The sequence below is a fragment of the Polyodon spathula genome, chromosome 1, assembly GCF_017654505.1.
Source record: "Polyodon spathula isolate WHYD16114869_AA chromosome 1, ASM1765450v1, whole genome shotgun sequence".
Lineage (NCBI taxonomy): Eukaryota > Metazoa > Chordata > Actinopteri > Acipenseriformes > Polyodontidae > Polyodon > Polyodon spathula.
This window is the reverse complement of record NC_054534.1, coordinates 24,074,198-24,197,634: the sequence shown is the minus strand read 5'-3', so window position 1 is coordinate 24,197,634 and position 123,437 is coordinate 24,074,198. Positions and strand designations below refer to the sequence as shown.

The 123,437-nt window shown below is 36.6% G+C and overlaps 3 protein-coding genes and 1 long non-coding RNA gene across 5 annotated transcripts; 3 read left to right on the top strand and 1 right to left on the bottom strand.

Moving 5' to 3' along the window:
- Nucleotides 1-8,786: 8,786 nt before the first annotated feature.
- LOC121317379 (cryptic protein-like) lies at nucleotides 8,787-16,050 on the bottom strand. Its single transcript, XM_041253282.1, has 5 exons — nucleotides 15,987-16,050; nucleotides 10,527-10,694; nucleotides 9,848-9,962; nucleotides 9,627-9,736; nucleotides 8,787-8,887 (listed from the first exon to the last, which is right to left on the bottom strand). The coding sequence occupies exons 1-5, from the start codon at nucleotides 16,048-16,050 to the stop codon at nucleotides 8,787-8,789; spliced, it is 558 nt and encodes a 185-aa protein (XP_041109216.1).
- A 7,842-nt stretch (nucleotides 16,051-23,892) lies between these two features.
- On the top strand, nucleotides 23,893-46,140 carry lrrc2 (leucine rich repeat containing 2). 2 transcript variants are annotated; one of them, XM_041250424.1, is made up of 9 exons: nucleotides 23,893-24,012; nucleotides 24,650-24,797; nucleotides 34,230-34,446; nucleotides 35,217-35,373; nucleotides 36,614-36,750; nucleotides 40,515-40,660; nucleotides 41,148-41,300; nucleotides 43,288-43,418; nucleotides 45,997-46,140. In XM_041250424.1, exons 2-9 carry the CDS (start codon nucleotides 24,673-24,675, stop codon nucleotides 46,044-46,046), a joined length of 1,116 nt encoding a protein of 371 aa, XP_041106358.1. In that variant the 5' UTR covers nucleotides 23,893-24,012; nucleotides 24,650-24,672; the 3' UTR covers nucleotides 46,047-46,140. The 2 variants fall into 2 exon arrangements, with proteins under 2 accessions (XP_041106358.1, XP_041106365.1); XM_041250431.1 differs by lacking the exon at nucleotides 45,997-46,140 and having other exon boundaries at nucleotides 41,148-41,241; nucleotides 43,288-43,405.
- A 5,406-nt stretch (nucleotides 46,141-51,546) lies between these two features.
- On the top strand, nucleotides 51,547-74,938 carry LOC121317315 (spindle assembly abnormal protein 6 homolog). Its single transcript, XM_041253164.1, has 15 exons — nucleotides 51,547-51,639; nucleotides 57,512-57,562; nucleotides 65,000-65,079; nucleotides 66,266-66,370; nucleotides 66,697-66,868; nucleotides 67,644-67,721; nucleotides 67,863-67,982; nucleotides 69,803-69,994; nucleotides 70,231-70,425; nucleotides 70,691-70,780; nucleotides 70,879-71,058; nucleotides 71,649-71,730; nucleotides 71,897-72,024; nucleotides 74,691-74,813; nucleotides 74,930-74,938. The coding sequence occupies exons 1-15, from the start codon at nucleotides 51,547-51,549 to the stop codon at nucleotides 74,936-74,938; spliced, it is 1,698 nt and encodes a 565-aa protein (XP_041109098.1).
- A 9-nt stretch (nucleotides 74,939-74,947) lies between these two features.
- Nucleotides 74,948-76,258, top strand: LOC121294457. The gene is made up of 3 exons (XR_005946796.1): nucleotides 74,948-75,137; nucleotides 75,269-75,351; nucleotides 75,543-76,258. It is a non-coding gene; the product is annotated as an uncharacterized LOC121294457 (long non-coding RNA).
- The last annotated feature ends 47,179 nt before the right edge of the window (nucleotides 76,259-123,437 follow it).

Genomic DNA, 123,437 nt, shown 5'->3' with positions numbered 1-123,437 from the left:
TTGGTGTACAGTATATTATGTGTCATAATTAGCAGCCCAGAAAATTGACGGTATGTTTTAAAGAAATCCATGAATGACAATAAAAAAATAAATTAAAAAAAAAATAATTCACAGTGTCATGAAATTGCCATTTTATTAAAAAAAAAAAAAAAAAAAAAAAACCTACAAAACACATTTTCTATTTATATTATATTCTACTGTGTAAGTTGCCTAAAATGAGTTATCACTGATAGTTCATCAAGAACATTATTCAAAAACCAAGGCTGAAACATGTTAACATTTAGCCTAGCTACTGAGCCAACTTTTTAAAATGTACATTGGAACACTGGAACTCGAGTCGATATTTAAACAATCTTCAAAAATGTAACAAACTTCTGCTGGAAAGAATGGCTAAGTTGTTTGCAAAAAAAAAAAGTAACGAGCAGACAAAATAGATTTAAAGAAAAACAAAACCTTGAATGACAAATTCAGCAACACTTTCGAGTTTTGTAAGCCTTTAAAATATATGTTGACACATTAGTTAAAATGGCAGTGCAATTCCCTATAGCCTATTTTGCTGCCTCTAATCCCAAAATATTAAAAATGGGAGAAAGGATAACTGCAAACTTGAAATGACAAAAACAAACTTTTGTATTTTTCTTTACACACTCTGTACATTTCTAGTAGAATGGATGTGTTCCTAAACTCAACGATGAGTAGCAACACCTCCAAAAACTGCTCCTAACTTCAACCATGAGGGACAGTGACGTGTTACGTTGGCTTAACGCTGACTCAACAAACTCACAGACTCTAAGAGCTGGTGAGCTACTCAACAAAAAAAGATGGTGGCACCCACAGCTAGCATCAAACTGTGCTACAAAGCAGGTTGGCTTCAAAACAGTAAATGTTAAAAAACAAACAAACAAAAACATTGTTTTTGATTTATAACTGTGCAAACTGCAAAAGACATTACTACTGTAAAACAGTTTTATTCTATAACATTCAGGGAGAACTAGCTACTTTTTAGCATATAACCCAGCACTGAGCTCTGAGAAAGTCTGAAATGCAACTTAAAAATTACTTTGGAATATAGATAAGTCTGGGACATAGTTGCGCAATTTTGCTCTGCATTGCGCTTTGTATCAGTAAGCTGCCATTACAGCCACAGCTTCCATCATAAAATCTTCTTTGTTTGATATTTCTATTATTTTTTTCTCCACATAAAACCTCACAGACAGCTGCAGCAGCCACTGCAGTCACGTCCATTAATCAACAAAGCGTTCCTAAATACCCTTCAAATGTTGACCTTTTATTGACGGTTTTGTTGACTCAGCACTGAAAACTACCGTTGAGTTTAAGTATGCACCCTATGTAGAAACGTTAGAGTATGAGGAATTCACCAATAATGATACCATTATTTGTTTGACCCCGTTGCCGTAGTAACCAAATGCATCGCACTGACACCAGAAACATGTACAGCTACTGTAGCGATCCTTCTACTGATAAAAGTATGAAATTAACAGCAGAGGTGAAGAGTAATGTGAAATGCTGTAAGGAAAATAAAATGCATATTTTTCAGGGTAGGAAGTCAAATATATGATTCCCGTGAAATTCATGATGTGGTGAATTTTCTGGGGCCACTCATTGTGATATAGCAGAAGGAAACTGCGGAACTATCAGTGTTTATTTAAAACAATTAAATGTACTGTTAAGAATAATATTGGAAAATAGAACACAACAATTGTAAAACAAGTTTATTTTTAACAATTCATTTTAATGTTCTGTATTTTTATATTTTGTATTAAAGCTTTTTTTTTTTTTTGAGCAAGGGGGTGCAGGAACACTACATGTATTATTACAAAGAAACAGAATTGAAAGTACATTTGGCATTTTTGGAGGGATGGATGATTTCCTCGTCCATCTGCTATTCTGAAAAACATTATCAACAAAACAAAGTAAAACAAAAACATTCATGGGGAAATTATCATTCACATAATAATAATAATAATAATAATAATAATAATAATAATAATATCTAATTTGGCTTTTCACCTGATATTTACATTTGAGCAGGAGTACCTGATTTTTCTATATGCACACATTTTACAAAAAAAAAAAAAAAGGTCAATACAATGGTTTACATAAAAATGATCAAATATATCCCAGTGTTGTAACAATCTAACAGCATATCATGGGGCTTTCAATAAGATATGTTAAATGTTACATTTGAAAAAGTTCAATAGTAAGATATAGATGCCTTCTTTACAGATTTGCCAGTGTCTCCATTCTTATCTGGCTTCCAGCTGTTCAACCCAAGATAAATGTAAAACACCTCCCTTGTTCAGCAGAAGCATTCATGGAACACAGCAGTTACTTTCAGCTTTGCTAAGACTTCCTTGTTGACAGCAAATATTGGCATTTGATCTGCAATTATATTAAACCGTTGTACTTTTGTAGGCTAAAACTTAACACAACCTAGAAGTAACCTTACATCTGGTGTTCCAAGTTTATACCTGGCTGTGGGGCCCAATGGGGGAGGGGAAAGGGGCAAAGTATCTGTGAGAAACATTGATCAATCACTTTGCATCTCTCCAGGGAACCACATCATTCACTTTTCAGGCTCTACATCAGAACTAAAACAAATGGCAGAATGTGTGACATTAGCTGTACTTTCTGTGCTTGTATCGTCTTATTTAAAGCCTTTCCTGACGTTACGCCAGAGCAAAGAAAAAACTATAATTTAGAAAGGGCGTACAGAGTTCATACAGCGTGTTATGCTCTTTCACTCTCTTGTGCTGCCTCACACGTCGCCTGACGACAAATCTAGACAAATCTTTGCTGTCTAAATCAGTACTGTTTGGTAATTAAAAGGATTTTTTTTCACAAAAACGGTTGATAAATGTTTTATGCTATGCATCATCAAACTGATTAGCCATATACTGGCTATATAGAAAATTGTTAAGAAAATGTATGCTCAGCCAAACATGTACATAATTTTTTATTATTGATTTAGAGCATGAATTATTGGGATATTCAGCCAAGTGCAGGCTTAGTTGATAATCAATAGTTTGTTTTCTATTGTTTAGATTTTCCAAAAGGTGTTCCTGAAGGCAACCTCCAACCTAGTAACAGAACCCTGTTTACCACACTTGGTTCTATTTACTGCTCCAATTACCCCCCCCCCCCCCCCCCCCCCCCCCGTCAATTACATTGTTGTTTTAAAGAGAGAGTGCTAATCACTTTCTAGAAACTATCAGCTGATAACAAGACACCTTTGGTTGCCATGGAATGTATAGCCAAACAATACTGTAACTTAGGCATTCTGAGTAAATGGCAGTGTGAGAAAGTGGGAGGTTTCCTGGTGTAAAAGCCAACATCACTGTAGAGTGTGGACAGGAGATAAAGAAAAGGCCAACCATTCTTGGATGTTGTGGTTTTTTCTTCCAGTAAAGAGTTCCACTGTAACATATTTTATGAAAAAACGAGAAAGGGCAGTATTCACAAGTGGGTAACAGCCTAGCTGGTTAAACAGCTGGACTATACAGTGTCAGCCCTGGAGCAATATGTCTCATTATAACATACAGAGATATTGAAAGGATACCAGAACGTATGACCTTCAGAAAAGTATGAAAACCAAACTCTTAGTTGTGGGGTGAAACTGGAGTGAATATGCAGTACATCACTGAAAACGATTACAACTAGTGTAATTAAAATGCACTTTCCATTTGTAGTTTTATATAGATTTTATGATTGTGTTTAAAGTTACTGATAAGACATTAAAAAAAATTGGAAGGAACCAGTTTATCTGATCTGGTTAGACATTTCATACTGTAATGACTATGAAAGTCCCTCATACTTGAACGTAACAGCAGGGACTGCAAGCAGACCAGATATCTTGGCCTAAATAGGTGATATAGCAGGGATTGTGGTGCAGCCACTACTTTATCTAATCAAACAAGACAATGCTGTGCAGGCATTGGGAGCTCTTGTTTTTTACCAGTATGCTACAATGTACAACTTGAGGGTCACTAGTGTCTACAGAGGAGGGGCAGTGCTTAGTGTACTAATGAAGCAAATTATGCTCAAATAATGTTTTCTCTTCTTGTCACTACACCGAGCAATAGGCTACTCTAACAAAGCAAAAAAAAAAAAAAAAAGAAAAAAAAAAAAAAGAAAACAAAAAAAAAAAAAAAAAAAAAAAAAAAAAAAAAAAGAAGAAAAAAAAAAAAAAAAAAAAAAAAAAAAAAAAAAAAAAAAAAAAAAAAAAAAAAAACAAAAAAAACAAAAGAAAAAAAAAAAAAAAAAAAAAAAAAAAAAAAAAAAAAAAAAAAAAAAAAAAAAAAAAAAAAAAAAGAAAAAAAAAAAAAAAAAAAAAAAAAAAAAAAAAAAAAAAAAAAAAAAAAAAAAAAAAAAAAAAAAAAAAAAGAAAAAAAAAAAAAAAAAAAAAAAAAAAAAAAAAAAAAAAAAAAAAAAAAATTGATTGAATTTATCTTGAAATGATAGATTTATGCTTTATTTACTATTTATTATATATATATATATACACACACACACACACACACAGTGGAATTCACAGAGATGCTACGTCTACACGTGAACACCCCCGTGGCAACAGCTGTTGTTAGTCACACATTTAAAACCACATTGAAAGAAGCAGCGTCTGAAATGGCTTTGTAATGACGCATTACTTCTACTATAAGAGAGAACCGCTCCATGCATTTCCCATATAAAAGGGAAAGGAAGGACCAGATTCAGATTCAAAACTGTTGTATTGATGTTTTACTGAGCTCATCATACAGTATTAAACAACAGAGCGATGAGTGCTTAAATCGTAAGCTGCTAGTAGCCATGTGTAAATAATGTTTCCATTTTAGTAGCTAGACCATTAAGAACTTTTTTTTTTTAACATTATTGATCTTGAGAAGTTTTTTTTTCTTTTTTATAATCCCATTACAGTAAATCTGCATTAGCGCAATGAGCATGTGCTCAAAGAACTTCCTATAGTCGCATACTGTAACTATCATTGTACAGACCACAAGGCTTTGTTTTATAAACTCTAGGCAGCCAATGATAAATGATTGAAAATACAATTTTGCTACAGATCATAAAATCTTAAAAAAAAAAAATCATTCTTATTATGAGGTCATTAAAGTATTTTAAAATATGACAAAGGCATGCTTCAGTAATAATAATAAAAAAAACAAACACAAGTTATCTGTCATTGACATGTGATTTATATTCAGATATTAAGCTGGGTATTCAACCACTGCTTTCAGATTTAATCCTAGATACAGTCCAAGTCCAACCTTATGGTTTATGATCATACTGGATGTGTGCATACATTTCATCAGCATCACTCACTCGCTCCATTGTTGATATGAAAATTATATTTTTCCGACCAGCAAAGACCAAACATGATATTTTAAGGAGTTGTTACCAAAAGAGTGTTTAAGAAGGTGGTTATAAGCGAAGTTAAAAAAAAAAAAAGCTTTATAGGTGTTTCCTGATGAAAAACGATATGATGAAGCCCTTTCCTAGCTCTCTGAGTTCACTACTACTTACGATGTTACCATGGCATTCATTAATCATAATCAAACTAGGCCAGACACTACAAAATAACTGACCAAACTAATATATAGGAACCATTATTACACATCAGTATTTTTATTGGAAATTTCACGATTAAAGCACTTTCTACTAAAATGAAAAAGTGTAACACCTCCTCTGTTAATTTCACAAAACTTGATTACTAAAACTGTAAATCCTTAACACAGTAGAAAAGACAATATTTTAAAATAATTTACTTGGACTGTGATAGGGACCTGTTTCACTCTCATTTATCTTTCTGCTGCAGACTATGTAATGCACTCAGTTCAGTCTGTTAATCCTTTCTGTGGTTTCAGTTATTCTAACAAAAGCTTTAATGTGAATAATCTGTTTGTAGGATTAAAGTTCAACAATAGAGTAGGTTGAATTAATCACAGAATGCAACTTCATGCATTTTACATTTTAATCCAGATTATCCTTAGGTATGGCTTACTTTCCATGACTAACCAGTGTCTTGTTTTAACCAGCAGTGTGCAGTGTTTTTCTAATGATTCTACTGAACCAGTTCTCAGCAGGGAGCTGGAGACAGAGTTACTGCCTTTGCAGTCTGGTGGATTCAAGGCATGCCTCTAAGACCTTTCCTAATACAAATAGAAAATGTAATTTATGTAGCTTTTTAATTTTTTTCCCCCTTAATCTGATTTATGTGTAATTTTTAATTAATTCACATTATCCTTAGATGAACTAAAAAACACAACTAAGAAATCCTCACGACATTACAGAAATTATGTCTTTGTTTTTTTTGCAATGTGGTTTATTATCTTTTAATGAAAAAAAATACTAGATAAAAAAAAAAACACAAGTTTACAATACTGAACAGCGGCAATTCTGCAGCAAATATAAAACAGACAGCTTTGTAAAATTGACTGTCTTCGCTCAATACAGGATTGAAAAGACAGGGAATTGAACAATTTCCCACAACTGAAGTGGTCAGCCATCACCGATATATGTTGCAAAGGAATTGCACAGAAGCCTTAGTAAGTACGTTTTGATGATAAAGGGATTAAGTCTTCAAGTGCTGCTAGTCCCTCGCCATAAACAATTGCAACACCAGTCAATTATAAGAAATCGTGCAGGGTTACTCAGATTCATGGGAGTGTTTTGAGTGTTTCTTAAATAGGTTCAAACAGAAGTATTTTCAGGCTATTTGTAAAAATGAATGAAATTCAAGCAATTCTTAAACCAATTGATAATGAATTGGAAAAGGAATGAGACTGGGGCTATATGTGCTTGTCTTCATTCATCAAACAGAAACAGCAGAAGTGTGAGTGGGAAGTTACAGCAATATAAATGGACTACTTCTTACAGTTTATGTACTAAATATTCAATCGACACGACAGGAAACTGTTTTAGGACACAGATCACTGCAGGGAAGCGGGCCACACCAGGAAATGCCACATTCGAGTACTCTGCTTGCACAACGAGTTGAAGCACAGACATTTCAATTAAAAAGAAAGTCTTTTGTTTGTTTTGTCTGACACTGCCCCTCAAATAAGCATTAGATAAACATCTTTAGGTGTAGATATTGGAAGATTTGCAGTCATCCCAGCAGAGTTTAGCCAGTTTAGTTTTTATTGCACAATTTGCTCTGCCACAACTCTATATGCAACACAATTTAAACACCAACCACACACAGCAATGCCTTTAAATTTAGCTTAATATTGATAAAATCAACACTGCTCAGCTTTACACAACTCCCTTCATATCTAAATAGTAAAAGTATTTTAAATCGGTTTTCTTCTAAGTGAACTACATTGTAATTTTGTGCCATTCAGTTATTTAATAATGTCAGACAAGGGTATGTATTATGGGAATAACACTCACTTCTGAAATGAAGATGTGGAACACTTGTCCATTGGCACATTCTTATTTTTTCATGTGTACGTAATTCTATTTAAGCCCACTTGTACAATTAAGTTATCTTTTCTTTATGCAAGTGCCATGTCAAAAAATGTATGCAATGTAGGGGGGAAAAATAAAAAAGTCCTTAATTGCTCATGTGGGTCTACATGAGATTGGAGAGGAAAAAGGAAAAATAAATAAATAAATAAATGCCTGCAAATATACCCTGTGGGCGTTCCAGTAAGTGAAACAACCTTCATTTTTAACAGTCACTTACAGGCAAGATTACCATCTCATAGACCATTTCCCTTTTTTAGTAAAAGGGTAACTAGCTTTAAAACACATTTATGTCACAGTTAAGAAAATAGTATTGGCCTAAAAGCAGCACAATAAACTATTTCCTCAAAAGACACAATCAGTAAACTATTAGCCAGTTGAATTGTGTGTTAGATAGCAGGTTTCATATGGGCAATAGCATAAGGGTCAAGCCACCAAGTTAACAAAGATCAGGGGGTCATTGAAGGCTTTATCAAACTGGCCTCATTGTAGATAACAGCAAAAGAATGTTGCAGCTCCAATCTAAGAGGAGCACTGCTAGTACAAGAAGAGACGTTTAACAAGGATCACCCATCCATTCAAAACAAAACAAACATCAACATTAGTCACCGGTTGCAGATACAGCATGGTAAAATTTCAGTTCATACAGTGAAAATTCACAGCTTGTCTTCTTATATTAACTAAAACTTGGCTCCACCAACCATTCTCTCACATCCCAGGCTGCCTTATTAATATGTTGAGCAGCAGTCCGAGGCACTGGGTATACTTATTATAATGTAGTTCTCCTACACTGTACTACTCACACCCATCGCTTTTCAGTACAGCAAGTAATACAGTGGAAAAGGTTTACAAATGTGAGTTTAGCTTTGCAAAGATTTACTTAAATACAAAGTTGCAACAATCCGAGCAGTTCTAATTCCTATAAAATGTTACCAAGTTCCAGACTATAAAAAACAACACACACCAAGGTAACGACCAAGTAATATTACATCACAATATTGAGCGATTCCAAAAATACTACCAATATCCTTATCCAGGTATATTTACAGTGTCAACATACAGTATTTACAATTTTCAAATGTACACAATAAAAATGCATATTCCATATCGATTACAGTAGCAAGCCTCCCACTGGAAGAATTTACTCTGTACTATTTACCACACGTTTACAATATACAGTTTCACATTTTCATTGGACCCTTCTGGGTTACCTCCATTATCTTGATTTTTTAATGATAAATGATGGTCAAGTTTCGGCACCAAATTAGTAGATGTCCTTTAAAAAAAAAAAAAAAAAAAAATCATATAATTACTGCCAGCATAAGAAGAGACATCAAAATGAATACGGATTGCTGTAATGTGCAGCCCTCTGAATGGAGTCGGTAGTCTTCCACATTCTCATCTGAAACAGAAGAAAGGAAATGCTTATTGTCAGCAAGCCATTAGCAGTGATTGGTAGCCCAGTGACCAGCTGTCTCCTGGCAGGCAAAGCTGTGAATGACAATAATCCAGGTCTATTCAGATCGAAATGGAGGACTCATTATGTCCCATTTCCAAATGTACATATTTCCTGAACCATCAAGGACACTCCATCCATAACAAGTACTTCTGAATGAAAATACGATGCAAATGTTCTGTCATTAACAGTAAAATGTAATCAATTTAAATAAATGCAAAACACACTACACCACAAGCCAACTATCAAGTAAAGTTTAACAGTGTTAAAGTAAACCTTTAACTGAAAATTGACCGTTTCAAAAGCATTGCACATTGACTTAAGCATGTATTCCGCTACAGTTCGATAAACAGCCTTACTCTGAATGGAAGTACCTAGAACTGTAATGCCTGTGCAATATGATTTTATATTGCAAATAACCTAGTTGTTCCTGCAGACTTAAGGAGGATTTAAACAGTTAGGCAATGCAGCGATTTAGTGAATTTATTAGCCCAAATGTATAATCTAGGTTTTCTGACTACTGAAATTATACTTGCAATTCTTACTGACACCCAAACCACAAACCTGGACTTGGGAAATGGTTACTTTAGGTTCACCATATACCATGAAGACATGGCACAATGCTTTCCAAAGATAAGTTTACAACTACTGGATGATTAATGAATACAGCAGATCAGGCACTTACCACAGTTATCATGAAAAACCTGGGGGAAACAGTGTAGTATCCCATACCCACATCGACAATATGAACATCCTTTTTGCACCCATTCACCATGAAGAATACCACCACAGTTTCTGTTGAACAAAAACAAACATAGGCAAGGTTAAAACTGCACATAAGACATGTGAATTCACATAATGCACTAGAAACACAAAGAAATCTTTGATGGCCACCGTCTCATTTACCTGTTACGTTCATCATATTCACAACTTCTGCCTGTAAAGTGTTTTGGGCATGCACAAAAGCTGCCAAGAATACATGTACCACCATTTTGACAACAGCTTCTGCTTAATTTTGCACCTTTGAATGAAAAAAAATATTTATGTTAGGGTCATACATGTCAGCTACCTGTATATGCAAGTTGGTTGTGTAGAGATTTGCCAGAAACTAGCAGATCCAATGGGAATTTCTGGCAGAGAAATCAAATTAATAAACAATTTAAATTAAGAATGGCTTTACACTGTAAATACACTGCATGGCTGCTTAATTCACCCTGAAAATCCAAGCCTTCAACCAAAGGGCAATAAAAGTAACAGTGTTTGCTCAGTTAAGCCAGTTTTGTTTGTGCAACGTTAAAGGTACACGGATCCAGAAGGACAGTACAATAAACGCTACAATGTGGCCTTCCAAACGAAAAAAAAAAAAACCCCAAAAAACTGCTCAACAAAAATGCTGTTAATTTTAGGTTAGGTCAAGTTTATGACCTTTCCAAACACAGTTCATCACAGCTTTTATGTAACAGATTGATCGGAATTAAAAAGCATTCCAATGATATTGTTGTTTTCTAGGATAACAGTCCCATGTACATGTTCAGTATAAACTGACAATATTAATGTGAAACGAATAAGACAACGCGAAACGTACTTCCTGTAAGGCCAGTGAAAGGTAAAACAACTCCAGACTCTCCGTTTTTCCGCCCTTCGGATCGAGTATTCATTTCATTGAACTGTTTTAAAAATGCGGCGTGTTGAGGGGTTTGCTTTTTTGACGAATCAGACAGTCTGGAGTCTTCACAGTCCTGTCCCACGCAACCTACAAATAAAACACGATAAATTATGATTAACATATTACAAGTTAATGCATAAAAAAATAACTTTGAAACGTACTACCTAACACCACCCAATGTAATCGAAGCTGCTAAATTAGTGATTATTGCAAATACATATAAGATTACATACAGCTGAAAACATTCTTGGTAGTACAATATAAAATACGTACCTAGTCCAAAATGAATTACTTGAAATGTGACTACCACAGAGAAGAGAACCCTGAAAAACAAATAATATTCATTAAAACTACACTTTATAAAAGCGTGTGTGTGTGTAATATATATATATATATATATATATATATATATATATATATATATATATCTTGTTATGTTGAGTCACATTCTTTAAAATCCAATCTCTCTCTCTCTCTCTCGTCTCTCCTCTCTCTCTCTCTATATATATATAGATACATCGGTGGATTTTAAGAATGTGAGACCATAACAAGAAGTTGGCTCACGGGACACGTGCATTATTTATTTTACCTTACTCACTCTACAAAAAAACTACAAATTACATAAATTAAAAAAAAAAAAAAAAAAAAAAAAAAAAAAAAAAAAAAACTCGTTACCCAACAGAGCATCCACATTGCATTTTCTTCGCTGCACCCGACAGCGAGGATGCAATGTAATTATTTGTTTCTTTAATCCAAAACTGCCTTCGCGGAATTGTAAAAATTGATGCTACTAAACGCAGAACACTCTCCTGAAACTCGTTCATTTCAAAGAATGAGCAGCTAATACCTTTACCCATCAACTGCAGGCCACACTCAATGAGCTTTTGACAGCCAATTAGCACCTATGAGCCCCACCTCCAGACCAGCTATCCCTCGTCTTGCTCGGAGATCTCAAATGCAAATCAACACTGAAATGCAAAGCATGCTGATATTATTAAAACTGTTTTACAAACACATTTTTGTTGTTGTTGTTTTTAAAATATATTATGGGTACAGCAAAATAAATAAATAAATAAATAAAAATAAAAATTGGTTATCAGTACCCCTTAAAGTGGGACACATATGTGTAATCTAACACTGTTCTTAAGCCACTGGATATTCCAAACTTAAACTTACATTTAAATAATGTCTTCAGGGTTGACATTATTTGCCACTACTTGGAATTCTAATCACATCTGGATTGAACTTCACATCAAGTTGTGTTATTTACCTACTGTGTGTCCCGTTTTGACCTAATTGTACACATTTCTCGCCACCAAAAAACCAATTTGATCAAGTCCTGATTTAGTAGTTGTATAGTTAAGCTCATTGGTCACTTACTAAAACTCATGCAGTGTTGCAAGGCTTGAATTAATTGGTCATTACACTGGAATGTGGTGAATGTGTAAAATAATGTAAAACAAAGAGCGTTCTTATTTTGAAATGAGAAACTAGCCATTTGTTTTACATACTTTTTTATTCAAATGGCCCAAAAGCAGCACTGGTTACATCAATTGTATAAATGTATTTTATGGCTCATTAACTATTCCTGGAGACATTAACTTGGTAAACAAACCGTACTTGTGATTTCAGGGTGACTCATCAATGTGGTGCCAAAAATACCTTTGTTAAATCATTTTTAACATAAAATTACATAGGCTATTTTATTATGACCCACTATCCTTTCTCATGTATGCCTGTGCTATTTATTATGAACAACTTCAGTCAGGGATAATTCTTCTTCTTCTTCTTCTTCTTCTTCTTCTTCTTCTTCTTCTTCTTCTTCTTAACGTGTGCTATTCTTGCGCAGCCAAGCAACTGCTGAATCAACAGCTGTGTGTAGAGCACAGAGTCCACCCGGGAAACTTGTCAGCGGGCAGTCCTCCACAATGGGTCGGCAATGAAGAATTGGTTGCGAGTGTCGCTCTGGAACCACTCCTCTTGCCACTGGGTTGTTGATAACCAATCAGGGATAATTAATAATGTGTTACCTGGACATTACAAAAGTAAATGGAAAATAACTCACATTTCTGTCATATTCAGTAAATATAATTTGCCTTGCACCATGTAAAAGTAGAGTATGCGTTTGGTATTGTTGTTGGATTTTGTACATTATTTTATGAAGAATAAATATGCTATAGTGAGTTATTTCAATAATGCTTAAACACAATTAGAAATACAATGTGATACATGTATGAAAATAAATGTATAAAACATCTGAGTTTGACAATGCTCAACACACTATCGCTCCATAATTTTAAACATTTTAATATCCTCACAGCTGACACCCAATAACACTCCCACTTAGACAACAAGAGCTACAGAGAGTGTTGGTCTGACTATAAAACTGATAGCCATCACTCAAACTTTAAAAAATTGAATATGTTATACCATGTTGATATCGACCAGCAGTGGTACTGAACAACAGGAATACATTGAGGACAGTACCGAGGACATGGTCAGTGATTTAATTGATTCAGTGTAATAATTAATTACTAAAAAAAGGACTGGAAGATTGCGTACCCCTTTAAGTTTTCCACAGTGTTTTTTGCATCTTTTCCCCTAGGTTATACTATGTATTTACAATCTTTTACCCAGGTATGCCATGTTTATTTACATGCTTTAACAAACCTCACCATTCTTTACAATGCCAACGAATGCTTTCACAATGCTTTATTACGCTTTGCTATGCTTTTACTGTGAGAATATTTTATAATGCATTACAGGGGACTTGACATCGTTTTTGTAAGGTGTGAATAGACAGACAAGAATAGGTTTTATTTTGTTAATTTTTTCCCTGGCAAACACTATATCCATATTGGTTTAAAGGGTAAAGGGATAAAAATTATTATAACATATTCACAGAATGTGGCTGTGATTTGATAAGTTCATACAATTATCTAGCTTTTTTGCCTTTTTGCCAATTAAAATATACTCTGCCTTATCGAAAATGCTGACTTTCTGAGATGTATTAACATCATTCCTTTTACATACAGTGCAATGGATTATGGTAAATACCAGCCATTGCATCTCAATTGGCCTAACATTTAAATAAGGAAATGAATAAATGGGCCCATGGTTTGTTGTTGAATGATCCCTATTGCTATGTTTGCATTTTTTGGTAATTAAAACAAAGGCTGTTGCAATGGTTAAGTCAAAAGAAAAAGCTTTAAATGTTCACTAATGTACCGAATTTGCATTTTGTTAATGCTGATATATGCTGCTTCACTAATTATTATTAATATTTAATAATACATTTATCAATTATTATTAAGCTGCTTGGAAAATAGCCTGCATGGTTAATGACTGTATTTAAAAAAAAAAAAAAAAAAAAAATTATATGTAATGTATGTACACAATATAATTAGGGCTGATTTTCAGTTTTAACTGATAAAACCCGATAAAACACCCCTATACAAAAAGCATTAAATTGGTGGATAGTCAATAAACACCGGAAAACACCGGAAAATAAAAATAAATACATTTCCCAGTGCTGAATACTTTAAACCCGCCCCAAATACTGAGTGAGAGCACATTCCTACATTTCTATTGGAGACTTGTGAGATTTAAAATGAGATTACAATCAGAATGGAGGCTTGTTAGCAGGATTTAAAGCTGTATTACAGTTAAGATGCTGTCACATCCTCCAGGCTGTCTGGTTTACCAGTGGACTTAAAGGACGCACATTTTCACATCCCCATTGATCCCACGCACAGGAAATATCTCCGCTTTGTCTTTCAGGGAAGCATCTTTGAGTTTTCCGTGCTGCCATTCAGCCTCTCCTTTGGCCCTTCCGCACGTTCTCAAAGTGCATGGATGTCATCCTAGCCCCCTTGTAGCTGCAAGGGAATCAGGGTGTTGAACTACCTGGACAACTAGTTGATCTGCTTCGCAGGAAGAAGATTGAGACTGGGTCTCACCCTCAACATTGCCAAAAGCCAATTAATACAGGTGCAAAGTACAGTTTAGTTGGGTCTCTAGCTGGACTCCCTTACAATGCAAGCTTACCTATCAGACGACGAAGTAACCATCAGCTAAGCATGGATCTCCTGTCAGGCGAGAGGCACTCTGGCACTCAGAACCGGACTCCAGTTGTGGTTCTGTTGCCTAAACAGGACCATCTATCCGCTTTAGGGCTCTCAGACGCAGTTGTCAGTACATTGTAGAATGCTATGTCGTTGTATGCCTATAAGTGGCGGTCTTTTCAAAATTGGTGTATGGCCAGAGGTCATGACCCAATCTATTGCTCCATAGCAGTCATTTTACAGTTTCTGCAAAACCTGTTAGCAGAGGATAGATCCCCCTCCATGCTGAAAGTGTACCTAGCAGCCATATCTGTATGCCTTGACCCCATTGACTTGGTGTGCCCAGGCACTCATTTCCTGGTGACACATTTTTGAAGGGCACTCGGTGGTTACATCCTCCTAGAAAGGACGTCCTCCCCGAGTGGAGTCTAGACGTGGTATTGGAGGCTCTCACTAAGGCCCCGTTTGAGCCTATACGTTCCATAGAGTTGAAATATCTCTCTATGAAGACAGCCTTTTTGTTCACCTCTGCTAAGCACAGTGCCTGTATGTGTATTTTGGATGATAGAAACAGGGTATCATTGTGCATGAACCCTGCTTTCCTCCCTAAGGTGGTTACAGCTTTCCACTTAGACCAGTTGGTGGAAGTAGAGGGTTTCCATCCCCCTCCTTTTCCTTCGGAGGAGGATCGGAGATTGAATTTTCTCTGCCCAGTTTGGACATTGAGAGGTTATGTGGATAAAACAATAGCGCTGTGTTTGTCTGACCAGCTCTTCGTCTGCCATGGTGAAAGGACTCTCAAAGCAGTAAATGTCCCACCGGTTTGTGGACACTGTCTCGACTGGATTTAGCAATGCTGGTCTACCTCCACGTGAGAGGGTGGCCATGCACTCTACCAGACTCTATCCTGGGCCCTCCTTAGAGGATCTTCATTGACTGATATATGTACTGCGGCTAGCTGGGCTACTCCGCATACATTCACCAGGTTCTACCGACTTAACATGGTAGATTCCTATTTGCCTTCATTAGGCATAAGGGTCCTTGAGGTTGCGCGCACACACCACAAACATTAGTTTGGCGGTCTGGTTACGCTCCCTCGCATTGGCTTTGATATAGTTTCCAAAAACTATTGTTGTTGGTCCTCTTCTGATTGAAAGCAAATGTTGGGATACAGAAGTAACCTCGGTTCCCTGGAAGAGAAGACGACCAACAAACCTTGCAAGGTTGCGTCACTCGCATTCGTGGGTTTGATACAAAAGGAAAGTGATCTCTGCGGAGTGACTACTTATTCCTTCAGTAGGTGGATGTCACTCACCAGAGGAGCCCATTGGCAGCTTTGACACAAAATGCTCAGTAAATCCCTGACCTGTGGCAGGCATTTCCCAAAAGTATTGTTGTTGGTCGTCTTCTCTTTCAGGGAACCAGGGTTACATCCATAATCCACGTTATTAAGAGTACAGTAATATTCAGACAATACTGTTAGTTTGTTTATATTTAAATTATGCATTATGTTTTACAGAATAAAAATAGCAAAAAAGAATGTACAGCTGATTTCCCTAAAACATCTTGCGGCGTGCACAATTCAATTATAGGGTAGTGGCAGTAGTATATGATGTTTGGTGCATAGTCACTTGTGGCAGCAGAGGTACTGCACACATTGCAGCTTAATTGAGCAGTGCAACAGCCAGGGGGTGTTGTCTGAACTATGCAGCGATTGTGCAGGCAATAGTAGGAGTGGTAACTGTTACTATTTTACCTATTATGTATTACATTGATTTTGTTAACTGATTTTCTGGCACTGAACAAAGAATAGTGTGGTTAGGCATATCAGAGGCAACCTGACTTTGTGTTAGTGAGAATGAAAGAAGACAGCGCTGGAATCAACTTCAGGAGCTGAGATAGAGTTATCTACCAGAAGAAAGTCTGCTTTAGATCAAGCAGTTGGGGAATAGGCCACTCACTGGACTTGTCTCAGCAGCACACCCCCTTCTCTTCTTGTGCTGCTGAAGAAAAGCACTGTTGTCAGGATTTTATTCCACCACCAAACTAGCCACCATGCAGTGTGTATAATAAAAGAGAAGGGACGTTTGCTTGTTCTTCATTGTCTAACTACAGCCAATAACTTTGTTAACAATATTTTAACACACATTTGTCAAATGCTACTACTACTACTACTACTACTACTACTAATAATAATAATAATAATACATATTTTTGTGAACATCACATTCAAAACTGAGGCGATGCAGTCATTCTTGTGTCATTCTGAATCTGATTGAAATTGAATGAATCAGAATGAAACAGCAGAGCTAAATGCATAAGACCTGAGCAGCTGGGCAATATGTAACAAATGCATGGTTGGTTGATGGGAGAATTAGATTGTGTCAGACATCCTATTTTCAAGTAATAATGACACTCTATTCTATCCACAATTTTGTGTAATAACTGTATTTTAAAATAAACCATACAATGTAATATTCATATTACTTCTATGAACATAATACTTTCTGTTGATTTATAGTAAAATTCAATTATTAGCTATCTACATTTTGATACATGATGAAAGTCAGGATGAGAGAACCTGTATTTAAACAACATAACGCATATTAACAGAATGTCTTTCACAGTTTTAACAAACAATCACATATTATTTACATTAAAGACATTTTGTACCCTTACCTAATTATATTCAATCACAATGTTTCAGCAGTGGCAATATAATGGCATTTCCATGGTTCTATGCAATGGGAGCTACAGTGAAATGATATGGCCCATATGTACATTTTCATAATTTGTATCTCAGAACAACAAATCCATTTTAGTACCATGGTTCCTAAATCCATACTAGATATTTGAATAGTATGGTGTTGCCATTTTTGGTTATGCTAGTTGTGATGTTTTATGTATTTTAAACTCATTTTGACAGAACTGCTTCCACCAATGGCTCTGTTAGGGTTTCTTCAAAGGAATACACTGGTTTTACATGCCTTTAATAACTCTTACTGTATCACTTGTACCAAGCTTACTCACCTCCTCACCCAGTAGTTTGCAGAATCTGAAAAGGGGTGGCAGGGATCTACACTGCCCCATAGCATATGCGTGTATTTAAGGTTTCACACATTTGACAGGGAAGCTAAGAAGACACGTTCTGTGTCAAAGTAGATATAGAAAATAATCACAGTGCCACAAGTGGAAGGAAGGGATTCGATGCTATTGATTCACCTTTTTGAAAGGAAAGCATGGAAACAGGCAACAGGAGATCAGCAGTTCATATCTTTTGGGTATTCTCTAAACATAGTTCACTGTTGTCTTCATATAATAATAAAGAAAGGCTGAATTAAATAATAATAACAATAATAACAACAATAATAATAATAATAATAATAATAATAATAATAATAATAATAATAATAATAATAATAATAATAATAAACAGACCCCCCAGCAACTGTAATGAACAGATAACTGTAATTTATTACAAAAGAGAGAATTATGCCAGATAATGTGTCTTGGTTTATAGAGGTAGCTACTGTTAAAAAGGTATAAATGACAATCTGAACACTGAAAAACTTGATTACAGTACCATAGTTATGCAATATACCTGATTTTTTTATTTAAAAATCCTGTGGCTTGATGCCATATCGTATATTGTTTTTAGACAGAAAAGACATACAAATCATGCCGGATTCCATAATAGACAGGTTCCAAAGTGAAGGCCTTTGTGACATCCCTGCTTATCAGAAGTGGACAGTGTCCTATACAGGATACAGCTTACAGACTGTGAATCCTAATGAAAGTCAATGACAAAGATATTCATTTAAAACGGCACAGAAAAAAACAAAAGTGGTTTGAATATCATATCTGACAGATTTATTTAAAATATTGATTATGTGTAGCGTGACTACATATGTGTTGGATATTGTACCATGTTTTAATCCACTGAGAATGAACCTCATCCATACAACTGTCAAAAATGCCCTCAGGGTTACTGCAAATCTGTTTACTTAAATGCTTCCTGAACAGTCTGGGTCACAATGTCAACTGATGCCAAGTTATTCTTTATAACTTTAAGCCTTTTCTGGTCCTTGTTTTACTTCAGCATGTTGATGATCCAAGAACACTGCTCTCTACATGATTCAATGAATAGAACAGGGACATAGCCTGTTGGCTTTTTGAGGGATTGCTGTGCCTTAATTAAGGATGTGTCCACAGAGTTACAAAACTAAATGCACACTGTCTAACTCCCCATAAAAACAGACTGAATAAAATGAGTCACAAGTTTGATTGCATTTTAATAAAAGCAACACCTCTCTGTTACTCTCCATTGGAAGCTGTGTTGTGTTTTGCAGGATCATTACAGAAAACAGGCCCAGAAGTCATTTAAATGGATTTAGAGTGGTTTCATTATAATCCACAAGAATGTCATTATGGTATAATCTGAAACAGTTGCCTCCAGATTAATACAAATAACTGAAACCCTGGTTTAGCTTGTATTGCACATTTACTTCTCAATAGTGTTATATACCTGATGTTAATGGGCGCAGTAGTGCTGATGAAGTCATCTGTATGTAGATGGATAGGATGACACATTTATGATCATATTAATAAACTTGAGCATGGTAATACATGTGTCCATCTTTACATGTTCTAAATAAGTGTTCATTATATATTATTTAAGATGAGTGTTCACCTTGTTTTGAGAAAGAAATGACCTATATAAAAAACCTAAGAATCTAATTGAGATACAGGTAATACATTTTGGAGCAACTGACATTCCCTTTAGAAAACAATAACCCTAGCTTTGCTGTGATTTTGACTAATGTAAAGCAGTTCTTTATTGCCAGAGCACCATTTGTTAATTAAGTATTTAGAAATATTTACATTCATTGAACAATTTTGGCATATGTGACTGTAGTGTTTCGTTACATTAATTAACATGAATCCTTTTTATGCTCCTAGAATTTGCAAAAAAGAGCTTATTTAAGATTTATATGGGAACTGTGGTTTGGAAAGTGGCTTCATTAACCTTAATTATACAAATAAAATATTCCCTAATAAAAACCATAGCCAAAAATAGACTAAACTCAAGTTTGACACATTACAAGCCCAGGACATTACCCACTGTGCATTCACAAACTTAAAGCAACAACTAAGAATCAACCAAACTACAATTTACCTTCTCCTTTTTATGTGCAAATGCTTCTGTGGATTCTCTCAGAGCATTTTTTCACAAGAAAAACCAACATTTTAATTAGCATCATAATTATGGGTTGACACTTGTCCAACTGCCATTGTACAGTTGAAGTAGTACAGTATTGTGGCAGAATGTCCTGCCCCTTTATGTTTATTAGTGTTTTATGTTGTATGTAGTGTGTTAATGTTGGTGTTTATGTATCAGATACACAGGATATAAATATGGATTACGAGCACGAGTGTTTACGAGCACTTCACGTGCAGGTAAAATGTAATACTATGTGAGTACGGGGAATTGCACTTTCATTAATTCACATGCAGTTGTACTGAGACTCCAATTGAATGATTGATTAACAATCGAGTCTCAGAACAGCTGCATAAAAGCAGCATGTTTTCACTCACTCGGGGTTGTGTGTTCGGAAGTGGAGAATGGGTGAGAGAGAGGAGTTAATTTAAAAATATAGCAATTGCTACAGCATGCTGGCTGAACCAACACGGTACTTGTTTGTTGGGTTCGTCCACGTCCATTTTGTGTTTTGTCTGTCTGTTTGTTTGGCCAATGCGCCCTTTATTTTCAGTTATGTGTTTTGTTTAAATCTTTTGTTGGTTTATTATTTAATAAAACGCTGAACGTCGTAGCGTCTCAGGTTCACCGCCATTACGTGTTTTGGTTTCTGTGTTCTTCCGGGTTTGGCATCACCACTACAGTCATTTTGGTCACAAGTGTACAGTAGTGTGCAAATGTGTTCGAACACCTCAAGATTTGTCATGTCTAGCCTTTATATACTTACATGCATGAAAACCTCACAGTGTGAGAATTTCAATTTTTAGTCAGTAATCAGTGATATAGAAACAATAGGCAGTCGTGTGAAAATGTTACACCACTTTGTGCTTTAATTAGACATCTTAAACAACTTCTAAAAAATCTCATCTATGTTATTTGTGGCTATTTGTTCCTTTTCTCTTACTGTTTTTAATGAATTGCATGTGTGGCCTATTAGTCATCAATTAAATTAGACAATCACTAGTTTTTACAATTTTCCAAGATTTTCAGTTCCAGTGGTTGGATTGCATATGCACAACAAATCCAAACAACAGATGCAATGGGGTGTTCTAATACATTTGCACACGACTGTATAACAACCATTAAATTAAGTTCTACAGTAACTTCTACTTCTACTAAACATACTAGTACTACTAGCGATGATGATAACATTTTACAAGAAAAATCCATATTAGATTACAAACATAAGCAGGTTTGTGCTACCTAAAAGTGACATTGCTTTGTGACCCTATATACCGACATTGAATGGACAGAATACACCAGAAAGAATTCCAGGCAGCTTCAAGGCTTGGATACAATATGAAAGGAAGGGCAACACAGACAAGATGTAGGACACAGCTGTGAAATGACGCAATTCATTCACAGTAAATAACCACTGTAAAGCACGGCCATGTTTGGTAATAATATAAAGTAAAATAAAACATGAGTAATATGCTGTTCCCAGCAGGCAAGCTGACATTTAGTGTTGTAACCTTTAAATGCTGAGGTCATGCAAACTGAAAGTCATACTGGTCCCAGCAATTACTAATGTTGTTGATTTTAAATATCATTTGATGCCAGTACATTAAACCCAATGCTTGAGGGACAAGGGACGTCTGTCTGTGTTGCTTTAGCTTGACTGAAAGGGAGGAAAGCTATGACAAATACTAAACAATACCAGGCAGTATGGGTAGAAATACTTGAAATATCAGAATAGTCATTCAATTAACAAACTTTATCAACAATAATGTAAAGTAGCCCAGTGTAGACAATAAACCTAAATTAAACTCAAAATCAAAGTCTCTTTTTTCTCCTTTGTTCAGGAGCCTGCCACACTTGTGTTGCAGTCTGCCTTTTCTTACTGTCGTATGTGAGCGACTGCCTGTGCAGTATTGATTTAAAGGAGTGTGTGTGTGTTTCAGTTTTCTAGCCTACACTCTTGGGGAGAATGCAATTCCTCCAGCAGGGCTAAGCTTTGCTGTATCCCAGCTGTTGAGTAATTCCGCTGACTGCCGTGTATGCAGTAGTGCAAAATATAAATAAAAAAAAAAGTATTGTTGTTGTTGCGTGACCCGATCACACAACCCTGTTTGCCTGCACTGTGCTGTGGATTAGATGCAGTGCAGTTTTTACCTACCCCACTGTAGAGCAGACCTCGTCGGCTGCCTTGGCCCGCCTACCTAGGTGTGTTGGGCCTTCAAAAAAAAGAAAAAAGAAAAAAAGTGTGTTCTCCCCCTGTTGTTTTTCAATTCATCCACCGCAGCTTTAGCCTGTGTGTCTCCCTGGTTTATGTTATGCGCTGACCAGGTGTGTGACTACATGGAGTCAGGGCAGGCACCGCTGCTTTAGATGCCCCCCTGTGCTTCGGTACCTCGTTGCATACTCAGCCCTTGGTATTTTGGTGCCTCAGGGCACACAGTGCCCGGTGCGCATGGCATTTAGTATCTCATAGCGCCCTCGGTGCTCAGTACACCTGGTACTCAGTGCACATGGTGTGCATGGTGCCCGATGTATGCAGTGCTCGGTACGCACAGTGTTTATACCTCAGTGTGCACAGAGCCCTCTGTGCTTGGTACACCCGGTACACGCAGTACTCGGTGCACGGTGCACACGGCGCTCGGTGCACATGGTACACACAGTAATTGGTGTGAACGGAACTTGGTGCACTAGGTGCAAACAGTATTTGGTGCACACGGTAACCATACACTTGGTGCACTAAGCGTCATAAGGTAATAGGTGCACAGTGCTCGGTGTACACAGTGAGCAAGGTGCTCTTGGTGCATGCGGTACTTAGTACCCAGGTGCATGCATAGCCTGGTGCATGCGGTGCCCTCGGTGCTTTGGTACCTCAGTGCACGTGGTACAAGGCTAGCTGGGCTACGGCACATACTTTCTCCTGGTTCTATTGCCTTAACATGATAGATCCTTCTTTGCCTTCATTAGGCATGAGGATCATAAGGTTGCATGCTTGCACCATTAACCTTGGGTTCTGCGGTTCTGATGCGTCCCTCATATGCTGTCGTTCCTTTTCCCTCGCGACGTCTCTGGTATACTTTCCCATAAGTAATGTTTTGGTGGTCGTCTTCAAATTGAAAGGGAATGCTAGGTTACTTACAATAACCCTGGTTCCCTGAAAGAGAAGACGACCACCAACTAGAAAAGTTGCACCGGTCACCCTCACAGGTGACATGCAAAAAGGGAACATGGCTTTCCTGATCTGACTGTTTACTCTCTTGGTAGGCGGGACTGAGGACATCACCCCAGGAAGGGGCCTATCGTCAGCTCTGATATAAAGAGCTCAGTGAATACCTGCCAATAGGAGCCATATCCCATAAGTAATGTTTTGGTGGTCGTCTTCAAATTGAAAGGGAACCAGGGTTCAGTAAGTAACGTTTTAACTTGTATATGTAAAATGGCTTAACTTAATCAAGTAAAAGAAAACCATTAGCATTTATTTTTTCACAATTCATTTTAGAGGCTATTTTCTTATTTTCTCCTAAATGTCTTAAGGAATAGAGTGTAAAAAGAGCAAGGTCATACACAGCCTAATATGCCAACAACAGAATTTTTTAAATAATCTAAAATTTAAAAGGAATCAAGTGAAGTTCAAAAAAGACATGGCGTGAAATGCCAGTGAGATTTATTGGCGTGAAATGCCTGTAAGATTTAATTCTAGACAGAACCCAGGCAGCAGTTCAGAAATCAGTAAAACCCTCAAATCTGCAACCTTAAAAAAAAAAATAGATATGCCGTCAAAATCGTTGTCAATCTTTTTTCTATAAGTATTACAGTAGATCTCAGGTCACACAGTATGGATGTCTGATTATCTACTGACTGATTGATTGGTTTATTGATTCATTTCATCACACACAGGCAGGATGTTTTTACTGCCTATTAGAGGCTATACTGTGTTCACCCACATGGTTTGGTGACTACTACGACAGGAATCATATTATCAGTTTCCAAGAATAGAACATTAACTCACTCAAGAGGCTAGTCACATTGGGAATATGAACGACCCTGACCCACCAGGTTAAACATGATATGTGCTGCTGTAAACAACTTTGTGTCAACCGTATGTGTAGCCTCGCATTATAAACAGTTGGTAAGTAGCGCTGTTTAGCGGCTTCCTTTTGTTTAATCGTTATTGTGGATTTGCAATAATATAGTTTAAAAGAAGCATTACTTTGTCAACAATGTACAGTTGGTTAGGGTGGGAGTCTGGCTAATATTTTCAATGTTATACTATTATTATTATTATTATTATTATTATTATTATTATTATTATTATTATTATTATTATTATTATTATTATTATTATTTGAATCAGTTATTTAGGACATATTATGTGGCATGAGTTATGGTGCATAAAGATGGGGTATATGGAACAGTATAACAGCCATTTTTAGGTGATAAAGTGTTTTATCTTAATATTATCATGTGACAAAATAATACTGAATGTTGACAGTGATTGGTGCTACTTGAAAGTGAAAATGAGTAGGTACTGATATGGTATGGATAATGTTGTGTTATGTGGACATACTGTATATTCTTTATTTATTTTATAATAATTACCTTGATTTTAATGTCTCAAATTTTGAAGGTAGTGTGAAACACCTGTGAAGCTAATGAAATAAAATCTAACTGGAAGATCTTGTCTAAAACTTCTGAGTAGGTCATTAAAATGCAAGCTTGGAATAATTTTGTTGTCTTTTTTTCTGTGCATTGTAACTGTTTTACAGACAAGCTTGTGTTGAATGTAAGCATGGGCCCAGCAATAGTGGTATACGACCTGTCAATCATACAGGGCATCTGGGAGGGCCAAATAAGGAAACACAAAAAACGCCAAAGGAAGGAACGGGAACGGCAGGAGAAAAGTGCATTAGCAAAGTAAGATTTCAACCTGATCTTAAGAGCAGACACCCCTATTTTGGAGCAAGTATAAACATTAATGGTATTATGTTAGCAAGAAAAAAACAGTTGCAGGAAGAAGCAGTTAAATCAGTAGTATCTTCTAATATATTCCTCACTTAAAACTGGACTTTGGACTTGCTTTAACGTAGTGCACAACATGTTCAAAACGACATCAATTTACGATATTCATAAAACTTTTCATATTAATTATTTAAATCATTGTTGTATAACATACATTCTTACAGTCTTTTGGTAGACAGAACTAAACATATTGAATGAAACTAAGCATACCTTATTCATATTTAAGTGACATTGGGTGATTTTTGAAGTTACTTGACACATGCTTTCTTTGTATACTATTGCATAAAACTCACATACAATTTCTTCTGGGCACCTGGGCTCTCTTATAGAGAAAAGTAAAGGCGGGTTTGTTTCTGTTAGGCCATTCAGATTTACAGCACAATAAAGAAGAGTGTGGTCAGAATTGCTGGAGGGAGGAACCAATTCTGAATGCAGTATGGTTTGACTTTGTTTTGTCAACAGACAAGACTGTTCAACCAACTCATTTACAAAATTGAAATTATGAAACCTTTAATCTGTGTTAACCATGAGTTATTCACAAGTTAAAATTTTTTACCAACAGACTTAGCCCTCATGGAACCGATATTATCTTAAAAAAGGCTACTCTACTTTATAAAATCCAGCTTTATCATTATCTTAAAAAAGACTACTTTCGTTTATCAAATCCAGCAGGAGCAGAGTCTGAAAGACAGCAACAGCAGCACAGAATCTGGGTTTCAAAATGTCTGTCAAACAAGCAGACTTTTTTTGCAAGTCAAATGCAAGTCAATTTGATAGCAAGTGATTTTGTATGCCACTGCTGCCATTATTGCTTCTACTTGCTATAAGCAAAATATCCCGTCTGTTTGTGTTGTTTTACAACCTCATCAGCTATGGTTGCAGTTGAAGTGTTCATATTTTTGCCAAATCCTGGAATACTGACCCCCCTGGCCACAACTGAGAATATAACTGAAACTTTGTAAAGCCTATTACTTCTGTTTCACAATGTACTGTAATCCTGAAGCCATGTGGTCCAGAGGGTCCATGCAAAAATTAAGCTTATTATACATGTTACATCTCACTGCTTAGATCATTAAGGAAAAAAATGTTCCAGTATCAAAAATAATAACTTAGAATTGCAGATGACATCCCTCGCTGCAATCTTCCTCTTGTTTGTTGCAGTTAAACACACCAGTATAGTCCTCCTTAACAACCTTCCCTAAGCCTGGGTTAGGTAATCAATAATATAAAGTCATAGATTGTGTCTTTTGCATGTGCCAGGGCTATTTATGTGATCCACTACCTTGCCTTCTGTTTTATATGCCTTTGTTTGATAGAAAATAATCCACTATCATATTCATGAAAAATGTCTGAGCGTCACTATCAGCCTCTTTGCTTTTCAATTAAGTGGGATGTTTTTACTGAGGTGTCGTACCCCCCCATCCCCCCCCGATAGCACAGACAAACCTGTATTAAAAACAACCACTTGAATAAGATAAGGTATTTCCTTATGTTTAATGACTCCCAAGATATCTAAATTGATAACACTGTGTAACAAATTTTTTTTTTTTTTGGTTCCTGGGTAGTAAGTGTTATTTCCTAATTGCTTATGCCTCAAAAGTATAGAAAATGGCTATTATTCCCCACAGACTTTGCTTTTGTGACCAGGACAGTGATATTTTGAAATTTACCTATTTTCCAGAACATTCCAGATAGATTCAGTGCTGAGTAAACTTGGAGTAACTTCTAGAACTTTCTAGAACTTTCCAGTAATATAAATAGTAGTATAAATACAGGGGCCTTAAGCCCACCAGTTCAGTTTAGTTCCAGCTGCCTAAGTGGATACATATCTGCATTTTTTTCACCTCATTTCACCTGCAAGCATATGTTGTTTTTTTCTGACTTTATGTGAACCTCATTTCACCTGCAAGCACTGCAAAAAAACTCTGGAAGGTAAGATGGACAATTGTTGCTCGGAATTTTATGTTATAAAATTTGTTAAAATTTTTAAAATTGTAAAAGATTTTAATTTTAAAATGTTTTACAATTTTCAGTGTTATTGAAAAAATATATCATATATGAAAAATGTTGCGAGAATCTCTTACACATTAGTCATGGGTGAAATAAATGTATTTTTGTAGGATGGTACAGAGGGGAAAAGAGAGCCATGAAGTTCGCTATCCCAGGAATTTGGCAGGAACCCACTGACCACTCAAGCAACTGCTACTTCTGCCGGTGTCTTCATCGGACCACAGATAAAGAAGATCCTGGAGTGCAATGAATTCCCCAAGAAGCTCACTAGTAAGGAGAAAGCGGCTTGGAACAGCTTTGTCGCAGTGGTTCGGGGCTTCCTGGGCAATCACAAGGCCAAAAACTATGTGGAGCTGGTTGAGACTCTGGCGAAGAACTACGGCACAATGGGCTGTAGGATGTCCCTCAAAGTCCATATCCTTGATGCTCATCTTGATAAATTCAATGAGAACATGGGAGCGTACTCGGAGGAGCAAGGCGAGCGCTTCCACCAGGATATACTGGACTTTGAATGCCACTACCAAGGACAGTATAACGAGAACATGATGGGAGACTACATTTGGGAGCTGATTCGTGAAAGTGATTTACAGTATAATCGTAAATCTTGAAAAACTACTCACTTCTAAATCTTTTGTAGTCATTTTTGTGTTACTTTAGTATAAATACATACTAATTTGGATTCATATGTTGTTTTTTTCTGACTTTATGTGAACGAAAAGACACAAATTCGTCTGTTTTCTCATTGGAAATAGGTAAATTTCAAAATATCACTGTCCTGGTCACAAAAGCAAAGTTTGTGGGGAATAATAGCCATTTTCTATACTTTTGAGGCATAAGCAATTAGGAAATAATACTTACTACCCAGGAACAAAAATTGTGTTACATAGTGTAATCAAGGGAAACTTTCAATAATAATAGTAAATAGAATATCAGTACTACGATGACTACAACTACTACTAATAATAATACATTTATAATCCATAGGATCTGCTGTCGAAATAATAATCCAGAAAGTGTAGCAGAATTTAAACCTCCACTTAGTCTACTGTTACCATCAGTTAGTTTACAGGAGTAGTCAGTAGATATTAGAAAATATCTATTTGGCTCAGGACACTCGTGATAATTCCAGGGTAAAAAGACTGTCTATATAAAGACAATTGAGCTGTTGTTATAGATTGTATATGATTTCTATGGCACTGTGACAGGGTAATGAATGATGTCATCCCCAGACCAGACACGAAAGCTGACAGAGAACACACAAGCAAGTACTCTGGTGAAAAGCACAAAGCGGCTCCGTTTTTATCCAAACAAAAATAAAATAAATATTTAAACAATAAAAAAGTCTGCCCAGCACGAGTAGCAATTGCTTGCTTTTTACTTCGGTTTCATTTTTGCTTTTGCTGTTCTCTGCTCGCTCTCGTTCTCTCCTCTGTACACTCACCCTGAACCAGAAAAGCTGCAGGCTTTTATCAGATATGTCAAGTCTTACACATTGGGCATGAGACTCATGCATTAGCATGCTATCTCATGCTCACACACATTCCTAAAATTATCTCACGCATTTTCACTAGTGTCAGTTAAATCCGGGATTAACAACAAAGTTGAATAAAATGTTAATGTTTGTAACTCAGGTCACTGTCAAATCTGGTTTGCAGGTATAAGGTACCCATAGTTCATTTGAGTAAATATATAAAGATTTAAGATTTTTTTTTGTCTCAGGGGCTGCAAGAGACAACAGTAGGCTACATCCGGTGCCTTGGGCACAGGATTTAGAGCACGGAAAGCTGCTTTCCAAGCTTGTGTACTGTGGTAACCATGGAGACTACAGGCATTCTATACACGCACAAGAAGAGAGAGGAGGCTAAGCAGGTTTTTGTTTTGTGTCTCTGAACAATGGACTTGTCAAAAAGAGTATGAGTTCGCCCAGAAAAAGCAGGACTTGATCAAAAGTCAACGGGTAATATGAACAATAATATATAAACCACGTGTTTTTCAACACGATGATCACTATGACAAGGTGATATGCAAAATAATAATATTGTTGTATTTATAAAACAGCTATTTTTTTGTTAGGTTTATATAGGTTATTAACTCTGGTCCTCAGGGATCTCCATTCATTCAGGTTTTGTTCCAACCAGCAAATAATTGTTTTTATTAAAATCCACTGGTTTGCATTGCATATAGAATTCTCACATGCCCTAGGCTTTAGTATGAATTGAACATGTAAGTGTTTCATATGCAATATTAAGCAGTGTACATTTTAAAACAAACTATTAAGTGCTGGTTGGATTAAAAACCTGGACTATTGGATGTTGCCAAGGACCAAAGATGAGAGTCCCTGTCTTAAGCAATGACCAAACAGCACACCTGGAAAGTCTCACTCTCTGACCTTGAATCTTATTCTTCAGGGCTGTAAATCTCACTCTTAAGGAAAGCCAAACCTTGGCATCTCTGTTTTATACTTGTGACCATCTCCGAATTTACACTAAATTAATCCATTTAGGAAATGGTCACATTCCACACGAGCTTTGTGGGATGGGGCTTCCCCATCCCTGCTGCCAAACAAAAACAAAAAAATCTGATTTTAAATCAAACACAAAAATACATTTAAATCATATAATACATTTCTCCTGTGCTAAAATAAACAAAATACAAATAATAATAATCCCTTTAAAATAATAAGAAGCACAATACATTTAAAATGAGCAAGGTTTTGTCCTGCCCCCTTTTATTATATAGAGCAGGAGTGGCCAACCCATGTTCCTGGAGAGCCTCAATCCTGTAGGTTTTGTAGGTAGCTCTAAATCATCAATCACTAAATACCTGGAACAAACAGCAATTCTGACCAATTACCCAATCACTGTCAATTACATCATTAAGAGGCTGGGGTAAAACAAAAACCAGGACAACCTGAGGCTCTCCAGGACCCGGATTGGCCACTTCTGATGTAGAGGGCTTTTCTGCCCTGCCCTACTAGAGGCACAATACATCCTACTAACTAATAAAATCCCTTTTACTTAGTGTTTATAATAACACACACACACATCACCCCAACAGGTTAAGGAGATTCCATTGCCTGATAATGAAAATTACAAAAAAAATACAGGAATAATTATACAATGAAACCAACCTCGCAGGTTAGGGGCCCTAAAGTCAGTATAGTTTCTGCGGGGATGTCCTAGCTTTACTCATTTGAGTTAGGACTGACACCACAGTAAGGATGAAAAACTGCAATGCTCTCACAGAGACATAACTCTCTGTTTACCCACATTACACCACCTTACATTTGGCCTAGCGTCAGCTGTTGCTGTTATTGGCTCATTAAGTATTTAGCAAGTGTTAAAAATGTCAATATGAATCAGTGCAGTATGCGATAATTATGCAGATTCCACAGGGAGCCACAGTATAACGACTACCTGTCCTTAAAGACCGCTTGCAGATGGTGCTTTGAGTGGAATATGCAAGCAATAAAACCCAACACAGTTTCTGATGCAGTTACAAATAGTCTAAGGGCATATACTAGGGATTATATCTCTCCAGCTCAGCCAATCAGAGTGCAGAGAATCTTTCCGTTGAAGCTTAAATAAGCTATGACCCGACATAGAGGTCATTACCAGGTATTATGGACCATTTGGGTAATGGGGCCAGAGATACCTATAATCTAACAATATCACCCCACCAGTTTTATTTGTAATGAAATGCAGTTAAAATAAAATAAAGTGAATTCATTGTGCAGTAACATTGGATGTAATAATTCCTGGTAATGCTCTGTGTGTTGGGTATTATTGCTTACGTATACCCTCTATTATTCATGGACTTCTGCCATGTGTGATTTACACACACTGGTGCCAACTGAACGCAACAGTTGGAAACTGATAAATGCAGATTTTATTATAGGTCTAAAATAGCAAATCCAGCTTTTAAGAGGACAGAATGGATTCAGCTGTAGATAAAAGAGGATGTGTTTGGGAATTTAGTTTAACTTTTTGTAAAACAAATTACCCAGTTTAACAATGTTCAATAAAACAACAAGAAAGCAAGGGATTAATATAATTACCATTAAAAAGCTGAAAGAAGATTTTTTCACCAACTTACAAAACCACTTTGTGTTTGTATGCATGACTTTGTTGTTGTTGTTTTGGTTTTTAAACACCATTTCTGTCTCAGGTTAACACACACTTTAAAGAATAAGTAGTGGGGTTTCAAAAAATATAGTGTTACACATCCCCACATGTTGCTACAACTGTTTAAAAAACAAACCTGTCATTTACTTTTCATTGTTAACATCTGACAAGTCTGTTTCAATGCCCTTTTCAAAATGGCCGCTCTAGTACTCTGATACTGTGAGGATTATTGCCCACATTGTCAAACAGGTAACTAGTAATAACAATCCATGATGTGGTACGGTACAGAAGTTTTTTTTATCGCTCTTCCTACAATGATTTATAAGACAGATCTCAAACACCAGTGCGCTAAAGCGGCCATTTTAAAAAGAGCTTTGAAACAGACTTTAAAGTTATATAAATGTAAAAAGTTGTCAGGATGCTAACAATGAAAAGAAAAATGACAGGTTTGTTATTTAAACGGTTGTAGCAACATGTAGGGGCACATAACGTTATATTTTTCAAAACCCTGCTACTTACTCTTTAAGGTGCAGAGTGGTGGGAGTTCTGCATAAGGCACTAACGAAAGTGACATTTAACTAATGCAGCTTTCAAAATTATACAAATATTTGTACAATATTTTATTTATTTAATAAATAAGCAATAAGGCCCGACACAGAGGGCATTACACAACCGTTTGGGTAATGGGGCCCGAGACGAACTCAAAGGTGCTATTACAACCAAACAGTTGTATATGTGGAGGGTCTTATTGCTTATATACTTCAATGTTACAGCATGATTATCTATAATTTGTATTGATTAAATGAATTGTTTGGTTTTCCTTTTTTTAACATGTCTCCTTCGTAAACACTCTAAAATGAACGTTCTATAAACATAGTCCTTGTGACAGGAATGGTGTTGCGACGTCAGGCCGCAAAACAGAAACACTGCAGGTATGGTGAAAAAGGGAGCTTGTGCCATTTATTTCAACAAACAAAAATAAAAGATTTAAACACAAAAACACTGCTCACAGAGCAAAAATAAATAATTAAACAAAAACAAATCTCTAACACAATAACCAACTAAACCTAAGGTCAGGCTAGGCAAGTGCCTTCACTTATTTCGTTTTTTTTTTCATTTGAATTTTCGTTTAGTTTAGTTTTGTTCCCTCTCGCTCTCCCGTACTCTCCTCTGTACACCCCACCTGGACTGCAGAGAGCTGCAGGTTTAAATACAGGTGACCATCTCCTGATTAGCAACAAATTAATCACTTAATTAATTTGGGAGATAGTCACCTTCTGCACAGGTTTTTTTTAATTACTCCTGACCGAGGACTAGCTATCGACCTAGTCTCTGCCAGAACACATTTTAAATAAAAACAAAACAATAACGCACAGCGCTTTGCCATCATTATATATATATATATATATATATATATATATATATATATATATATATATATATATATATATATATATATATATATATATATATGAGGTGGAACAGCACCTTTGTCGTTCGTTGTGGAGGGTGTCAACACCTCTCCTCTGCCTTGGTCGTCCAGTCAAGAGGGACACGAGCACTCCACCCTCGTCATTCGTTGAGGAGGGTCCCGTCACCTCCGTCTTGGTCGTCCGTAAGAGGGGGAGACGACCACCTCCATAACTCGTCATTCGTCAGGCCACCCAGGGCAGTGGAGGCAGAACCAGCAGGCATTCTCCCTCTGCTGGTGGAGGTAGGAGCAGTAAGCAGTCTTCCCACAGTTGTGGAGGCAGAACCAGCAGGCGTTCTCCCTCTGCTGGTGGAGGTGGGAGCGGTAAGCAGTCCTCCCAGGGCAGTGGAGGCAGAACCAGCAGACATTCTCCCTCTGCTGGTGGGTACCTGGGCTGTGGACGCATTCGACTTCCCCCTCTTGGGCTGTGGACGCACCGACTCCCCCCTCTTAGGCTGTGGATGCTCAGGCTCCTTCCACTCAAGTGCAGGATGATCGGTCTCCTCCCATTCAGGCGTAGGACGTTCGAGTTCAAGTTATTTTTGAATAAAAGTGCGCGAAAGCGCTTTAAAGATCTAAGTTTTTATTTCTGGGTCACATTCTTAAAGGGGCACGAACCCAAATAACGGCCAATTGTTCACTATATATATATATATATATATATATATATATATATATATATATATATATATATATATATATATATATATATATATATATATATATAAAAACGATAGTATTTAAGTTCATGTGTTTAAATATTGTGTTTTTATAAATCTGACACAGGGGCAAAGTGGGAGACCCTTCTAAAAAAGATGTATATTTAAACAGCAGGGCTTTGTCCTGCCCAAACAGGATGTGCTGGGCTTTCTACCTCCCTGCTACAGTTTTCCTTAACAACAATCTTCTCTCTCTATAAAATGAGTACAAAACAGCGTTTTTAAAACTGTATACTTTTATTTGAAAAAAGATTGTTAGATTATTATTATTATTATTATTATTATTATTATTATTATTATTATTATTATTATTATTAGTGCAGTTTCTAAAAAAAAAATTGTGCAATTCTAATAATAATAATAATAATAGTAAAGTATTTTCCTTGGTAATTGATTTGAACATTTCCAGATATCGAGAAGTTATTAAAAATGTTGCCTTGTACTTGGGCAGCAGAAACAGTGGGACCTTTGGAAGAACTTGATGAAGAAAGCAGTTCAGTTTGTCTGACAGTACTTCTCTCTGTACTACTTACAGTGATTGTAGACATCTCAGAGCTGCTTGTATTTTCTGTGATGTTTTGATTTAACCATTCCTCAACGACATCTTATTAAAAAGGTTGAAATTTAATTTAAAATGACATTTTATTAATAGCTGATGGAGTGATCTTGTTTAATTTGTTTTTGTGATGTGGTTACAAAGATTCTAAGGCCATGTATCAGGGATTATATCTCTCTAGCTCAACCGTATTTAGAATGCGTGGAATCTTTCCATTAGCTATAACTATGTAGCAAACATATTCATATCTAAAACCATACATAGAAGAATTAATATTTTATTAAAACTGTTCGACCCCTGCTCTCCTGCAATAAAGCTCCATATTTCCATGTGTCAACAGTGCTACCTTAAAAAAGAAAATAAATGTTACATTTCATCTGCATGAATGTAAATTCTGGTAAAAGTACATACAGTAACTTCAGCTGAAGAAACATTGTCTGTTTCCAGGTTGAATCAAGAATGGAGTCAAAGGCTAGAACACAGGAAGAGACTCCGTGAAAAATCAAATCAGCTGAACTTGGAGAACGTGGCAGCTGATGTCAAACTTTACCACAGCAGTGAAAAGAATTTGCTGTCAGATGGGCACACCTCACTGGTTTCAGGAATTGAGATTGATATTGATGAAAAAACATTTATTTTTGAGCTAAATGGAGAACAATGGAAGGTATTTAATATGTTAGTACTTTTTCAGTATTATAGATTTGAAGCTCACACCATCTGTGAAGCAAACTGGTAAGGGCAAGCTTGTAGTCATCCTCACTTAACATTTTGAGGCTTACAGGCCTACACTGGTGTCGGTATAAATATTCATCCATGTAAAATATTGTAGTGTGCATGGGGGAAGGCAGCAGCAGGGCTGGTAGGTGATATAATCACACATAAAGACATAAGCCCGATATATGCCCCTTGCAAGGGAGTCGGCTCTTTTGTACAGCGATATCGGCGCTATGCTTTAGTGTGAGAGGTCCCGGGTTTGCACCCACCCTCCGCCTGTGTGTGGATTGCCTCGCCCTATGTGATGCGCCTGCCTACATCAACTAAGATTGCTACAATATATTTTTTGTTTGTCTAGAGCAGTGGTGCACAACTCAGGTCATGGAGGGCTGATGTCCCTCCTGGTTTTTTTTCTAACCATACCCTAAATTAGTTAATTGGACCAATTAAGCTTCTAATAAGATCCAATAAAGTACTTTAGGGTGCAGTTGGAATAAAAACCTGCAGGAATACCAGCCCTCCAGGACCGAGTTGTGCACCACTGGTCTAGAGTAATCTACTCAGTCTACATGGTTTCTTGGCTTGTCTTAAAAAAACAAAAACAAAACAAACAAAAAAAACCCAGCTTCTATCTAAAAGCAAACTGAAATATAGCAAATAAAGTATGCATATTATTTGAAAGATTTTTTTTCCAGAACAAAGATTACTTTTCAATTTTAGGAACTCCCTGATTCAATCAAAGAAATGACTTACCTCAGACAATGGCACATAAGCAGAACCAGCATACAGGAACTTCCTAAATATATTGAGCTGTTTCAGGATCTGAGAGTACTGCAACTACCCAGAAATGCTATCAAGGAGCTCCTGGCAGAAATAGGTAAATCCTTTATTACTTGAACTTCTACATTTAGGTATCTATCCATTTAGAGAAATTGATAGATCCTGGGATAAATGATCATGTGATCTTGAAATAAATCGAATGCTAATATTGAGATGCTGAGATAAATTATCTTGTGATCTCAAGATAAACAGAATGTTAATAGAATGGTCCTTGTTTCTTTTTTTCAGGTATAAGATCCTTGGGGTATTAAACATTGTATATTTGTTACTTGGTTTATGACTTAGGAAAAAGCAATCCATTAATTGAACGTATGTATAATAAACTACACAGTTTATCTCAGAATTTACTATTTAGGACAGCAATCCCATTCCTCTATCAATATTTGCTTGTCCACCTTGCTTTTCAAGAGAAGAGAAAGGGTTGCAGCAATCTGGTATATGCCACAGCTTGTTTGTCAGTACAAGTACTGGCATTTGTGCTAATCAGACTTTAGGTGAAAGTAGCTCAAAGAAAAGAATAAGCAGGACCACTTAATGAAAAGGGACCTTCTTTTTCAACATAACCTGAACAAAGCAGTTCAATGGAAAAAATAAAAATGAAGAAATACTTATTGATTCTCATGGAAATCCCCAAATTCCTAGTTGTGCAATTTGCACATCGATTAAACGGCTGAAACATATTCAGCATGTTTTATAAATCGTTATAAGGCATGAAACCAATGATGCATTGTATTTTTAAAGTTTAATAGTTAATATCTTCAAGGTTTGAACCATAACTGGTGTTTGCAATCATTCTGAGTTTTAGAACTCAGTTCAGCCTTGATTTTTCACATTCCTAAAAAAGAGCAAGTTATTCTATTGCCTTTCAGCTCGTTATAAAGTTTGTACAGAGCAGATGGAAATAACAGAATAGCCATGTGATATTTAGGAATGAGGAAATGAAAGACTAAGCTGTAAGGAAAATGTAAAACAAATAAAATAAATCTAAACAACAGAGGCCTATACATGGGACCACCTTAGGATCAAAAGCCAACCACTCCCTGGTGATCTGTGGGAACTGGCCAAATCTAGAGCAAAGTGTGATGCAGCGCAGATCCTCAGTGACCCTTCAGCAAAGGCAGGGCCAACTTGATACTAAGTAGTGCATTCACACTGCACAAGCAGTTTCCTCGCACAAACATATTCTTCCTTAGAGGGATAACTACTAGTTTAATATGCAATACAGTTCTCTCCATAATACCTTTTTGATAATGATTACTGTCTTTCTAATACTGTAGGCAAACTGAGGAACCTTAAGGAACTGAATCTAAGCTATAATAAGCTCTCTAGTATTCCACCTGAACTTGGAAACTGTGAAAACCTGGAAAAGCTGGAATTAACTGAAAACCTGGACCTCTGGGAACTACCATTCGAGGTAACAGACATTGATGTCTTTCAGTGTTGTATTTCCAAGTTGTTTTCCAACACTGAGAGTGACAGTGAGTTGTGCTACAGGGTAGACTATTTGTGATAATTGTTCATGAATCACAGGTGAATCATTAAACTATACAGAACTGTTTTAGACCTTCAGATCAATTACATAACAGCACAGACCAGTTCAGAGTACTGCCTCGTCTGCACCTTTGAATGCACTGCTCAATCCTGTACATTTCATATGTTGTACACAAGTCATTCCACAAATGATTATTGTAAGCTTGGCAGACAGCTAAACCAATTGAAGCCATGAACTAATTAGCTGTTTGACACTGGTTGTGCAATGCGGAGTTATTATTGCAGTGCTGCATGTCATTTTATGAACCACCCCCTATAAACATAGGTACATAGGCGAGGAATCGTTATTTTCAGAACATGCCAGCGTTTCTCATGAGGTCACAAAGCTTTTCATTGTATTGTTGGCATTTTTGACAATTCGTTGTTTTTCTTTTTCTCAGCCAGCATTTTCAAATTCCACCTAAAGCTTAATCCATCTCGCATACTTTTCCAAGAACCCCCCAGCTCTCCTGATACCATGCACACTCTGGGGGAAAGGAAGTGTGTGCATATAATCAGTTGTTACTCAGTTATTAAGTACTGTATTTACTTTGGGTTATTATATAGAGCAGGGCTGTATACTACATCTCTAATGTGTATTACTGATTACTATTTATTTCTAAATGGACCTGAACATGTCTGCTCCACACCAGCCTTGTATAAGAAGTGTTAAGCACAACAAATGGAATACAATAGCTAGCTTTTAATATTCCTGGACAGCTCTGAATGAGTACGCAGCAGTGCAATGCCCCATTAAACAGGAGTTACAAGACTACAATGGTTTTCACATGTATTTGTGAGAATCTTGAGCAACTGAATGCAACTGTTGTAAATAAGTGAGACCTTTTATATGATTTTGTTTCTCAAACACAATCAGAATACAGAGGTTAACTGTTAGCTGCATTTTTAATCTGTGCGTTGGGCAGAGCTAACACGTCTGTCCTCCATTACTTTGCTGTCCTTTCTTGCATCCCCATAAGTCTGTGCCTCTCAACCAACCTGGGCAAAGCTAGCTTCAGCTTCTGATTTGTCCACACCTACATTGTGTGGCATGGGCCCCCCCCACCCCACACAACCCCCCCGTCCCCCCCGTCCCCCCCAGGAAAAATGTAATTGTAAGTTAACATCTAGACTAATCAGACATTTATTTTGTAGGAAAGGATTTAAAGTGGTATTACAGTAAGCAGACTTGTTTTTTGTTGTTGTTCAGCACTATCTGAAATAACCCTCACAAAATCAGGTTTAAATGGTCAAATTTATACTCAGAACGGTGAACATTTTTACATGCAAATTTAGGTAAACCATCAACAGATGCAGTCAGTTCACCTTGGATTATAATTAAATTGGTTAAATTTCGGAATGAGCAGCAATATAACCACTAGAAAATGAACTGTGGTGCATTGGAAGTCACTCTTAACTCTGTTTTTGTTCCCTTCTAGAATATTTTCTTTTTACCAAAATGGTACAGCAGGGGGCAGTAAACAGTTGTAGTACGAATCTGGTACTCAATGGCATGCCAGTCTTTGAATTCACCATGCTAATATTTTGATTCAGGGGATTCAACACAGCTTATTCACTGGTGAAGCAACCCAGATACAGAATTTCGATGATGCAGGTCTTTCATGTTTGTGTTTTAGCGAGTTTTCAAATGAAGTTAATGCATTATAACAGTCTGTGAGGAAAATCATTAAAATATGAATATTTAAACAGCAGCTTTTCAGAAGGTATGTCGGGTTACAGAGGTGATATGACATGGTTGAAAACGGCCAGATCTATACAATTATTAAAAATCGCTAAGGATAAAACTATGATCAAAACTGTTACATATTCGTCAATATGATGTGGAAATTCTGACTGCCTTCTCTGACAGCATTTCAACAAATATGGCAATAAATCATACACACCAGGCATAGAAATGGACTCCCATATATTGTCTTTCAAATCTGTATCTTTATAATTGCAATGACCTTTGTCATAAGCTCTGGGTACTTTTTTAACAGTAAGTATTATTTCCACTTCTGTCATTCTGGAGACTGCTTCATCCTGATAGACCACGTGCATTGAAACTGTTGTCCGATTAGTTAATTCCTTAGTTGTTGTACGACAAATCTTAAAAAATAGGATAATCCCATTTATTTTACGTCACTCCAGTGTAGTTCCCGCGTTGCCTGTGTTAAGTTGTTTATTTTTTAGTTTTGTAGCAGTTACCAGTAGCTTAAACTTTAACAGGCATAGCAGAGGGCTTGTATGTCATTGACAAACTTACCTGTTAGGAATTTCAATGTCCCCGATTACAATAATCTTTCAGTGTCTGTGCATTATTCAATGGGCTTTTCCTAGGATTAATATATACCAAAGCAAACACAGCTTATCAGTAAATGTTTTATGCAAACATAACATTTTTTAAAAAAGACAACCAATGGTTAAAACATACACCCATACTCTAAACTTTGTTGTGAAAATATCAGTCCATTAAACTGTCTCATAAAATAAAATACAAAAAAATAAAAAAGTCAAAATATCAGGAATACTGTACTTATACCCTCAGAATTTACATAAAAATTATGGTTTTATCTGTTTATTATCATTATATGTGCTCGTTAATGGTAATTCATAACTAAGGGTAAGAGACTGAGACTAATTTGATTATTAGTCTCACCTTCTACACCTGTACAAGCTTCCCTTGACAAAAGATGATTGCTTTGTGATAGCCAAGGTCATTGCTGCTGCTAACGAGATGTAAAGCCAGATAATTTTCCCCCATTACAGGAAGGCTTGCACAGGTGAGTGAGCCTAATAATCAAATTACTCTCACCCTCTTTGTTTTAGTCTCACGCTGATGATACCAAAAGTCCTTGTGGGGGAACTTAATCGAATCACGCTTTAATGGTATTTAGTTGAAAAAATACAAGCTGAGCTCCAAAGTTTTAAAAATAAGGATGTAATGAAAAGCAGAAACAAATCAATAATTCAAAACCAAATAACATGAATGATACATAGGTGAGAGCATGATTTATTTTTGTTTCTGCACTCATGGATATGTGTCATTTTTTATGAAAACATATTTTATTTTGGGGGCTTTCTCTGAGTAAACAACATTTTTATGTTGAAGTAATGAATAAGAACAAAACTCCTAGGATAATAAACAGTTTAAAATATAAATATTATGCACATTCAAAGGGTAGAAAGTATTCCTTTAAGAGAACAATATTATATTTAACTTATTGTGACACATTAATTACCCAGGAAAGAGAAACAGAAATGTTAACTGACATTTGACTACTGATTTTTCTGTAATGTTTAGCTTCTGTATTCAAAAACAAATTAATTACCTGAGGCATAAAGTCATGGCGAGCACAAGTGAACTATGGGAGTGTTAATAACACAAAAGCGTGAAGACTTAATATGAAGTTGAGGGGACAAAAGGTTACATATCGAGTGGTATCCAGCAAGCCGACCAAAACTGATTAATGACCAAGGCCATGGGGACAGATAGCAAAACAAACTGTGATCTGATATGCATCAAAATATATAGTAATACATAATACGCCTCGCTAACATGTAGAGCGACTCATAGAAGTCACAGAGTGTTTGCTAAAGTTTTGTTATTAACAAGATCTGTAACACGAATTTGTGGTGACATTTCAGCTTAGTAATCTGAAACAGCTCCTATACCTGGACATATCGGCAAACAAATTCAGCAGTATACCCATCTGTGTTCTTCGCATGTCAAGCCTGCAGTGGCTGGATGTCAGCAACAATGACCTGAAAGAACTGCCTCAAGATATTGACAGGTAACTGAAACTATGACTCTTTCCTTCTCCATCCTTTCTTCTGAAAGCTTCTTGAGGAAAATGGGCAGGTGTTTTGAAATGTACTACTTCTGGCTAATAAGCTCACTTGTACTTCTGAGAAGCACAATATTTCAGCATTTTTCTTTTCTAAACTGATGAATAGCAGTAAAAGCATGTTGCTGAGATTGTATTACATGGTAGTTCAATCACAGCATGCTTTTTTCATTTATACATATTTATAAATATTTATACTTTATTTATAAATATGTATAAATAATCTACGTAATGAAGCCAAAATGAGCTATTTTTTAATGAAGTAGATATTTCAGGACATCATAAAACAAGAAAATTAGAGATCTTATAACCTGTAAAATGTTTTTTTCTTTTTCTTTTTCAAATGGCCTTTTTGTTTACAGAACTAGCAGAGGCTTAAAACTATGGGGTACTCTGCATTTAAACTCACACTTCTGTACTAATATCTCTCTAGGTTGGAAGAAGTAGAATCCTTGTTCCTGCAAAAGAACCCAATGACGTATCTTCCTCAAGTTCTGTGTAACCTAACAAAGCTCAGTGTGATTGTAGTAAGTGGAGAACGCATGGTTAAAATGCCAACAGCCATCTGTAGCAATCCCAGTATTAAGTAAGACAATTTTTTCACAATTTTTTTTATTCACAGTACAGAAAGACATTTTGTATAATAACAATTTTAATATTTTAGGCATTCATGTTTTACATTCTGCTGGCACGAATTTTGATACCGCTGGTTTGACCAGTTTTAATTCTAATTAAAATGCCCAAATTGCAGAAAATGTTGGCACTGTTACAGGCAATTATTTGATCAGCAGGACACTTTTTTCTTAGACACTTTGACCATATTAAAACAATATGCTGTGATCTAAAATACTATTAAAGCAGAACCAGCCTATTCTAGCAATACAAGAAAAGACCTATTCAAGCACTGTCATATTTTGATTGACCGTACTGTGCCTCAGATTCTAAAGGTCACTAGAACACTATCAAGGCACTCAACCATAATCTTATAGGAACATCTAACCAAACATCTCAAGCCATGTGGAATTAATTACTGTGGGGATATGTTGAGGTGTCTTTGTCTGTATGTCACACCAACATTTTTACATGTATCTAATTTTGATTACACTTCCTTTAGAGCTGAGTTATTGAGACACACTGCTATTAAGGTCATAAAATAAAAGGCTATAACATTGTCTTTACACCAAGGTTAATTGAATCATTTGTTAGAGCTATATATTCTAGGGACGTGGTGCTTTATTTATGATCAATAAATCATATACACCTGCATCATTTAAACTGTAAAATATTTAATTTACTATAAATACATTCCTCTAAACAGTGTATTGGCTTCTGGTTTAGTGGCATATCCTCCTTTTGGAAGTAACACTATTATTTGAATTGGCTAATCAAAGATATAAAAAAAGTTTTGGTATATACATGTTTTGCTACCCACCTCTAAATGTTTCCAAGACAACCAACTACAAATACACTGCAGAAGGAAAACAAATACTGTACGGTTGATGTCATTTTGGACTACTTAAATAAAGAAGAAAAACAGAAAATAACACCTTTTTTAAAAATAGAAATCAGTTTAATCAGCACTGTGATCTATTGGTGTTAAGAGGTTAGATCCTACCTGAACTTTTACATTATTTTACAGACATACACTTGATTCATGGTATGAAACACAAATATCCCTGTATTAACCTACAGTATTCAGATATGCTACTGTTTATTTTACATTAATTGACCCCTTTGTACGTATTTAAGTTAAACCAAAAAAGCTTCTTATAATGTTTTCAATCATTAAATACAGGGCCTCCTAATGACGGGTTAGTTACCCTGTTTGTTTATAAGCTCAACTGTTGACCAGTATTCTACCAGAAAGGTTATTGTTTTACCAAATCAAAGCACTACTGTCAGTCAATTAACCTCAGAGAGGTCACACTTTTTCGAAAATACTGTATGGATAAAAACAGAAAGACTTCATGGGAAATTACATCCCACATACAATTGTATATCAGTCATCTTCATCTTCTGAGCATTTTCAGCTATACAGTGAGTACTGCTTGCCTTAGCAGTTTATTACAGGCCCACAACTGTCACAGTAGGTGGTGTCTAATTCCGCTCTCTCTCAACTCAGAGAGACAGGAGGATAGAGAGTTGGAAACAAGTCTTTAAAGTACCAACTGTCTGGTAGTCATTCAAGTTTGTCAGTCTCTATTAAGTCTGCTTTTCAATATATCAGGTTTCATCTTAGTTCTCCGGTAATATTTGACAGTGCTCTTTACATATTGAAATTGAAAGGTCTTAAATAAAGTAAATGGTTTCTTCTACCCAGTTTAGAATTAAAACCATACCAGGACAAGTTTATAGTGTCTAGCAACATATAGAAACATAGATGCTCATGTTCACCTTTTTATAATATTTATGAGTCTTTTTTTGATGTTCAGACAAACAAAATTGGGGCGTACAAATTGTAGTACAGATTAATGTACAACAGCATGGGGTACAGCCTTTGTGGTTTCTTCATACTTTGTTAGAAAGTAACTACTGTATTTAGGACTCCTCCCTAAAAGTATTTCCTCTTGCAGATTTATAAAATTATTTGATAACCATCTTGAGGATGAGAAGGAACAAACGGAGTCAATGAAAGATCACGACAGCAAGAAGGAACATGAAAAGGAGTTTATTCAAGCATACGTTGAGTCACTGAGGGACAGAGGTACATTTGTGTAATTCTGTGGATTCTTATGCTATTCCAAATAACTACACATAATTATAAGACTATCAACTTCTATTGCAATATTTTCTTCAAAATACTGAATGTCCTAAAACTCATGTAGTGCACATTATTGTTATTTTAATTGTTATAGTACTGTATAATATAATTGAACTTATGCTGATGTCTTATCATTTGTTCTTTTATTGCTTCTGTTTTTCATTAGATCCTTGATACTAATTTTGAGCTTAGCATGGTTCTTAGCAGTATGTTCTCTATTAAAGACCGTTAAATCATGCTTCTACATCGTTCCTCATAAGGTCTTTTTGTGTCATCAATGTAAGACTAGAGATAAGAGACTGAGACTAATTTGATTGTTAGTCTTGCATTTTACACATGTGATAGACTAGCTGAATTAATTGCTGCTGCTAACATGATGCAATAAGTCAGAATTTTTTTTTTTTCCCATTACAGGAAAGCTTGCACAGGTATTGAAGGTGAGACTAATAACCAAATTAGTCTCACCCTCTTTCTTATAGTCTCAAACTGATGATGCAAAAAGCCCTTATGGGGGAACTTAATAGAGTCATGCTTTAATGGTATTTAGTTGAGAGAATACTGCTGTGAAGCATGCTGAGCTCAAACTTAATGAAAAGCTGGAACAAATCAGTAATTCAAAACTAAATAACATGCATGATACATAGGTGACAGCATGATTTATTTTACCTTTAGTACAGCATTCAACTTTAATCACAGATTTTGGGGTTAGTGGAGAGGACTGGTTGGAAAATTACATTGAAACACTGGGTGGTAAAAAAAAAAAAAAAAAAACAGGTTTATTGACCTAGGGATTTCTTTGGGGGAGCCACATGGTGCCAAATCTTTAAGCATCACTCTTGCATTCTTCACTTTGACGCCTACCCTTGTCAAACTGTCATTTTTTTTCTGTCCCTCTATAACAAATGTTTTCAGCAAGGAGCAATGGTTGTGCTGAACACACCCACATTCACATCGCAAGAGAAAAATACACATTCCAACATGCACTCCTAACCCTAATCTAAGCAAAAAAGGGAATCACATTGAAGTAGCAGAGAAGCCCTTGCTAAGTGGTTGTAGGGGAGCAGTTGCATTTTAGATGTGCATTTCCAGGCAATACATCAAGGGGACACTGTTACAAAAAAGAATTCCTCCATGAAGATTATACTGATTTTCCATATCTCTTATGATACCTCTTATGGCCAAGACTATAGGCAGCTTTGGTCCTGAAGGGTCATTTCACTACAAGTCCAAAAGGTATAATCGAATTATTAATTGGAAGGTTGCCTAGATGGATGGAGAGTTCAACTACATCAACCTGGACCAACACTAGACTGTGTACACTCAAATCTGGTAAAGGGCTCAATTTCAGACATTTTCAGTCCAGACTTAGAGTTTGACATTTTCTGCTGCTATTTTTCTGCATTGTATGGTTCAATTGATATGAAAATAACTTGCATTATTTGATAAGATTACGTAAAAAAACACATTCGTAATATGGTTTGAGCCACATTAGTAATATGGATCCATAAAAGAAAGAAGACAATACATAAATGTAAAATAAGGGATATTGGTAAGGGAAGGAATTTAATTGGATTTTGTTCAAGTAGTTATAAAGTATTAATTGTTATTTTAAAAATATTTCATCATACAGTGTTTTATAAGGCAACCTACATTCACAATGGGTAACACAGTATACAATTGGACATTTATTTCAGAAAATGCTCTCCGTATGTCTTAGTTCTGGGTTACTAATAGCTTCCAACAGTCTCCATAACCTCTATGTCCTATCAAACAGACTGCTTAAAGCAGCACAGATTTCTGGAGATGTAGACATTTCCTCTGAAATACTTTGAGATCCAATGTAGGATACATTTATCCTATAAGGCTTCAGATTCAACATTGCTGCCCTTCAAACCAGTGCCTGACCTTTCTGTGTCAACAGATAGTGTTGTATTGTTGGTATCCGATCCCACCAAGAAAAAAATGCATTTCTGGCACTCTGACATAGTCATGTACAACTGTAATATAACCTTTACATGCTCAATCAATGGATTGTAATGCACAGTGTTATGAACTGGACCTATACCTAGGAATGGGGACAAGATGTTGGAAGGTCTCTGGAGGAATCAGAGTTATAGGTGGAGGTCTCTTTGACTTTTTGGTGGGTTGGTCTAATTTAGTATCTAAATGCTACAATCAATATATACAGGTAAAAGCTAACACATACGAATGACAAAAGAATTTGGGTTAGTGTTTACGCTCTCATCGTTATATTTCCAAATACTGTGGCTTTTAAAATGGTGCATCTGTATCCATGGGACAGGTGTATATCTATATTTAACCTGGCACAGGGTTCTAAACATTCAGTAAACAGCACCTTTAATAAGAAAGTGAGTCAGAGGCCCCAGGTTTATTATTGAATCAGTTTGTTGGCATCACAGCCTTGTGGTACAATTTAACAAGCACAGTCACTGCTTCAAATATAAGACATAGAAGATTTTCTATAAAAGGTTAACAATGCTGTATGTTCATTTTACTTCAGAAACAGTCCCCTGCTATACCACCAAGGTGTCACTGAGTTGTCAACTATGATGTCTTGAAAGGATTGCCTAAAACCACAGATTGATGGATGAAAGGCCTTTGGAAAAAAGAAAGAAGACCCCGTCATGTTTTTTTTGTGTGTGTATGTGTGTGTGTGTGTGTATATATATATATATATATATATATATATATATATATATATATATATATATATATATATATATACACTTTGGTGTGTATATGAATTGTCCTTTGGGTAAGGTACCCAGTACAGTAGGTACTTAAATTAATTGCTCCTACAGCATGCTGTTGTCAACTTGTAGTAAGCCAATGGCAATTCTTGTATTATTGAACTTAATAATGTGATTGTATGTTTACTGTTACAGATTTAGACTTGCCTGTTTTTCCCCTAATTATACAGGGTTTTACCTGCACCACTACCTTAGCATTTTTATGTTCAATTCAATTCCCAACACTCCTTCTGTTACTTTTCTCTCCCCAGAGCAGCCTTATTACTCAAGAAGAATGACAGCTACCTTCTCTATCCATTTATGAATTGGGAATTCATTGCATGCCTTGGTTGTCTGTGTGCTTATTTACTGCACTAAATCATCTTCATATTGTTATTTTTTTTGACTGTCAGAAATACACATACTGAAATATGCCATTACATACAATTACAGTGAAACTACTGTATCACAGTGGTGTTTTGCAAAAAAATAAATAATTCTAAACCTAAACAGGGTACAGGAACTAAGCCCTAAGATTACATATTAATGAGGTGCAATATGGCCCTATCTTATGATAACTTTGTGACTATAACAATGATGTGATGTTTACTCTGCATCACTGTTCCAAAACAAGCAACCAATAAAATCCCAGCAGGTAGTGAATATTTTCTTTGCTGCTTTTCTGTCCTCATATGAGATTAAACATAAGCACCTTGTTTTAAAGGAAGGATTCATTTGTAGCTACTTCTTTTGTGTTATTTTAAGGTGCCAAACACAACTACCACAACTATACAGTGGACGGTGATTGGAGCAGAATTAGAGTTTATAGTTGGCAAGATTTATATACTGTAGATTAAATAGACACAAGTTTGTTAAAAGTGTACGCATTAATCAAATATCATATATTGTCATATTTAGTTCTTTAAATCATCTCTGTTTTGTCTATAAACTTGACAATATGCTTTATTTTTGCAATATTTTTAACATGATTTGCTTCTCTGTTTAACATATATGAGTCTTTTACAAATCGGTCAAGATTTTCATGAGCAAAATCAGGTTGCTAAACTGTCTATGCTCATTAACTGTTCCCACAAATGAACTCTGCATACACCTTTAGATGCAGCTGTCTCTCATTTTTGTCACCTTTCTGATATTCTCAATAAACCATCAAAATAATGCCCACACAAATCACAACAGGACAAAGAATTTCCACGATTACATAAGTATAATTTTAAATGCATTGTGTTAGTTAGAAATTTCAATTCTACATTTGGTTTCCTAGACATAATGAAACCACAGGAGCTTACCTAGATACAGTTTAAAATAATTCAGAAATGAGCTGCTTTGTAACAGGAACAGTTGAGGTCTTAAACAAGAAATTCATTGTAGGGTTCGGAAAGCTCAAATAACAGTTAAACAGTGTACTGGTAACTGTAACAGTTGTTAAACAGTTGCTTTGGGAAACAATGTTTCCAGTTTTCTACTAGTCAGTGTCATGACCCTGGGAAACACATATAGAAATGCTCTGTCAATAACTAAATGAGTCTGCAAGTAAATATTTGCATTACACACCTTTTCAATTTTAACATCCACTATCTGTTGTTGTATGAACACTGCGATTCTTTCCCATGCTTGTACTGGTAACACTTTATTTGAAAGCAAGTTAAAATTAAACATACCAGTACTCACATGGCTATGTTTTATTTATATTTATCAGGCATTGCTTTCAGCCTCAATATTTCCATTTCAGTTTTTGTTGCATTCTTCACAGTAACAGCTTCAGTTAAAAGAGTATTCTCAAAGAATATTATTAAATATGGCAGATACTGCTTTTTTTGTGTCTTCAAACTTTTATACCAAAACCTATTGAACACACCATGTAAAAATAAAGCATTTACAATATCTGTACCAATAATTTAGATTTGCAGTAACCCTTGGATTAGTACAATTGGAATTTACCGTACATACTCCTCATACCTCAATCGAGGTACAGTAGTAAATTCTGACCCCGGTGAAGTTAGGTTGATATTGTATATTCGGGTGGATATTCGATATTCACACAAAACCCTAATATTTGACCCAGTGAAAGATGTTATGCTAAGGAGTAATTTAAGTCATATCTAGTTGATTTGCGAGTAAGCAATCTCCAGTTATGAACATGAAAAAAATACGCATTCATATTCACTTTAGATTGTACAGTAGGTTACGTCATATAATGATTCATAACGCCTAGATAAAAACTCGCAAAAGAATGCAGGCATATTGCATTGTTATTAGTCTCGTTTTATGAACACGAAACATACAAGCTAAAAGTCATAGCCCGCGTCACTTTTTTTTAAATATGCAAACTCGCAAGCGAATATAATGTAGTGCCTTTGCAGCAAATGGACAAAATACATTAATTCTTAATTATTGGTGTGTGTGAGTGTGTGTGTATGTGTGTATATATACTATATATACACACACACACACACACATACACACACACATATATATATATATATATATATATATATATATATATATATATATATATATATATATATATATATATATACATATATATATATATACACACACACACACACACACACACACACACACACACATATATATAATATATTATGATATAATAATACACACATATATATATATATATATATATATATATATATATATATATATATATATATATATATATATATATATACATATATATATATATATATATATATATACTTTTGGTATCGCTTCCCCCCGATCAGCAGCTACCAGGGCGTACCTACTGTGGTTTATAATGTTAAAGTGTGAGAAAACTTGCAAGTATAAAGGTTAGAGAAATAGGACAGCAAACGAATATGTAGCATCAAATGACAAAACAAGATTAGGGTACTATATGTTTTTAATTTTTATACAAAACAAGAATGGGGATAAGAACAAGAACAGCAAGAAAAGCATCATCAACAACATCAATACTACTACGACTGTTACTACTATGAGCCAGGTTTTGCTTTGAAACGTGATGATTTTCCTATAACTAAACAAACAAAAGGTTATCTAAAATGTAGAGAATGTTTATAGAAATTGCATGTTTGTTGATGCCATCTTTCATGAGGTGAACTGGTACTGTATTGCTAGTTTTTTATGTAGGAGCTATGAACCATTATATGACGTAACCTACTGTACAATGTAAAGTGAATATGCACGCTTATGTTATGAGTTCATAACTAGAGATTGCTAACTCGCAAATTAACGAGACATGGTTTAAATTACTCCTTAGCATAACATATTTCATTGGGTGAAATATTAGTGTTTTGCGCGAATATCGAATATCTACCCAAATATCCAATATCCAATATTAACCTAACTTCACCGGGGTTAAATTCTGATGGGCTACTAGCATTTGTTTTCTTCCAAACCGAAATGGTTATACTGCAGTAGACTCGCAGTTACCAGGTGCATATAAAGCTCGCCTTTATTACGACACTACTATGCATTGTAAACCCAACACTTTCACATCACAACCACACGTGGGAAATTATTTCGTAAATTTAAGTTTCAGTTCCATCTACAAGCCATCGCCGGACATTTCACAGACCTTATTTATATGACTGCATTAATGGCAAATTACTATACAATTAAAATGTTTATTTTAGTGGTAGCACAGTAGCAAAAATCTAACCCTACAAATTAGACAAAGTACCTGTGAAGTATTGCAGGTGCTTGAGCGGGCGGGACTGGAGCGCGAATCCATAGGACCACTGAAGCGGGATAATTCACACAGACAGGAAGGAGAAGCTGGAGAACAGAGCTAACCACTCCCTTTGGAAAAAATGTGGAGTAACGCAGCAGTGGAAATTGAATAACAGTGCAAACTTAATAGAAAAAAGTATGAATTAATTTAAAAAGTACAATTTATACAAGAACGTTGTTGTTTTAAATCGACGATTTTTTTCACCCGCGTAACAACAGAAAGGAAATACACGCTTACCTGAGAGAGCAGGTGTAGCGCGTATGCGTTTCCGAAAACTGCATAGATGAAAGGGAATGCAAGTCCGAAATAACTCCACATCACCGAGATTGGGCCTTATGCTGAACATTTTATTAAATTAAAATTGCCATGGCAGAGGAGATATTTTGTAAAGTTGTCAACGTAATTTTAAGATGTAAAGATTGCGAGGACAGGTGAGTAGACCAAATATAATTTAGATTTTAAATTGCATCTGTTGTAATCAAAGAACACACACACACACACACACACACACACACACACGTATATATATATATATATATATATATATATATATATATATATATATATATATATATATATAATTACAGAAGTGTTTTGAAATGTTTATTTAAGCAAGTGAAATAGTGTTTCTGAAATGGCCCATTAGGTTAGTCTTGGCGCATGTGCTGTGTCTTCAGTTGTGTCTGTTTTCGACTTCATTATTATAACGACAGTCACGTTTATAATTATATGCAATATTTCCTGTACAATTATGTTGTGTATTAAATATTAAAGAGAAGTACATTTGTTTAAATTAATTTATATTGTTAATTAGAAAAAAAAAAAAAAAAAACAGTGGAGAGTTAATTTTAGCTGTAGACTAATTTTTTTGGCAGTGAATGTCATTTAGAGGTGAGGGGAAAAACATGCTCATGTCACTAAAATACAAGCATCTTATGGATGATATCACATATTTGATGATTCATTTGATCAGTGGTCATGATAGGGAAGTATCTTACCAAATACACTGTTGTCTACAACACATCTGTAATCGCCATATGTCCCCATTTTTTACAATTTTTTTTAAAACGTTTTTTTTTTAGTTTTTGCTTTCCAAGATTGGGTACAGCCGGTCAGTAATGTGAAAATAATTAGAGCCTGAACTTACCTCTTCTGCAACATGCAAATATGTTTTACTGTAGCCTGTATAACTCATGGCCCACAAATAAGGAAACCTTGAAAGACTATATTCACTTAACGCATCGGTGAAATATCGTTTTGCAAGTTATTTTCAATACAAAGCATGTTTTCGGTGTTTCACGTGTAACCCATATTCAGAACTTTGTCTGGTGAAATGTTTATATATATATATATATATATATATATATATATATATATATATATATATAGTTTTTAAACAAGCTTTAAAATGATACTAATTGTATTTGTCTTGAGGTCATTCTAGCTCAAGTGGACCACATTCTGTGGAGGTGTTTCCTGTTTTTTGGTTTGATGCACAGAGCACCGTAATTGAGAAAATGGTTCAAAAGAAGGCGTCTTGCAAAAGAACTATGAGACGGTGGCAAAAATGCCCATTTTAAGGTTCTTTGACCTCACCTGTCTATCTGGGGATGACCTAGACCAGGGGTCTCTAACCCTGGTTCTGTACAACCCCGATCTTGTAGGTTTTATAGGTGTCGTTACATAATCAGTGGCTAAAGATCTGGAAAACCTGTTAATCTTGACTAATTAAGCCAATAATAAGTAAATAAGTAAATGAGAGCTTGGCTGAAATGAAGCAGCCACAGTAACACTCCAGGACCAGGGTGGAGACCCCTGACCTAGACAAATAACGTTTTTTGTCATAACTTTTTTTAAAGGGGTTCCATACAAAAAATTGTACACATTGTTCTCCATGTGGGGGGGCCCACATGGAGAACAATGTGTACAATTTAATTTATTTATTTATTTTACGAACTTTAGACCCTTTCTGGGGTCATGAATTGCACTGCTTTTCTATTGCCTGCACACACCATTTACCTTCGAACCCACGGGCAAGTTTGATACCTGGAGTTTATTTTCTCATCTTGTTCCCATCCTGACCTAACCAACATCTAGTTCCATGTTGTTTCAAATGTTTACTGTCCTTGTTGTTAAATTCAGCCATTGTAAGGATGTATTTTTTTCACTGTAAAAAATGGCTTATTTCATGGTCTAAAAAGGAGTATTTCATGATTAAACACAATTTGTTAAAGCAGAAAGAATAGCATTGTCCCATTCAAAATTGATAATTCTCTAGAGTTATGATTCAACAAATGTTCCTAAATATTTAAATGCGTACCCAAAAAACAGTAAGTGCTAACTTGTAGAATATTTAGTTTATGCCCACCTTTTTTTTAAAGACATTCTGTTTTCACCATCAGTGAATTATCAAACAAAATAAAAACATAAATGGATGTAAAAAATAAGACACATGAAATGACCCCGTCTCATACTGGACAGAGTGATCTTTATTAAAAAAATATCTCCCTTCTCTGATGCCGCCAGTGTCTTTTCATTGAAGACGTTTAAGAAATGGAGCAGCTCTATGCAGTGTGTTCAGTCATTTACCAGAAGCAAGCTGAACTGTCTGCTAGGTTCCTAAATGCAGTGTAACAGGTAGCGAGTCAATAACGCAAACTTTTGCTACAAAATATGTATATTTATGCTATTCTTTCAGAAATGGAAATTTCCACAGGGAACTAAATATTACATGGCAATGGGTTAATTTCATGGAAATCATGAAATCCGTGATAACTGAAAAACATTACAGCCTCAGGGTTAGAAACTAACAATATTGTGCTACCAGTCCAAAGGACTAGTACCTTTTGAAACTTGCTAGTCCTTATGTGAAGTGCCAGTTGAAATCAGCAACAGTTACTAAAAATAGGCTTAGATTTTATTTTGCTAAAAAATAAACACTGAATCTATTATAGATACCAATGAGAGTATAATAAATACAAAAGAAAAATTAGGGAAACGCAGATCTTTTCAAGAAAGCTGGGAGACTTTGTATAAATGTGTTTTATATTTTTATGCTGCAATAACACTTCTGCTTGTGAAGCAGCCACACTATAATTTGACAGAACAGGTGATTTATTGAGAGGGGTATCTCTTCAGCCTGGATCCTCTAGCCGTGCAGCTCCAGCCATGCAGTCATGCATGCACAGGTTATAATAGACGTCATTATTCATCCGTAATAATACTGTTTTTAAACAATCTATTAAATTAGTGATGGTTTAATCAAATCAAGGCATAATAATGTTTTTTTTTTTTTTAAAACATTTCAAGAACTGCTCCTGTGGATTTAAATAATCCTCATCATTATTTTCTGAACCCAGTCACATAAAAATATTTCTCATATGTTTCTTTTTTTCAGCTACTGTGATTCGTTGTTATTAGGTAAGTGTCATACAGTGTGATATGGGTAACTGTAATAATGCATGCAGTGATATGTATCTTAACATATAATCTGACATTCCCATTGCAATCGTGTAATACAGTCATGTGTATTTTAAATAATAATCTTCATCAACACTGTTTCAAAATGTCCCTTGTATGAACAAGACAGGATCTCCTCTAATAATGAATAAATCAATAAAAGATAAAAAAATATTTATGCAGTCAATGACTTGTATACATCATGCATGCACAGGTATTTCACGTCAAAGACCATAAAACCAGTCTTTCGAAAATAAGACATCATTTAAAATGATTTTGCTCCGATTTAAACTAAATTGCAACTAAATATTTTACAGCCTACAAAGCGTGTTGATATTCATGGAATTTTTTCACGCATGACTGCATGGCTGGAGGGTCCAGGCTGCAGAGATAGACTGTTTGATTTATTTGCACTATATGGGACTTTATTTTCTCCCATTGGTGCTTGAGCCCCAGAGCACTCGCAGAATCACCGCCTGTGCACCTATTATCAGTGATTAAAGCCTGTTTTTCAGACAAACTGATTATCGCTCATCAGTACTATATTGGTATAAGAAAAGTGTGTTACAAAAAGTAATTTCAGCTTCCAATCATGTAAAGGATACTGACGATAATGTAAACAACACCAAGCTACAGACAGCGAGTCCCAAGCTTTAAAAGTGTTATTGTTTATAGATAAGACCTCAACTTTATTATGAATATGTTGTGTTATTATGTTTTAAGCAACATACAACAATAATGTTCATTATGGTAATTGTTTCTTTATTCGTTTTAAAATGTTTAGTAAAACATGACCTATGGTTTGACCTCATTAGTGCAACCGGCCCCTTTTGCTAATGACATCTTCAGTCAGGGTCATAATCCAGTATAAATCTCCATATTTTTGTAAAATGATTTTACATGTACTCAAAAGATGCAACGTGTTTCAGCAAGTTCAAACGATGAACTTTGCATCCCGCATAGAGGGAGAACACAAACATAAAACACCATTAAGTGGGATTGGCATTGCAGGGAAGATGAAGGGAGGTTTCAGTTCCGAGTGTCTGTTTTCTAAGAATTATTTGTGAATGCTTATTCACCACTGCTACACCCCATTAGAAAATTTATTTCCCTGCATTTTTTTAAAACGCAAGACTAAACGTGAGCGTATATGCGTAGATATACTCGCCCAGAGGACTACTATTCTCATCAGATTTAATTCACCTCGGACAAGCGTAAGTTTCTAACCCTGAGCCTTAATTTATAAATGGAATGTTAGCACTTAAGTTTAAAGTGCCAACCTTGTACTGTGCCTGTAGGAAGTATTCACCCCCCCCTTGGATGTTTGCACAGTTTGTTGTGTTACAACCTGAAATCTTGATACATTTAAATGGGATTTTTTCTTCTACACAACCTACTCAACACTTTCAATGCGTGACAAAATGGGGGGGAGGTGGATGAAAAACCGAATCAATTCAAAATAAAAATCTAAAAAGTCTTCATTAGGTAAGTATTCACCCCTTTGCTATGACACTCCTAAATAAGCCCAGGTACAACCAATTGCCTTCAGAATTCGCACAATAAGTTAAGTGGAGTCCATCTGTGTGCAATAAAAAAAAAAGTGGTTCACATGATTTCAGATTAAATACACCTGTCTCCATAAGGTTCCACAGTTAGGTAGTGCATTCAAAGCAAATATACTACCATGAAGACCAAGGAGCTTTCGAAACAACTCCGGGATAAACTTGTGGAAAGGTGCAGATCAGGGGAGGGGTATAAAAAGATTTCAAAGGCATTAAATATCCTTTGGAGCACAGTTAAGTCGATCATTAAGAAGTGGAAGGTATACGGCACCACCCAGAATCTGCTTAGAGCAGGCCGTCCTCCCAAACTGAGCAGCTGCGTAAGAAGGGCATTTGTCAGAGAAGCCACCAAGAGGCCAATGACAATGCTGAAAGACCTACAATGTTCCATGGCTGAGATGGGAGAAACTGTCCATGTGTCAACAATAGCTGAGGTACTCCACAAATCTAGCCTGAATGGAAGAGTGGCAAGAAGGAAGCCATTTCTGAAAAAAAGCCTATGTAAAATCCTGCTTGGAATTTGCAAAAAGGCATGTGGGAGACTGAAAAGATGTGGCAAAAGATTCTGTGGTCCGATGAAACAACAATTGAACTATTTGGCCTAAATGCAAAGTGTTATGTCTGGTGCAAACCCAACATAGCACATCACCCAGATAACACCATCCCTACTGTGAATCGTGGTGGTGGCAGCATCATGCTATGGGGATGCTTTTCATGGGCAGGGACTGGGAAGCTTGTCAGGGTTGAGGGCAAAATGAATGGAGCTAAATACAGGCAAATCCTTGAGGAAAAACTGCTTCAGTCTGCAAAAGACCAAAGACTTGGACGGTGATTCACCTTTCAGCAGGACAATGACCCCAAGCACACAGTCAAAGTGACACTGCAGTGGCTTAAAAACAAGAAAGTGAATGTCCTAATGTTGCCAGTCCAAGCCCAGACTTGAGTCAGATTGAGAATGTGTGGCATTCAACTTGACAGAGCTGGAACAATTTTGCCAAGAAGAATGGGTGAATATTGCACAATCCAGATGTGCAAACCTGGTAGAGACTTATCGTAAGACTCACAGCTGGAATTGCCGCCAAAGGGGGTTCTACTAAGTATTGACTCAGAGGGGTGAATACTTATCTAACCAAGACATTTTCACCCATTTAAATGCATCAAGATTTCAGGTTGTAACACAACAAACTGAAAATGTCCAAGAGGGTGAATACTTATAGATACTTGTGATCACAAATATAGGACAGTACCCATAATTTAAATGAATGTAGCAGTTTGCTAGACTACAGCTATTAAGCTTGCTTGAGGAAAAGAAGTGTCACATCTGAATGGTTATTTTAAAGCTTGCAGCCCTGTGTGCAACAGAAACAAGGAGTAGGTGAAAGATAGAGTGCAAAGCAGGACATTATAGTGGTGTATATAATCTATTTACTGCAGATTCTTTTCAAATCAAGTTGACATGCAAAGGGAGTTCTTTAGTTTGATACGATGGTTCATTTAGCAAGGTGCCATTTTTGTAGGATAGTTGAGCAGTAAGGATGTGCAGGATGTTGGATCCAACCTCATAATGTTCAGATATGTTTCCATGCAAGGCAGCATCTCTACAATTGCTGTTCATTAAAAATATAATTTTACTCTCCGGCACTGTGAGGCGAGAGTGTATTAAATGGAATGTCCAGACAGTAATTTATGTGTACAGAAATAAAATAATTTATTTTTATTATCTATACACAACAAAATAATTAAATAACAAAAGAAAACAAAATGGTGTGAGGGAAGGAGTGCAGGGGTGAAATCCAAAACAGATCGTGAGAACTCGTCTTTAATCGTCTTTGTGGCGAACCATACATAAACAATAAAAAGACAAAAGAAATGTTAGTGTTTTCAAAAAATCCCGCTGCACCAAACTAGTCTCTCCCTCCACCTGTTACTCCTCCTATTTTACTTTCGGACCAAACCCGAACACAGTAGTACGTTCCCTTTAGTATGTAATGTCCCGCCTCTGTAGTCTGTGGAACACCAATCCCCAACTGACAAGTGTCCTTATCCTTCATTTGACACCAGAGCCTGGAATTTACTTACTCGTACTTCCGCCCCTCACCAAGATGCTGCCCCTCAAAAAGATGACTTTTGCCATGGTCACGAGATCTTGGTAAGGGAAGTCCCGAGTTGGTTTAATGCCATCTACTGTCGGGAGGCTGAATCACAGACCGAAATCCCTTTGACTCATCACATGCACCCTAACTGAAACTTTTGAAATAATGAATGTAACCAAATATTCAGGATTTATGGTGGTTTTTTTTTATTTTTTTTTTAGTAATATTGCTCATAGAAGGGATCAGCCTGCATTAAGAAAAAAAAAAAATACTTAAATGTTTATTTTGAAATACTGAATGTATCAGTAGAGTTTAAAATAAAACTTTTATGACTAGCTGTCATAAGTATAATATATATATATATAATATATATATATATATATATATATATATATTTTTTTTTTTTTTTTTCGGAGAGCTTAGACTAACAGTTGAAACTCGGAGTGCATCAAACCCAGTCCACAAAAAGGTACTGTAAATGTTTATTTGTATTTTTTTTATTTATTTTTTTTACAAAACTCCATGGGTAATATATTGAATGTTCCATGAATGTACTCATTATCTAGTAGGGGGAGGAAAATGTAGTCAAGGGGTCAGACAGAAAAGAAATCTACTGGTATGTGAATATTGTGTACTGTTTGAAATGAGTTGTTGTAACAAGTGTTTTGGTAACCGATAAATGGCTTAGCCGTCCAGCTTATAGTTTAGGGATTGGGAAAAGTTAATTAGTACTTCAGTGGGAGTTAGGTTTTTTGTTTGTTTTGTTTTAAGTGTTTGTGCGCAGAAAAGCGCTTAACTACAGTTCTGTCCCTGGATGAGTGCTATTCCTGCCGTTGTCTGCCTTGACTTCAAGTCACATTACCACACTAAGTAAACAGATGTTCAGTAGCCCTATATTGCTTCATATCATTTTGTCTTAAAGGGTTATAGCTAATTAAATAATTCTGTTGTCTTGTTATTGCAAACATTATAAAGTTCTTAGTTTGCATGTCTTTTTGGCTGACACTTACTACACTGAACAAAAAAATAAATGCAACATGTAAAGTGTTGGTCCCATGTTTGTTTGTTTCATGAGCTGAAATAAAAGATCCCAGAAATTTTCTATACGCACAAAAAGTTATTTCTCTCAAATTTTGTGCACAAATTTGTTCACATCCCTGTTAGTGAGCATTTCTCCTTTGCCAAGATCATCCATTCACCTGACAGGTGTGGCATATCAAGAAGCTGATTAAACAGCATGATCATTACACAGGTGAACCTTGTGCTAGGGACAATAAAAGGCCACTCTAAAATGTGCAGTTTCGTCACACAACACAATCCACAGATGTCTCAAGTTTTGAGGGAGCGTGCAATTGACATGCTGACTGCAGGAATGTCCACCAGAGCTGTTGCCAGAGAATTGAATGTTCATTTTTCTACCATAAGCTGCCTCCAATGTCGTTTTAGAGAATTTGGCAGTATGTCCAACCGGCCTTGCAACCGCAGACCACGTGTAACCACGCCAGCCCAGGACCTCCACATCCGGCTTCTTCACCTGCAGGGATCGTCTGAGACCAGCCACTCGGACAGCTGATGAAACTGTGGGTTTGCACAACAGAAGAATTTTTGCACAAACTGTCAGAAACTGTCTCAGGGAAACTCATCTGCATGCTTGTCGTCCTCACCAGGGTCTTGACCTGACTGCAGTTCGGCGTTATATCCGACTTCAGTGGGCAAATGATCACCTTCGATGGCCACTGGCACGCTGGTGAAGTGTGCTCTTCACGGATGAATCCCGGTTTCAACTCTACTGGGCAGATGGCAGATGGTGTGTATGGCGTTGTGTAGGCGAGCGGTTTGCTGATGTCAACGTTGGGAACAGAGTGCCCCATGGTGGGGTTGGGGTTATGGTATGGGCAGGCATAAGCTACGGACAACAAACACAATTGCATTTTAACGATGGCAATTTGAATGCACAGAGATACCGTGACAAGATCCTGAGGCCCATTGTCGTGCCATTCATCCACCGCCATCACCTCATGTTTCAGCATGATCATGCACGGCCCCATGTCTCAAGAATCTGTACACAATTCCTGGAAGCTGAAAATGTCCCAGTTCTTCCATGGCCTGCATACACACCAGACATGTCACCCATTGAGCATGTTTGGGATGCTTTGGATCGACGTGTACGACGGCGTGTTCCAGTTCCCGCCAATATCCAGCAACTTCACACAGCCATTGAAGAGGAGTGGGACAACATTCCACAGGCCACAATCAACAGCCTGATCAACTCTATGCGAAGGAGATTTGTCTTGCTGCATGAGGCATATGGTGGTCACACCAGATACTGACTGGTTTTCTGATCCATGCCCCTACCTTTTTTTTTTTTTTTTTTTTTTTTTTTTTTTTTTAAGGTATCTGTGACCAACAAATGCATATCTATTCCCAGTCATGTGAAATCCATAGATTAGGGCCTTTTATCAGTGGCCTTCAATTTATCTTGAATGAATCAATTGATGATTTCCTTATGAACTGTAACTCAATAAAATCTTTGAAATTGTTGCATGTTGCGTTTATATTTAAGTGTAGATCGTTTCACTCCAGCACTGGCTACAAAGCATTTCAGTCAAGGGGGAATAGCTGGTTGGGTCAGTCCACTGTGTAGGTGAAATCACCTAATTAGTGCAAGGTTACTGCAAAGTTATGCAAACATAGCTTTCTTTAACCGGTTGTCAGTGGCAAGGGGTGTAAATGCACCCCTGCGAGTTAAACATGAACATTTCTCATAACTCATTGAAGATCCCAGGAGGTCCTTGCATAGGATTAAATGTTAATTGATTACCTTTATTTTGATACCAAGCACGTCCTTGTTTGCTAAAGTACAGTATTTTAACAAATATGGTTTTATTATTTTTTTGTTTAGGGAATTTTAAAAAAGGCATGTCTTCCATATACTGTACTGTGTTGATAGTTGCAGGGGAGCTGTGATAGAGGTAAAGAAAGGAGTATTGCTTCTAAAATGATTGATTTTAGCCCTACAAATTAATTTTACATCAGAATTCAGCACTGTATTTCATTACTACATTCTTTACCATATCCTCCTTATTGCCTTTTACAGTACATTATTTTACAGTTAGCAATGTGTTGACAGATTTTGTACAATAGGTTTCCAAGTACAATATAATCCTTTGTAGTTTATATTTGTGTTTTAGGCATTTTAAAGGCATTTACTGTTGATAGTACTTTTTAACATCATGAATATCAAAACAGATTTTAATTGAAAAGAGTACAAATGATAAAATAATGAAAATATCTGTTGTGTAGCATTATAATTTAAGTGTTAAATAAAATAAAACAAAAACAAAAATATTGTCTTAAATGCAAAAAAAAGATTTAAGGTTTAACCAAAACGTTAGATTTCACATTCTTACATTCGTAGTAGTACTGGCTTCTCAGAGGAGGCAAATCTGTTATAAACTCCTCTCTGCTATTAACCACAGTATTAGCAGTAACAGGTCACATGATGTAGTCTGAGCCCTCCCGTCCCCCTGCTGAAGCACTGTTACTCTGTGCTTGATTATGAGTGACGTGTTGAAGAATGGAAATTGCATAATTCAGTTTCATATTCGATTGTGTGACAGGGTGCCCACCCATTGTGTATTTATTTATTTATTTATTTATTTATTTTATTTTCATTTGTGTTGTTATTGTTGTTATAGTATGTTTAAATATGGCTGGAACAGACCCCATCCTGATAAAGCTTGTGGGAATGTGGCTGGAGCCTTAAAAAGGTAATTGTTAAAAGCGGTAATTATAGCTCCAGCCACAGAATATAAAAGACCCACTCCAGGCTCATTAGATGGGAGATAGTTTAAAGGGGTTGAGAGTGACAGCGGATGCTACCAGTGAGATCCAAAAAGGTACTATTTGTTAGTGTTTATTTGTTTGGCTAATGTGCCCTTTTCTTTGGTGTGTTTTATTTAAATATACGGATGTAGCTGTTTTCAGCCCCGTATCGCTGTCTGTGTGCTGTTTCCCTGGTCTGACATCACTCCTGCCACAAGGAGATTTTTAAAAGTGAGCAGAATAAAAAGAAATCCATCATAACGGAAGGACAAATTAAAAAACTTGACAAAGTCAGATAGGAAGTCAGCATGTTGTTTACATGTGTGGATGTCAGGAGTTGTAGTTTGTCTGCATTTCTGCCATGGAAGACCATCCTGGTCAAAAACGTGTTGTTTAGCACGCATTCTCATTTTACGAGACGAGCATCAACCAGTGCTTTCAAAACCTTAGAAATCACTTTAATTCAGTGGTAAACCCACTGTTACTAATATGTAATTTTAAACAAGTGTTGAAAAATCTGCAATTGAATCTAATATTAGCTATAGTGACTCTATTATAATGTAAAACTGAAATAAATATAATTAGAAAATGAAAAAGCAATTGTGTTCACTGTTAATACAAACTGAACCGTGTCATGGTCAACATTGTCTGTCTCGAGGTCGGCATCACTCAGCAAATCTATATTTGCACCGTAGAGTCTCTCGCCGCCATGTTCTGCTAATTTGAAACACCTGTCAGCATGTACCAGATAAACTACTATTCCCAGAAGACACTACATGCCTGTATGCCTATTGCATTGTGACGCTCCTTCCTTTCTCTGGGAATAAATCTACTTGTTAGTGTTTTTTTTCTCTTAATTTTTGTTAGAAGTTGTGTTTAGCCTTTCCCCAGCAGCATTTGTATATTTTCCCCAGCGCAGGTAAACTTTCACTTTTCTTTTTTGCCTATACGGTATATAATTTTGTTGGTCATTTAAGTTTACCAAATTAAGTCTAAATAGAATATGCTTAATTTTTGTCTGCCTTTCTCCTACTGTAACAAATGTGTTTATAAAAATATTTGATGCAAAGGATGGTAGCGACGTTGGCTTGAAATCGAAATGCTATATCAATGCTGTATACAGTGTATTTTTAAACAGACGCTGACAGTGTGTACAGTTATGTATATTAGAATAAACTATGATGGGCTACTGTTGTCTTTTCTCTGTTAGGTAGTGGAGAAAATGTGTTTAACAGTCAAATTGGGGTAAACCTGTTTAGACTGCACTTGTAGATCTCTTGATCTATGCCTTCTACTATGCACTGGACTTCCCTGATCTACACACCACCTTACTGGATCCTCAGCTGATGCACTATTGTTATTATAGAGCTCAGCTCTTGTAATCCTAACTTGTTGCATCCTATTTCATATTGTATTTTAGCAGCATTATTTGCACCTCCTGTAAACTATACTGTGTTTTTTTCTTGCACTGTAACCCTGTACTGCCCTGCAGGACCTGTAAGTTGCCTATAATAATAATATAAAAAGTGTTGTCGGTCCGAATATAATAAGATTCTACTGCTGCTGGGATCTTAAGGGGACCGTAAGCCCTATGCCTTTTTTCTACCTCCACATTTTTTGGCCAGCATGCTTAGGGTCATGTATAAAAATTCCGGACAGGCCTGGTTGCCTGTAATTATGGCTAGCATGGCTGCAAGAGGAGACCTCAGTGACTTTGAAAGAGGGGTGATTGTTGGAGTGCATTTGACAGGAGCTTCAGTGACCAAGACAGCTCAATTTGCTGATGTTTCACGAGCAACGGTGTTTAAGGTGACGACGGCATGGAACTCTGAGGGAAAGACATCAAAGGGCAACAGTGGGCGGAAGCAAAAACTCCAGGATCCATCCATGCATTAATTCAAAGTGCAAGGCAAAACAGGCCAGGAACTGCAGATCAATTGACTGCAAATTTCAACCTGGGGCTCGCAGCCAGTGTCATCAGAAACTGTCCGCCGAGAACTCCACAGAGCGGGATACTATAGTCTAGTTGCAGTGCACAAACCGCTCATCACACCTGACAATGCATGTTTGCAGTCTAGTGGTGCAAAGAGCACAGGCAATGGACTACTGAGCAGTGGAGAAATGTGATATGGTCAGATGAATCATCCTTCACCATGTTCTCAACAAATGGACGAGTGCACGTATGGCGCCAAACTAAAGAACTCTACAGCCCTGAGTGCTTGGTTACAACAGTGAAGGGTTCCGTAATGTTGTGGGGCGCATTTTCCTGGCATGGTTTGGGTGCACTCATTCCCTTAGGACGCAAGGTCAATGCTAATCGGTACTTAATGGTACTGAATGATTATCTTCATCCCATGTTGCAGCATTTCTTTCCTGTCGTGGGGGTGTCTTCCAGGATGATAGTGCCCCCATCCACAGAGCAAGTGTGGTCACCCAGTGGTTTGAGCATGACACTGATGTTATCCATATGCCATGGCCGCCTCAGTTACCAGATCCTGAACCCAATTGAGCATTTGAGATATTCTGGAACAGTGCCTGAGACAGCGTTTTGCACCTCCATCAACCAGGCATGAGTTGATTGACTTTCTTGTGGAAGAATGGTGCCGCATCCCTCCTGCAGAATTCCAGAGGCTGGTAGACTCTATGCCACGGTGCATACAGGCTTTACTGGCCGCACGTGGTGGCCCAACGCCCTATTAAGTGACCATTTTTTTGTCCTCTAATTATATATATAATATACATGCACACACACCGTATTTCCCCAATTTGGCGACGCCCTTGAATTAAAGACGCCCTCGTATTGACGGCGAAGTCATATCAGCTTTATAATAGAGGCCACCCTCGAATAAACGCTATCAATAAAGAAACATTAAGGTATTTTTTTCTCCCCGCTACTAAAACAAAAACACACAGTAAACAAATAAGCGCACAACATTGACTATGTACATGTAACACCCCCGAAAAGACGAGAGCCTCAATCTAGCAAGTATATTACAAACTAATGTACACACACACACACAGTAAGCATATTTTATTTTATGGTAGTACAGTTCTGAAAGAAAATGCAAGATAAACTACGTACAGAAGTTCTTATAGGTGGTTTTGTTGTTTTTGTGTTTAGTTCAATTGTTATTTCAATACTCAATCATGTACAAATAAAAACAATGTGTTTATTATCTATGAGAAGATTATTTTGGTTTCTCTTGCAGAGAAATTACAAACGAGCAAGTTACAGTGAGAAAAAAAGACGAGTAGGATATTTGAGTTTTTACAGAAATCAAGCTGATATTCTGAGGTCATTTTTGGTTCAGAAAAAACATCTACACTACACTCTTTGACTGAAGTGCCACACGAGCATTGTCCCGCCCCTTATTAACCAATACACACCTCTGATTCGCTGGTACAGTACTCTCCTGACCTTCCAACTCCCACCTAATAGACTCTTGGTTACTGTCACCGATAAATGTATTATAGTCAAAGTAGGTTAGCCACATGCTTTTACAGACAGGTAGGCTACCGTATTACAGAAAATAAGCAACCGCGATTCTTCTAAAATGTCATAAATCATGTAATAAAATATTGTATGTTTGAAAATTGTAGTATTATTAATAAAGGTCGCCCTCTTAAGCGTTGCAATAATTTTGATCAATTTAAAATAAGCGCCACGGCGCCAGATTGAAGTAATATGGTGTGTGTGTGTGTGTGTGTGTATATATATATTTATCTCTATCTATATGTGTGTGTGTGTGTGTGTTTTTGTGTGAATTCATGCACAAAAGTCATGCCTTGCTGTCAGACAATGTGAATGATTTTGTTGGCAATATGTGAGTGTTGGACTATATCATTTAAAAACAATATCATTTTTATTAAAAATAATTATGCTTGGCTTAAAATTAAAATATTAAAATATGAAAACAATTGAATTTTTTCATATTTTCTACATTAGGAGCTGAATAGTCCATTAGTGTCCAGTTCCAGTAGTTCAGGCCAGCAAACACCTTTCCCTTAGATGTCATCCTAAGTTATTATTCACCTTAATGCCGTTGACTGAAAATGTAATTTTAATATTTTAATTTAACAGGATTTGATCGTCCGTCTAACTGATGACACGGATCCTTTCTTTCTATACAACCTCACGATCAGTGAAGAAGACTTCCAGAGGTACGGTATAGAAATCCCTCCACCTAAAAAAACAAACAAACAAAAAAAAACACCTGTAGTGGTTGTAGAATATGTAAATTGTATTTGAACCCTTTTTAAATCTGGCACTGTGTTATAATTATAGATGACATCAACTTTTTTACATTTTTTTTTTTTTTTTTTTGGCCTAGTAATACAAAACAAACAAGATGAAAAAAGTTGTTCAAGTTAAATTAGGTTTGTAATTCCATTTTAGAAATCCAAATGGCCACGACTTTAAGAACAACTGACATTTGGTGTATTGATTGGAGGATGGTTCATGATGCAAAACTGAAACACTTCTCTATAGTTTGGTTCTGGATTGCATACTGATGGCTGGGGAACTTTACACAAGTACTGTATAAATTATATATTTGTTTCCCCTTCACTGTCAACATAAGACACTTTAGAATGTCAGATATTACCCAACAATCGCTGACATTTCTCCCAACAATAACTGAGAAGTTAAACTGACTGACGTGTGACATTTTCCCAATCTGCTGTAAATATCAACTGTAAGCTGCTGTCAAATCTTATATAAAGCCCTGTGAGACGAATCAGTATATTTGTATCTTCATGTAGAGAGTGAGAAGGAAAACATTGTATGCAGTATGACTGTACAGTATGTGTCTAAACCTATATCCATATCTGTATTTTCTCCAGGAACATACGAGTGGTCTTTAGCTGTGATAAATATCATTCAGCTGTTTTAAGAGAAGCAGCAGGGGGTTGTTTGATTACAGTGACTTTGGACTAATGCTTTGGGAAAAAATACTTAATTGTTTTGTGTTGTGTCAGATTCTTGAAGGGAATACCCTTTATATTTGCTGTTGTTGCAGAGGAGCAAAGTTCAGTCCTCCCATGTGCTTCTAAAATGAGATCCATCACTCTCTGCCATTAAAGCTGTGCCACGCCTTTGTTAGGTTGTACAGCTTTCCTTCAGTCTTTAACTCCTGCTTGTTTGCTTAAGTGAGTTGGATTGTTAATTAAAGCCTGGACAAAACACTTTGGAAATATGGCCCATTGCGCCTTTGTTATTTTATGATCGTCATTTTGTTAGAAATCAGATTGTTCTACATTATATGCAAAGCCAATATGCATGGTACCTGTATTTTCTCTGCAGCTGCGCACATGTGTTTATATAATCATGAAATCTTTTATTTTCTAGCCTAAAATGCCAGCAAGGATTGTTAGTAGAATTTTCATCATTCCCTCAACGATTTATAGACCTTTTAGAACAATGCATCTTGGAGCAAACAAAAGAAGTGCCAAGGTAGGTTATGAATGTAGCTGTGTGTATAAAACATCCTGACCAGATATTTGTAAATATAAAATATGTAGACTTTCTTAAGCACTAAGAAATATTTTAATAACCGTGGCATTTTGTTTAAAGAATAATGTGGATACTTGTTGCTTAAACATGATTAAATCCAAGGTATCTTGTGCCTGGGGATAATGGTGTACTTCGAAATGCAGTCTTCACTGTTAAACCATCTGTTATTGACTGTACTGTGGTGTTCACAACATGCTTTAGATCAACTTTCAATCTGCCCAGCAAATGATGCTAAGCATTTAATATATGATTTAATTTCTTTAAAGGTTTTTACTGCAATTGGAAGCATCATCTTCAGTCCTAGACAGATTGCCGGCCGGTTTGAATGTAATAGAAACAAACCCATTCAAACACCTTACTCACCTTTCACTGAAGCTGCTCCCAGGAAACGACACTGATGTGAAAAAGTATTTAGCAATCTGTCTCAAAAGCTTAAAGGTTCAGTATATATTTCAATTTGTTCATTTTTTTTTTTTTTTTTTTAATGTTTAATATATACATCGTCTCTGTCTGTATCTGTCTTTCTTAGTTTAACATACCAAATAACGTATAAATGTCCTAAGTGAGCATATTTCTTTTCTGTTTGTCTGTATAGATAGTAAACCCTTATACTACAATGTGTGTGAAGAATCCTTGTGCAGAACATGGCTGGAACTTAATTGATTAATTAAAAATCAATTTAGCCCAGCCACATGTTTGAGAGAGTTGGTTGGGGGAGAGGCTGAGTGCAGCAGGGTGTGCTCTCAGTGCAAGCACCGTGATAGCTCAGCTTGGGTGCTGTTTTTTCTGTTCTGTTTTTGAAGTGTTTTGTTTAAATCTTTTATTTGTGTTTCTGTATTGTTAATATCGCATCGGTGCTGAACCTGCAGCTTCGGACTCCTGGGTCTGCTTCCTGCTGATAACCAGCGTTGGCCACAATGCTAACCTTTCACAGTGACCTAAGAGTTTATGACTTCTTCAATGGCTTCCCTGTACATCCCTAAGCAAAATTTGACAGGAAAGATGGTCACAAATTAAGAGAAATACGTTTTATAGAGTAATAAGACCTCAAAATAAAAATGTCCTCCACATCCTTTTTGTTAATTGAGTGAATTTTATATTTTCCAAAATTGCGTTTTCCCAGCTAAAGGTTAGTCTAAATGGACCAACAGTGAAATTGAAAACAAACCAGAAATAAAAGCCAATTTAACTTTTTCAATCATTTTGCTTTTAGACAGAAAAAGATATGCTTGAGGAAAAGCTTCACAGAACTGAGGATGACCTATCTAAAAGATTAAGTATAACTCAGCAGGTATTATTATTATTATTATTATTATTATTATTATTATTATTATTATTATTATTATTTGTCCATAGATTCTTTTAAAAATATTTATTTTTGAATATATTTTTCAGCTTTCATCTGAAATCCCTGTTTTGTTCTTTTGCGTAGACTTTGGCTGAAAAAAATAAAGAATTAGAGAGGTTGCGGAATGAATGGTCATCTCACGCCTCCTTGCTGACAAACCGGCACACTCAGGATGTTACAGCTGAGAGAGAGAAATCTCTGCAGGTCAGTTGTGTGTTCCTTTTTCAATCTTTGCATTTATCTGTTTGCATGCTACCTATGTTCGTTAAAGTTTACAAATTAGTTGAACACATTTAAGACTTGTGTAGTTTGTCGTACTTCTGCTGTGGTACAGTTTTCAGTTCTGTTTGTTTGTTCGTCACAGCTTGCTTTACGACTGTAATCTACCGATACGTTGCACATTGAACAAAACAGTAAAACCTGGCTTTCATGAAATATATTTTTGGAGTATCATCCAGGTCGTGCTTTCACACTTATTTTTGCTTGCAATGTAGCGAGGTGTCAGTTCAACATTTGCGTTACAGTGAAAAAAGTACTGTGAAAGTATCAAGTACATTCGTAATAATATCTAAGCAATTCATATATATTTCAAATGCATTGACTGATATCCATGTCATTGTCCCGATTTCTGGGTTTCTTCCACTATGTAAATTGCAACATCGACTATGATATATTTCCTCTGAATGTTCTTTGGTGTTTTAAATCAGAGGTCTTACTTTGAGAATTGTAAAAACCAGAGACATTCCTTAAAAAAAAAAAAAAAAAAAAAAGCCGACTGTCAACTGAATCCTGGCATGAAGGGTCCAATTTGGTGATTTATGTTATTACAATAGTGTGCTTTATTTGAATTATTCATTTATTTTTTACAAACAATATATTAAACTTAGGGCCACCAGAGCTGTTTATGGTGTTCATATATACCATACATCTGGTTGCATGATACAGAAGAATCCTGTTTTCTCACATTTCCTTCACCCAACATAGAGTAGAGAATGGAGAGTCAACAAGTGCCAGGTATTTTTCTCAGTATGTATGTATGTATGTATGTATGTAAAACTTTTTATAGAACCATCTCCTTTCTGAAATGTGAAATATGTTTCATTACTGAATGCCATGGATTATTTATAGGCTATACATTAAAGCTGTGCTTCATCACTCATAGTACAATTGTGGTCTGAGACTGGAAACAAACGGCCAACCATACACGCATGCAGTTTTGCACTCTGTTATGTGGGCCACGATCATAACCTGAACAGCAATGCATCACACAACACCTACCCCCTTTACCTTGGTAGTCGATCCCAGCTATCTACAGCCCCTTTCACACTGGTGCGCCTACCCAGCTCCATGCTTTGACCTGGGTCGAGCGACACAAAATACATGATCGGCATTTGGAAGCAGACAAAGTAACAAACAGCCATGCCTGCAAGGAACATTCCTGTTCATTCTCTTCAAGCCATATTGCTGGCACAATGGGCCAGATCGCAGCAGGGATGAAGAAACGTTTTGCTCTAATCATAATTTGGGCTGATGATTCAATCCAGAGAAGCTTGGATGGATCGGAACAGATGAAAGGGTGAACGTTGCTGCTTCCGGGGCAATGCGCACTTGCTTCTGTCACCCAGGGCAACCCTGCTCCTTCAAAAATCAATGTGAAGTCATGTAGCCGACCTCATGAGAACTCTATTCATGGCACCAAAGTAACTGAGTGGAGGCTTATCTTACCGTCACAGGTCCGAATTCGAATGGCAGTGAAACTTACAACACTACCTGTTATACTTGCAGCACATATACATCATGAAGAAAACCCTGTATAAGTTTTCACTTTATTTTTAACTCAAATTGTGATTCTCTACTTTTTTTTAATCTAAGATGTCCTCTGCTTATTGGATATCTGGACACACTCAAGTCGGATATTCTTGTTCATTCATTAATTATGTTGCTTCAAAAAAGTTAATGTTTTAGGAGACACCCCAGTGCTGTATGTTACAGCAGTTTTGTCTCTCTTAAATTGCTTTTCATAGATTCAGTCCCAGTGCCAGATAAAGTATGAGCAACAGAAAAGGGAGATGGAGACAGCATACAGCAGAGCAGTGCAGCACTTAGAAAGCAGAGTAGCAGAACTGGAATCCACCAACAAAGAGCTCACGGAGAGAAAGTACAAATCAGACTCTGCAATTCGAGAGCTGGAGGCTAAGCTGACAGGCCTGGAAGAGGTAAACAAGGTTTTTTAAAAAAAAGAAAAAAGTTTAGAGATTTTATGTGGTAGGACATAGGCTAATGCTGAAATTAGTGTCTGCTGAACAGTGTGTTGCTGGAATGGCAAATTAATATTTTATCACAGGATTGCGCTGCACAACAACTTAACCTACTGTATGTTCAATTATCCCTTGTATAATGTGATTTTTAATTTTGTCCAAGGTAAGTTTAGTTATACTGTGCTGTTTGACAGGACTATCATCGATCTAAACAAGAAGTAATTTCCTTGAGAAGAGAGAATTCTACCCTAGATTCAGAGTGTCATGAAAAGGAGAAGCTGCTGAATCAGCTAAGGACAAGGGCAGCTGTGTTGGAGCAGGAAGTAAAAGATAAGGAGCAAGTTGTCACAAGGACAACAGATGCCTTTGAAACTGCAAAGGAGCATAAGGTATTTATACACTCCACCTTAAACTTTTCTGTATGTTTGAAGAAATGTTTGAATCAAAGTATCCAGCAGACTAAATTCAAAACCAGTGGTTCGAAAACCAAGTACGATTTGTGAAATCTAACTTGAGAAACTTAGACATTAGTACAGTTTGTGTCACGTTTGTTCTTTCTGTGTGTCGGTCCGTGTTTTCTCAATTTATTGCATTAGTTACATGGGAAGTAAAAAAGAATAAAGAAGAAAAAAGTATGCTTGTATGTATTTTCAGAAAAAGTTGGAAGAAAGTGTGGAACACAAACAGTTGCTAATTGGAAATTTCGAATCCACTGTGAAATCTCTGTCAGAGGAGCTTTTAAAGGTAATGCACAGAAAGATGTATATGTTATAAAAAAAATAAAAAGTTAATTCTTCTCTGGTGTGCTATTAGGTTACATTTCTGGAATGTCATCTCCACAGGCCAATGAAATTATAAAAAAGTTGCAGGGGGATATGAAGAAACTAATGGAAAAAATTAAACTAAAAAATGCTGTTACTATGCAACAAGAGAAACTTCTTACTGCAAAGGAGCAAATGCTTCAAGAAGAAACATTAGAGCTGGACAACTTGAAACATGCATTAAAACAAAAGGAAGACGAGGTAAATGCAAGTATATCAGTAACATATCCCTCGCCACGGCTGTAAATTCAAAATTAGAGAGATCAGTATGATGAAATGTTGATGACCATATATCAACAGCATGTACAGAGAGGCTTAGAAACAGATATCGCATTTAATAGTTAAAAGAAAATTGGACAAGTGGTATTTAAGAACTAGATGTCATTAGGTAAACAAATGAGGTGTTCTTATCATGAATTAAAATGACATAATAAATATATGTGTTATAACTTGTGTCCTCAGGATGGATGTAAAAATATGTGTAACATGCAGACAGACTGATCTACAGGCAGAGACACCGTCATATATCCCCACAATCTGATACTCCAGTGTCATAACAATTGGAAAAAGTGTGTTTCCATTTATATGGAGAAGTGTGTAAATGTGCAGAACCCTCTCCATAAGACACCACCTCTGTATCCCTTTTGCTGGGGATTGCATCCCGTGCTTTGCTGCACACACTTCTGTTGTAAAAATGATTGCTTATGCATGTACGCCAATGACTCTGTACATGCTTAATTATGATAACTTGGTCAAATATGACATTAGAAAGTATTGTTTTCTCCCTTTAGGCCGCAAAGCTGCAAGAACAACTTGATAGCACAGCACAAAAATTGGATGAAAGTAAACAGTTGCTTAAGACGAATGAAAATGGTGAGTAAGTGTATGTATTGGCAAATATGTATTTGTTTTACACTATTGTACTGATACAGTACTCTGTATTTATATATGCAGAGATACTTGTATTTAAAAACAAGTTTTGATAATAATCATAAAGTGTGGTATTAAATACAATTAAGTGTGTCAATATCTATTCCAGTGATATCTTGGTTGAATAAACAACTAAATGAAAATAAGACAGCTTCAGTGCAAGGAACAGCTGGGTTCTGTGATTCTGCCATGCCTGGTAACACCTCATCAAAGCCTTCGGTGATGCAGAACAGCCTGGTAAGATGACAAACTGGAACATTATCTCTTATTAAATACTGTGAACATAATACTTTTGATAAACAATTTAAGTGGTCAGCTATAGTTTTCCTAAGGGATAAACAATGATAATTGTTGAATCGAAAAAAAAAAATAATAATTGTGGATTCTTTTCATACCGATTTTCAACACTTTGAGTTGTTTGTGGCACTTAAAACATTTCCTCCTAATTTGATACTTGGTTGTTGATTTGCTCATTGGATTTGGTTTTTGCTCTTTTGTTATGCTTACTTTAAACAGTTAAAATGTTAGTCTCTCATTGTTACTCTCTCGTAAGTCTCTTGTAAATGAAGATAGTAGCGAGAACTGTTTTAGATGTAGAATATGAAAGTGGAATTAAAAAAATGAAAATGCAAAAAAAAAAAAAAAACAAAGGAATGTGAACTGAGTAGTTATTGATCGTTTTTTGCCAAACCTAAATGGATCTCGGCCTAAATATTATTGCCAGACATCTGTTTGAGAAGTAGGCTGTAAGCTTGTTTGAACAATGGTTAAACGGAAGAAATCAAAAGCTATATAAAATGTGAAATGCTAAAACAAGCTATTTTGTAGGTGATGTTTGAAATGTGTAATGCTATAATTAGGGCTTTGGTTTATCGGATTTTATTAATTGTATTTTTCGGTGCTTATTTTTAGCTATTTTTGATTTGTACATTTCACCACAATTCTGTTTTAAATCCTCTGTATCTTAACTGTAATACAGCTTTAAATCCTGCTAACAAGCCTCCATCCTGGCTGTAATCTCGTTTTAAATCTCTAAAGGGTAAAGTCAACGTGAATTGATTAACAATTTCCACAGTTTTTCTGGTGTTTTCCTGTGTTTATTGGCTATCCAGCAATTGAATTTATTTTGCATCGGATGTTTTATTGGTTAAAACCAAAAATCAGAAGCCCTAACCCTAACTATAATGAACTAATTGTTGAAATGATTTTTGCATAATAAAATGGCATTCGTTTTTCTATTATTGTTCTGACTGTGCTTTTGATGACGAATCAACAGTTTTCTGTGGATTCGTAGCACAATCTGTGGATTTGCTGATCAACAGAATATCTGTTCCACATCCTCTTCAAAGCCACACAGCTTTGTTAGAACATTCGTAAAATGAATCAATCAAAATTCAAATTATTACATTTTGAAAGTCCTCTAGATTGGGGCTTATTTCCTGTCGCCTTCTCTTTCAGGCAGTTGTGTATGGTAGCCTGTGCAGTATATGAAAGACATGCCTTTTTTCAACTCCCTCGGGTCGAACCCCTTGCCGCTGATGGAGGGTTAATGCAAAGACTGGGAAGAATAAGTTCTTGCAGTGTTGCTAAAACATGTATTGTGGCCATTAAGACTGAGGGATTGAACTCTGGATTTTCCAGATGACCTATCCCATGGCCCACTGTAGCCAGTACTGTAATTGTAGGATGTATGACTGTTAATCCATCCTAATTTTGCTCCCTGCAGATTAACTGTGTGGTTGCACATGTAGATAACTGTCTAATTGGGTTGTTTTAGCTTGTGGTGGATTCCCTGCCAGCTGTTTTGGTCATGTCAGTAAGTTCTCGGATCGATCTGTTATATAAAATGTGGCAGTCGCCTGCAGCTGTGCCAGATGGTATGGGGATTACCTTGGTCGAGACTAGGTTTGCATAATAGTTGCATGTCAGTATTTCTTCAGAATATTACCTTGCATTGACAGGAACAATGGTGCTTATTTACTGGTGTTACATACATGAATTGTTGATTTTTAGTTTGTAATTTCTGGTTCAGCAAACAATGATCAATTATGATAAAGTAGACATTTGTCATTTACAACTGTAATGTTTTACATACAAGTAAAACAAATGACCACAAAAGTATAGTGGTTTTAAGGGAATGTTTTTTTTTGTTTTTTTTAATGAAATATAAAACATATTTACTAATAACAAATCAGTTGTTGATGGTGTTCCGATATCAGTGTTGATTTCACCTATTGATTCTCACCACCTCTATGAATTTAATTTCCAATTTGCATTGTTTTTGTAACTATATAAAGTGTGTTTTCAGCGTCAAATAAATGTACATGAAGTTGGATCTGAGTTGTTCCAATTTGTCGTAAGCACTGTTTTCATGGTCAAATTAAATAGGATCAAAGTTAGATCCATTTTTATTTGAGCAATACATTTGGTATATTAAAAAGGCACTAGCTATGTCATCAGCAAGCTTAATGTGTGACTGCTACCTTGGACGTGACGTTTCTTCAAAGAAATTGGATGAGTTTGAGCATGTTGTTCTTCAAAGAACTTTGATCGAAGTAGGTGGTCTGAATTTCTTGGTCAAGGTTGACTTCATGACACTGGATGAACGAAACCTTGAAAATGCAACTTTAGATGGGCTACAGAGTCCTTAGTCTTACTGGGTAGCTTCTCACTACTTATGTAACACAACCTTGAGTATCAAAAAGCTTTGATAAATATTGGGATAATCTTCTGCAGTATTTTAATTTAGTATGGTGAGTTGCTGCCTATTTTTGAATAACGGCTGTACTTATTCATAAGTGGAACAACTATGATAAATATTGGATGTTTAAGCATTTTTAGTCTTTTTTACTTTTCATATGATGATCAAAGCTGGCTTTTAACACTACTGTTTGTCGTTGCAGCAACAGCCCCCAGCTCTCTACAGCACTCGTTTCTCTGTCTCCCCATTGCCCCAGCACGCCCCTTCTGCCCAAGGAATGCATCCGGCATCTTTTGGCCCCAGTATGATTAGACACAGACCCCAGGCAGGCATCTTCTGTGATTCTTGTTTTTTATATTTTCTGTCTTTTTATAGGCCGATTTTTTTTTTTCTGTTTTGAAACATATTTGTGCATTATACATATTAATGGCAAATTTGCAGTTTTCTTGAAATGTATATTCTTGTTAAAGTACTGTACATTGCGTAGCAACAGTGTAAAAAGAGGTTGGTTTGCTGTAACATTCAATCCTTTATTCCTGCAGGTGCGTTTCAGCCCCCTTTCAATGAATAACGCAACCCCTAGTGCATTTGCACCGAGACCAGGTCCATCAACTTCCACTCCTATGATACCTCATGCCACAAATAAAAAGTATGTTCCTCGCAACAATATTGTAATGTTTCATTGGTCAGGTATCTGCATTTAAAAAAAAAACTTTTATAGTTTACAGAGTAATGTGCCAGAGACAATTTTCTAAACTTTTGTTAAACACTCATTTGCAGTGATGCTCCTGGATTAGACATGAAGTACTTGCAAAAGAGCATTCCGCTCAAAGCACAGAAAGGCCACAATCCCTGTAATGCAGGTAGTTTGGTATTCATTTAAGTTTTTAAATATAATAAACGTTACCAAATGTTGTGTGTTTTTTTTTATTTTGTTATGTTGTGTTTTAAATAGAAAGGTTGAACTGAAGTAAAATTGTCTTTGAAAAAACTGTTTAAAATAACAATGTTTTTTTATTTTATGTGTGTGTGTTTTTTGTTTGTATTTTTTCAGTGCCAACAAGAGTGCTGTTATCGAATCAGGTAAAAGCACAAACTTTATCAGCCTATTTTCCAGGGCAGCAGTCAAAACTCCCAGCATCGTGAACATGAAATGGTGAAGTCAGAAGACTACAGTTCAAAAAAAAAAAAAAAACCCTGCTGAAATGTACTTCCCATGGAATTAAGCCAACTTGTAGTTCTCAGATGATATATTAACAAAGTGAAATACAGGTGCTCATTCAAACTGCCAGATTTCAATCTTATTTTTTTTTATCACTCCTGGGATTTGACTTGTATGTGTATTTTCTGTATAAACAGTCTTCAATGCTCATACCAAAGAACTGTATTTGTGTAAATCTTTAATTCTAGCACCTGTGGGAATATGTGGGTATAAGTGTGTGTGTTGAACAATTACTGCAAAGATAAACCACTGAAAAAATGCTTATTTTTCAATGTATTATCCTTTTTAAGATAGTTGGGTCTATTTTAATGATAGAAGTAGTGGATATTCTAACACAAGCGCTCCAAGAAAGTATCCTCAAAGATGTGCCCATTTACGTTTAATTAACACAATCTGAAATACTGCATTACTAATGCAGGAGATGGACTAAAGTCATCACAGTCTGCTATGCCATTTTAAAAAGTATGTATTTTGAGGTAGTAAGTAGATAGCTACAGTAAATGTAAAAAATAAATATTATAATAACCTTGAACTTAAGAAGAATAAACAATGCCCATACCAAAAAAAACTTGTAAATCTGTAGATTTCAAAATGCTCCAGAAGTAATTATGAATGTATCTTTTTAAATTTAGTTTGACTATAGGGTATCTTTTTGTTACTTCAGTGTTATCTATCTATCTATCTATCAGACATTTAAAGTGGTTCCCTGTAATCTTCTGGCGAGTGAATACTCTCCATGTTTTGTCAAATATTGGTTTTACAACCTTTATTTTGTATATTGAATAATGCTTTGCTAAAACTAACCTTTACTGTGCCTTAAGGTATATTGACTGTTACTGGAGATAAGCCAGGGAAACAAATGTATCATACTGTGTATTTTATATTTAAATATTTGTGGTTCACACATATTGTTGGAGTAATTTCGAATAAATTATGTATACGTTTGCAATAAAGATTGACGAGTATTTGGTGTGCAATTTAAAATATGCTTTTAAAGTGAGAATACTTATGTTGGTTTATCACTTATAAACTGTAGTATATCATACAACATACCTATTAGCAATGGAGCTCTGTTTTGGATCTATATATTATTTATAATGTTCTTTTCATACATTTTACAAAATCTAAATGTATGTCTAATTCTGAAGAATAAACTTGCATAAGTGCACATTGCCCAACTCTGCAGCCTGAGAGCAAGAACATTGTCATTAACCACAGGATATAGACATGAGCCTTTTTGAGGTACAGTATATGCCTGTTGTATGCAGAATACTAAAAGTCCCCTTTGCAGTATGTAGTATACTGGTGGAATTCTCCCAAAAGTCAATGTGAGATACATGTGCACAGCTTCATTTGTTTTTATGGGATTTTGGCAACTTTGGTAGAATGCTAAAATATACTGCATGTAAACAGGGATTTTCTAGAGGAATGGCATTATGCAGAACATAATCCATACACTTAGAGTATATGCAGAATACTGCAGAGCACAGAATATTTATTAAGCACTGAATGAGAGATACCATAATCATATACTATTCCATGAATTGGAGCCCAATTGCTTTTGAGAAGTATACCATTGATACTGATAATTGATACATAGATTAGATGAGACTACTGACAGGGGTTTTAAAGGACCCCCAGCAGAGAAATTTCAGTAACTGAATAATGTAGGCATTACTTGAGAAATATCAGAAAGCAGGGACACATGCAGTATACAGATGGCATTCTCTACATAGGGAGTTTTTTTTTTTCATAGCAGCATTTCAAAGTGATTAATTATCATCCTGTTTACTCACAGCTCTTTTAGAACTGTGTTCTATCACTCTGTGTAGAGTAGATTTATACAGTAGATTATATGCAAGTTCAGCCAACTATGCTACATCATCTGTGAGGTCAAAGTTTCAAGGATTTTGCTTTATGACAGAAGAATCTCAAGCAAAATCCTACAAGGAAACTAAACAATGTGTTTGTACCATATATGTATGGAAAGGAGGGCTATAGTGGAAAATTACTGACCCAAAGGAAGACTAGTGTTACTGACAGGGGGGCTATAATGCCCAAAGCCGCAGACCATATTTAATATATGAGTCAGTCAAAATAATGAGAGGCAAGGTTGGATAGTAAATATGACTTTATATCCTGTAAAGCCATAGATATTTGCAAGTCATTTTTGGGTTTTGAGCGTATGGGGGGGGGGGGGGTGCGGTGTAAACATTTTTGGCACAAATATTTTAGTGCTGTACATATAATGAAGTAATATACTGCTACCAGTGCAACAGGTTGCCAACATTTCTGGAGCAAAATGGTTTTTGTGGGCGTGATTCACCAAATATTATGGTCGCAAATATTTATGGTTTTAAAGTGTTTTGTTTAACTATAGCGGATACAGTAACTAAATAAATAACAGAAAATGTTTCTGAAGTTCATACCGCAAGTTTTTTTTTTTTTTTGTAGTATGTTTTGTAATTCATTTTTCTAAGTCACGTCACAGAATTGATGTTCAGCAGTTTTTTTCATTAAGCTATTTTATCTTGTTAGAGTGGAGGGTGTTCCTTTGAAAAGGGGTGAGACTGACAGTGATGTGAACCAATCACATGACAGATAGTTACTATTGCCCGGTGGTGTAAGTTTATTCCTCCTATTATGAGGTTTTAACCAATCACAGACCAGAAATGTTAACCACTGACTCGAGATAAAGAAAGAAAGAAATGTCTATAATGATTTATGTATTCATCAATATTTGTTTTATTTTTACCAAATATATAGGCTGTCCTTCAGCATAGCTAATTCTCCTTTTTGTCCAGTGGGGACCACAAATAGCATTACTCTCATCAACCAGTATTGAGAGGAAACCGTACTTCTTGCACTAATAGGGACCACAGTAAGTGTTACACTGACAGGAAACCAACAATTTTCAGAGATCAAGATCAGAATCTCAGAATAATGAGATGACTTGAAATCCAAAAGAAAAAATCTCCAAAATGTAAAACAGTCCTGAGAATTTTCAGCTGGCTGACTTAATCTTTCAAAGCACTGACAATAATACAACACACTTGCAAACTGAAGGTTACAGATTCAAATCCCATGCATGCTAGACCTATATATATATTATATATATATATATATATATATATATATATATATATATATATATATATATATATATATATATATGGAAGGCAAATGTTCTATAAAAAAATATCTATTAATAGATTGATTTAAAATGCATCACAATAAGCGTGCTCCCTAGTACATTTCTGTGTTGACAAAACAAGTTATTTGTCATTAAACTCAGGTGTCATGTAATATGCATATGCATAGATAAAACTCCCTGGGGTCTGCAAAATTCTGCAAAGAAAACAGGAGGAAGGACCTTATTTTGGCAACTTATTTCTTACAGGTGTTGACTTTTTTTCTACATTTGTTGGGAACTACAAATTGAAAGTGAAATGGTGTTTTTGGCAGATTTACTTTTGCTGCACCAATACCCTGAAAACACGTAAACTTATCCTTGCTGTATAGAGAGTCTCTCTGATAACTTAGTGTGAGGAACTACCGTTCCTCTCAATTTTAAGTTGGGTTAACTTCCCACAGATTTCTTCTTCGATTTAGTGCTTTGGTTATTAGGTGGTGACAAATAATTGTTGCTATTTCTACAGCAAACTAAGAAGAAACATCATAGAGCTTGTTGTTAACTAGTGCTTTATTTAGGTTATAGTTTTATTAATGTTTGTTTATGCAATGAGATCAATAGTATGCAGATTGTCACAGTCAATTTTCTTATGACTTGTTAAATGTAGGGCAAAGGCTAATAGATAGTGCCCAGTCAGGTGCAAAATTAACTGCTTGCATTGCTTGTCTGATGAGTGCAGACAAGTAATGGTAATTCCACCAGGAGATCCAACACATTAAACCACATTAAAGTCAGCTTTCTTAGATAACTGATCATATTCAAAATGTGAAGTAACTTGGACATTAATACTGTGATGTTCCCTGTCTTTGACCTCCTGATACTGTGCTCAGATACAAGCTTTTATAGATCTGATTGTCTGAATAAAACTCTGAATCAGCAAAACATATAACAGTCTTTGTGTTGGACTACTGTATATATTTACAAGAAGCTTTAGACAACTGCTTCCCTGAATAGTTATATATCATTGAAGCTTTACAGTCCAATTTAAAGAGACCCCTAAAAAAAAAAAAAAAAAAAAAAAAAAAAAAAAAAGGTCTGGAACCGTTTTAACTGAATTAGAGTCAGAGCCCACCAGCTCGAGACATGCGAAAAAGTTTCACAAAGCCAATTGAAGGCATTCCACCTTATTTTAACCATTCCATTTCTGCTGTTGAATTGATATTAAGCGACAATTTGCTTTTTGTTTATACTGTAGCTGATACAGTATATTAAAGCTTGAAGGGGGTGAATATGACCAATTTCCTCTTCTGAGTTAGGAGGTTTTTCCTGGAAAATTAATCTAATTTATATGTTTAGGTCAGGATACTATTACCTCATAAGAGTTAATATTTCACATGTAGTAGATCTGCATATATAAAACTAAATCTAATACAAATCAAATCTAATCAAAATGTATTTATTTTCTCAATAGTCATGAGTAAGTGTGTATCTTTAGATGTTATGGACCTTAAAGAAAGAAAAGTTTTCTCATGGCAGTGGGACTTATTTTCAAATGTGTGCTATGAAAAATGTATGATTAAGCATATGTTCATTGAGACATTTCTGCTGTAATTACGCTTTCTGCTAATTTCCCCACATAGGACATTCTTATCCAAGTGTACATGTATGATTCTTCATTTAAGCATACAGTGGCTCTCAAAAGTATTCCCCCCCCCCCCCCCCTCCCCGAACTTTTCCACATTTTATTGTGTTACAACATGGAATCAAAATGGATTTAATTAGGCATTTTTGCCACTGATCAACACAAAAGTCCATAATGTCAAAGTGAAAAATAAAATCTACAAATTGTTCTAAATTAATTACAAATACAAAATAGAAAATAATTGATCCTTGTTCTATACATACCTATTTTTCTATTTGCTAGTACTCTTATATGACACACATTTTTGTAAAAACATAGTAAAGACATACATTTGTGTACTTAGTCCCAAATATTTACTGTTCAGAGCCGCATAAAAATAACACCTAATACTATAAAGTACTGTCTTGAAAACGATTCTGGCCTTCTGAAAATAATAATGTAAGATTATGTTCAGGAAGTGAAGAAATAATCTGTTGTGGGGTGTCATCTGATGCAGTTTGGGGTTTATTTCAAATGTTACAGTGTCTATATTAAACTATATAACCAACAACATAAATCACATTTGTTGATTTCTGTACAAAATAGCTGTAAAAAAATAAAAAGAAATAACACAGAATTCACAGGGCTCACTAAGATGTGTGTTCATTTTGTTACCCTAAATATACTGTACTGTAATAGAAACATGAAACTGCCAATTAATTAATCCAGTTGAAAAGTCTTGTGTGTTCCTATGATAAATGTGCATATTATTCTAAATAAACAAAATCCAATAGCTTTTAGTACATGCACATGTTCCATACTGAAGCAATGTATATATTGTTAAGAGATACTGGAGTAACACCTAAAATTTGAGTTGAGGTTAAACTCAGTCTAGATTTCCTAAAAAAGTCTTGTAGAGTCAATCCAATGCTACAGCTGTTAGATTTCGGTATATTATAACACTTCTTTGTCATTTGGCAGACAGCCATATTAAGGTCATTTCTGTTTCACAGCACCACTTAAGTCTCTTGTTGCTTGAAAGTATATCGCTTACATAACCAAATACCTCACTGAGGTAATTTTAGTTCCTGTGAGTCAGTCACTTGAGTGCTATCCATCTCTCTCATCAGTGGTTTGTAATTGCTTGAAACTGAAGAGTCAGTTTAATTTGTAGATCACTTGAAGTGAGATCCAAAGAAAATACAAAAAACCTACTAAGAGAAACTCTTTCAAGGCCTTGCATTCATTTTTTAATAGTGTTTAATGTGTTATTATAAAACTCAAGGTTTTCTATTTTTGTGGCAGACTTTTTATTTTTACAAGAATAATGGGAAAACATCTGCACATAACATTTCAGAAACTGTAAGAAAGGTAAAAACTTGTTAAGAAAGATATTTCTTAAATGTCACATGGTGTAACTTGTACATGGGTGAAAGTGGCCAGTGATCATGTTGGCAAACTCCTGGGGCAAAACCAATCTTTTTGGCTGGGGCTCTGGGGTTGTACAAGCTCTCAGACACATTCTGAGCCATTGTGGACCACTTTTCAAATGCAAATTTGAACTGGACTTTGTAGAAAAAGAAATTCAGATGTGACTTCACTTACAACTTGTCATTTTACCAGATGGATCAACCTGATAACCCACACATGAGACTAGTTAGCAAACATAGATTTTGAGATGTTACTGATCTAACCTTTTCCATGTATACCCAATTAACATAATACACATTTTATAAAATCTCAGCTGCAAAAATCATATACAGTCTTTGCTTAACTCAATAAGATGTCATAAATGCAGGGTTCATACAGATTTTCTGATATAAATTTCAAAGACTTTTCAAGGACCATTTTGACAATTTTCAAAGACTTAATTTAAGAAGTTTGATATCATTTTCAATGTTGATTACTAATAACCAAATGTAAAAAATACAGCTGTTGCATTAATAGTTTATTTAACTGCATATGTAAAATCTAAATTATACTCACTTTAAGTATAGATAAGCTCTGGACCAGTAAACTTTCTTATTCAGTAACACTGAATCAGTTTTGGTACCTATAGGTGAGTGTTCCATTCTAAAAGCAGTACAGCAAATCAATGTCAGAAGCAATAGTCCAAGGATTTAGTGTCTCAATCATAGACACCTAACTTGAGTAAAAAGTAGGGGGCAAACTGAAAGATTAACTGCTGAGCGTGCAATTAAGAAGCTCTAAGAAACCAAGCATAGCTTGCTGTTGTGAAGTTATGGTTTTAGTAATTGTAAACCTACAAAATTGGGCTGGTGTTTCACCATAAAATGTTCACTGTGTACTTTCTGAGCACGCATTAATTACAAATACATGCAAGTAGCACCAAATGGCATGGCCAGTACCAATGGCGTCTCTGCACAGTGCTACACCTAGAATTTTTGAAGGTAATTATTCCCCAAGTAAGGCAGTTCAAAATACTTGCCATGTCAGAAGCACTGGTTTATGAGGTTATGATGGGATGTTTGGAAAGTACAGATCCAGTCTTTTTTGTCAACAGTTTAAAAGAATGTCACTAAGAGTTTAAACAAGGCAATGGGGAAATTGGAGGCAGATACTCTAGAGCTTCAGCAAGCTCTGGACTCCCGGCCAGATGACAGTCCAAAAGCAGGGGTTGGCGGATCTGTTAGAAACATAAGTGCAGGGGTTAGTAGTCAGGTCCTGCTTTAAGAATGTGGTGATAATAAATGAACCCACCACTTTTTAAAAAAAAAAAATTTAATATCTTTAGAATCTCTAATAATTCCCCCCCCCAATTTAATCCCAGTTTGGAATGCCCAATTATTATTATTATTATTATTATTATTATTATTATTATTATTATTAAATCTCCACCCCCAACCTCACTTGGCACCTGGCCTGTAGGGGTTGCTGCATAGCAATGAAGAGAAACAGTTTAAGCTAGATCCTACCTCCGGGCGTGCCAAAGCCAGTGTGACGCCCCCGCGCAATCTCCAGTGAAGACCGGCTATATGGCACAACCCGGATTCGGACTTGCAATCACTGGTTGTATGACTCATCCTGCACGCCAGGCGGCAGTGCTTTTACCAGGTGAGACATTCGGGGAACCCCACATACTTTCTTTTGGGCTAGAAAAGAAAAGTGCCTAGGGTAAAATGATTCATTGCCTGAAGACAGTGAATGGGTAAGAGTTGAGGGAGCTTGTGGAGATTAAGAGATTAGGCTGTGGACTTTTATAAGTAGGTTTCAGCAGATATTGTGGAGGAAACTGGGGAGCCACAGTGCTTCTTGCAGAATCTCCTTCACTGCCTGAATAGGAGGCTACAGGGTTAGGTAGCCCTTTGACTTTGGGAGAACTGACTGATGCCCTCCAAGGACTGAGTAATGGCAAAGTTTTTTCTATAAAGCTTTCTGGCCTTTGTTGGGAGAGGATTTGTGGGAGGTATTTGGAGAGAGTGTACAAGAAGGAGTGTTATCTCAGTTGCAGGAGGGCTGTTCTTACTCTTCTTCCTAAGAAAGCTGGTCTGTGTGATATAAAAAAAAAAAACTGGAGACCTCTATCAATTATTGGTGTGAATTATTATACATTTTTTATATAAGGCTCTGGAAAATTGTTTATAGACTGTGACAGGAAAGGTGGTGCATTCAGATCAAACTTACTGTGTACTTGACAGATCAATTTTTAATAATATTTTTTTTGATTCAAGACATTCTGGCAGCCTCGAAATTATTTGGTTTTAGGGTAGGTTTAGTGTCACTTAATCAAGAAAAAACTTTCAATAGGGTTGACCATGGTTACCTCTAGAGAGTTTTGGTTTTGGGTCTGGTTTTATGGAAAACATTAAACTACTCCTGTAGAGAGTTTTCGAATGATGTTTCAAGTCACGTGATCCTTATCACGTGTCTCGAGCTGGTGGGCTCTGACTCTAATTCAGTTAAAACGGTTTCAGACCTTAAAAATAGTTTAGTTTGCTTTTATGAAAACATGGTGAACACTTGTGTAGTCACTGGCTATTGCAGTAGGCACGGACGAGACAACGTTTCATTTCATAGGTTGCCAAGGGTTATACAATTGCAGGGAGAAAAAATAAAAGACATAATGCAACAAAGATTAGGAAAGTGGCTAGCTAATATAACAAGGGCAGACCTGAAGGAGTGTAGCTGTCCTCAAGAGTGTGTTCACGACATTAGGTTTGTTACTTTTACTGCATTACTGAATAGTAGTTAATAGTAGTTATTTGAAAAGTCCTGTTCCAGAAATATAATATAAATAAGTTACAGTAATATAAGAATATAAATTGAACAACTTATTTTTTAAGATTAAATACCTCAATATAGTAGTATTTGTTTTTTTATAAATATCTCAGTATATTAGTAATTATGTTGGATTTTGTAATACACATAATGCAGTGTTATTGCAAAGAGGATTAGAAAAGAAAGAATTCCTGTATTTAAAAAAAAAAAAATATATATATATATATAAAAAATTAATTATTGGTTTCATGTCTTAGCAAAAGATCAAAAGGGAAAAGAAACATTTGTAAACTTGCTATTTGTCTTATTATAGTGTTTGGGTCTTTTCTGTGTAAATGTAACATGGTATCACAAATAAGATAATAAAAATAAAAAAAAATAAAAAACACCGGTAAAAGTTCTAATGACACAAGGGTTGTTAATGATGCACATCCTGGCTTTATCTTTGCTCAGAAATAACGTATGGATCGTGATTACCAATTATATGTACTTTTCACTATATCTTTTCTTAAATGATCCAACTAATTTCCTAAAATAGTGAGAAAGTGCTGCAGTTTCCAACATTGTTCAATGATGTGTATCAGTAAAGTTCACACGAGCCCACCAACATGGCCGCCATCTCTGTTAACAGCTGCTAGGTGATTTATGACATCATCGAAAACGACCTATTGTGACATTTCTAGTCTGTTGAAAATAAATGGTGGCTTGAGTGTCCCTTTTCCTGTAAAGAGAGGCATTAGGCATGGGTGCCCATTGTCTGGAATGCAATATGCATTGGCTATAGCGCCTTTAACACTAGAAGCCCCACAGCAGTCATGTTGATGGCCACACAGAAAACAATTGTATTTTAATTATACAGAACATTATTCTACTTTAATATTTTTATTTACCAGTCCGTAATGTGTTTAGCTGTAATTAGATTAGTCTCTACTGCCTGAGTGAATAACTGACAGTATATTGTTTATCAATCAGTCTTTTGAAAGGCAAGCATCTGTTTGCCAGCTGCGCTGCTTTGGTCAGTCAATTAGTATCAGGATTAGAGAAAATAAATACCAGAGACCATAGAGTTTTACAGTACAAGAAAGTATGGAGTTGATGTTTTGGATCAGATGGCACGGAAGTATTTCATGAAAGCTGGCTCCCAATGGTGGTCTGTTCAGGTGTTTTACAATGTATTGGACCTAGCAGCCATCAGCTCCTGGGTACTTTACAAAGAATGCACAAAGAAGAATTTACCAAGGAGAGAATATATTTTACAGTTAGCAAAGGAACTTTGCAAGAAGCATTTGGAACAATGGGAGACTGCCAAGCATGTGCCCACAGCTGGCAATTCTGTTGAGACCCACAAGAGATGCCAATGCCAGGTTGGCAAGTGCAATAAAAATAAAACTTCGGACAGCTGTGCCCTGTGCAGAAAGGCAACGTGGAGAAGCGCATTATCTGTGTTGATTGTGAACAGCCTTAGTCTCAAGGTAAAGGAATACCCTTTTGTCAAAAAAAATAAATTATACTTTTTTTTATAACTTCTTGTGCTGTGTGCTTCTGTAAAATGTTTTCTTCTAAGTTTATTTATCTATGTTGTTCAATTATTTTTGCTCATCTGATAATAAACCGATTGTTGTTAAAGTAAAGAATGTATTGCTATCGTTTGTTTTATAAATATGTATGTTGTAAACTGATGTCTGTTTAGATATTTGTTTATTTATTTACATTTTCTTGTTTTGATTTGTAAAATAAATGTTCATATATATGTATGTAACCATAGAGTTTATTAGAATAAACTATGATGAGCTACTGTTTTCTTTTCTCTGTTTCTCTGGCTAGTGGAGAAATGCATTTTACAGCTGAACTGGGCTTAAACCTGTTTTAGACTGCTTTTGTAGATCTCTTGATCTAGCCGTGACCTATGCACCACATTACTGGATCCTTGGCTGATGCTCTAATCTTGCACTATTGCACTACTAATATTTAATTGTAGATGTAACTTGTTGTAATCCTAACTTGTTGCATCCTAGTTCATATTTTATTTTAGTAGTATTATTTGCAAACTTACTGTAAACTATACATTATTTAAATATTACTCTTGTATTGTAACCCTGTACAGTACTGCCCTGTAATACCTGTAAGTCACTTTTGATAAAAGCATCTGTCAAATTAATAATAATAATAATAATAATAATAATAATAATAGTTATGAAAAATTTTGTAGTTAGAATACAATAATAAGTTTCTACTGCTTGCTAGAGGCTTAATGGGACCCCCCCAAGCCCTCTGCCTCCCCATGTTTTTTGCCCGCCAGCTGCCACTGATAGGAATGGACCTTTGATGGAATTCCATCTATAGCTGGAATACTTTCACCCATGCTTGTATACATAAGAACATTGCAAAGGTACACCACAGAGAAAGAAATGGAAAATATAAGTGAGAATACAAACATTCTTTTTAAGAAGACATTAATTCTGATAGAACGCTTCTTTAGTTTATAGACATGTCATCTCTCTCTAAAGCTATACAATCATACAACTCACAGTTGCTTACTTGTTGACAATTTTTTTTTTCATACTGGTCAATTATGACTTAAACAACAAGTGTTCAAAGATTCAACATTGAATAACTCTTTCATATTCAATGATGCTGAGTGAATATTTTTCTAGTATTCATTCAAATCAAAGCGCAGAATGACAAATTGAACTGTTCCAAATGATGCTGCATTGCTTAATCTAAGGAAAGTAATTCTGTGAATGTAGTTGTTTAATTTAGGTTTAAATGTACTTTCCTTTCTATGTATTATAATTGTTATCTAAAAGAATACTAATATTGAGGGTTGAAGGTTCATTTATGTCACGAGGATGGCCATAGCCAACTGATTATCCTCATGTACAGTACTTCATGAATGTTCATGGTTTATCCTGTTTATATCACAGTGGAACAGCACATTCTCATCGAAATTCTCATTTCTTTAAGAACAAATCAAAACAGAAATCTTTCTTGAGAGTACATATATATATATATATATATATATATATATATATATATATATATATATATATATATATATATATATATATATATATATAACAAAAAAAATGGAGAGATTGATACTGGCAATGACCCACAACATTAATTTACCAAGAATATGAATGTATGTATTTTTATTTGAAAATAATAAATGTAGAAAAGACTTCAAACAATGCAAAGAAATGTTCCAATTAAATCCTAATTGGCATTTTTTCATCTGCTGCTACTTTAATGTGTTCTGAGTACATTAAGAAGAAGGAGTTGCAATGTTTTTCTGGTTGAATTATAAACTTGTTTAATTGCATTTAGACTTGAATTGTATTGCCATATTAATTAAATATTTCTATCAATATGCTAGTGCAACTATGTATAAAATTGATTTTCAGTTCTAGTGATAATGAGAAAGCACCAGAGCTTAAAAACTGAATAATATTTGCTTATCTTACGTTGCCAATATACGACAGTACTTCATGTCTGATTGCTTTTAATATTTAAGTCTTTTACCAAAATATTAAAAAGTGGTGGATTCTCAAATGGTTATTGGTGGGGCGGGACATTTATTGCCTGAATAGATAAATATCCTGTCTTCAATAATAAGCAAAGGATTTTTATAAGCATGACAACACAAAACGTGTTACAGGTTTACTACCAATGCAAACAAACTGGGTAAAGCATTCTGGATTTCTAAAAACGCAACTGAAGAGACAGGCATCACATTGAATTCTGTACCACTGATTAATTCGAAGTCAGACTGCAAATTCATATAATAGTTTAGAGAAAAATTTTAAACCTTTTAAAAATCTAACCCTTGGTCTTTAAGAATGGCAAAAGTCTCAGGAGACTGGAAAACAGTGTGTGTGTGTGTGAGGGGAGGTTCTAAAGCTACTGGGGATGTGGCTTTAGAGGATTGTGACAGGTTGTGAACTAATATATGCAACTTCCTAGAACAATGTGCAGGGAGTTACGCATAATAGATTTTCAAGTAATGGGGTAGTGGTCACTTTTTTTTTTTTTTTTTTTTTTTTTTATTAAGTGGGTGCTCCTTATCACTAAGAAACATCTTAAACAAAGAACCTAAAACTTTGAGGTATTACATACATCTCATAGAGAAGAGGAGCAACACACATGACAAATCTGGAAACAATCTGATATGGAATCAGAGTTATTATTAGCTCTTTCCCAGTCACATTAAACAAACATTAAGAAGAATTATTACTGAAACTAAAATCAATTAGTATGTAATCAACATTAAACAAAAAACACTGAATGCAGTAAAAAAAAAAAAAAAAAAAAAAACATTACTTAATTACAAGCAGTGTTGCCTCAAAACACCACAAACCTGAACAAATGCATATCACGGGCCCAAAGGACTGAATGTTTCACCTTTTCCTTTACTCAAAGCAGAAAAACCTGTTCTGTGACACTGACAGAGAGAATGCACCCGGTCAACGTTGTCGAGATCAGGAGCATAAAACAGAGATCATATTAGCTGTGTATGTAGAATTTCAAATGCTCATTATTAAGAAACTAAAAATGTAATTTGAACAACAGGTAGATATTGTTTTGTGTCCTATCAGCTGGAGGTTGCCTATAGGGATTGCTCCTATTTGTAATCCTTTAACAGCAACAGCAGCAGCAGCAGGTTCAGTTAGTCTCCAGCTGCTGTGCTAGAGTTAATGACTGTCTGATATATCATCCCCTTCACTCACCCAGCCTGGCTATGCATAATAAATACTTCTTGGGCCACCTTAATAGCAGTCACTGACCCATTTGATTACTGTTTCATCTCAAAGTCTCAAGCATTTTAAAGCTGACAGATTTTTTTTTCTCATATAGTAGGGTTTCTTGAGAATAGATCAGTGAATGCACATACATAGCAAGCTGCTTTCTATCGCTTTTATCATGCTGGAAGCACCAACTTGGGGTTTTACTGTAGTTCTGTAGTGTACCACTAAAATTGCAGGCATGTAAAAGTATATTTTAAAACACCAGGAGGTCATATAAATTAGAAACAGTGTCAGTATCAAAGTGCCTTCTGGGCCTCTAGAAATACCAAAAATATACCTTGCAAGATAGTATACTTACACATAGCACTACTTGAAAGCACTGACACTCTATCGGGAAATGTGGATACGCATGTCTCAGTAGTGTAGCTGCACAAATCAAAAGGAATCAAATCGCCCAGCGCTTGTATCCAAAAAAAGTGCCCTACTACAGCAAAGCTGAATGTTTTAAACACCACAGTCCTAGTTACATCCAGATTTTCATCTGTATCACAATTAAATTTATTTTTGACATGTTCATAACCTAGGTTGTCTTTTTGTTCTGCAGGGTTATTACAGATCTAAAATAGATGGCACTGACAAATCAGATATCGGAAGCAATATAATTAAACATAACTTGAATTTGCAGGCCAGCACTGTTTAATTTTTAGTGGGATCAAGCAATCAGATAAATCCTTATTACAAATCAGAACACTAGTCAACAGAACACGTCTGCTCCCATTTTGTGGAGGCATAAAAAATAAATTATAATGGAGAGTGCTGTCAGGTTTACTGCCATGACCATAAATTATTTTGAAGTGGTCTATGGTAGATAAAGTAAGCTGCCCACTAAATCAGTTATATACTTACAAATGCATTTTCAATCTACTGTGACATGTTTAAATTTATGAAGTTCAGAAGAGCTTATGATCTCTGCAAGAGAATAAACAATATACTGGATCTTTGTCTGTGCACTGCAGAACTATGAAGGTATCATTTTAAGTGTCATACAAGCTACATCAGAGCCATATGTTACATATAGACAGTATACAGCAATGTATCACCAGCATACTACTAATATAGTAGCAGTTTAACAGCACATTGTCAATTCATTCGGTGAAATAGGTTCCAGGAATATCTGTAGCTCCATGAGCATCTACACACAAACTAAATGTGTCAGCATTTAAACTACCTACACCAGACATAGCCACAACCACCAGAAATCAAAACAACCAACAGATTTGAGTCACTTCAGAATTTTGATGAGCAGAACCAACAACAAGAGAATGAAAGGAACAACATCCAGGATCCCATTGACAGTGGTGACCAGACAGCAAAAAGAAGGGAGGTCATGATTGTTGGGGACTCCATATTGAGAAACACAGCAAGTTCAATTTGCAGTTTGGACCCCCTTACTACCACAGTGTGCTGCCTTCCGGGAGCCTCGGTCAAGCACATCACTGAGAACGTGGACAGGCTCCTAGAACGAACAGGAGACGACCCGGTAGTAGTCGTCCACATCGGTACAAACAACATTGGAAGAGACAGACCAAAATCCCTGCAAAACAAATTCAGAGAGCTAGGAAGGAAATTAAAAGAGAAAACCAAAACTGTGGTATTTTCTGGTATACTACCGGCACCTTGCAAAGGACCATATGGACAGCTGGAAATAATTAATCAAAACGCATGGCTGAAGACGTGGTGCACACGGGAAGGCTTCACCTATCTTGATCATTGGACCACATTCTACAACGAGGACTATCTGTATAGACGGGATGGACTGCATTTAAATAACAAGGGAACCAGTCTACTCGGAGAAAAGATCCTCAAGCAGGTTCAGAAGCATTTAAACTAGAAAGGAAGGGGGGTGAAATCAACAAAAAAACAGAAGGGAGACCGCATCAAAACAAGAACAACAACTCAGGTAAGACAACCATTAAATGTATTTATCTAAATGCTAGAAGTATCAGAAACAAAATTCTAGAACTTGAAGCTACTGCACTAACAGGTAACTATGATGTGATAGGTGTTACAGAAACGTGGTTGTCTGAGAGTGATGGGGACGAATATAATATTTGTGGGTATACATTGTATAGGAAAGACAGGCAGGACAGAAGAGGAGGAGGGGTAGCGCTATACATAAGAAACAGTCTTGAAGCCCAGGTGTTAAACCTGGACAAAGAAAATAAAACCGAATCAATATGGGTCAGAATAACGGACAAAAATTCAAAGGGCATAATAATAGGAGCATGCTATAGACCGCCAGATTCAGACGGTGAGCACAATAATCTGTTATACAATGACATTAGAAATGCATGTAGCAAAGGAGAAGCCATACTAATGGGGGATTTCAACTTCCCCCATATAAAATGGGAAAACCCGGTGGGTAGCACGAAGGATGAAATAGAAATGGTGGAAATGACAAATGACTGCTTCCTAACACAATTTGTCAAGGCACCGACTAGAGGGGAGGCATGCCTTGATTTAGTCTTTTCAAATAACGAAGATAGAATAACTAAAACAGAGGTCAGAGAACCACTGGCAAACTCAGACCACAACATGGTCTCATTTGAAGTGTTTTTTAAAACCCCAAAAGTAATGACTAAAGCTAAGGTTTACAATTTTAGAAAAGCAAACTATGAAGGTATGAAACAGAGACTAACAGAAGTAGATTGGAGTAAAATAGAGAAAACACCCACAGAAGAAGGATGGTTGTTCTTCAAAAATGTAGTACTAGAGGCGCAAAACAATTATATCCCTAAAGTAGACAAATCTAAATGTAAAACTAAATTGCCAAAATGGTTTAATAGATCAATTAAAAAAAAATATTCAGCGAAAAAAGGCACTTTACAGAGCATTAAAAAAGGACCAAAAAGAAAGTACGCAGAAAGAGTACACAGAACTGCAAACGCAAGTCAAAAAGGAAGTTAGAAAGGCCAAGAGAGAAATAGAAACGAACATTGCTAAGGGAGCTAAAACCAATTCCAAAATGTTTTTCCAATATTACAACAGCAAGCGAACATTCAAAGAGGAGATTAAATGTTTAAGAGATACAAATGGCAAAATCGTAAATGAAGAAAAAAAAAATAGCAAATATATATTAAATGATTACTTTTCACAAGTTTTTACAAAGGAAGATACTGACAACATGCCCCACATGTCATCCAGTTCCTATCCAGTTTTAAATAACTTTAGCATAACTGAGGCAGAAGTGTTAAAGGGACTAGGAGCTCTTAAAATAAACAAATCCCCTGGGCCGGATGAGATCCTCCCAGTAGTACTCAAAGAAATGAAAGAAGTAATTTACAAACCTCTAACCAAGATCATGCAGCAGTCTCTTGACACAGGGGTGGTACCGACAGACTGGAAAATTGCAAACGTAATACCGATCCACAAAAAGGGAAACAAAACTGAACCAGGTAACTACAGACCAGTAAGCCTGACTTCTATTATATGCAAACTTATGGAAACTATAATAAGATCCAAAATGGAAAATTACCTATATGGTAACAGGGTCCTGGGAGACAGTCAACATGGTTTTAGGAAAGGGAGATCGTGTCTAACTAACTTGCTTGATTTTTTTGAGGATGCAACATCGATAATGGATAATTGCAAAGCATATGACATGGTTTATTTAGATTTCCAGAAAGCTTTTGACAAAGTCCCGCACAAAAGATTAATTCTCAAACTGAACGCAGTTGGGATTCAAGGAAACGCATGTACATGGATTAGGGAGTGGTTAACATGTAGAAAACAGAAAGTACTGATTAGAGGAAAAACCTCAGAATGGAGTGTGGTAACCAGCGGTGTACCACAGGGATCAGTATTAGGTCCTCTGCTATTCCTAATCTACATTAATGATTTAGATTCTGGTATAGTAAGCAAACTTGTTAAATTTGCAGACGACACAAAAGTAGGAGGAGTGGCAAACACTGTTGCAGCAGCAAAGGTCATTCAAAATGATCTAGACAAGATTCAGAACTGGGCAGACACATGGCAAATGACATTTAATAGAGAAAAGTGTAAGGTACTGCACGCAGGAAATAAAAATGTACATTATAAATATCATATGGGAGATACTGAAATTGGAGAAGGAATCTATGAAAAAGACCTAGGAGTTTTTGTTGACTCAGAAATGTCTTCATCTAGACAATGTGGGGAAGCTATAAAAAAGGCTAACAAGATGCTCGGATACATTGTGAAAAGTGTTGAATTTAAATCAAGGGAAGTAATGTTAAAACTGTACAATGCACTAGTAAGACCTCATCTTGAATATTGTGTTCAGTTCTGGTCACCTCGCTATAAAAAAGCTGCTCTAGAAAGAGTGCATTATTCTGCTCTAGAAAATCTGTTCAGTGAACAAAGAAGACTACGCGACCTAATTCAAGCATTCAAAATTCTAAAAGGTTTGACCGACCCAAGGGACTTAAAAGGCATGTCAGACAAAGGGGCATTCATGCAGACAGGCTAAAAGAATTCTCTTTGTAATTATGTTCTTATGTTCAAAGAATGCCTAATTCAAGCAGAAGCATCTACAGCTCACTTTGTCCTGCAAACTCCAGTAAATTCAACAACTCTCTCCTCATGCAGTATCTTCCCTCTAACCAATATAATTGTAACTACTATTCAAGATGCTGCTGGAACATCTTCTATTTAAACATTTCCTTAACCTTACATTTGAAATATTAATACAACTACTTTTTAATTTTTTTTTTTTTTTTTTTTTTTTTTTTACTGTAACCGATACATGCAATCTTTTACTCCAAGTCATTAAAGCATAGACCACTTTTAAAATGCATTTATAGGTTCTACTTATACATCCACAAAGGGAATGTTTGAAGTTGAACATTAATGAGTAACATAAAGATATAAAATAATAATACACATAGGACCCTTATTTATTTAGGTTCTGCGGTAACATTTAAAGGTGTCTTGTTGAGTATTATGAGCCATGTAATGGGAAGCATGTCTTAGTACATACATTTGAATTACTAATATTTACTTTAAAGTATTATTGATTAAGGAAACTTAACTGTGCCTAAATAATTATATTTCTACAGTATTAGTTGCCCTGGAAATCTGTCAGATGAAGGTTATTAAGGTAACAGCCTTTAGTATGTGCTATTGCTTTCTAAGCAGTTGCTTTCACTGCTGTTAAACATGTATCTAATTCAAATGAAAGAAAAATACAATATACAATTTAAAAGTACAAATCCGAGGTTTAACTCTTCCAATCTGTTTGTTTCACTCATTACTCTTGAGATCTGAATGGAAATTTCTTTTTTGAGGTAAGATCCCGGCCAAAAGGAAATCTATAAAATCACAAATGTTACAAAACACAAAGTCCAGTTTAAAATGGATTTCACTCCAAGCTGGCTCACTGCTTCACTTTCCACAAAGTTCCTGCATGCTGTGTTTCAATCTCCTCTGTTTCATGCTGATACTGTATCTTTTAAACACAGGACATGCAGTAAAGAAGCCCATAGTCTATGGACTGGTTGTGCACCCACCTGTAGTAGAAATAGCTCTAACTGACTTTTTTTCCAGCTGTCTCATGTTGGAAAAGTCTTGTATCTTCTTCAGCAATGTGCCATTGTATTATATGGGTGCACAGTTATCTCTGCTTTTCCATTGGTCATAGGTCCCAAGCAAAAACATCAACAAAAAAAAAAAGACAAAAAACACATTAAGAACAGACATCTACATTTCACCAGCCTTGATAATCAATAAGTTAGCTTTCTAGTTCAACAGTTTGCATGTCTGAAAGCAATTCTGTTAGTTCCTTGCCATTGTAGCTGTGTGATGACTGTAATTGAATGCATTAATCTGCCTTCTCAGAAACTGTTTTTCCAGGTACAGATAACCTGGTCCCAAATCTGTGCACACCTACTATTTAAAAAAAACATTTTTTTAATTAAGTTTGCTTTTATTTATTCAGTTAAAACCCATATCTAGTCTAAACCCTAATTTAAAAACTAAATTTGATTAACAGGCCAATTCCCACTATAACAAGGGGGTTACAGTGGAAGACTGCTGAACAAAGGACCTTGGGCTGGACAGGAGCTCCTCTTTCGCTCCACAATCTGCAGTGGGAAAATTACAATGTTGCTACTGCTATGATTGTCTAAGGTTTTCAAACTCAGGTTTAAATGCTATTACGGGTTATAAGATTTAGGTATAATATAATAAGAATGCATTATTATCGGTAGTTGTTTATGAGCATACTTCCTCTTTCTTGCTGCAGGACAGGTGACCCATATAAGGGATGGAAAGATACTGACTACAAGCTAGAAAGAGGAAGTTCTCCTTATTTAGCAACCAGCAGCTGCATCCGTGACGCTTCACAGAAATGTCACCATCTTACTTAGAATGAGGTATAATTTTAGAATGCTTGCAATTATAATAAGTTGTTATTGTTGTATATGACTGGTCTCATCTTAATCTTCCAAGTTGTTGCTATCCGCTAATATTGAGTTAAGCTTCTGTGATTGGCTTGCAATAACTGTAGGTTACAAGGTATATGCTTACTGGCTCTGTGTAGGCAGAACATTGCTCGGTTTCCTAACACCTGCGTGTGTTGAGAGTGTTCTCGGGTTTGCAAACTATTAAACTTATTTACTCAATCTTGTTTGTTCTACTGAGTCTCTGTCTTACAGGAGTTTGAGGTGTAAACTTCCATCACAAATCCCACAGCAGCAATCTTTCCACCAACCTCACTTGCTCGTCTTTCACATAGATCTTACTTCCTTTTTTCTTAAATCTTTTTAAAAAATATCTTTCCCTTGATCATATGTTTAACTCTGACCTCTGCTCTCATAAGGAATCAACCCTGTTCACTTCTTTTTCTTGGCTTATTTTTCTCCAACTCCAGATGCGTTTAGAAGACTGAGATATATTATGGAAAGCCATTCCACTTTATCTATATTCATAGATATCTATATATAGGATATTTATATATATATCTATATATATATATAGAGAGAGAGAGAGAGAGAGAGAGAGAGAGAGAGAGAGGAGAGAGAGAGTTTTATATATTATTAAAATTAATAATTAAAAAAGAACAAATCTTGTTATTATTGTATATTATATAAAAGGATGTAAAAAAAATGAATTTTTACTTTGGGGAAGGGTATCATAGTCTATTTTGAACATATATAATTTATTATTATTATAGTATAATAATAATATAATAATAATAATAATAATAATAATAATATTTTCAAACATGTAATTGCTATAAAATGTTAAAATATGTTGAATAAAACACAAATACATCTGTTTCTCATTAACCTTTTGAGCTCCTGAGTACTACATATCCACGTTCAATACAGCGATAAAAACAAGTTTTTTTTGTATTTAATTTTTTTTATCTTTTGTTTGAACAATGAAAGCAAAAACGCGGCTAATAACACTATGTAACACAATTTTTGTTCCTGGGTAGTAGGTGTTATTTCCTAATTGCTTATGTCTCAAAAGTATAGAAAATGGCTATTATTCCCCACAAACTTTGCTTTTGTGACCAGGACAGTGATATTTTGAAATTTACCTATTTTCAATGAGAAAACTGTCTTTTTGTTCACATAAAGTCAGAAAAAAAAAAAACAACATATGAATCCAAATTAACATATATTTATACTAAAGTAATAAAAAATGACTACAAAAGATTTAGAAGTGAGTAGTTTTTCGGGATTTACGATTATACTGTAAATCACTTTCACGAATCAGCCCCCAAATGTAGTCTCCCATCATATTCTCGTTATACTGTCCTTGGTAGCGACGTTCAAAGTCCAGTATATCCTGGTGGAAGCGCTCGCCTTGCTCCTCCGAGTACGCTCCTATGTTCTCCTTGAATTTATCAAGATGAGCATCAAGGATATGGACTTTGAGGGACATCCTACAGCCCATTGTGCCGTAGTTCTTCACCAGAGTCTCAACCAGCTCCACATAGTTTTCGGCCTTGTGATTGCCCAGGAAGCCCTGAACCACTGCGACAAAGCTGTTCCAAGCCGCTTTCTCCTTACTAGTGAGCTTCTTGGGGAATTCATTGCACTCCAGGATCTTCTTTATCTGTGGTCCGACAAAGACACCGGCTTTGACCTTTGCCTCATACAGCTTAGGGAAGACGTCTTGAAGGTACTTGAAGGCTGCCGACTCCTTATCTAGAGCTCTGACAAATTGTTTCATAAGGCCTAATTTGATGTGCAGTGGTGGCATCAGCACCTTCCGGGGTCCACCAGTGGCTCCCACTTGACGTTGTTGCTCCCCACAGAGAACTCGGTCCGCTGTGGCCAGTCCCGCCTGTGGCAGTGCGCCTTGGTGTCCCTGCTGTCCCAAAGGCAAAGATAGCAGAGAAACTTGGTAAAACCGCCTTGGAGACCCATCAGGAATGCCACAATTGCAGCCTCTTGATGCCATCTCAGAAAAATGCAGATATGTATCCACTTAGGCAGCTGGAACTAAACTGAACTGGTGGGCTTAAGGCCCCTGTATTTATACTACTATTTATATTACTGGAAAGTTCTAGAAAGTTCTAGAAGTTACTCCAAGTTTACTCAGCACTGAATCTATCTGGAATGTTCTGGAAAATAGGTACATTTCAAAATATCACTGTCCTGGTTACAAAAGCAAAGTTTGTGGGAAATAATAGCCATTTTCTATACTTTTGAGGCATAAGCAATTAGGAAATAACACTTACTACCCAGGAACCAAAAAAAAAAAAAAAAAAAAAAAAATTGTTACACGGTGTAATCAGTAAACAATAATTATCAAATAAAAATCAAACAACATCAAAACGTGTGCCGTTATCAACTTTCTCTGTGCCATTTATTGAAATGTTCAACACAACAGAACCACTGCACATTTTTCTTGCGTCATTTCTTTTGTTTTTATTTTCGCAGCAAACCCTGCACCTTGGTCTCTGCTTCCGTTGTGGTGGAGGGACAGTCACAAATGCATACAGGGCTACTTTGCGCAGACATTGTGATGGATTTGACTAGCGCATACGCCTGCTTCATTGGCTTGTTCCCAGTACTGTGTTTTAATATTATTTCGTCACAGCACTGCCATTTCAAACCAAACACCTTCCCGTTTTCAGGTGGCTTACCTGTAAAGTAGCTGCATGCTCTTTTGTTTGTACAGTCACAAAAGTAAGTGATTAGCTTTTCGGGAACAAAAGCCAAAAAGCACTCCAATGGAGAACGCAAACTCTCCAGTTCCACGACGGGGTGCACATCTGTGTAAACAGTTGCACAATCAAATGATGAAGGACTGGCATCATGGTAGGGGTCAGTAATAAACACCCAGTCTCCTAATGTTCTTGGCTCCACATCCTCTTCATCCTCTTCATCATCGATGTGATAAGTCAGCATCACTGTCGCTGGTATCGAAATCCTCCGAACCAAATTCGAAGTTTTCACTCCCGTTGTCACCTTCCACATAAGTTGTCATATATATATATATATATATATATATATATATATATTATATATATATATATATATATATATATATATATATATATATAATATATGAGAAACTTGTAAAAGGGGAAACCTGAAACGCTAGACTAAGAAACCGATCACAGAATAAAATTAGACATACGCACATATGGCATGATACTGTAGTTTTACGTACCCGGACCTGTGGTAATTCAGCTCAGAGGGGATATGGGCAACCCCCCGCAGTGTTGCCAGGTCCGCGGTTTTCCCACGGAATTGGGCTACTTTAAAAACAGACGCGGGAAACATTAAGGAGTCGAGGGCTAATAATGTAATTAGATTAGTGGTATAACTTTAAAGGATTGAACTGGTTTTCATGTGCGCAATATTGTTTGCGATATAGTGCCAGCATTAATATTTCAATAAAGGGATCATGCTGTTAATTCGGTTGCTGGTCTGGTATGAATGTGGATCTGTCCCTTCAGAGCTTCCGTAAGAATTTGTTGGTAGTGACGTGTGGATGAGTTGCACTGGGGCTTGTGGTTTTTATCAAATTTATACTAGGTATATTTTCTTACGAAAGCTTTTGGGTTTTTTATGATTAGGCCAACGCGTTAATAAGCTTACATTCAGTTAAAACAAACAATTGGCCTATTTTGGGCTATTTTTGAAGTGACTTTGGGCTATAAACTCTGCAGAAATCTGGCAACCCTCATAGTCCATAGTGAGGATGTACATATACCTGTTTACACACTAGTTTCATTTGAAATGTTTGTTTTATTATAGTTTTTTCATTTTATAAAGTAGTGCTTTAACGTGGTAAGTTAGAAAATGAACCATTTTATGTTTAATTGTTCGTTTAAATACAATGTTTCAGCAGTGTAGATGTTTGATATGATGTGCTTGAATAAAACTTTTGAGTTGTATCCGATAGTTTGCCTTTCGTTTTAATAGTGATGTTTAAAACTGTCATAATGACTGCCTGCGGTGGTTTTAGGTATGAGCATAATTACGGCGGTTCTAGTGTTAACATTGTAATAATAATAGTAAAAAGTAATTTCTATCTGAACTTTGGTTGTTCATTACTGTTATCATTTTATGTCCAAAAGCAAAGTAAACATGTGAATTAATTGCACAAATCCTGACTAATTTAACTATTGTACTAAATGCAGCTTATTTTTATAAACTATTGCCATACAATCCAAACACAACATGCTTTGAAACAAAAGCTAAATCGGTAGAGGTAATAGACTAAAAACAAATAACAACACAAATAATAATAAAAAAAAGTTTTGCCTTAATTTTTAAATCAAGAAAACGTGCCTACAATTAGCCTGCTTCTGATTTGGCTTGTCCAACGCGAATGTAGAGGCCTGAAGTTTGTATCCCAGCAAAACACTGATCTACCGTACTAGCATTAAAAGAAGCGCACTCTCACACACTCAAGGTTTTCATGCAAACCAGCAACAAAAGACTTCAAACAGGGTTCTAATTTGATGCATCGATTCATCAATATCTAATCGAGGCTCTGGAAATTTAAGGACAGATGATCAATAATCGATGCATCGATTAATTGTTGCACCCCAAATTACAGGTATATCCACTTTCAACACACTGTAACCACATAGCATGGTAGGATGCAGTGACGTCAACAAGTTTTCAGAGATAAATACTGGAGTCAAACTCCACTAAATTGTTCTTTCAATCTCAGATCTGAACTTGTGACTTAAGTGAACCCAACCTTTGCAGTCTGAATCCTGAATAGAAAACTCTGCCTGAAAACTCTCTCACCTAGTTGACATCACCTGACCGCTCTGAATTAATTACTCCTTAAAAGAAAAGGGTAAGCTTACATTCTGAAAATAGATGTCTTACATAAGTAGAATATGCTTGCACTGTTAGTTTTAGAAGGGTGGTTAAGATTGTTTTGTATGCCTGACCAACATGGCACTACATTTTATAAGCTTTTTATAGAATTGAGACCTTAGAAGATAGGATCATGTTTTTAAACTTAACATTTTTTAATTGAGGGCTTAGACTCTTGATAAAACATGATCTTTCCGATGCATAAACATTTTAATAAGCTTTTATAGAATTTAGTTTTTAAAGATAGGGTTAATGTTTTAAACTTACTGTTTTTGAATCGAGGGCCTAGACTCTTGAAGAAGGCTACTTTTCTGATTTGTAAAATGGTTACAAATAGGATGACACTCTTGAAAGATCAAATTATGTTTTTTGTTCCTCTTAAAAGGTGTATTTTGTTGCTTAGATTCACTTCACTCTGGCCTAGAGTATGAATATATATAATTCAACTAACCCACCAGGATAAATGCCCATCCTGTGTCTCAAGCCTTATGAGGCACCAATGTGACAAGCTCAACCTTCAGTGCATGTACAAAAGCTGGGTCAGCAACACAGGCTGCTTTCCAATAAACTGAAATAATGTGTCTCTAAACAACATTATGAGAGAGAGAGAGAGAGAGAGAGAGAGAGAGAGAGAGAGAGAGAGAGAGAGAGAGAGAGAGAGAGAGAGAGAGAGAGAGAGAGAGAGAGATTGATTGATTGATTGATTGAAGTCATTTTAATATGCTTTTTTTTTTTTTTGCCTATAAAGTTAGGGTGCACACCCCCGGAACAACACATAGTGCCTAAAAAATTACCTTTTGGTTCTTGGTGCATTTAAATAAATAACCATCACTTGAACAAGATATAATTTTGATAGGAATGATTGAAAGCAGCTGCTTTACGGTTACACTTTTCATTTTAAGATTACTGTACACTGTTGCATTATCTTGCAATGTTCCACATTTTCTTAACAGTGTACAAAAATAATAACAAAAAGAATAATAAAAACAATAATATATATGTTTGCATTTGCATTTTGACTTTTTTTTATGTTTTGGGACAGGTTTCAATTCTGCTTATATATCATTGCTAACACATTTGAAATGGAATCATTTTTCTGGAGAACTACACCACTTAAATGCTCATTACATATTCATTTAAAGCACCTAAGAAACACAGAAAAATGATGCTTGAAATGAGTAAAACAGAGGATTACATTAGAAAAAAGGAGGATATTCTTAACAGATGAAAAATTCAGCAGATTCTGCCATTTCCACTGAAAATGAAACCCCTTTCTAAAATCGGGCCCAATGTATCTTGTCTATTACTTTATCAAGTTGCAACATTTTTGCTATAATATTTTACTCTTTATTTGCATCAAGAGAAGTGGAATGCTATGTGTAACGGGCAGTGTTTTGTGAGGCACTGCTGTTACAGATTCTTTCCCCAGTTGGTGAGATAAGGTTAAAAACTCTATAACCACAATGCAGATGAGTCTGGCTGTTTTCCATTGTTTTAAAGACGCTTGATTGCTGAGCGTGGGGTCAGAAATGTACTAGGATGATTTTTCCATTTGGTCAAGGTGCATCAAGTCAGATTATTGTATATTGTGCTCTGACATTGATTTCCATTAAGTTCATTCTTGTCTAATAAATCCACTTTAGCCTTTAGCTCCTTTTAGGTTCACCGCTTGCAAGGAAGAAAATGAGGTTGTATATGGATCAATAATGTCCTTGTGCTCGCTAACTGAGTGCACTGTCACTATAACAGTTTATTAGTGTTGGAAGAAATCAAATGTATCTCCTTTTTGATATGTATACGTCTTTATGAAAAAAGTATGTATGTGTCATGTAACCCAATTTATACAAAAGGTATAAACAGCCCCTTGCACCAAGGCTAATTAAGAAGAGAAGCAAAAACATTTAAATTTTGCCTCACAATTGTAGATTTGATTTTTTTTAACGGTTTTGGTTGCACAATAGGTTAATTCATTATCACTTTGTGCCTTCACCTCCGAAGGCCTTGGTTTGAATCTGGCATAGGACACAAAGTCAAAAGACATTTTTGGTCTTAACTTTCTCAGTTCACTTCCTCGAGAAGTAATTCATGACAGAATTAAATTTTGTATATTTTGAAAAGGCCTAAAGTAAATTTGGCAATCCTTAGGCAGTTTGTTAATTATAATTCCAGAGATACATACAGGAACATAGCCAATTGTAATTGATATTAATTCCTGTCCTTTGATCTTTTCTTATCTTTTACTTGGTGAAAGTTTAGATCTTGTCTGAGTCTCTGCCGTTCAGAGGTAATTGAAACTGACAATCGAGATGATGTGCCTGAACGGGTAGTTCAGTTGACTCTGGCCTTTCTAGGATTAAAAAGGACTGTATCTTTTAATGGCCCCGAGGTGATTTAAGTATGTGGAGTTAATAATAGATGAAACACATTGAGAGGGGCTCCGCCTCTTCGAAGGCCCAACATATAGAAGGGGGGTTCCGTGATTGAGGCGACCCGACATACAAGAGGGGGATCACTGTCTCTAAGATGGTCACCGTCCCTGAGGCAACTCGACATATGAAGAGGCTTGCGAACCGGAAATAAAAACATGGAATTAGTAGTTATTAGAACATACAGAGCGCAGTATTCCGCCTCTTCAAAAGGCATACATAATAGAAGGGGGGTTCCGTCGCTGAGGAGACACGACAAACAAGAGGGGTTCCACCGCTTGGGTCCCTCGCATAAATAGAGGCATCAGAACCTGAAAGAGAAGAAGATAAGGAATCATGCATGCTAAAGGAGAGGTTTGGCCGGGGGTCCCCTCTGACCCATGGAGAACCCTCCTCTATGAGGTAAATGAAGCGACGATTAACAAAGGAAAATGAAATGAGAAGAAAAAAGGAGAATCGCCAATGCATATAGAAAAGAAGAAAAAGAGAAAACATTTAACATGAGAAGAAAAGAGGTTAGTAAACTACCCTCTGCACAGTGGAAAGGAAAGCCCCCCTTTCTTTTTAAGGGGAAACCTTTGGTCCCCACTCAGGACATACTGGCAATGGACTGATGGGCAAATGCTGTTTTCGATAGTGAAGAATGAACGTAATCCGGCATTCCATATTTTTTATTAGATGCTGGTTAATCTTTGCTCGTGCTGCTGAAGTATCTGCTCCGATTCTGAATGAATGAGGAGTGTAGAATAACGGGCGAAGACCTGCTCTGGAGACCAAAGTGGAGAGCTGGGAAGAAAACCAATGTCTTCAGATAACAGACCCATTTACATTGATGAACAGGGGGTTGGAAGGAGATCTGGATTTACATTCTGGGATATATTTCAGCATGGAAGCATAAGGGCTTTTTTTTAAAGCTGAATACATTGTCCTTACCGAAGCTGATCTGTTTTTCAAAAATGGGAATCTAGAATATGCTTGAGATCACTGCAACGAATACCCAGAGAGGAAAACTGGAAATCGAAGGAACTGTATTCGAAGCATTTCAAAAATCAAAAAACTGCAGATAGGAATATGGCTTCCACTATTAGATCATCACTTGGAGAAAAGCAGCCTTGATGGAGAATTGAAATCAAATTGCCAATAATGTCTATGGGGTAAGCAGGCGAGCAGGAGATGCAATAAGAGTTCTTTGAAATTCCTCGCAGGAGGAGACGGATGAAGAAAAGAAAGTAGCAATGGATCACTGTCAAGGAGATTGTATGGAAACAGTGCAACAGGATGATTGACAGATCTACTGCCGATACAGGTATGGAGAAACAGGGCTCTAATTGCGTCTGCAATGGCGAGAAACAGAATTGGGGAACCTGATATCGAGTGATTCCAGGTGATTAAGCACTGGATTGCAACAGAAAAGAAATACCTTTATGAACAGAGCTTTAGGATTCTTTAAAAAGACGCGTTCCAAGGAAAATTTCGTTTAGCTCTGGAGTCAGAACACTGTTGCCCATGGGTGACCTGCAACAGTGGGTTGAGTTTGGGTCGGAATGTAAACTTTTTTGCAGTTTTCATACAGGTCAACAAAATGAAATTTTCGGGTCTGAATTTGAATCACCAAAATGTTTTCTGTCTCTTCAGTGTACTCTTCTGTAACCCCTTGCCAAATAACATATTAGAGGGTAAATGTACCGGTATTTCCTGCAGTAAAGCAGGAGGCGATTAGGAAGGAGTTAGCTGACTAAGCAGTGTTCTTGCTTGTTTTGATACGTCGCAGATTCCTTTTATCACACCTGCTTGGTGATATTAAAATGTTTGTGAAGAAGGTGAAACAAACGATAGCACAGGGTTTTTATCATGTAGTGGATAATAGTTCAACAATTAAATCAGAAGTATGGATTAGCAAATGAAAATAATGAACGTGTGACTGGATTCATTGCTTGTAAAACTGTCATTATGTTTTTGTGATTGACAGCCACAAAACCAGTGCATGTGAATGCGCAAATGTAGCTCCCTTTCAACTGGTGGCACTAAAGGAATAGACATGTATTTTATAGTAAAGTAAGTAGAGATAGTTATTATTACAATGTTAAAATATATCCAGACCACTAGGGAAAGCTACCACGCTGTATATCTGGAGAATGATAGAGATATCTTATTTAATTGATGGACATAAGATATTTAACTAATTGTTAACATAATTGGCATAAATGTAAACTCAACTTTCAATTCACAATTAATGTGAACCTGATGAAGACACGACAGCGTCGAAACATGTAGTTTGTTTGTTTTATAATCATGTTTTTAAATGAATAAAGATATTTTTTGATGAAAATAAATGGCAGGAGTTATATAATTAATGCCTTTGAAGCAAGATGACAAGAGAGCGACCATGAATGTCTCTACAGAAACACTTTTGGTAAGCCATCTAAACTGAAAGTTTGGCTGAAAATGTTTTGAACTTTTGCATTGCCATAGAGAACTTTCATTACATGTAATTACCTTATACTGGTCTGGTAGTCTGCGAAAATGTAAAGTATTAAGTTTGTTAAAAAAAAGCTCAAGGGGAACAATATTGACTGTGAAAGAAATGGGGACATTTTTAGAAATTTGGTTGGACACCAAAATTCAGACAAAGAGAAAGCGCTCCCTCCAGATCCTTTACTTTCCTCGAGTGCTTCCTTCAATAATTGAAATTGAAACAACTGAAATACATTCTGACAAAAAACGGAACCCCCCCCCCCAATCATTGTCATCTTAAAATGATAGCATAGTGCATTGCAGACAGTATAAACATTCTGTCTACTAGTCAAAACTAACTGAGTTCACTTGCAAATTGCAATGTGAACACAAATGAACCCAGTCCAGAAAAAAACAACACATGTACAGAACCCAGTGTGGAGGTTTTTCATTCAAAATGCCATAACCAGAACAGTCTATTGCCCCTATTTTAGATATGCCTCCGGTATATTTGACAGTTTTTAGTGAAAAATATTTCAAAGGATCAATTTGCTTTTGAATTATTTAAAAAAATAAAACCACTTTTTAATATACTTTATCCTGTAGATTTGATTCACAAAATCCCCTAAAGCTTTGATTTACCGCTTTTTGCTTTTGATTTGAATAAATTCTGAGGAGCAGTAACCACTTGGGTTTCTTCAAATGTTCAGTTTGATTCATTTGGATGAATTTATCTACCTATAGTTGTTACTTTAAAGTGCAAAACTGACACCTGGGTTCTCATGTAAAATGTAATATTACGATTCTATATGTTTTTTTTTTTTTATTAAGTTTTGCTCAGTTCTTTTTCTATATGTTTGAAACAGAAATGATAATATTTAGCCATTCATCAAGATATACAGTGGTGATGGGCTGTAAAATCAACAGAACAAAAAAACCCAGCATATTTAAAAAGCACCAAATTTAAACAAAATGTGTTTGTCAAATATATGAAGTATTTTCTTATAAAAAAACACATATACACACAATTGAACATGTTGTTATCTATGCCAGAAAACATGATGATAACGTCAAGCTATTTGTATGCGAAGGAAATGTTTTTCTGCGTTACACACAACCATCCCTAAAATTATAGCAATTATACAGCAGTGTTTATAACACGTCTAAATTAGACATTTTGTTGACACAGCTTGTAATTCAAGTCTGTTCTAGTCAGCAATAGAATCTGTGATTATGTAGAAAATATGTAGAAAAAAGTACCAGTGTCTTATCCTGGTGATGATAAGGTACAAATATTTCTTTAAACAATGTATTTCAATTATTATTTCGGAATTAGCTAGACTGCAATTTGAATGACAGAAATGTAATTTGAAAGTAGGTAGATTGCGCGGTCCTGAGGTTAAAAAAGAAAGCCTTTATGACATTGTAACATACTGACTTGGAATCCGCATTGAAATAAATGGGGGAGTTTATTTTAATTTCAAATAAATGTGTGCTAATAATATTCCGATAAATCGCCATAATCATTAGCTTCTTATACTCAGATAATCCTGGTATTCATCACCGTTGTATGTTCCCAAGTTAAATTGTCTCTCTTTAAATATTGGTGGGTCATGTCGCAGATCCAAATGTAATCGTAACCAAGGAATGTTCAGGCTGTTGTTTCATCTATTACAACTGTTAAGTCAGAATAGGGTCCAAAACTTTAATATAGCTGTCTAACTATGGTATGGTTATTTCTACAGTTTAAATGACCACATATTTAAATTCTGAAACAATAAATTGCAATATATTGAATAAGGTGTTATGTATTTGGATTGATGCTGTGTTTTGTACATATCATCACTTGAGAGCAGTATTTAATGTTAAGTCGAGTTGTGCACTACGGCCTCTGGAGTGTTAGTAATAAAAGTGATGGAATAAAGAGAGCACGTTAATTTAACATCCACCTACTGTGTCATGAGTCACATTATTACTAGTGCAATAGTAATATAGTTAATATATACATAATTCATGGTATGATAACTGTGTGCAATTATTTAATGCTAACATTGCTTTAAATTACATAAACCACAAGTTACGTTTTTCATGTTTTTTTGTTATTGGGTACTTTTTAAAAGCTACCATGAGGATAGCGATGCTATAATTGAGAGAGAGAGAGAGAGAGAGAGAGAGAGAGAGAGAGAGAGAGAGAGAGAGAGAGAGAGAGAGAGAGAGAGAAATCAGAGCTTTAGCAGCATTAGAGAAATTAATGACATATTTATATTTTATAGAGAACGTAACAATGCAAATTACACTGTAATCAGTAAGGAGGCATTTTCTGAACAGAGATAATATTTCCTGTTTTAGGATTTTCATTCGTGTAACCTTTACAAATTATAGGGGATACATCATGTTACTTTGCAGAAGGTTAAAATTGTTCTGTAAAGATTTCTCGGCAAAATGTCATTCATCTTTTGAGTTGAACATAATGATTTTTGAGAACCTGTCTTGCCAGTTATTAAAATAAAAGCTTTTCAAATAGCAGAAATCTATCACTGAATACAGTAATGTTAGGAACAAATAATACATTATATTATGGAATTCCAGAATTCGTTTCGATCAAATTAGTTAATCGCCGAAACACTTAATTAAAAAGCAATGTGACTGTGAAATTAAATGCCCCACCCCCCCAGCAGATTTTTTTTAATAACACCATATAGATATTTTTTTTTTAGCTGAACAAAATCATCGTCTCGAGATTTAAAATATTTGTGACCCTTTTCGTAATTCTCTAGTTATGATCTACTTGCACCCAGCCAATGAGGTGTGCTACCCTGCAAGAATTTTAAAATGTTTCTGAAAGTTGAAAAAGAGAACAATCACCAGGAGCACTCCTTCAGGTTCCAGGTGTTCGGTTGACCAATCACTGTGGGTGTGTCAGGTTTTAACCTTCAAATTTTGTACACATTTATTTTGCTAATTTAATAAACTAAGAAAATATTACTTTCTCTACATGTTACATCTTTGTTGTACTAATTTTTTAAGCCTCTGGATGACGACTAGACTCAATTCTTACTTCTCCCCACCGCTATCTTCTATTGGTAGTGTTGCAACACCCCTGCATCGTTGCATTTGATCGCTGTATCAAATGCAACCAATATAACAAAACTTGCAACAAACACATTTTGACTCATTTCATTGTCCTTCTGTGTTGCTTCTTTTTGGTTTTCTAGGGTTAACAATACATTGAGTCCAAATTTATTTCTGTGGATTTTTATTTTTTTTTTAGGTGCAAATTGAACATAAGGTGGAATGTCATGTGCATATTTTCCATAAAAATGATGGGAAAATGCTAAATGTAGATGTGACATTTTCTGTTAACATTCTATAACAATGAGCAGATCTTGAACATTACAATCTTTTTCAGAATGCCACTTTCTAACTTTTAGGTACTGCAATTGCCTTCTAACATTTCTTATTTTTGAGGAAATACATTTGTGTTCATTGTAATGATGTCTGTCTGCACAACATTAGAGTGAATATGTTTCAATTCTGTGAAAGGACAACATGTCCCCTACAACACTTAAAGTAATGTAAGCCAACAAAAGAGTTCCATTTTCTCTGCCATGCACATCTATTCACAACATAGGTCACATATAGGCAGTTTTGAAAGAAACACATGTTTTAGCAAACATATACTTTAATTGTATAATGTAATATCTGATTGAACACTATGCTATACAAGCCTGGGTAATTTCACCAGCAGAGTAACACTGTTTCCACCCCTTTGGGGCCGCCTTATCTGTCAATAACCAACCACCTTCTTCCTTTTATGATTGACATGCTTTGTAGCCAGTAATATGCCTTGACCCAACGACACTGCTGGAGTGAAATGACCATTTAATTAAATAAGTAACAGGATTTCTGGAAGGCAAGGCAAGCACACTGAGGGGTAGATGTGGTAAGATGGGCCAGTTGTAGCGCAAACATACCGCAATTTGCATTTTCTTTGCGACAGCTCATAGCATACATTTACTAAGAGAAATGTGAAAAGAGACGCAATATACTAATTGAAATATTTGTTGTGTCATCTTAGCTAGATCTCTAGCATTGCAAGAGTTGTGTGACATTGTTTAAAATAAATTTGGCAGCAGAGAGTGCCAGAAGGATATCGTCTATACACACAAGGGTGCAAGAATCAAAATAACATTGTTTTTTGTTAAATGTAAAGGCATTCTGTACCGTCTTCCTTTTACCTATTTTAATGCTGTTATATATATATATATATATATATATATATATATATATATATATATATATATATATATATATATATATATATATATATATATATATAACAGTATTAAAATAGGTAAAAGGAAATGTGTTTCTATCGAAAATCTTCTCCTAATCATACAGTAGCCCCTAGCTAAGCCAGACATGTTTGTCAGATGTAAGGAGGTGTCGGGTTTGAAAACAAAACAATAAAATCACACACATATTTATAGTGCTCACATCAATTTATAGTACATTATGTACAAATATAAATCTGTACAGTATACGGTACATGAATACCTTGCGCACTTTTTATTTTAGACTGTAGGCTACCGGTAACACAAAATAAATCATGCTGCTGCATTGTACACATTGGTACTGCTCGGCCCCGACCGTGCCTATCATCAGCACCGACCTTGGAACAGGTCCACTCGGTGCAGACTGTCTCGTCATCGACGGCGCTAATTCAGGACCAGCGAACCTCTTTGAGGTCGTCTACAGCCCGGCTACACGTCGGCATCGACCTAGGCACTGACTGACTCGGCACCGACCTCCCAGCGCCGACCATGCTCTTTTCTACGCCTATCCCGGTACCGATTGATTCGGCACCGGGGAATAGATTTGAGGCCGTCTACAGCCTGGCACCGACTGCGCTACACATCAGTATGGTGCCATTTGACTCTTCACCGAACTCGTGCATATCGATTTCGACCTCGGCGCCGACAGTGCTCGCCTCGACGCCGATCACGGCACCGACTGATTCAGCACAAGTGATCATTTAAAAAATTTAAAAAAAAAAAAAAAAAAAAACAAAAAAAAAAAAAACCAACAACTGCAAACATGTCAGTGCAGTCGACTGGGTCATCAGCTGGCTTCCACCAGTGTGACGAACATCAATCCTGCGCCAGATGTTTAGGGCCAGAACACGCAGCCAAGGCATTGGCAGGTGAGCTGGACTGCTGTCCATGTCGGAAGTTCTCGAGGAGAACTAAGCGACGGAGAGCAGCCCTATCTCCAGTAGAGTATCTCTCCTCCCACCAGGGAAGAATGAGATCAGTGGTCCAAGAACCTCCGCAGAGGTCATCCAACACTATTGAAATCTCAGGGCAGCCCCAGACCCCACAGTCTCGTTCCCCATCCCCTCTGCCTAGACCCTTTAGCCCAGACGAGCTGTCCTCCATTGGGCAGGCCATGGTGGGAGGCTCCTTAACGCCCTTGCCACACGTGTCACAGAGGGAATAGTTCCCGGCCCTAATGCAGCGTGCAGCTGCAGCCACGGATGTTCCCTGACAGGCAGGACATGAGGGAAAGGGGAACCGCCTCCCCCTGTGCCAGGACTTCCTGGAACTGGTGCGCTCCTCCTGGAGCAACCCAGCATCTGCACCCTCAGCCTCCAGAACAGCAGAGTCTCTGCTTCTTACTGCAGGAGCCCAAGAAGTGGGCCTAGACCTATTCCCCACCATCAGGGACACAGTCACGGTTTTGGTGCAAGGTTCCACCTTCACCAAGGGGGATAAAGACCCAAACTGTCCGTCTAAGCCTTGCAGAATGACAGATGTGATGCGCAAAAATGCTTACACATTGGCAGCGCTCTCGGCCTGAGCAGCAAATGTCATAGCCATACTAGTGCTCTACCAGAATCAGTTGGCAGAGAGGCTGCAGGTGAGAGCTACACATGCAGACACAGGGGAGCTCCAGGTGGCGGCTAAGGTGATGACTGACCTAATAACGGAGTTAGGTCAGGCATCAGGGAAGTCGCTGGCGAAGCTGGTGGCCGCCCGCCAGCATTTGTGGCTGACACAAGCCAAGGTCACGGAGACCGAGAAGACCCCCATTACACCAGGGCAGACTTTTGGGGCGACCGTTAATATGAGCCTTGAGAGGTCCAACAAGGCCACGGAGGTCGCCTCCAAGTTTTCGCGCCTTCCAGCTTACCGTCAACTCCCAAGGTGGCATGGGCAGCCTGCCGGGGTGAAAGGGTCTGAACATTGCCCTCCACCCCAGAATAGACAAGCAGGCAGAGGCAGAGGCAGGGCCAGCGGCAGGGGACCACTGTAGCCCAGGGGTAACCGGTTCTCCAGCTGGAGACCAAGGCCAGGGCCTAAGGAAGACCTGCCCCCTCCCAAGCCCAAAGGAGACAGCCCCTGAGCGGCTTTTACTCCAGGTACTTCCTGGTGCCCAAAAGGGACGGCGGTTTCAGACCAATTAATTATGGACCTCAGGGTCCTGAACTTGTTCCTCAAACAGAGGAAGATCAACATGTTGACAGCACAGCGTATCATCCAGTCCGTCGAACCGGGCGACTGGTTCACATCGATTGACCTGCAAGATGCTTACTTTCACATCTCGATCCATCCCATGCACAGAAAATATCTGCGCTTCACCTTTCAAGTCAACGCGTACGAATTCTGCGTGCTGCCTTTTGGCCTCTCGCTGGCGCCCCGCACTTTTTGAAAGTGCATGGATGCAGCACTGACTCCACTCAGGCTGCGGGGTATTCAGATCCTGAACTACCTGGACGATTGACTAGTTTACGCGCACTCAAAAGCACGCCCAGAGACGTACACAAAACAGGTCATAGATCATGTGACGAATTTATGGCTCTCAATACATCAACAGAAGAGCAATTTCGTACCGTCTCAGTCCACAGTGTTCTTGGGGATCAAACTGAACTCTATGAGCATGCTTGCCTCACTGTCGGAAGACAGGATTCGGTCTTTGGAGGCCACACTCTCCTTATTCAGAGAGGACGCTCTCCTACAGGTCAGAATATATCAAAGGTTGTTGGGGCTGATGGCAGCTGTCTCAAGAATTCTTCCACTAGGGCTGCTGAGAATGAGCCTGCTTCAAGCCTGGGTAAATACGCTCAAGGTGCACCCAGTCCGAGATCGGTACCATTTGGTGCGAGTGTCCAGACAATGCCGGAAAACACTGGAGTAGTGGCTCCATCCCGACAATCTACGCCTTGGATCTCCACTCGGATCCCCTCACAGAAGGGAAGTGATCACTACAGACGCCTCCAGCCTGGGCTGGAGAGTGGTCTGGAACGGGAGAAGAATAAGAGGTCAATGGAAGGGACATTGGCAGCAAGCGCACATAAATGCTCAACAGCTGCAAGCAGTGAAACTGGCATTATCTAATATTCACCAGCAGTTAATGCACAAACATGTGCTGGTCCGGACGGACAATACCACAGTGGTAGCCTACATAAACCACCAAGGCGGTCTGCGCTCGCCCAGCTTTCTCCACGCAGCGCACAGACTCCTGTCCTGGACGCACATAAACTTGCGTTCCATCAGGGCAGTTCACCTCCCCGTTGTGGACAAGGCAGCAGACCTCCTGTCCAGAAGAGCTCCAGACAGTTCGGAGTGGAGGCTGCATCCTCAAGTGGTGAAGCAGATTTGGGAGAGGTTTCGACTGGCACAAGTTGACCTCTTTGCCACAGCCGAGTCCACTCACTGCCCCCTGGGAGTAGACGCGCTAACTCACCCCTGGCCACAGGGGCTATTGTATGCATTCCCTCTGATACCATTATTACCCCTGACACTAGAGAGGATCAGGGTGGAGAGAGCACAGGTTATACTGGTTGCACCCAGACTGCCGAGACGCCCCTGGTTTGCTCTCCTCTCCGACATGTTGTCGGATCAGCCGTGGCAGCTCCTGCTGCGCAAGGACCTCCTGAGCCAAGCAGTGGGGTTATTATGGCACCCGAACCCAGCCCAGCTCCAACTCTGGGTCTGGCCGTTGAATGGAGCCATCTATTCAGTTGAGGTTTGCCAGATGCAGTAGTAGAAACACTACAATCTGCTAGGGTGCCAAGCACTAGAGCCCAGTAATCATACAAATGGAAAGTTTTCTAAGACTGGTGCCTTGCCGAAGGTCACGATCCGATGACTTGCCCGATTGAGACGATATTAACCTTCTTACAACACTTGTTTGATGCAGGAAAATCAGCATCCACTTTGAAGATATACCTGGCAGCAATATCAGTGTGCCATGACAAAATTGACTCTGTGTCCCCTGGGACACATTCCCTGGCAGTGCAATTTATTAAAGGGGCTCAGAGGCTTTGTCCTCCCATGAAAAGTATGGTCCCCAAGTGGGATCTAGAACTGGTACTGCGGGTCCTTATGGGTCCCCCATTTGAGCCCATGGCGTCAGTAGAACTGTACCCTGTTTCATTAAAAGTGGCATTTTTAAAAGTCATTACGTCTGCCAGACAAGCAAGTGAGCTTCATGCGCTGTCCATCGATGACATAATGTATGGCTTTCACTGAAAGTGACTTGTGGGTAACATTAAGAACAAATCCATCCTCATTCCATATTAAAAAATGAGTGGTTTTTGAAACTTTCAGACCTCCCCTGCACGAGTCAGAGGAGGACCGTAGACAACACATGCTATGCCCAGTTTGGGATCTGCGCTGTTATTTGGATAGGATGGCATCCTGGAGACAGTCCCACCAGCTGTTTGTCTGCTACGGGTCCTGCTCTATAGAAGCAACGTCTAGCGCATTGGGTGACACATGCGATACGCTTGGTGTATGAACAGACGGACTCCCCATTACCGGGGGACATTACAGCCCATTCTACCCGGGGCCAGGCAACTTTGTGGGCTTTCCTTCATGGTGCCTCCTTAGATGAGTTATGCAATGCTGCTTCATGGACAGATAGTCAGACATTTGCACGTTTTTACCTCAAACTGAACGAGACCCTCTCTGGTCTCTAGAGTTTTGCAGGCTGCATGCCCTTAGGCGCCATATGGGCTCTGATGCTATCGCCGTGGGGTTGTACTGTCGGTAATCTGGAGCCACAACAGCTTTGGTACAACTTTTCGCATTCGGTAATGGTTGTCATTCAAATTGAAAGGGAACGTTAGGTTATTACCATAACCCTGGTTCCCTGAAAAGAGAATGACAACCATTACAATTTGAAGTCGTGTGCTCAGCTGACCTCTGTTTTTGAAAGAAAATGGCGATGTGCTACTGTGAGGATGTCCCTCTTCAGCAGGAGGTGGGCGGGACTTCCCCCTCACAGCAGGACCCTGAGCAGCTTTTGTATATTTGCTCAGAAATTGACAGTCAGAGAGGCTCTTCCCATTCGGTAATGGTTGTCATTCTCTTTTCAGGGAACCAGGGTTATGGTAACAACCTAAAATTTTCACACAAAGGAGAAAATGAGCCTGCAAAGACTGATGAACTACATGACAGAGCTCTTGTATGGAAGTAATTGTTTACCTGGACAGATCACTCTCTACTGACATGGCAACATGATCAATCAGATGACCGAATAGAAAAAGATGTTCAGAACTCAGGGGTTACATCTAATATGGTAATGAACATAACACTTGTTCATCATGACAGCTTTCCACATCAACCTTGTGTGACCATTAAGACTGGGAGTTTGAAACGCTGAATAACTCATCCAATGTCATTACATGGGATTGCAAACCATTGATACATGTATGTGTAGAACTCATATTTCAAAACCTTTGAAACCCTCTAATAGAAAAGAACTGTCAAAACCACTGACTGACAGCAGTTGAATTTATTCAATTCATTAGGACCTATTTTCTACTTTGTAGATTCTTTCAAAATGTGAATGAAAAAAAATAAGCTATGATACAGAAGTAATATAAATTCTCTATTTCCAGAGTCAATTAGTGTATGTACAAATGAAGCAGAACACTTGAATTCCCAGAGTTGCAGCCTGGCATGTACAAGCTATACCGAATGCAGCTTTTTTCTTCACACGCTGCATCACCCCCTCTGTCTACAGCTCATTAATGCTACTACTCTTCTGCTCAGCTTGTCACTGGGTTATGCTGCTGTGTTTTCAGACACCCTCTCAAACTTCATATATACAGAAGGTAACTTCCTAGGGTTCCAGTCCAATTCTCTGTAAAACTTTTAACAAATATTAACTCATTCTAGGTGGCTTGGCCTAAAGACCATGATTTGTACAAGTTTCCATAATTACGACAAGCAGCTTTGTTGCCTTCAGTGGTAGACACCCTTGCCACAACATTTACTGCCTACTGACAGGTCACAATACAGTGCATTAATCTTCTTGGTAACAATGCATTTTAGTTTTAGGATTCATATAAGTCAGAGATGATTCATGTTATTTGTGTCAGGTGTATTTCAACTCAATTTCTAAAAGTACTTTGTACAAATAAGCTATCTCCCTCTACTTCATCTCTGCTAAGTAGAGTCTGTAACATTTCTTGAATAGTGCTTGTGAACTCTAAAAGAAAACAATGGTACAAAACAAGCAAGGTTTCACACTAAATGATATTGCCTTCATCACCAATCCTGCTCACTAGTTTGAGGTCTCCACTAATATCTAAATCTCAAGTCACAGATATCAGGTCTCATGAATACAGAGTTTAATGATAATGGGCTATTCTCCATGTACAGCATTCTACTCAAATACTGCAGTGCCTAGACAGCCATCCCAAGGTGGTGCAAATGGGATATAGAAGCATGATCTCAAACATTGGCTCTTGAATAGTGCTTCGTAGGGCTTGTTTGTACTTTTTGTTAAGACCTGTGTGATTTGTCCAGGTTAACAAATGTCTGGGTTAGCAAAGCTGCATAGTTCTTTCTTTTGAAAAGGGAACTTGGGCTATGACATCAAAGAGCTGTGGTAAGAATGACATTTTTCAGGGTGTTTCTCTGGGCTACAGGCTCCAAGTCATCAAAATTGCTAAGTCATTATCAGTAGTGCTCTTGTTTAGTACATTTTACCCTAGACTTCTGTCTCATTTGCAACTGGTTTGCGACTATTGTGACAGGCATAAGTACAAAGGAACATCTACTAAATATTTAGCAATTTAGCATTTACTGTTGTTCAATTAAGTGTTTAAATATTTAGGAACATTTGTTGTATAATAATGAGAGAAAAAAGATCAATTTTGAATGTGACAATGCCTCTTTTTATGCCTTGATACATACACAACCCCTTGTTATATCTCCCCTCGCTATACTGCTGATTCCGATATATCTTGGTCCTGGAGTTGGCTACCCATTTTTACTACCTAACTGTGTATGCCTTAGCTATAATATTCATAGGCACTTAGAATTACTGTTTGTTTTATTTCATACTGCACACCACAAACAACAATATATAAAACAATTAAAAACAAAGCATTAATATCATTCTGTTATCTAATACACACGTATTGCACAATAACACAAAGCAAATTAAATATTATACAGTATAAACACTTTATACACACTTGTTCACACAAGTTCAATGATTGATGACCATGAAATGATATTGCTTCTAAAATGTAATACAAGGTATTCTTTTGTTTTATCAAAATATGTTTACAGTTCCAAAGGACATGATACAATTCACATTTGGCTTGCCATGAGACATTTTACATTGAAAAAAATAATTTGTTACATTAGATCATTGTCTTTTTTTTACACTAAATAGTATATTTTTCTTCAGTCAAAAGATTTTAAGGTGCTGTGTATTGGAAGTTAGTTTCTCAGTCTAAAGCCCCTTTCACACACAAACACCGCTACTGAGCAGTCTCAGCGACGTTTAAAAAAAGTATTTAGAATACCTATTCACACAGCACGAAATTGTACAATCTAGCCGGTATAATACCATCATAACCCTTTCACACAGCCAAAGGGATCATGTGAGTACAATGATCCCTTCTATTTGTGTTTTCACCTCCTCGTCAGCCCATGAAGTTAACTTGTTTCCTGAACTTATTCCAGACTCCAATTACTACTTTGTTCTTAATCAGCCATTGTATTGAACAAAAATGAAAGCGTGTAACACCAACAACAAAAATAATCAACATGTCAGCACACATGGGATATTGACTTTCTATCCACGCCCACTGTAGCGCTTCAGTGGCAGTATAGCCTTTCACACAGGCAGTTATGACGGTTCAGTGCTGTCTCTCTTACGAGGTGGTTCAGAGATGGCATAAAATACGATGGCTTCTTTACCACTGGATACATATCTACTGCTGTACAGTATTTGCATCATTGGGTCTATAGAATAAACAGTGCTGACCATGGTTCCCAGGTTTTTGAACAAGAAATTACAGGTAGTTGCTATGATCTCAACTCCTATTGCAGCTTAATACAAACTCAATCAAAATGTTCAATTCCACATTAGACAGTATCTTTTTGGAGAATTTAATTTGAAAGTCTGTAAAAGGAATGGACCACTCAGTAGCTCGTTAATTCCAGTTACAGACTGAAGAAGTACTTTACTGTCCATGCAGCTCTTTTTTAAAGTTTCTGTCCACTCTAAAAGTAAGCAGGAATACTCTTCTGACAAGGTCATTAGTGGATTCTTGTCCACGTTTGATCCAGGGAAGACATTTACTGTCAGACTGAGAGCATCTACAGGTCAGTGAACAACAGAGTCCAGGGTGGTTCTGTGACCAAGGCAGAAAACAAAACAAAAAAAAAAAGCACATCACTGTCAACTGTCAACAGGAACTAGAGTCCAGGTGGACATAGAGCCCAGATAAACACTGCAAATCAATTGGAAATTTCAAAAAGTGTACAAATAGCAGAATATATTATATTTAACAAAAAAAAACTGTAAAATGATTTTGGAGTTCAAAGAACCCTGTCTGTTTGCATTCTCAGTAAGTAGTATTAATAAAGGTGAATGCAAAATAACTCTCCGGGTGTATTATTGTTATCTACATCTGAACTACCTAGAACAACTAGGCCTAGCCCGCATTGTTTAATTGAAGTAAGTTGTAGTCCATGTGTCCATATTGTGTTTGCCATTCCAAACGGATCATTGCTAACATATTCCCTTTGTTTAAGAAATTATGTGATAATAATATCTTTATATAGCGCCTTTCATAGTGGACCACCATCACAAAGCACTTTACAGAGACAGGCAGAGAACTGTGAATTATATGCAGAGTCACTTACAACAAGATATTAATTTAACATCTCATCCACAAGATGGAGCACATGGAGGTTAAGTGACTTGCTCAGGGTCACACAATGAGTCAGTCAGTGGCATGGGTGGGATTTGAACCTGCCCTTCTAGTTACAAGCCCTGGCCTTTAACCACTGGACCACAGTGTCTGATGTTATGTGATATGTGGGGCTTCATTGTCTGTAACATTTCACCTTTACTCTGATTGATGTTAAGGCCTTTTTTTTAACCTTTTCCATCATGTGCAGTTATCTGGGATTGCCTAAAAATAGCAATGGTGCTTTGGAACAAGAAGAGGTGAACAAAGCATGCCAAGTAATTACACATGTGAGTGAATCTGGATCTGGATTTCGACAGCCAAAGGTCAGTTTAGAGAAGATGTCATTGAGATGTCAAACCCTTTTGTTCACTTTTCTTTTTTTTTTTTTTTACATCTACAAAACGATAACAATTCTATTCTGACTTTTGTATACTGTACCTTCTTTTTAAGGAAACCCCAGCACTTTGTAATATATCTCCTCCTAGCGACTGATGAATTACCAGTATTGTCACCAGCACAAGATATGGTCATACTTCTCGACCAGAGAGTTTGCTGTTTGTTGAATGGTAAGACGTTTGTTTGTGAACCATATGATTTGCAGTTTGTGTCCAGTCCTTGCCATTCCATTCAATTCAATAGGCTGAGATGCCAACTTATTACAATCTCAGGAACACAAAGCACGGATTATAGTGAATGTGTTGGTTAGTCACTGTGGCAGTAGGAGAACTAACTTGGGGTTGGGTATTGGTTTGCATGACTCTAAACATAAAGCTCTTTAGTGTTGATTTGGATTGTGATCTGTATTGCTGCTTGCAATTCTGCTCAGGAAAGCCTGTATTTGAGCAATTCTAATCCTAATAGTAATTGGTGTGTTAATTCAGACCACACAGTGAGACACGAGTTCTGTTTTAGACCCCTGATGTGCTTTATTAAAGACCGATTAAATCGGGCTAACAAATGAAATAACTGCCATTTGTATTTTATTTTAGCCACATTTATGGAAGCTCCACCAATTCCATTACTCACATCTGAACCCTGACTTGCACTGCCTGCTGGAAAATGGGCTCAAGGCCAGTGCCGCCCATTTAAATTTATACTGCAGACTAACAAGCACTACCTTCTAAAAAGTTCTTCTAAAGTGAGAGATGTCGTGGTCATGGGGCAAAACCTTTACCTGAGCACTTACCATTTCATGTCAGTAACAGTGTTTCAGTGCTTTCGTTGTTGTGTAAGCACATTGAGCGCTGCGTGCTTCATCTCCTATTCAAATTCATTGTATGTACTTACTTTTCAAGATCGTTTTGAAGTTATTGTAATATAATTTACACGTCTGTCAAACACAACATAATTCAATGCATACGATGTCACTACAATTAACACATTTGTTTTAAAATTAATATTTAAGGTTTAAATCACATCAGCATCCAACAATGTAGGTTAGCTTTAATTAAAAACTAATTAAATAATAAGATTTTCTTTCTTAAATATCACAGGTTGCAAATCAAATCAAGCCACATTCCTTTATGTAGACATATGTTTGTAATATACAGTACTTTGAATTTTGATTTCCATTTAAATTTTCACATATGAATTTAAGGGCTTTTTTTTGTTTTTTTTTAAAGACACATTTAAATGAAAATATCAATCCTGCTTTTTGGCAATAACAGCTTAATTAAGTGTAGTTGATTTTCTTCATGATAATATTAATAATTTAAAAAAAATCAGGTCAATATTTTTGCAATGTCTAATGTTGACATTGCTGCTACATGTGTGAATGAAACACATGAAAGGTGCTGCTTCAGCAAAAGCGACTTTGAAACTCATGACACCAGGTTGTCAGCACAGTGCTTGACTTTAAAGTAAGGTTGATGCGAGATTTCAAAGCTGTCCTCATAATTTACAGACAATGAAATCTCATATCTCATGGGATCTCATGATCAGATTCTTTTTTTCTTTGTTCTTTTTTGCAGCAGCAAGTATTGAAGGAGTACTCCTTTATGGAAATATCTAGATCTTAGCTATGCAGATGAAGAAAAGACATGATAGATGATACCAGTGCCTGGGGAGAAAAGCTCTGAATGTCAAATGAAAGCAGCATGTCACATAATGTGACATGGTGTATTGTGCCTCAGCCACTGGGAACAACTAGCTGACAAGAGCTGATGCTGTTTGCTGTATGTAACATCAGAGAACCACTGGTATGGTACATATCAATTAATTAAAGACTACATATATGTATACACTGAGTGTACAAAACATTAGGAACACCTGCTTTTTCCATGAAATAGACTGACGAGGTGAATCCAGGTGAAAGCTATGATCCCTTATTGATGTAACCTGTTAAATCCACTTCAATCAGTGTAGATTAAGGGGAGACAGGTTAAAGAAGGATTTTTAAGCCTTGACACAATTGAGATATGGATTGTGTATGTGTGCCGTTCAGAGGGTAAATGGGCAAGACAAAAGATTTAAGTGCCTTTGAACAGGGTATGTTAGTAGGTGCCAGGCGTGCTGGTTTGAGTGTGTCAAGAACTGCAAAGCTGCTGGGTTTTTCATGCTCAGCAGTTTCCCGTTTGTATCAAGGATGGTCCACCAACCAAAGGACATCAAGCCAACGGCAGGCCCATGGTAGAAAACAGCTCATTGATGAAAGAGACCAAAGGAGGCTGACATGAATTGTGCAGAGCAACAGACGGGCTACAGTTAGTAAACTGAAAGTCCAGTACAACATTGGTGCCAAAAGACCCATAAAAGAAAGAAAAACTCATCGTACCTTGACACAAAGGGGGTATGGGAGCCGACGACCTAACAGAACAAATGGAAAGAAAGAACCTAAAGGAACAAAAACACTGGACACTGGAGGATTGGAAAAACACTGCCTGGTCTGATGAATCCCGGTTCCTGCTGTTTCACGCTAAGTGGAGGACTAGGATATGGAGAAAACCACATGAGCACATGCATCCATCATGCCGCATGTCAACATTGCAGGCTGGTGGTGGTGGTGTGATGGTGTGGGGTGTGTTTTCATGGCACACATTGGGCCCCTTGATAAAAGTGGAGCAACGTCTGAATGCCACAGGATATCTGAACATCATTGCCAATCAGGTGCATCCCTTCATGGCAGCAGTGTATCCATCTGCTAATGGATTTTTTCAGCAGGATAATGCCCCACGCCACAAGGCTAGGATTGTCCAGGAATGGTTCCTCGAACATGACAGTGAATTCAGCTTACTGCAGTGGCCTGCCCAGTAACCAGATCTCAATCCAATTGAGCATCTGTGGGATGAGATGGAACGAGCTATTCGGAGTAGAGATTCACTACCAGCCAACTTGACACAACTGTGGGAAGCATTCAACATGGGCCAGCATCCCTGTGGAACGCTTTCAACACTTTGTAGGGTCCATTTCCCAAGGAACTGAGGCTGTTCTGAGGGCAAAAGGGGGTGTAATTCAATATTAGTAAGATGTTCCTAATGTTTTGTACACTCAGTGTGTGTGTGTGTGTGTGTGTGTGTGTGTCTATATATATATATATATATATATATATATATATATATATATATATATATATATATATATATATATATATATATGACTTTTTGACAGCTGTCTAAACAGTGGTTTCTTTTTGGATGAAGCCATTCAATCAATTCAATTTTAAACAAGTGATTGTAACTTTGATAATAATTGACTGCATATAATTTACCATTGTATCCATAAAACTTATAGAACATAAAAATATGTAAATATGTAATCATTTATAAACGCATACCACAACTGGTGTGTGAGAATTCTTCATTCTCTACCAGAACCTTGGATTGAATGTTGTTTAATAAAGGCAGAACATGCACAAAGAATGAGTTTCTCCTTGGGACATGATTTCCATGTATTGATTCAGAATGGAGGTTAGACTACATTTTTTTGTTCTGCTTGAAAATTGCAAACCGATGTTTTCTTTCCCCTGTGCTTTGAATTTAGATGACCTATCTGCTAACACATGGGATGTTTTTCATTCATGAGAGCACAATGGCACTTCAGAGCTGTCAAAAAAGTGAAAAGCTTCTCTCTCTTCTTACTGTATTCTAGCTTGTTATTTTAGTCTCTAGGGACCTTGTTGCTTATTACAAACACAGAAGGGATAATTGAGCCATAAATACAGCATTGTATGTGTAGCTAATAACCATGTGCAATAAACCTTATCATAACTTATTTTTTACATGTTTACATCCAATGTATAAATAAACTGATCAAAAACATTTGACATAGTAAAACTGCTAAGTTAGAAAAAAGGGACAAGCCACAGAATTACACAATGTCTGCAAAATTGGCCAAATGATAAAAACTTGCAACTAGTGGTTTTATATTATACTACTATATTATTATATATTTTTAATCTGGCCCCATAGACAACAGCAGTTATAGTTGCAGCCTAGTATTCCTCATTGTATTATTATACAGTATCAAGTGTTAAAACAAAAATTCAAGGCGTGACACAAAGGTAATTTTGCGGCTTCTCTAATACAATGCTTTGTAGGGGCGGTC

What these genes read in the sequence shown, in the direction of transcription:
- LOC121317379 (XM_041253282.1), bottom strand. Translation starts at nt 16,050, where the DNA reads ATGCCTGCCACAGGTCAGGGATTTACTGAGCATTTTGTGTCAAAGCTG. An exon ending in TTTCACTGGCCTTACAGGAA is followed by an intron (nt 9,963 to 10,526) that starts GTACGTTTCGCG and finishes TTTCATTCAAAG; the next exon opens with GTGCAAAATTAAGCAGAAGC. An exon ending in GAATATGATGAACGTAACAG is followed by an intron (nt 9,737 to 9,847) that starts GTAAATGAGACG and finishes TTTGTTCAACAG; the next exon opens with AAACTGTGGTGGTATTCTTC.
- lrrc2 (XM_041250424.1), top strand. Translation starts at nt 24,673, where the DNA reads ATGGGCCCAGCAATAGTGGTATACGACCTGTCAATCATACAGGGCATC. An exon ending in TCTGGGAACTACCATTCGAG is followed by an intron (nt 36,751 to 40,514) that starts GTAACAGACATT and finishes GTGACATTTCAG; the next exon opens with CTTAGTAATCTGAAACAGCT. An exon ending in TGTAGCAATCCCAGTATTAA is followed by an intron (nt 41,301 to 43,287) that starts GTAAGACAATTT and finishes TTCCTCTTGCAG; the next exon opens with ATTTATAAAATTATTTGATA.
- LOC121317315 (XM_041253164.1), top strand. Translation starts at nt 51,547, where the DNA reads ATGCCCATTTTAAGGTTCTTTGACCTCACCTGTCTATCTGGGGATGAC. An exon ending in CAAACAAAAGAAGTGCCAAG is followed by an intron (nt 66,371 to 66,696) that starts GTAGGTTATGAA and finishes ATTTCTTTAAAG; the next exon opens with GTTTTTACTGCAATTGGAAG. An exon ending in TGTCAGAGGAGCTTTTAAAG is followed by an intron (nt 70,781 to 70,878) that starts GTAATGCACAGA and finishes TCATCTCCACAG; the next exon opens with GCCAATGAAATTATAAAAAA.